General features: G+C 31.8%; 7 protein-coding genes across 7 annotated transcripts; all 7 read left to right on the top strand.

Annotated features, from left to right (window-relative positions):
* The first annotated feature begins 10,541 nt into the window (after positions 1 to 10,541).
* LOC143056110 (uncharacterized) lies at positions 10,542 to 13,344 on the top strand. The gene is made up of 3 exons (XM_076229192.1): positions 10,542 to 10,656; positions 11,770 to 12,222; positions 13,212 to 13,344. The coding sequence occupies exons 1-2, from the start codon at positions 10,602 to 10,604 to the stop codon at positions 12,219 to 12,221; spliced, it is 507 nt and encodes a 168-aa protein (XP_076085307.1). The 5' UTR covers positions 10,542 to 10,601; the 3' UTR covers position 12,222; positions 13,212 to 13,344.
* Positions 13,345 to 54,339: 40,995 nt separating this feature from the next.
* On the top strand, positions 54,340 to 59,205 carry LOC143057433 (uncharacterized). Its single transcript, XM_076230738.1, has 2 exons — positions 54,340 to 54,353; positions 57,793 to 59,205. The coding sequence occupies exons 1-2, from the start codon at positions 54,340 to 54,342 to the stop codon at positions 58,760 to 58,762; spliced, it is 984 nt and encodes a 327-aa protein (XP_076086853.1). The 3' UTR covers positions 58,763 to 59,205.
* A 6,790-nt stretch (positions 59,206 to 65,995) lies between these two features.
* On the top strand, positions 65,996 to 76,124 carry LOC143057242 (uncharacterized). Its single transcript, XM_076230512.1, has 5 exons — positions 65,996 to 66,187; positions 73,736 to 73,928; positions 74,507 to 74,611; positions 75,395 to 75,610; positions 76,009 to 76,124. Exons 1-4 carry the CDS (start codon positions 66,160 to 66,162, stop codon positions 75,519 to 75,521), a joined length of 453 nt encoding a protein of 150 aa, XP_076086627.1. The 5' UTR covers positions 65,996 to 66,159; the 3' UTR covers positions 75,522 to 75,610; positions 76,009 to 76,124.
* A 13-nt stretch (positions 76,125 to 76,137) lies between these two features.
* LOC143057432 (aplysianin-A-like) lies at positions 76,138 to 77,485 on the top strand. The gene is made up of 2 exons (XM_076230737.1): positions 76,138 to 76,149; positions 76,717 to 77,485. Exons 1-2 carry the CDS (start codon positions 76,138 to 76,140, stop codon positions 77,416 to 77,418), a joined length of 714 nt encoding a protein of 237 aa, XP_076086852.1. The 3' UTR covers positions 77,419 to 77,485.
* A 4,141-nt stretch (positions 77,486 to 81,626) lies between these two features.
* On the top strand, positions 81,627 to 89,170 carry LOC143057431 (achacin-like). Its single transcript, XM_076230736.1, has 5 exons — positions 81,627 to 81,696; positions 85,409 to 85,606; positions 87,288 to 87,480; positions 88,164 to 88,268; positions 88,948 to 89,170. Exons 1-5 carry the CDS (start codon positions 81,627 to 81,629, stop codon positions 89,168 to 89,170), a joined length of 789 nt encoding a protein of 262 aa, XP_076086851.1.
* Positions 89,171 to 104,161: 14,991 nt separating this feature from the next.
* On the top strand, positions 104,162 to 117,906 carry LOC143057430 (achacin-like). The gene is made up of 8 exons (XM_076230734.1): positions 104,162 to 104,249; positions 108,793 to 108,850; positions 109,957 to 110,154; positions 110,732 to 110,930; positions 111,727 to 111,831; positions 116,470 to 116,688; positions 117,236 to 117,350; positions 117,880 to 117,906. Exons 2-8 carry the CDS (start codon positions 108,844 to 108,846, stop codon positions 117,904 to 117,906), a joined length of 870 nt encoding a protein of 289 aa, XP_076086849.1. The 5' UTR covers positions 104,162 to 104,249; positions 108,793 to 108,843.
* A 122-nt stretch (positions 117,907 to 118,028) lies between these two features.
* LOC143056087 (L-amino-acid oxidase-like) lies at positions 118,029 to 118,781 on the top strand. The gene has a single exon (XM_076229171.1). It carries the CDS (start codon positions 118,031 to 118,033, stop codon positions 118,715 to 118,717), a length of 687 nt encoding a protein of 228 aa, XP_076085286.1. The 5' UTR covers positions 118,029 to 118,030; the 3' UTR covers positions 118,718 to 118,781.
* The last annotated feature ends 358 nt before the right edge of the window (positions 118,782 to 119,139 follow it).

Here is a 119,139-nt window from a genome sequence, read left to right as displayed (position 1 = left end):
AACCAAAACTAAGGGAAACACATCAACTATAAGAGGAAAACAAATGTACAGCAGGAAAACTAAAGTGCAACAAAAACAAACGCCAACATACATAGAAACAAACTGTTTGATAATAACTGTCATATTCCTGACTTGTTACAGGCCATTTTAAAACCTTTTTATGACGTTCTTGTTAGATAGTCAAGAAACAGTACTCGTATGCTTTATAAAAGTCATTGGTCATTTTTTTTAACAAGTCGTGTAGAGCTTGACCAAAATCTTATTCAAAGTATCGGAAAACATGAAGTCAAATGTAGGTATCTGGCAGGTCCGAAATATGTTAAAATGTTAAAAGTCACCACCGGAAAGCTGTTGACTAAAAGACATTCTGTTCGAACCTTTAAGAAGAAAAGGACTGACGAAATGCTTTGAGGTTATTTAACACATTGGAATATTGAAAGTAGTGGCAGACGTTATATGTGAAGTCACTCTGTAATATTGAAATATTGAAAGAATCGGAAAAATTGAAGTAGACGTCTTACAAATTTAAAAAGCGTTTACAAGTTTCAAGTCTTCACTATCATTTAGTTTAGAAGTACATGAGAATTGATTGATGGGAAATTATTGTTGAAAGACGGCTCGGCAAAAGTACGGACGGACGAACAAGGGGAAGCAATATAATCACGACTTTTAAAGTGGGATACTAAACAACAGAATACCGAATAGCAGATTATTTACGCGGGTGTAAAATTTCACGATTTTCATTGAATAAGAGATACGAAATATTTTGGCGGTTAATATTTTAGCGGATTCAAAACTTTAATCAATACCTTTGCATGTGTACTTTTAATTTGGTGGAAAACATAGCGTTAAACTTATGTTGAAGCGACATTGACTGCATTTTAGAGTGCAAAGTTAAAAAAGACTGTGAAAATCAATATTGGTATAACACCTTGATACAAATCAGGATAAACAATAGATAGGTTTATTAATATTCAAAGCTATATATCTATCATAAATGACCCAAATACTGCTATGCACTTGTATTATACGTCTATGACAAATATGTTATTATCCCACAGACAGTGCCCAAAGAAACATATTGTTTTTTGTAAATCACATTATAGTGTTTGCTAACTTTGATTGATAAAATAATCAGGTGTCAACAATTTACTACTAGATACCTACCTATGTAACCTTACAAATAACATTCGGTCCACCAATTATATTTTTTCGGCGATCATAATCATGGTTAACTATTACTGTGAAACAACATATTCTATAGATGGTGTAAATAAAATGTGGATACAAAAATATCCCACAAGATCTTTAATAGTATTTACTATGAAAGTCCTTTCCTCGTGCAATAATACTAGTACATTGGACATCTCTACTTTTCTCACTTTCCTTTCCTACTCTGATTAAAGACAGATTAAAAGTGTCGGTTCATAGCAAACGCAGATACACAATGTTTGCGAAGGACGATTCAAAGCCCCTTGATTCGAAAAAAAGTTTCAGTGGAATTGTAATCATCAAAATACGCAATTTTCCCTATTGGTGACATATTTTTACGTTTTGAGGACTTATTTTTCAAAAGACATTGGACATTCCTAAATTAACAATGCGTAGCCCTCTGTTTGTTGACTTTCCACATTGTTATTATGAGGTAGATCTCCAATAAAGAACCTGGCATATCTCCCAACTTCACGTTCCGTTGCATAAATGACTGGATACTTTAGAAGTTGGTGACTATGTTCACTGCATCTTTTTATATGAGCTTAAGATGAAAGATATATCAGATAGAATTATATCTGGATCTACATCTGAAAATTGACAATGTGAATGAGTTGAGAATTAAACAATGAAGAACAATCATGACAATAATATGGCTGTGTCTTGATTTTTGGAAAAGTTTTCACGATACACGAATTCTGACAATTTGTCGATGGTATAACTGACCCATGTGCTTTTGTAAAGTTAACATGGTACATGATTTTTTTCGCTTAACAATGTAATACTGACACTCTATGGTCACGGAATAGTTATTGTTGTCAAGTAATTCCTTTATATCTTCCGGCTAATTGACAGTTTACCAATTAATTGGTCATTCTAATATATAATACACTTGTAAAACATATTGATAGAATGCCACTTATTGGAATACTCACATTTATTTAGTATTTATATAAGTCAATACATGATAAGAAAGTATTTCTTTTGTCATGAAGAAGAACATTTATTAAAGAAATTTATCTTGTTTTTTTTTCATGCAAAGACAAAGAAACCACAAGACATGTTGCGTGCTTATCTTTTTTTTTTATATAAATATAATACGTTCAGCACAATTAGTAGCTTCAAGACAGAAATGTTAATGACGGAAGGTTGGATTTGTTTTTTTTTATATAAAAGAATCTTGAAAGACATTATTTTCACCATTTTGTGAGACACAATGTGGGTTGCAAGGTGGCAATGCTCATATAAACTGTTCTTAAGAATAAACAATGTTTATCTCTTTTCTTTGCAATTAGATGTCCACGTCGGCCTTCAGAATTTGCATAATTACCAAATATATCAAACACTAATTCAATGTTTTTCGTTCCAACTAGACAAGGTTGTTCACTTTGGCCTTCACATTGTGTAACATTATCAAATAGGATAAACACTTCCCAAATTTTTTTTTCTTCTTTTCAAATTAGATAAGGTTGTTCCCATTTTTGTATTATTAGTATTGTAGTTTGGTGTTTGCTTTATTTGGAATTGCAAGTTTTACTGTCAAAGGTAAGTGGTTCTTTTTAGGTACAAAGGTTTCAATACAATCCACTTGCCATGATATAACAAAGAATGTTAAAACATCAACAATCAATCTATCATTATTTTATTACAATTATAGTTTATTTCTTCTTTAAGGTCAACAAGGCTTCAATACTGAAGAATACATGTTGTTGTAGTTGTTGTATTAGAGTCACAATTCATATAGTAATACCGTGAAAGACTTACTATCCTTCAATACAGCAGTCACTCAATAATAAATGAGGTTGTATTCACCATTACAAAATGTAAACTGTATATAGACTATAGATATAATAATATAATAGCTTTTTTTTTATATCTATGCCATAATTGGGGTTTTAGATAATGCTTATACCAACAACAAAGCAGGGATATCATTACCCAGTTTGGCCCAAAACTTTGCCAAAAAATAAAATATTCTTCTATGAATTTGTTGTGAATATTTGATAACATTATTTCAAAGTAACTTGTGTGGATGGATTTTTCATCATTGATAACTGAAGTGTAAAAGACATGTTTGTTTGGTTGTTGAAAATAAATACACAAGAAAAACTTTCCAGTAAAGTTCAACTTAGTAATAATGTATAAAAAAGTATGATGACAGATCAAAGCCATTTTCGCCTGTCATATTCTACATGGCGAAAACGCCAAAAACATCAAGTTGAAAATGCGAAAACGCGAAGTTGAAAACACGAAGTCGAAAACGCAAAATAATTTCACTTCGTGTTTAGCAATTTTGAGTTTATCAAATACTACCCACTTCTGTCAATCATCTCTTATCCTTGATCTGATTGGATAATGATTAACAGTTTGAAAATAATCTGCATGAATAGTATTATATTCCTGAAAGTGCTCATATATATTACAACGAGTAATAATAATAATATCTTTATTTACAAAGAGCTACTCATTTGAATTAAACAAATTTTCAATAATGCTCTCTACATACAATGTAAAGTACACGAATAAAACATATTCAATCTACCAGTATGCAACTACATATACTAATGTCTTCCTATGAGTATGAATGGCGAAACAACACAAAATAGGACATTCATCAAAAGTTTATGATAATATCAAAATTTAATACTGAATCGAGAAAAAAAAGATTGGTTTCTCGAAGTCTGCATGACCTTTATAAGATTGAATAGTTGTGTATATTTAATTATTAACTGAATAAAGTGTGTACTCGAACACAGTCATTTTCATATTCGATTAGAGGAAATGCGACTATTATTGCATGTTCTTTTTATGTGTATGTTTAATATGTTTTTTAGATTAAATTTTTTTTATAGTTTTATAGTCATATATTACATAAATATTATATTTCGACTATTTACATGGTTAAGAAAGGAATATCAAATTAATATCAAATTATTTTTCAACTGTCCACAAACCGACATAGAGCATGTAAAACAACAATTACTATTTTCTTTAATTTTTGTGGGAGACAGTTTTCGTGTTTATATGGTTACAGTTGATAAACATCAACTGTTATCATTTGTTATCAAAATTAATAAGATACCACACGCCCATCTTTTTATGACCCTATTTTTGAACATTATGAATTATTCTATAAATAATAAGATTTAATACGGCAGCAATCCCTTTAACCATCTTAAATGTATTACTAGTATAGCATTTTTCTTTTGTGTGTTAGCAATTTATTTTTTATATATGGAAGACATTAATTTAAATCGCTAAATCACTCAAGGATCTAAAATAAAAATCGGAAATCCTAAAATAATATGTAACTATAAGCTCTATAATACCCATGTATTTCTACGCTTATAAATGGAACTGTATAAGTGCGTTAGTAATGCGATTCCAATTTTGAAAAATTAAGTCTTGAAAATCTAAAAAAAGGAAGAGAGCAATTTTAGGGTGAATTTCATATGACAACCGTAATGTTTTCGAATAATTGATTGAAAAAACTTTTATAAGTTCCGAGAGTTTCGACAAATTTGGATTAAAGTCAATAATTCAAATATTAAAGTCGATAATTCCGAGATTTAAGTCAGAAATTCGGAAAAAAAGCCAACCAAGGTTAAATATAAAAAAGAAGATGTGGTATACTTGCCAATGAGACAACTATCCACAAAAGACCAAAATGACACAGACATTAACAACTATAGGTCACCGTACGGCCTTCAACAATGAGCAAAGCCCATACCGCATAGTCAGCTATGAAAGGCCCCGATAAGACAACGTAAAACAATTCAAACGAGAAAACTAACGGCCTTATTTATGTAAAAAAAAAAAAGAAAAGAAAAAAAAAAAAAGAAATGAAAGAAAAACAAATATGTAACACATAAACAAACGACAGCCACTGAATTACAGGCTCCTGACTTGGGACAGGCACATACATAAATAATGTGGCGCGGTTAAACATGTTAGCGGGATCCCAACCCTCCCCTAACCTGGGACAGTGGTATAACAGTACAACATAAGAACGAACTATAAAAATCAATCATTCAGAGATTGAAGACGATAAGATTAAAGTCTGGATTCATTTTCCCATATTAATTGTCAATAAACATGATTATTTAAAGTTAAAACTATCAAATAAAATGAAATTTAATTTAGAAATATGACAGTGGTTTTCCATTTGTTTGAAGTGTTTCAACTTTTGATTTTGACATTTGATAAAGAACTTGGCGTTTTGAATATTCCATGGAGTTCGGTGTTTTTGTTATTTTACTTTTGACAGCTAACACATAGAAGTGTGTAGATTTTTGTAATTCAGGCTTGAAATTTGAAGCGTTTGTGTGGTAATCTTGAACCCTATAGAGCGTATTAAATTGACGAATGACACACACTAACAGGATGTCACTTAACATGTGTATTCCTTGTTACGATTTTTTGTTGAATTAATTTTATTTTTGAAAAGTTGGAAAGATAATTTGTTAATGTCAACCGACAAAAAATGGACAATATGTTGTAATAAAATTTAGCGTTCCAGTGTATGAGCGTTTATTGTACATGCAGTTGGACGCCATAGTCCATTTGAAATGCTTGGAAATTTCTTCCAAAAAAATGAATCGTTTGAAATTTTGAGACTGTTAAGGTCGGCAATTACAACGATTTTCCGTATAGATTGCACGCTTACGACTGACGCATGCCTCACCCAGTCCTTTAAGTGCCGTAAGACGTCAGAGCAATCTCAGACAAGGCTCATGATGCTTTGTGTTCTTCGAGGTTGCATTCGTGAATTAATTGTAATGTCCGCTCAGTTATATAACCAATTAACTGGTGTACGATTGATAGTCAAAACAATAGTCACTGGACAATGCTTATGAGGTCAGGGATAGGGTAACTCGATGAAACATATTACATCGATTCCATAGACCAAACATGTTCATTTATTACGTAAACTTTTATCAGCCATTATGATATATTGAACATGCATAACTTATATATTGTATAGTAGTCAGATTATATAGGACAATCTGTTGAAGCCAATATTTATTAAAAATATTTGTATTATTGAGGCAATGCTCGCAAATAACTATCATACACCTTCTATCTTTCTTCAAAATAAACGATTTATTGTTGTTTTTTCGTACATTTACATATATAAAACTGTCATAATACTGAATAAAACACTTGAGTATCTAGTTATGACACACTTTGAAGATATTTATAGATTATATGGGACTTAAAATACATTTTCTTTTGGTACGTACCATTAATCATTTTTGACAGGGTGTTTTTCTTTGCGAACTTAACGAAATAAAAGACAGAATTGTCCTTTACTCTTCAACTAAAAAGTTTTCTTACTAAAAAAAAAAGACTTTTGTAACTGATTTGAACTTTCCGATTTTACTGTGTAGCTATAATTTCAAATCTTCAAATATTTATTGTACCACCTGCTCATCAATTTAAAATGTATTCTATATTAGGAAACAAGTATGATATGAAATTTGCTGAATGCTAATAAAAGCATGAAGAGTTATAACATTCCGACTCTGTGTCCCAAGGTGACTATTATCTGTGAGGGTCCTCATGGGGTTTTTGATTATGTGATTACTTGGCCGTTTTTTTAATGATTATTTGATTATTAAGCCAAATATTTCATGATTATTTGATTACCTAGGACTGTATTGTTAGTTTATGATTATTTGATTACTAAAGATAAGCAAATATTTAATGATTATGTGATTATATTGGCAAAAAAATGGTGATTATGTGATTACTAGGACCCCCCCCCCCCCCATGAGGAGCCTCATCTGTATCTTTACATTGTTATAAAGTGTTATTATTATCAAAAATGCAATTTAAAGTTATGTCATAATTTAGATTAACTGGACTTTTGACAGACAGAAAATTTTATATTAATATGAAACACGAAACATTAAATAAATGGATGTTTTTGGCGCAACACCATACATAAACTGTCAATTTCGTGGGAAACTGAAATAATGTACATATACATTCACCCCAATTGACGTATTACTATAAAATATATGTCAAGCCTTTTGATAATGATACCTGCATGTGTGATATAGTAATAGTAATGTTTATTTTTATTGATATTTAAGATATTTCTGATAAAACGGTTGGTTCAAATTTTTCAAAATTTTTATATTTTTGTAAAAGTTTCAAAGTCAATAGTTTGACAAAATTTTATGAAAATTAAACGAGCCAAATTAATTTTAGTGAAAGTGTTGGGTACCACCTTAAGAAATATTTAAAGAATAATAAAAAAAGGATCATAAAAACTAAAAGTATGATATAAGTGTTAGTCACGATGACCTGACAATGTCATTAAAACTTAACAAAATGAAATTTCATAGAATTTATCCTTTTATGACTTACATTCAACATACTATTAACACAAAGTAGTTTGTCCAACGTTTATGTTTATATTATGTGAAAATGGAGGGTAAAGGTTTGCGCCTATGCTACAATTGATTTCCAAAGTAAAATTATTTATTCACTTAGACCTTTATTGTAACCCTTTCCACAAGGCAAAATCAAAAGTTAAAACACATCAACCGAATGGAAAACAACTGTCTTATTCCTGACTTGGTACAGTCATTTCATTATGTAGAAAATGGTGCTTAGTCTTTGTTTCCTTTGTTGTGTCTTCTGTACTATTATTGATTGTTGTTTTTTTATTTTTAGCCATGGCGTTGTCAGTTTAGTTTCAATCTGTGATTTTGACTGTCCCTCTTGTATCTTTCGTCCTTCTTTTAAAACTGGTTTTATAGCTAGCCAAACCTCTCACTTATATGACTGTCGCAAAAATGCGATTATTAACAATATGTGAACAAAACAAACAGACACAATAAGTAATAATGTAAAAAAGAGTGGTACAACAGTCAAAATTATGTTATATTCTTCATCAATATAAAAACAAAGAAACTTGTCAACAAAGAAAAACTAACGCAAATGACATATGGTATATGGTCAAAGAAAATAATCAAAAAAGAAATACGAGAATACAAATTAAAAATATGATTAAAGCACAATAATTAAATAGAGTGATATATAAGTGTAGAGCCACACCAAAAGGATCAATGACAATTTATGTAAATGGAAAAACATCGCTATCATAAGTATTAAGTGAGTAACTAAGGTTAATAGACTACGAATAACAACAGCAGACTAACTAATTGTCAACTTTTTACATAGTGAACGCTGCATATTATTGTAACTTCTGTCACTAATCAATTTATATAAGTGAGTAAGGAGGGATGTAGATTATAATATCACATAAGAGGAGCGTAAATGAACATTTCAGACACGGGGCGATTTAGTTTCAACGCTTGATTAAAAAAAATAAACATGTTCAGTAACAGATCGAACAGAATTCACTATAGCATTTAACAAGCCTTCTGTTCATAATAATTATTGTGTCTACGTAAAGCAATTTTTGGCGGCAAAATTAAATCTTACCGCGGACAATGTATTAAAAAAATACATGACAAGGAAAAGAATGAGAATGCCATTAATTTGATGCTAATGATAATAGTATAAAAAAGTAACATGAATACTAGATTTCCTATCAGTTTGTGTTCCGTTGTTTATTAAAATCGTAAGGGGTATATGCCAATGCTGTCCTTTGTTTCTCCCTAATAATTTGTTTCTATGTTATACATTTGTATACATATAAGAAAAAGTTCGGTTAGTTTTTAGTAATGCAGTATGGAGTGTCCTTCATTTGAAATTAAACTTTAACCAGGTTTTTTCATCTCGTGTATGAAAATAGAAATGCACTAAAACTATTTTTTACCATTTTGAGAAAAACAAAGGACATGTTTCATGATTATAATTTTCTTCATATATTCAGGATAAAAAATAAATGTCATATTAACTTTCCTCTTAAACAGTAGCTTTTTGTGTAAATTATTCTGTTTTCCGAGGAAGTATCTGAAACTAACAAAGGAAGTTTAATTAATGAAATACCTTACATATTTTACATTTTTTCTGCTCTTTGTAGTTCATGTTTTACATTAGAATAATTCGTTTCTGTAATATGAATAATATCCGGTGTTTGATAACAGTTAATTAAACCCCACAACAAAAGCCACCTCCTTTAAAAATATTTGAATTAATAAGAGGGTAATCAAAACAGTCTTTTATGGTTTACTTTTACAAATTGTGACCTGGATGGAGATATGTCTCATTGGCACTCATACCTAATCTTCTTATATCTAATAAGAAACATCAGCTGAAACAAATTACACGTTCCTTGTTTAGGAGCTAGTGCCAATCACATGGTTTTATAGGAATAAAGTGTAATTTTACGGAGCTACCATTTGATTTTTTCGAGGGGGGGGGGGGGGGGGGGGGGTTTAGGATGAAAAATTTTGTCTTGCATTTTTTTAGCTGTAATCTCTGTCCTGCCTTTTTATTTTTCACTCTGTTCGATCCTGCTTTTTTTTTGCAAGTGTCTCATCCTGCATTTTTTTTACTCAAAACTCCTCTCCTGCCTATTTTTTCCAAATTTCATTATATCCCCCCATGAAAATTAAATGTTAGTTCCTTTATGTGAATCTGCAATATAACATATGTTAATTCTTATTTCAAGATTCAGAAGCTGATCATAAAAAGGGGATGGGCGAAGAGTGCGTACACAGTCTCTATACTTTCATCTCTTTTGTTGATGTCCTCAGTAATGCATGAAACTTTTTGCTGAACAATGATATGAATTCTTGTTTTAAATATGCCAAAAGTAATGTTTTGACCTATATTTCCCGGTTCAATGAACATGCTAGATTTTTTGTTTATGGTAGTTTACGTCAGATCAATTCATATTATAAAACATAATTATTTTCGTTAGCAATAACATAAACATTTGTCCTAGTCCTGATATTTTTCTGTTAACTTGCAAATTCATTGTACATACTAGTGTACGTATTTGTTTACTGCAAGTGACATGATGACACTTCGGTTTTTATCTAGTTCTTCATGCTTTCAAGTACATTACTTATACACTAACCATAACACTAACACTAACAACAATAATAATAATAATAATAAAAATAAAATAACGCTCAAAATAAGAAAATAAATGTTAATTTTCTACATTTCACATGAATAAAATAACTATTTTTAGAAAAGCTGAATAATCAGTATCTATAAATATACAAAAAAATAACTTCAAAACATAACAAGATAAATTATTCTCTCGTATTCGCCACGTTATTGGTCAAATTTATGATGGGAACAAACATTAATGCATCCATGCGTTCATTTAACATTGTGGACTATCAATGACTTTTATTACACGTGTTCTAGTATAAATACGAGCGCATGAGGGTAGTGATCATATTCTAGTAGCAGTCTTCATATACCAGTGCTAGTAATATAGGTGATCAACAATCATGAAATTTTCCCTAGGATTAGTTCTTGCTTTGGCTTGCATCGCCTCAGCGGCTGGTAAGTATTTTTTTTCATTGTTTTGTTACAAGCAGTATAAAAAACCATTGAAATTTATTTTTTGAAAATGCCATCACTGTACTTTTTAACGTCGCGTTTAAACCAGAATTTTGAAAGTGTTTAATGGATTGTATTGTTTTTGTTAAATGAAAGATGATTTTTGTTATATTTAATCAACGTTTCTTGAACACGCAGTTTGGTCTTTGGAAAATGACAGGAACAGAAATTTGTTACTAAAAGCACAATGCTATTATGACTTTCACTGGTAAATGCAAACTGTATGTATTAAAACTCAATCTTAAAAGTAGGTTATTTAATATATTTCAAAAACAATTTAAATTATTTTAAGATTTTACTAAAATGTGATTGTTGCCTTTTTTGTGACGTACGTTGAAGATATGACTTTATTTTTATAGATTGTTGAATATTTCTGTGCATTTTTTAACATATTGTATACAGCCTTTCACCTTTAAAAAAAAAAAAAAAAAATCTGAAACACACGTCTTGTATGGATTGGTGTAAAATCTAAAATTAATCTTATAATGCAAAAAAAAAACAAACAAAAAAAAAAAAAAAACAACCTGAAGCTAGATTTTTTGTAATTCTAAAAATGAAATGCTTATTTTGATTTTCTCTGATGAATAATAATTTTATTTATTGTTAAACAATGTGAATATTTATACTGTTATATTTTCCATCTCAAAATTTATATCACAACTATATCTAGCAATGGAAACATTTAATTCTTATCGAATTAATAACAAATTTGTGTACTCGTACAGTTGCAAAAATTAACCAGAAGCAAAATTGGCAGGTTTTTTTGTGCATGTTTATTTATTACAGCAAATATAAAACAATTGGTCTCTTATCCAATTCTTTTTAACATGGACTTAAATATTGCACATCGAGGGTAGAGTTTTTAGTTACAAGTAATTTCAATAAAAGATATACAACGACACACTGCTACATGTTCTTTGTTATTAAATAACTTAATGATCCCTTTTTAGGTTGAAAAAAAGAGGCCCAAATGCATACCGAAACCTTTCAGCGCATGAAATTTAATTGTTCAAATCAAAGAGAATCACTAATTACACTATGCTCATTTCTTTTTAGTACCGCCACCACCACCACCAAAACCAGTGGCACCTGTCGCTGTTCCAGCAGGTCCACCAGCCGGTGGTCCTCCTCCTCCAGCCGGCGGTCCTCCACCTCCAGCTGGCGGACCACCACCACCAGGCCCTCCACCAGTAGCCAGAGGACCACCACCAGCAGCTCTACCTGCAAGACCAGCACCTAGAGCTCCATTCCGTCCACCATATCGCCCACTAATGAGACCAGTAGCACCAAGACGTCCACCCCCACCACCAGCAACACCATCTTTCTGGGATATGGTTTTCGGACCAAGTGGACCAACAACAGCTGCTCCTTTCTATCCTGCTGCTCCAAGATACTTCCCAAGGGATGACTGTGATTGTTTCCCTGACCAGGATAGCTGTCCAGCAGGTTACAAATATGGTGGTCAATGTAGTAATCCAGAGGGAGCAAGATGCTGTGAATATTATTAAGGTAGGATAACTCTGTTGTTAAATTGACAAATGCGGGATTGTGTAAAATAAAATATAGAAAAAAAAATATAAACAGCATGCGCACTGTTGTATCAAATGTAAAGTTTTTTAAAGCTTTTTTTTAAAGCTTTTAAGCTTTATTCGTTTTTCAATTAAAGACTAGGTTCACATTTGTCGGCATACATTTGTCTAGATCGATGGACTTATTTTATGATATAAAATACATTTTGAAATCAGCTTCCTGTATTGAACTACAGACAAAGGAATGATATATATATATAAAATGTTAAAAAAGTCGAACTATTTCGGGAGATTAAAAATACTACTAATATCACACATATATTTTACTTCTTTGTATAGTCTCTTAAAAACCTTCCGGAAACGCATAAAAATTACACTAACTTTTAAAATCAGCACTCGTGTATTGAAATATAAACAAATGAATGATTTATATACACCATCAATCAATATGTTAAACTTTTACACGAACTTTGTGTAGCTCAAGCTACAAAGATATTTTTTTGTCATTCATCCGATTTCACCTAGATAGATGCACACGCCCGATGAAGCTAATTTGTCTAGCGAAATATTGCGTGAATAATATATAAAATATAACAACCAATTTTATAACACTCATTAGTGTGTTAAAGTTACATTCTTAGACACTTATATAATTTAATTTAGTAACTGCATTAGTTTATTTACAAACTGATCCACACCTAGATAGATTGAATGTTGATTTTTGCTATTTTTAGACACTATATATATATATATATATATATATATATATATATATATATATATATATATATATATATATATATAATGAAACAAAAGTCGAACTATTTAGGGGGATTTCAAATACTACCAGTATCACACGCATACAATTTTCCTCTCTGTATAGTCTCTCAAAAGCACGGTCTAAAAAGCCTTCCGGAAATGCATAGTGTTGACACTAATTTAATTTGTTTTTTCTCTCCTATTTTACAGGACTGGTATCGGTGTAATGGACATGATGAACGTTTTGTGATGCTGCTGTTGTGCTTCATAGTATTATTGTTATTTAATAATATTTATTTGTATTTACTATTCGGTTTTTTATTAAAATTTTACAACACAATCAGATTATGTAGCACAAAGCGAAACAAACTGGATTTATTTCGTGTTTTTTTTTTTATATAATGTCACCCATTACATATTATATTGTATAGGACGACTATTAAAATCTTTCCTGAAAGGTGTCTTGTTCCGATATTTACGTGTTCATAAACTACAGTATTTAACTAACATGTGTGGTTACCTTCGCATGCTTTTTTAGAGGTACCCTCCCTTTGATCCTGCTTATTACACTGATATGCTTTCGATTATTTCCTTGTTTAATTCAAGGATATATAGTGACTGTCATCATGTTCGTAACAGGACTTTATAAGTTTTTCAATTTGTACTTTACTGTCACAAAAATGGATAGCTTGATTGATAAACAGGGCGGTTTGTTCACATGTAAAAAATAGTTTTACTGCAATCGGCCATTTTGTGCCTATACAATGCTATATCATCTGGACATTGGGTTGATCGTAATATTTTTCTTTGTTTTGATGTCAATTTTATAATTCAGTTGGTTGTTGATCGTTGGTGTGGTCTGTTGTACTGCCTTTTTGTGATTCTTGTTATCTTTTTATATTTTAACGTAAGCGACAATCTCATTCTAGGTTTTTGATCGTAATGTGTGGTCTGTTGTATTGTCTTATACTTTTGTTTCTTGTTATCTTTTCAGTTTTGTACTTAACGTGAGCGGCAATCTTAATCTTGATTGTTGGTCGTAATGGGGTATGTTGTATTGTCTTATACTTTTGTTTCTTGTTATCTTTTCAGTTTTGTACTTAACGTGAGCGGCAATCTTAATCTTGATTGTTGGTCGTTGTTGTTTTGTGTTGTTTTGTCTTATATTTTGGTGATTTCTGTTATTTTGTTTGTATTTAACACGCGGCTGTCGCGACTGTCTTGGTTATCATGTGAGGAGCAAGTTTAAAAGCCATTCAAGAAATAGCCCAAACGCAGTGCTTAAAAGTGGCGTTAAAATACCAAAAATCAAATCAAATCATCCAAGAAACAACACAGTATTATACATCTATCAAATCACTCATACAATGACAGACATGATTATTTCTATAAAAATCGACAAGTTCACTGTAAGGTACTGTAACAAATGAACTATTATAAAGATTGATTGATTGATTGATTGATTGATTGATTGATTGATTGATTGATTGATTGATTGATTGATTGATTAATTGATTGATTGATTGATTGATTGATTGATTGTTGCTTAACGTCCAGTGGCAAAATAAAGAAGTTGCAGGTTGATATACGTCACCAGACAGTGTTCAACGACACAAGCCACAACATTACATTCAACATACGGGCTTTAATAATAGACATATGTCTATATGATGTATCATGCTCTAAATCAGCCCCACAAGAGTGCACACGCTGAAATGTCCTAAATATAAAGCTTTATTATAAAGATCACACAAACTTAACATGATCTAAACAATAAATGAACCAAACGGGAATACATGTACACCTTACAATCATTCAATACATCAAATATATAGTTTACCTATTGCATATAATTTCTAAAAACACAGACTTAACCAAGAAGATTAAATATTAACCAATGAACCACGAAAATGAAGATAAGGTCAGATGAACCATACCAGTACACCTTAGAATCAATCTATGCATTAAATATAGTTGACCTATTGCTTATAGTATCTAAGAAAAAACCTTAGCCATGAAAACTTAACATTGACCAATGAACCATGACAATGAGGTCATTGTCAAATGATACCTACCAGACAGACTGATACACCTTACAATCCTTCCATACAACAGTTATATAGTTGGCCTATTGTTTATAGATTAAGAAAAACAGACCAAAACAAAAAAAGTTAATACTGAGCAATGAACCGTGAAAATGAGGTCAATATCAAATAAGACATGCGAGACTGATGTGTACATCATAAAATATTGCCATACACCATATATAGTTGTACTATTTCATAAAGTATTAAAAAAAGACCAAAACACATATACTTAACTTAAAACACTGAAGCATGAAAATTAAAGTGTAAAATAGAACATCCATCCCAATGATATCATGTTGAACCCATTCGGCAATCCTCGGTAGAATCCGCTACTCTCCTTACGGAATCGGCCGAGTTGAGACGAATGATGTTGAACCCTAATAGATTTGTTACATGTTTCTGAAAGAGTTAGCATTTCATATATGTAATGATCTTTTAACAACGGAAAATAGAGTCAGTATTCTCGCGCTAATAAAATCTGCAATCTTAACATTGATAATCTAAAAAAAACACGAGTTGGGTGACAAAATGTAAAGCATGAAAAATATAAAACAAACACTAAATGCACGGTTTAAATGATAACAACAAACGGCAATGCAAAAGATAGCAGTATAGATCCGTACAACCTCCAGTATCCGCATCTTTGACATGCCACTGCTTAAAATTACTGTCCAGCATTCCTTTCCCTTTATGTAATTTTTTTTATACAGCAGTACTCATTAAATTTTCAGATGTTATAATGTCTACATCGAAGTTAGGTTATATGAGCGTCCCGTTAGTTTTTTTCTGTCTCTTTTATTTTTATTAATATTGAGTTGACTTTATTGTTAGCCATTTGGCTCTTATTTTAGAAATCCTCCAAAAAATAATTGTCAGTATTAAAAAAGCGCTAACAAAAAAATATTTAAAAGTTCCCAAATACACACCGAAAATATCACATGAAAATCAACTAAAATTTAAAAAAAAAGATGCTTTTTGGAATGAATGAACTATTATTACGTAGATTTAGTAATTAAGATAGCTTTGACTGACTTTTGATCTGTTGGCAAAATAATAAGCAAAAGACCAACAAGCAAATTGGTCGAAAATTTAGAGTTATCTTTCTTAGTCTTTTTTAACGAATTTTGAAAAATAAGCTCTCAAGCGCACTTACAGCCATGTTGTATTGGAAGAAGTCAAATATTTGTATATTGTCGCTCGAATAGTTTTCCGTTTACCTTATAAAAGATATATAATAAATTACCACTATGCAACAAATTTTGAATAGACTTTATGATAATTTGGTAATTAAAACCGATCTAAACCGCTTCATTTAAGATATACGTTTCTTAAGGTGTCATCCTGGTTTGCCCACTTTTAATTACATGCATATGTAAACATAGGGGGAATTGTTGTTTTAACAATTATAGTTTATTTCAGAATTATAGTCATATTTTTACCTTAAATTTAAAAAAAAATTATTATATTCTGCTATTAAACTAAGGAAAATGTGCAAAAATTTCTACATTTTGTAATTTTTTTTGGCAGAAAATGTATTTAATTTGACAAACAGAAAAAAAAAAAAAAAAAAGAAATAGGTAAAAATGTGTACTAAAAAATGTTTATTATTTTTACAATTTTCCAACAAATAGTTTCAATTATTGGTACAGTCTGAAAAAAAGTAAAAAAGTAATATAATGAAACTAAAGATAAGAATAAATGTCATTTGAATTTCTTTTATTTCTTGAACTTATTTTTAAATTTTAATACATACACTGTTCTGAAATTTAATATAAAAAATATACAATTAATTCTAAGAAATAAGATAAACTGATAAATGCAACTGTTCAGTAGCCAAGCTTTTAATATGACACAATTTGAACAGTAATCTGCATCACAGCTAGCATTTTTCTTCTACATAAACAACAATACACCTCACCTTGTTTAGGATGTTTGGCTAACAATTTTAGAAGACATTGGAAAGCTGACAACATACAAGCTGCAACATCATTTACAGATTACGTGACTGAGTTCTAACTTGAAGGATACCGCTTTCTATGGAATCACTACTACAGAGAAGGACTCCGCACCACAAATCACATGGAAGGATGGCACAACAAAGTTAAGATGATACTCAAACATGCCCACCCCAACATCTAAGAGATAATCGAGTTACTGAAGAAGACAAAAGCACTATCAGAATGTTATATTATCCAGTATGCAGCAAGAGGAGCCAGCCCACCAAAAAGACGACGATACATAGTAATAGACACCAGACTCCAACTACTGAAAGTCTGTTACCAACAAGGACTTATCAATGATTACTCTGACGCAGCTTCCTATCTTATCCATTTGAACTGAACAATTAAGTGAAATATTGCAATTTGTGACTTCGTAAATTTAATGTATTGGGACTTTTGATGTAGATATAAAATATTGTATTTCTCAACTTTTTACATATAGTGCCCCATATTAATTATTTTACCATTATGATGGTGCTTTATTTATTTCTTTATACAATACATTTATAAAATTGATTCATATATATAATATAAAGTATGTTTGAAATAAAAGAAAACTTGTATTGGTGTATTTATATCATGGAAAATCATTCAGAAACTAATGAATTACAGACACTTTTATAACAGAATGTCATTGTTTTGTCATTGTACATGTATGAATTGATTGAATTGATATTACATGATTGAGAAAAAATATTTGATTTTTTTTTTTTTTTTTTTTATACAACTTAAAATGGAATTACAAAAAAAAAAATACCTTAATATATAGAAAACATTAACAAATTGTTATATACCTAAGTTGAAACAGACTATACAATTGTATGCTCATTAAACCTTTTGTCTTTTTTGTTTTCTTTGCAAATAGATAATTGGTAGAATTAAAAGTGGGCAAACCAGGAGTAAACCGTTTACTTTAAGTTATGAGTTTTGATAATTGCTGTAAGTCATTCGGTTATCTATATTAACCTTAAAGTTTTATTTCAGCAAAGTCAGTTAGACATATAGGCAGTATAAAGGAACTACTATTATCACAAAATTCCCACAACTTCAAAAGTAAAATCAACCAACATGAGGGTCCCGGTGAGGGATGTTCACATAAACATGAGGAAAGGTATAAATTGGTTAAAACAACAGGAACATTTATTGTTTTTCACGGCATCAACATTATTTGGGTCTACACTTATTGACTTTATCATTTAGCCGCAAGTCAAATCTAAGACTTACAAAATTGTACTTCGCAAGATCTGGTTTGCGCTAGCCTAGTTTTAATTATCGTGGGGCTTTGTCTTTCTGCAGGTAGCGTTCCAGTGTACTAGCACTATAAAGTCCTGCAACTACGGTAGGCTAGCACAAAAGCAGTCAAAATTATACATACACCCTTTGGTTTTTTATTTATTCTATTTCCTTTTTTTACTTATTTTTTTTTGTACATACAAAACCTTTTACTAATTACTTTTTGCAACACTCATATACACATTTAGGCCTATTTCGGTTTCACAATATATTTGGCAACTAAATTCACATACACAATTTGGAATATCAAATTTATCCACTGTTTACTTGGCTGCTGGTGTACCGGGACAACGCTGCTTCCGTTCACTTGGCCTAGATTTCCTCCTGTTTGTGGCTCCATTTACCCCCCCCCCCCCATGCATTTACTTTTTTTTCTTTGCTTTTCTAAAAAAATAATTATTTTTTATATTATGTTATTATGTAGGTTCTATTTTATTTTCATCATTTATTTTTCAATTTATTTATGTATTAGATATTCTATCCTTCAATATGACCAAAAGGATGTGAAATGGCTTTATTCATAATAGGTTTTTACTTAATTGTCATTCTAAGTTATATCAATTACCTTATTGTAAAAATTGAATTATTTGGATGACTAAAAAGGCGCATGCCAGGACCGGCTGTGCGAGGGCTGTATAGCCAGTCATGGTGGTCCGTGTAACACTTATCAATTCAAAGATTTAAAAAGTTTTGAAATTTTAGATTTTTGGAATTTTGATCAAAGTTTTAAAACATCAAAATTTCAAATTGTGTAAAAGTTTTCAAATTTGAAATTTTAACCAAATTATTAAAATATTAAAATTCTAAATATCGTTTATAAATTTGATAGTTTAGGAATTTGATCAAACTTCTAAAATACATTGTACTAAACCTAACGTGCAATTTTGATTATTTCACTTTTTGAAAGTTTGATTTTTTAAATTTTTGATTAAAATATCAAAATTAGAAAAGGGGCGAAAAAGGGGTACCTCTAAACACTGATGCAAACACGGCTCTGATAACAATCATTCTCGGTTATAAATAAATAGCACGAAATATTTCAAATCATTTCTAATTACAAAATGAAAAATGAAACTGAGAAGAAGTCGTTTTTTTATGAAATATATTAGACATCACATGGGATAACAGTATCCTGAAATTTTAAGGTTGTGCATCTATCAAAAAATTAGTTAAACCTATTTAAACCGGAATCAAATAAGTTGATTTAAATCTCTTATATAAGGTTAGCGTTTGAGATAAATAATTCAGAGCTGTTTGGTGTTCCCAGTGCCCAACATTTAGAAATAACAGTGAAAACTGACCAACTCGCAGTAAACCAAATATTATTATTCGCCTTTTTGACGTTCCTGATGACGGTAGATCCAGAAAAAGCGCTTCGGTCGCATGCAACTTTAAACGTTTTGTTTTCTTTTTTATTGATTGCATGACGGTAATATATTGCCTTTTATGATTTATTTCAGTTCCAAGAAATGATACCGAAGGAATACTTATTGTGTAGCGTCACAATGAACGTTGTGCTAGGCGTGCTTCAACTGGCCCCTAGACAAAAAGTGTACTTGTTCAGTGATTATAGACGTCATGCTAACAATGAACTAAAATTAAAATATACAAGACTTTAAAGGACAGAGGCTCCTGCATTGGGACAGGCGCACAAATGCGGCGAGGTTAAACATGTTTCGTGAGATCACAACCCTCCGCTATACCTCTAGCCAATAAATAATGAAAAACACACAGTATACGAACAGTAGAACGCACTTGAAAAGGAAATACAAGTCCTATGTCAAAATAGGAAACAAAGGAAACTACTCAAAATGACAATGATAATAAATTAACAAAGGACTACTATATATAAAGCTAGCAGTTACTGACATACGCCAGCTCCAGACCTCAATTAAACTAATTGAAAGGTTATGTCGTCATTATGCACACTCTCTCCTTGTTGTATTTATTGCTAATTTGTTCCGGAACATTCATGAAATATTTGTCACTGGCAACAAAAATCGATAATTTAAAATAGGTTGTTTACGTACAAATTACGAAGAAACGTAGGATTCAACTCCCTCGGACAAAGTAGCCCTTATAGATGGATTTTGATATGTTTTAACTTCACTTTGGCCAAAAAACCTCTTCAATTGTTTCGGTTCTTATTTTTCTTGACTTTCAGTTTCAGCGTTCCGTAGGTGAATTCTTTTCTTAAAATCCAGCGTTTTACATTGTACTGGTTTTTCGAGAGCAACATTGGTGTATGGCCAAAAATGGAAAAATCCATCATGCAGCGGACAGTGTGGCTTCTCTTTACACGCCCCATTCTGACTGGATGTACCTGTGCTCTTTTAGTTTGCTCAAAGTCGATTGTCGTACGATAACTTAAAAATGCTCAAAAAACAAAATGCAAATACGGAACAATGATATCCCTTAATACAAAAAAAATCCCTTTCCTTTTATTTAATATTTATAAACAGTGGTTGATTTAGGACCCATAATGGAGCTACGTATATGATAATCAGTCCAAACATTGTCTATAAGGGAGCAACCATTTAACTTTAAAAGTGGGGTGTGATTGTTTTGTCGCAAGAACCGGCAAAATGTATATCCTGGTATCCATCGATGATGAGTTTATGTAGATACCTTGTAACAGTATCTTGGCTCCAATCTACTAATATTTGATCTTATTACTCTTAATTTCAGCGTAAATAAGATATATATATATATATATATATATATATATATATATATATATATATATATATATATATATATATATATATATATATATATTAAAAACCTCCAACATTGCAGACTAGCACAACCTTAATTGGGACACCATGCATTCAGTACTTCTACCGTACCAAAAAAATATTAACTAAAATCATTGATACAAGGCAATATAATTATGATCGTCATACAACCGATAAAAATGAAAACATAACGTTAAAAGTTACGACCGAAGCGCTTTTCTGGATCGACCTTCTTAGGGAACGCTCAAAGCTGATTCTAATGCAACAAATTTGTATCGTTCATTTTGATTGGATAGCGTCACATATTTACATGGCATCAATTGACAATTGATGCTATGGGACGTACGCGCAAGCGCAGACGACATATGGCAAACTTTAAATACATGTTTTAACGCCGTTTTCAGTCAGTTTCATTAGAATGGAGATAACGATATTGTATTTTAAGCTCCGACGGCATCAATTGGGGATTTGATGGTCGCAAATACCCGTTTACTGTCTCCGCTAACGCGTCGCCAGTAAACTTAATTTGCGACCATCAAATCCCCAATTGATGCCGTCGGAGCTTAAAATACAATACAGTTATCTCCTATATATTTAGGGCCAATAATTTACACAAAACAGATTAAAACGTTAAAGATGATCGTTCATAATGTACATGAAATGATATATTATTTAGCCAACATGATTGCAGAAAGTAAGATGTCGTAGAGCAAAACAGAAAAATTTGAAAATCAAAAGAGATAATACACCGTTTATTGAGCCTTTTTATCGCTTAGAATTCAGTAGAAAATATATATACATGCTCAACCTAACCATACTATTTGACCTACTGCGAGTTGTTCAGTTTTTTACTGTTAGTCCTGTTTATCCTAAAATATGGGTGCTAGAAAAACCAGCAAGTAAAATGGCCAATATCAGAGCCGTACGTCTTGTTTTGAAATGAATTCTCTTCTTTTGAGAAATATTTATTTTGTCATCAAAATTTTCAGCGCTTACAACTGTCTGTCTGTGGTTTTATTTCATACATTACCTTTAAAGTATCAGTATGTTTTCAATTCATATTGTTTCGTTTCGTTTCGCTTTTTACAGGTACTCCTGTTTTTGCCCCTTTTCTATTTTTGATATTTTAATCAAAAAGTTAAAAAATCAAACTTTCAAAAAGTAAAATAATCAAAATTGCACGTAAGGTTTAGTATTTTAAAAGTTTGATCAAATTTCTAAACTATCAAATTTAAAAACGATATTTAGAATTTTAATATTTTAATAATTTGGTTAAAATTTCAAAAGTTGAAAACTTTTACATAATTTGAAATTTTGATATTTTAAAACTTTGATCAAAATTCCAAAAATCTAAAATTTCAAAACTTAAAATTTCAAAACTTTTTAAAACTTTGAATTGCTGTGTTACACGGACCCATGGTCGTTATACACTTCCTTCATCATCAAAATTTACTTTATTAAAAAAAGAAGAATAATGATTTATCATATAAATAAGTACATGTATTAATATATACAGTAGTTGACATCATGAAGGTCAACTTATGTTTTTGTTATGGTCATTTTGTCCTTATCATGTGTCGCTAATGGCAAAAATATTGGTGTTATATTACGGACAGTGTCAATGTAATAATTTATAAGATCTTATCATCTATATTAGTCAGGTGACAGTCAGGTGACAGTCCATTTGATAAATTTAAACTTAAAACGTTTTGTGTTGCTGTTTATAGTAATAAATAAGAAAACAGGTACTATATTAAGAAACTAATAACCACTACCATAATTTCGTGGTTAAATCAAAGACGATTAAATTAGATTTGTGCAGCCCCGCCAGTAGGGAAAATAAGTCTAGTGTGTACCTCAATGAAACAGCAACCCAACTACGCAGGTAGGTTAATGTAGGTTTACACTTATTAGTTTAAACCACCCTCTTTTTTGTCTCATTTTTATTTTGAAAGAAACAAAACAAAAAGTGTGATTGGTCGTTTTCTTTTTGCTTAACGTCCAGTGAGAAATATCTCATACATGTTCAGAACGAGACCAAAGAAACAATATATAAAATAGGTAGGTAGGCCCTGTAATAAAGGTCAACCGTGATGAAGGGTCGAAAATGTGGACTGCCAATTGATAAGAGGTTAAATTGTATAGGGGTAGAATTATAGACATGCAAGAGCCTAACTATGGACTCATCAATGAGTTGTTCCTTAACGTACAGAGTGCTTTGCACGGATGTGACTGCACATTCAAACGGACACACCTCTCTAGCTGCCGATCGAAAAAAGATAGGAAAAAAAGAAACATGGCGTTAACAATGTTGAAGTATGTTGAAAACTAGTACATGTGTATATAAAATCAAAACTTATATGAATAATGGTTAGGCATGCTGACGGAATTTGTGAAAAAGAAAGGAAAAGTTAATCTTTTTGTATAACTGATAAGAGACAATACCAATCAAAACCAAGGAGTAAACAAAGACTCACAAAACCAAAAGACATTTACATCAACAGTTATAAATAATAATAAGAAACAACACGAACTCCACTAAAAACCGGGAGTGAAATCAGGTGCTCCGGATCCGGAAGGCTAAGCATTTCCTGCACTATATACGGCACCCGTCGTGTTATTTCTTTGTTTCTTTGTTCTTTGACAACTCTTGCAATGTCAGAAACTTATAATATGTCCACATAACGAACATATAAATACAAAATTTGTAAAATCATAGTCTTGAACCTCAAGTTGCAATACAGGTGTAATACCACCAAATCATGGTACGTCACATCCGGAAGTACGAAAGTAGGTCTAAAAAAATATTCCCTTGAATTTGACAGTTGTAGGTAATTAATCCTACAATTTATTGCAGTAAAAACATTTCTGTGTCATAAACAAATGTCTTGGGTATTTCAAAACACCATTATTTTTTTATTTGGGATTTCTATAGAAAATTTTGTAATCTTGAGGTTACATGGTGACTAAACCTTGTACACAGATAAATTAAGGGGAGGAATTTGATTGGTTAACTTCCAATGATGGTTATTTTCTTATATGCAATGAAATGTTACGTGAAGTTTTTTCTGTAGTACTGGACAGGATAAAACTTTACTCATGCCAAGTATTTCTTTATTTGAAACAAAGATAAATTCTGCACATTTTTTTTGAAAAGTGCAAAGTTAACAAAGACTAATAGGGGAAAGTCAATGGTGGTATTACACCTACAGAGAACAAATATAAAATCAATTTAGATAGAAAATAAAAATTAGTAATTTCAAATGTATTATATTAAGCATTTTGTGCAAATCAGAAGAAGTGGCCCTTCTGATACTGTCAACATCAACAAAACATAATATTTTTTTTCTCACAAATAATACTAGTATCTAAGAGTTATCAAGTTTAAAATAATTACAAAACATTTTTGAATATGACACAACATAATAAAAACGTAATAAAACTATTTCACAAATTATGACTATTGTTCTGCTTCAAATGTTTTCTTGGGATCACTTCCAGGCCGGAGTAAAAGTGTCAAGCTCATATCAAACAGTAATGACATGACAAAAGAATAACTTTAACTAAAGTATACAAAATTTAGTAAAATTGGCCAGCTAGCTATTTCGCATATTGGCATGCGCATATAATCAAACTCGTACTGATTAGAAATAGACCGAACTAGTCAACATTCAGAGTATACCAACACATAAGGGCAATACAGTGTAACCTGCCTAATCCGACACCTGAGTATTCCAACATCCTGCTCAAACCGACACATTTTCATGGTCCCAAATCTGCCTATCTTTGCAGAGAAAAACTGAGTATTTCGACACGCTGCTTAATTCGACATTTTTTCTGGAGCCCCCCCCCCCCCTCTTTGCAGTGTGTCGGCTAACACATGTTACACTGTAACTGAAATTTCCAAAGTCCGATATTTGTTTCCTTTATGTTAAATTTAATTATGTTCGTGTTTCTGGCCTCAAACCACAATTATTCTTCTCCTTTGCTACAATGCATCTTTTGGTAAAAGTCATATTAAATTAAAAATTTGCACCGCTTCAAACATGAAATAAATATAACTCGGCTTATATATAGACCATTATTAGTATAATAAAATATGCTTCTATGACAATCCATCAGAGATTTTTCTTTTGAGAGCCTTATTATAAGATGCAGAATTTAAAGAAATTCATATCCAGAAACCCCGAAATCGAAAAATATATTCCCGGATCCCGTAAGGAACAATCCCCAAATCTCGAGCTTAAAAACACCCGATCCCGACGTCCCGAAAAAGGTCATGCCTTCTTCTTATCTCTATCTAACTTTCATTTTTGCCAAATCACTACTTTCACTTTCAACAATAGTTTGTTATGTCCCATTTTTGGGCATTACTGATGTTTTCTAGTCTGTGCATCCGTTGCGTTCATTCTTTCGCTCGTTCGTCCGTCTGTCCCACTTCAGGTTAAAGTTTTTGGTCGAGGTAGTCTTTGATGAAGTTGAAGTCCTTAAGAAGTGAATATAGTGCCGATGTGGCATCCGTGTACAATGGACACTGTGATTCTTGTTTCCACATGTTTCACTTATTTTAATATATATGCAACTGGTATGACCCCTTAAATATTTAACATTTCAAAGAAAACAGTAGTCAGAATACAGAGAGACTCTACATATTAAAGCAGTATAGTCGTTGTTTACATGTAGATAAACGCGAAAAATAATTGTCCTCTTTAAGGAGGTATAATAGCTGTAGTTCTTGCGATTTAAACACCATGATATGGAGAACGCTCTGATTGGCTTATTTATTTTTCATTTTTGTTATCTATCATACGATTGGTTGTACTTGTGCATGTTTCAAACCGGAAGTCTCATCTATGGCTAAAAGTCAGTCTGACGACGCGACAATACTAACATTTTCTAAATTTACCAGTTTTTATAATAAAACTTGGATAAAAGAGTTATGTGTGGTGTTAGTACTTTATTACTGTATTCTAAAAATTGAAGCCAAATATCATGACCAATTTCCAACAAAGCTTGTTTATGTTATCTATTCCAACTGTCATTTTGCACCAAATTTATGAAATTTTGAAAGCCTTTTCGAATAATTCTCTAGAAAATATTTCAATAGGTTTTAAAATTTATATTGTAAATTTACACACTGCAGTTATTCATAGATAAATAAAAAAATACATTGTACCCTTACATCCAATCACACCGCTTCCTAAGTTGACTTCCTTCACCTGTCTTGGGTACACAAAAGGCCAACCTAATGCTGGGAAAATGTAATACTACCGTTTTCCCTTCAATCGAATGGGCTTGGTATCATTTCAATATAGTTTTCTCTCCTGGCATATTCAAAACAAGCAGTTTGGTGATTCATCTCATAAAAAAGGGGCGAAAGATACCAGAGGGACAGTCAAACTCTTTGACCGAAAATAAACTGACAACACCATGGCTAATGAATAAAAAGACACGCAGACAAATAAAAGTACAATTCACAATAACGATCCAGGAGTTGCTCTGCGGACATTGTTTTGTGACATTGAAATTGAGGTTAAGGTCAAAGGTCAGTTTAATTTTATAGATTTTGACCTTAAATATAACTTTTATATTGGTACAATCTTAAACCATTATAGTTCTTCTGAATTTAAAAGTTGGTAGACTTATGAACTTGTAAAAGTTCATTCTCAAGTGACTTTGTAAAATCTGCAAGTTGCATTGTAAAGTAACCTTTGATATCAAAGCAGAAGCGACATTTTGAAAACCGGAAGTAGTCAAATGTTTTCCTTATTCCAAGCGAAATAAACGAAATTAGTTCAAACCATGAGCTCAAATAACTCAGTCCCTCTTTGTACGAACCTCAGTAATGGAATAATGCAAGCGAACTGTAAGTGTTCTCGTTTCTCGTGTTTTGTTTTCCTGTCTTGATTGTTTTACACTAGTCGTTTAGGACACTTTATAGCTTGCTTTTCGGTCTGAGCTAAAGCTAAATGTTGAAGGCTATACTTCGACTTATAAATGTTAACTTTTTATACATTGTGTCTTGGATGGAGAGTTGTCTCATTGGCTCTCATACCACATCTAACTATAATTAGGTACAAATCAGCGTCGCTAAATATTTGTTTTTGCAAATACAAATGCAAAACATTGTTGCAATGTTTCTGTAACATGCTATGGGGAAGGTACTATATTTGTCTTCATCACATTTAAGGTGGTACCTAACACTACAGGGAGATAACGTTTTAATTACGTTGCGTTGTTAAGAGAATATTAAGCTTCTCAATGGTCAAAACTAGTGTTTGTCAAACTGCTATATAACCAGACTGAGTGTAATTTTTCTGATAAAACGGTTGGTTCAAATTTTTTGAATTTTTAATATTTTTGTCAAAGGGTCAAAGTAAATACTTTGTAAAAAATTTCTGAAAATTAAACGAGCCAAATTGATTTTAGTGAAAGTGTTAGGTTCCACCTTAACGCCCATATTTCGAAATTCTAAATTTGGCTGTGTATTTATACATCTCGCAAAACAAAACATGCGCGTTTATGGAGCTTGGTTTTAAAAACAGTATTTCTTAATGATATGCTCTGATTTAAAGTACCATCACACCCCTCATCGCCTACGAAGGCATCTTTCCCTTCTCTGTTTTGTCTTTTAAGTCGTACGATCGAAGGTTAGGTGAACATATCTGTGTTCACGAAAAATCATTGCTTGACATAGGAAGTATTTTATACCTTCACAGAAATTTCAACTACGATGTATTAAAAATTGGAACCAAGATTTTTACCTTTCAAGTTTAAATGCTGTTTTTATTTGAGAGGCGTTCCCGGCCCTTTTTGTTTCTGCTTCCAACTTACAAAGAAAGGGAGAAAGTAAACAAATTTATATTTTCCGCCTTATACCACAAACATTATGCAAACCGTCATTTATATCAATTTAGAATGTCCTTTTGACTTAAACGATTTTTTTATGATTGTATGGTTATTATCATTTGACCAGATGAAAAATAAATGTCATCGTCAAGTATAAAAGTGTCATTACAATGGATATCAATGACCATTAGTAATAAAATAAAATGTATGATTGCTACAGGAGATAAACATTAAAGAAAAATTAAACTGCAAACTCATAAATCACAGAATTAATAAGAACAAGATGGAAATGGATATCAATAAGTCATTTTTTTTTTTATTAATTTCGCCTATGAACATGGCTTGTATGTTAATCGTAAGAGGAATTCAAAATGGACATTCATACAAAAGAGGAGCGAACGATACCACAGGGACATTCTAACTAATGGATAAAAAGTAAATGTCTTGGCTAAAAAGAAAAAGATAAACAGAAAAACAATAGTACACAAGACAAAACATAGAACACTTAAGACTAAGCAACACGAACCCCACAAACAACATGGTGGTGATCTCATGTGCTCTTTAAGGGTAGGCAAATCATATGTGGCACGAGTCGTGTTGCGTCATATACGACACGCTGCAATTGAAAAAAAAATCGCATAATCTATATTTATACAGCAGCCTTCATGGCACTTTGATTTTGGTTATCATTTGTCTTAAAAAAATGTCTACTAGAAAAAATTACCTGAGGACTTGATTGGCTGTTATTTGCCATATTCGCGAATTGTTGATTTCCTTATATAACAGACAAGAAAACAGCCATGACTGTAATCGAAAAATACTCACATTTTGTGAAATTTTCCAAAATTTTCTAAAGCATCAACCATTCTATAATATAAACAATATTTTTCGACGTATTTGAAAATAACAAACATATTTATAGGAACAAGCAAAACGATTTGAAATAAGTGTCTCATTAATTTCCCTGCATTTATTCAAAGGGAATACACTGCTATTTTTACCTCTTTTCTAAAAAAATACTTTGTTATTTCAAGGATTTTACAACCAAACAATTTATTTTAAAAGAACCATATCTCATGTCATGACCACATTTCCCCCAAGGATACTGAAAACAAAATGTTGTTGCATTTATGTTCTGATAACGAATTTATAATGCATGCACGCATACAAAAGTAATATCTGTGGGGGTAAATGATAATTGGCAACCATGAAAAAAAGTTTATTTTTCGATTTCGGATATATCAAATGCAAATTATTGACATCGGTGGCAGATATTTTCAATCGGCAAACTTCGGGGGACTCCGCTTTTCTCCGTCATTGGTCGAATTGTGACGAATGAGGTAGTTTTGTTAATAAAGTACGTTAATTGTCTTCTATATCAACTGTTAGCTCATACAAATATTTTGAACAGACATTGTTCCAAATTTTGGTTTTATGATCAAAACCAGTGAAATAAAGTGATTGTTTTATTAGGTATATATAATCATTACGACAAAACCTTTCAACATGAAACTAAAAAATGAAAAAAGAAAAATGGATCTAGTCAAAAAGCAATTATCTTGGGTACAAAAAAAAAAGAAGCAATTTTTGTAATACTGAATATGTCATGAATATGAATATAAATTAATCTTTATTCAGTTAAAATACTGTTTGGTTATTAAAAAGCAATTCCATTGTTTATGTCCGCTATTTAAAGAAAAAACGTGATTATAAAATTATAAATTAAAAGACATAAAATAAAATGTTGAAATGAAAAAAATACTCATTTTTTATTTCCTTCGAATATTACTAAATACTTTAAAAACAAACTACAAATGCCCTTAGAGTAACGATATGAATTGTGTGGTAGAGAGACTTTGACCGTGTTCTCGACTTGAAATTTTTATACTTACCTCTTTTGACTTCCATCGAAATTTCCGAAAACGCATATCTGTTTTGAATTGAAACAAAACCATGACTACATTATTATAATATATTATATAATAGATTAAAACTGTTTTTTTTGTAATATAATTTCGAGTTTTTATTTAATAGATGAATCAGGTTATACTACCATGATTACATTTCACATTGCCATAAAGCGCGAGGTTTGGTTAGTCACAAAAGCAGGTTTAATACACCATGAAATCCAGCAATTTGATTGGTTGATTTTCGAGTCTGAGTACAAAAGTCATGCTCGAAAGTTTTATGACCGTTAGGCCAGGTGTTCGTTGCTGCTATAAAATTTATATTAAAAGATTGGATAGGGGTTTTGAAGAACATTGTGTAACCTTAAAATCAAAACGTTGTTCATATGAACATTTTGTGTATCCATAATAGTGAAAATAAACCACTTCTTTGATTGCAATTTTAAAGAAACATATCACAGATAAATTACAATAGTTGCACTGAAAGTGTTCATTTAAGTAAACCTCAAACAGTGAAGGGTTTCAAAAAAAAAAAAAAGAGATAAGTTAAGCGATTTTTTTTCTCACAAGTTTAAGTTTTTCTAAGCAGAAATAGGCTGAACTTAAGAAATAATTGACTGGCTGATTATTATGTTTTTAATACCAGTCAACCTCGTCAAGGGTAGTTTATAATAATATTAAAATCATATCATAGAAGTTGATACGAACTCGACTTATCACAAACTATGTATTGCATCGGACAGAACAACGCCAGGTGGAACAGGAAAACATACCCACCAGACACAAACGAATTGAATTCAACTTTTGATAAGTTTTATATCGCCCAATGTTTAACGGATTGTTGTTCTTAATAGGTCGTATTTTTTATCTTGCTTGAATTGTTTCACATGTGACATATCGGGGCTTTTAAAGCTTACTATAAATTATTGGTTGTGTTCATTGTTGCAAGTCATACGGTTATCTATAGTAATTTGTTATGTCACCAAAACCGGTTAGACATATAGGCAGTATAAAGGAATCGTCATCATCACAAAATTCTTCTAACTTCAAAAGTAAAATTAACCAACATAAGGTGAGGGATGTGCACATGTCGAAAGGTATAAATTGGTTAGCAACAATAGGAACAGCTACTTCATCATAAACATACGAATACTCTCAATAGTATAGATTTATCATGTAAATATGAGTACATGTACAATATATAACGTAGTTGACATCATGAAGGTCAACTTATGTTTTTGTTATGGTCATTTTGTCCTTATCATGTGTCGCTAATGGCAAAATGTTGGTGTTATATTAGGGACAGTGTCAATGTAATAATTTATAAGATCTTATGATCTATATCAGTCAGGTGACAGTCATGTGACAGTCCATTTGATGAATCTAAATTTAAAACGTTTTGTGTTGCTGTTCATAATATTTTGACAGCAAAAGCAAGGGTTATTGTAATAAAAACGATAACATGTACTTAATTTAGCAACCAATAAACACTAGCATAATTTCGTCGGTTTAATCAAAGAACATCAAATTGAATATTTGCAGCACCCACCAGTAAGGAAAATAAGTCTAAAGTGTACTTCATTGAAACTGCTTTTTTTTCTCACTCTAATTGATTCTTTATTGCACATATTGCTGTTGAACAATTAAACTTGGTGTACAGCTTTTCATCAAGTTTCCCTGTTAAATTACTACTGAATACCCAGGGATAATATTCAGTAAAATTAAATAATAAATTACATTGAAACTGCAATCCAACAAAAAAATACAAAAAATGAAGATCTACAAAGCTTGATTGATCGCATCTGTTTGCTTAACGTCCAGTGAGAAATATCTCATACATTTTCAGAACGAGACCAAAGTAATAATATATAAAATAGGTAGGTAGGCTCTGTAATAGAGGTCAACCGTGATGAAGGGTGGAAAATGTGGACTGCCTATTAATAAGAGGGTAAATTGTATGGGGCAGAATTTTAGACATGCAAGAGCCTAACTATGGACTCATCACTGAGTTGTTCCTTAACGTGCAGAGTGCTTGGGACGAATGTGACAGCACATTCAAACGGACACACCTCTCTAGCTGCCGATCGGAAAAAGATAGAAAAAAAAAGAAACATGGCGTTAACAATGTTGAAGTATGTTGAAAACTAGTACATACGTATATAAAATCAAAACTTATATGAATAATGGTCAGACATGCTGATGGAATTCGTGAAAAAGAAAGGAAAGTTAAACTGCTTGTATCACTGATTTCTCTTGCAAAGTCGGAAATGTGTAACATATAAATACACTATTTGTAAAATCTTTATTTTGGATCATCAAAAAGTGAAACTATTTCACAAAGTATAACTATTGTTCTGCTTCAAAAGTGATTTCTTCGGATCACTTCCATGCCAAAAAAAAATGTCAAACTCATATCAAACAGTAATGAGATGACAAAAGATATACAAAATTTGATAAAAGTGATCAGCAAGCTTTTTCGCATATTGGCAAGCAAATAGAATCAAACTCGTGCTGAAATAGACCGCAATAGTCAGCATTCAGAGTACACCAACAGATAAGGGAAATAACTGCCTTTGAAAATTGAGATATATAGAACCGCTTTTAGGACAGAATCAAAATAATACATAAGTCAACTATTTTTGACCTATTAACATGTTAACTATACCTATATATGGAAGCTTCTTTATTAAAAATAAAAACAAAGAAAAGAGAAATTTTACAAGCAGTTATTTCTTTGAAATACATATAAAAAGATAGTAAAAGTGTAGTTTCACAAGCAGTAAATCTTTGAAATACACCGCCAAAATGAATATTTACTGACTTTTATGTACCATTTCAAGTAAACAAAACTATCAACTTTGTTATATATGTCAGTTCGGTGTTACAACTCTTGATCACGACTTGAAAGGACTGTGTCAGAAACATTATGCTGACCTCTGCTTACTTTAATACATAAACACTGCAAACAACACCCGAATATAACAGATTTATACACGATATTATAATTACAAGCATTTTTCTATTCAGTTGTCCCAAATCAGTTCCAGTGTGCGCCTAATTAAATCTGCTGTTTTTTGTTTCACAAGATGTCGTTTAGATATTTGGGACATGATATCAACCAGTTATTTCGCGTTTGAAAATTCACTGCTATACGGAACTCATTCCGTATTTATGTTATCTCCGCAAAATTTTGTTTTAATCGAATGGGTTTGATATTATTTCATAGTTTTCTTTCCTGGCATATTCAAAACAAGCAGTTTGGTGATACATCTCATAAAAGATGGGCAAAAAATACCAGAGGGACAGTCAAATTCATTCATTGATCGAAAATAAACTGACAACGCCTTGGCTAATAAATAAAAGGACAAGCAGACAAATGAAAGTACAATTCACAATAAAGATCTCAGTGTTTCTTTGCGGACATTGCTTTGTAAGATTGAAATAGAGGTTTAGGACAAAGGTCAGTTTAATTTTATAGATTTTGACTTTAAATATAACTTTTATATTGGTACAAGATTAAACCATTATAGTGTCTTCTGAATTAAGTTGGTAGACTTATGACCTTGTTAAAGGTCATTCGCAAGTGACTTTGTGAAATCTGCAAGCTGCATTGTTTTTCACTAATTTAATGTAAAGGTAAAAACCATATGAATAGGTATAAAGTAACCTTTAATATCAAAGCAGAAGCGACATTTTGAAAACCGGAAGTAGTGAATTGTTTTCCTTATTCCTAGCGAAATAAACGAAAGTTCAAACCATGAACTCAAACAATTCAGTCCCTCTTTTGACGAGCCTCAGTGTCCCGGTTCAACAATGGAAGGGAACTGTAAGTATTTCTCGTTTCTCATGTTTTTTCCTGTCTTAATTGTTTTAGACTAGCCTTTTAGCACCCTTTATAGCTTGCTATTCGGTTTGAGTTAAAGCGAAATGTTGAAGGCTGTACTTCGACTTATAAATGTTAACTTTTTATACATTGTGACGTGGATAGAGAGTTGTCTCATTTGCTTTCATACCACATCTTCTAATTATAAATAGGTGCAAATCAGCGTCGCTAAATATTTTTTTGCAAATACAAATGCAAAATATTGTTGCAATGTTCCTGTAACATGCTATGGGGAAAATACTACATTTGTATGTCTATATAGCTACAATACATTTAATGCGCCTATTTCGAAATTCGTATTTCGGCTGTGTATTTACACATCTCGCAAAACAAAACATGCGCGTTTATGGAGCTTGATTTAAAAAAAATGACTTTATGATCTGCTCTGATTTAAAGTACCATCACACCCCTCATCGCCTACGAACGCATCATCTTTCCCTTTTCTGTTGTTCTTCTCAGTCGTACGATCGAAGGTTAGGTGAACATATCTGTGTTCAAGGAAAAGCATTGCCTACGATCGAAGGTTAGGTGAACATATCTGTGTCCACGGAAAATCATTGCTTGACACTGGATTTTTTTTTATACCTTAGCAGAAATTTCAACTTCGATGTATTAAAAATCGGAACCAACATTTTTACTTGGAAAGTTTAAATGCTGTCTTTATTTGGGAGGTGTTAAACGAATCTTTAATGATTGTAGGGCTGTTATCATGGGATGAGCAATGAAGGAAGGAAACCGATTGTTATTTTTAGCCTCATATCACAAATGTTTTGCAAACCACCATTTATATCAATATTGGATGTACTTTTGACTTAAGCGAGGTTTTAATGATTGTATGGTTATTATCAAATGTCAAGATGAAAAATAAATGTCATTGTCAAGTATAAAAAGTGTCATTACAATTGATATCAATGACCATTAGTAATATAAAATGTATGATTACTTAAGGATGTAAACATTAAAGAAAAATTAAACTGACATAAATCAGACAAATTATAAGAGCAAGATGAAAATTGATATCAATAAGGCATTTTTCAAATGTTTTGATTAATTTCGCCTTATAATAAAATGTTATTATTAACATGGCTTGTATGTTAATCGTGAGAGGAATTCAAAATGGACATTCATACAAAAGAGGATCGAACGATAACACAGGGACATTCAAACTAAAAGATAAAAAAATAAACGTCATAGCTAAAAAAGAAAAGGATAAACGGAAAATCAATAGTACACACAACAAAACATAGAACACTTAAGACTTAGCAACACGAACCCCACCAACAATGGTGGTGATCTCATGTGCTCCGGAAGGGTAAGCAAATCAGGCTTCATATGTGGCATGAGTCGTGTTGCGTTATATACGACACGCTGCAATTGAAAAAAAAATCGCGTAATCTATATTTATACAGCAGCCTGGATTGCACCATTGTTTTTGGTTATCATATGTCTTAAAAAAATGTCTACTAGAACAAATTACATGAGGACTTGATTGGCCGTTATTTGCCATATTCGCTAATTGTTGATTTCCTTATATAACAGACAAGAAAACAGACATGACTGTAATCGAAAACTACTCACATTTTGTGACATTTTCCAAAATCTACTAAAGCACCAACCATTATTCAATATAAACAATATTTTTCGACGTATTTGAAAATAACAAACAGATTGATAGGAACAAGCAAAACGGTTTGAAATAAGTGTCTCATTAATCTCATGTCATGACCACATGCCCCCCAAAGATACTGAAAACAAAAGGTTGTTGCATTTATGTTCTGATAACGAATTTATAATACATGCATGCATACAGAAGTAATATCTGTGAGGGTAAATGATAATTGGCAACCATGAAAAAAAAGTTTATTTTTCGATTTCGGATATATCAGATGCAAATTGTTGACATCGGTCGCAGCTATTTTCAATCGACAAACTTCGGGGGACTCCGCTTTTCTCCGCCATTGTTCGAATTGTGACGAATGACGTAGTTTTGTTTAAAAAGTACGTTAATTGTCTTCTATTTCAACTGTTAGCTCATAAAAATATTTTGAACGGACATTGTTCCCAATTTTGGTTTTATGATCAAAACCAGGGAAATAAAGTGATTGTTTTATTAGGTTTTTATAATCATTACGACAAAACCTTTCAAAATGAAAATAAAAAAATGAAGAAAGAGAAAAGGATCTAGTCAAAAAGCAATTATCTCGGGTACAAAAAAGAAAGCAATTTTTGTAATACTAAATATGTCATGAATATGAATATAAATCAATCTTTATTCAGTTAAAGTACTGTTTGGTTATTAAAAAGCAATTTCATTGTTTATGTCTGCTATTTAAAAAAAAAACGTGATTAAAAATTATAAATTAAAAGACATAAAATAAAATGTTGAAATGAAAAAAAATACTTATTTTCTATTTCCCTCGAATATTACTAAATACTTTAAAAAAACAAACTACAAAGGCCCTTAGAGTAACGATATGAATCGTGTTGTAGAGAGAATTTGACCGTGTTCTCGACTTGAAATTTTTATACTTACCTCTTTTGATTTCCAACGAAATTTCCGAAAACGCGTATCTGTTTTGAATTGAAACAAAACCATAACTACATAATTATAATATATTATATAATAGATTAAAACTGTTTTTTTTTTTATATAATTTCGAGTTTTTATTTAATAAATGAATCAGGTTATACGATCATGATTACATTTCACATTGCCATAAAGCGCGAGGTTTGGCTAGCCAAAAAAGCAGGTTTAATCCACCATTTTTCTTAAAATGTCCTGTACCAAGTTAGGAATATGGCAGTTGTTAGCTAATAGTTCGTTTCTTTGTATGTTGCATTGTCTTTTGTTTTTTGCTTCACTTTAGTGTTTCTGTTGTTTCGTTGTTTTCTTCTTATAGTTGATGTGTTTCTCTCTATTTTGTTTGCAACCCGGATATGTTTCTCTCAATCGATTTATGATTTTGAACAGCGGTATACTAATGTTGCCTATAACTATATCATGGAAGTAAAACGAATATAATACTTCCATGATTATATCTAGCACAAAGCTTCATATTTAGACCGGTTCCATTACCATTATCTGTCTTTCTCTATTGTAACACGGATGACTTATTTACCCGTTAATATTGAGCTTAATGACAAATCCCGAATTTCAAACGGTCTAAATATTTTCCGAGCATAAAATTCTAAAATTTTCAAAGTTATTTTCAAAACTGTCTTTAGAGTTAAAGTTTGAGACGACTCAGTTCATGTCCTTACACTGGTTTTGACACACCCGTTCCCAGAAGAATACTGTAAAACAAAAATGTTTTGTTGCTTCTAGTTTTGTCAGAACCTGACAGCGAGTATTTTTATTTTGTTGGCTTTCTATCATACGTATTATGAATTAATTTTATTAATTTTATTAGGTGGTGTTCTAAAAGTGGAGAAATGTTTGAAGTTATATAAATAAACTCATCATAGATACCAGGATTAAATTTTGTATTTTCGCCTGACGCGTGTTTCGTCTACAAAAGACTTGTCAGTGACGCTCTAATCCTAAAAAGTTAAAAAGGCCAAATAAAATACGAAGTTGAAGAGCTTTGAGGACCAAAATTTCTAAATATTTGCCAAATACAGCTAAAGTGTTCCTGAGGTAGAAAAGCCTTCAAGTATTTCAAAACTTCAAAAGTTTGGTAAACAGTTAATTTATACATATTATCATATCAATGATAATTCATGTCAGCACAGAAGTACTAACTGCTGGGCTGGTGATATGTACTAGTACCTGAAATCTCACAAAACATGTTCAATTTCAACACATTTTTGCGCCTGTCCAAAGTCAGAAGACTCCAGCCTTTTCGGTCGTGTATGTTTTAAATTATAGTTATATGTCTTTGGTGCGAAGCTTTTCATAAAATGACGGACCAGTTTAGCTAAAGAAAAATGCACTGAAGACAGACTGCTCCCTATTTCCCTATTTCTATTCTCAATTTTATTATTCAAATCATTGCATACAATTAAAACGGGGTAAAAAAAGGTAATTTATTTTAAAAAAAAAATGCTTTCAAGTTAAATTATTTTCCAAATGCATCCATTAACGAAAACTTTACAGATATTAATTTTTAAAGCCGCGTCAATATTTAAATTAACTTGTACTCAATGCACAAACACCAATGAATTTAACATAAAGATCATAGTAATATATAGAAATTTATAGAAAAAATATTTATTTAAAAAAAACACATAATTTTATTCTTTAATTTATCACAATTCGTGAAAAATGCTCGAATTTAACATTTTCCTTCATAAATATCAAACCGACGTAATTCGTAACCTCAACCGAACATAAAACATTTATCAATATAATACAAAACTCTCACATGGGAGTAGCTACTTGCAAAAGTCAAGTGCATTTTTATTCAGGTAATAAGTACACGTAATTCATTTTATATCAATGAGAATTATGAAAATTGTCTGTTTCTAACTAGCACTGCAACATCAATATTTGCGACTCTTCTTGGACTATCAACCTGTAAATAAATAAGTTTCATAATTATTTATTTGGAAAAAAGCATCTAGAGCACTTGACTGCAATGACTCGAATGACTTTAACTACTATCAAACCAACCATGCAGGAAATTCTTCCTACATACTTTATATATCCAATCAATCAGACCTTTCTACAAATAGCATAAAAATATGTTCCTTACAAAACATAACTAACTAACATCGATATATGTACAACTTAGATAAATATAATTATGCGTAGTTTTTGTCTCGCCAAGACGAAGTCTTGAGTGGTGAGATCTCACAAAACAGGTTAAATCCCTCCGCTTGTTTGCGACTGTCCTATATATGTTATTGAGTTTAGTATGATCTCCATTTTGACTCGTTCACATTTTTGTGTAGGGATCAGCTGAAGAACGCATTCGGGTGCGGGAGATTCTCGCTGTTATGAAAACCATTTAATGGTCTACCGTTTTTTTTTTTTGGTCGGGTTGTTGTCTTTTCAGTAACACATTCTCCATTTCCATTCTTAGTTTTTTCTAATTAGGAAAACATTTTCTATTTTAGTCTCTGTTCATTAAAAAAGAAACCAGTAAAACGCTTACACATAACTATGAATACGTAAGAAAAGAAAACAAACAACATTTTTTTACAGAAGTTCAACTACGGTTGCTAAAATGGAAACTAAAAAACTGTCATTACTGTCACTAAACCTTAGGTAAACAAAGGCTATCATCGAAGTTTTTGTGATGAAAGTGACACTGACAATGAATTAAAGGTATTTTGGTTAGCTTGGGGCATATATGTAAAATATATTTTTAATTAAGGGGGGAAATTGAACTCTGAACAAACAACAAACAAACAAATAAATTATGTATCAATCATGCCGCGCCCACGATGAGAAGAATGAGCACAAATTATCATAATTAAGTATCAAATATGAAAGAATTTCGTGGTGTAGCGGATTATATGCCCGAAAAGATATTAATTTAAGAAATAATTGATGCAAGCTACAAGTATACTTTATTGTAGTTTTAACATGGGTAGGCATTATATTCGTGATTATTTTTGCTCGAGCGATAGTGAGGTCTAAAATAACACGAATGTAATGCCTACCCATGTTAAAACTACAATAAAGTATAGCTCGCATCAATTATTTCGATTCCTAATAGGACAATTAAGGTAATTTCTATGTCCGGTAATAATAAGTGTAAAAGCGTTTATGTAGCCTTTTCCACGAACCTACCTTTTTTGGAGGTAAAGAAGCAAATGGCTGTCACTATGATTTTTCAGAGGGAGGAGTTTGAACAGCCAGCATGAACGGTTGTCGTATCTCGGTCAAACATGTCAATTTCGGAATGCAACACATTACAGTCATAATAAATGAAACATTTAAGAGTTTGAAAGTGTTTTAAAGTTAAGGAAATATATTAAGTGCATGATAATTTGATAAAATTCATTATTCCGAAGAAGTCAATATACGCATATGCAACACATTTTGTTGTGAGACAAAATTCAATTTTGTCAATTTTGTCTCACAAAAGTCAATTTTGTATCACAAAAGTCAATTTTGTCTTACAAAAGTCAATTGTGTGACGACAAAATTCAATTTTGTGAACACAAAATTGACTTTTGTTAAACAAAATTGACAAAAAGTCTATTTAAAGAAAAAAAAAGAATATAATCAATATCAGGATATTGTTAAATAAATTGACAATCAAACGCTTACGTTAGGGACGAAAGTAAAGAAATCGCTGATTTTATCCTATATAATCAGTAGCGTACGTTTGACCCATTATTGAGGAGCTGGAAGAGTTTGACAGAATATATAACAATAAACCAAATAAATATGGAGTAGAAAAAAAATGAGCAATAAAAATAAAGAAAAGATAATAGAGAGTGTTTAAGGTGGTACCCAACACTTTCACTAAAATTAATTTTGCTCGTTTAATTTTCATAAAATTTTTACAAAATACTTACTTTGACCCTTTAACAAAAATATAAAAAAAATTAAAAATTTTGAACCAACCGTTTTGTTAGAAAAATCAACTGGTTATATAGCAGTTTGACAAACATTAATTTTGATCATTGAGAAGCTTAATATTCCATTAACAATACAACGTAATTAAAACGTTTAGCTGATTTTATAGAGTTATCTCCCTGTAGTGTTAGGTACAACCTTAAATATGTAAAAAAGAAAAGGAATAATGGGTACGAAAATTCAAAGTATTGGATATACAGTACTAAACGAAACATCCCTTCTTCCATGTTCAGACTAACATATTTAACTCTTTTTTTTTTTTTTTACCTCTGAAGACAAATGGCTCGATAAGCGTGCAACATGTCAATTGCTGTCCACGTTACACATGTTAGCCTGTTAAGTCCTTAGGACGTCACCTTTTTTATATTCTGGATTAATGTCTGTGCGAATTAGATTTATCATATCTCTTTAAAGTGTTTTTTGCGCTCTTAAATCAAATAAAATTCTGTACCTAAAGATGTGATATTATGTTATAAGTACATTGAAAAAACAATAAAAACAGGAAGACAGTACTGCAATGGTAGGATGATGTCTAACATATACTTTATTATCGTTTATTAAGTTCGTTTAATGGTTAGCAATGAAAATAGCAGAAGCAGGTCCCAGTATATATAAATATGTCATTTAATCAATCTTTAATTTGTCTTGAAATGAAAAGATTTCTTATTGTTTGTTTGTTTGTTAATTGATTGCTGAATGTTTGCATGTTTTCTAGTAGCACATATTTAGTGTTTAATCAGAATAAGAGTTATCCTGAATTGTTTCACACCAAGTTTAAACACTCTTCTTTTTTTTCAATTCGAATCGAATTCGATTTGTAAGAATTGGCTGAAATATTATAAAAGCTACACACAGAAATAGGACAAATCTTTGTTAACAATATACACTGCGAAGTACTTTTATTTTACGATGACCGGTAAAGGCCATTTCGCGTTTTCGCCTTCACATTCAATAGGTCGAAAAAGCGAAGTAGAAAATGCGATTTCGACTTTGCGTATGTCAAATCATTGGTTTTAGGTGCATGTAATTTTGCATAAACCTAGCTTATAGCAAGTACATTTATCTTGTTGGTTTAATACTTTCTTTTCTACATTTATTTACTTTTATTAAATATTTCGATAGCGGATACTTTAGTTATATTGTATTCTGTATGCATTGCAAAAGATATATGAAAAAAATATATTTTTGATTATTACTTATTTCTGTATTTAATATACGGCATAAAAACTAAGTCGTAGGTATCTTAAAGGTGTTTAAGATGATTAACGTAATGTCTCATTAATCATATTGTGTTCATGGATTTCAAGCTCAACAAAGTAAAGCACGTTGAACTAGGTGGTCTGAAAGTGGATACAATATATTTGGTGATAATGCTATAGTATATACTTAATTGAATAATTGTATGTAATTAAAACTTGATACATAATTAATTCGTGAACCTTGCCGTTTGAAGTTATATATTTTTTGTATTTTATATTAACTGTTGGAAACCATAACGATGGCATGTAACTTTAAAAATAAACTAAACATATTTATTATTTAAACATAACCTGAACTTTATCGCTCAAACAAAGGCTTTAATTCAATTATTTACTCATAAAGAACTGTAATAATACGTCATTGCTAGCTTCTGTGTCACCTCGAAGGTCGCGGCGGTTAATTCAAGCGTCTGTGGGCGTCAACAAATATGGTCAAAAATTCAGTTGAGGCCATTTTAATTGGAATCACTGCATAGCTAGTGATTGGTATTTGTAGGCTTTGTTAACTTTGTTACCATTGGAAATCTAATATCTATAGAGATTATGTGACAACGCTCCCTAAATAGCTCAAATGGCTGTGAAACACTTGCATGGTATAAATATTCCACATGAAGTTAAAACAAATCACTGAGTTAGGAAATTAATGTACCTGTAAAGAAATAACCATGTGTCTCATGTGTCTGAAGAGCTTTTCTTGATTTATCTCCATCATGCAAGATCGCTTAGACCTTAATATTTAAAAGCCAAGGATATATAAATACATACAACGATAGGCGTCATATGATCAAAATAAATCTAATAAGAGGTGAACTGTGCCTGATGAAGTTGTCTCCTTAGTGTTTAAATGATGGTCTACTCTAGAAATTTAATTGGGTTCATTTAGAATAGCATATACTATGTTAGGTTATTTCATTTTTATTTCAAACGAAACCAGTAAAAATAACTATTAATACGTAAGACGAAAAGAAAACAAACAACATTTTATTTACACAAGTTCAATCATGGTACCTGAAATAGAATCTAATAAAACAAATAAATAAACTGTCAGTATTGTCATTAAAACTCGGTAAACAAAGGCAATCATCTATGTTTTTGTGATGAAGTGACCCTTACTATGAATTAAATATATTTTGGTTAGTATGTGGCAAGTATATTTATATTTAATTTAGTGGGGAAATTCAACTTTTGACAAACAGCAAACTAACAAATTAACTCTTTTCTGGCACACTGGAATCGTTTACATTTATATCGTTATTATTCTAGCCTAAAAATGATAGCAAGTGTTTTTATAATTTGTAATCTTTTGCAGGCTACAGGAACAGAAACAGTTAAGCGGTATTTAGTTAATGCTTTGCATAATTTGTCATTCACGCGATCATGAAAATATACCATTACAAATATCAGTTCTGATCGGTTGCCTTCAGACGTATATAAGATTCAATCGCGTCTGGTTTAAATAAAAATATTATTTCTGGTATATATGATGAGTTTATTTACAACCACTGGCTCGATACCACTGCTGGTCGATTTTGATTCCCCGAGGGTATCGCCAGCCAAGTAGCGAGCATTTATGTGCTGACATGAATTATCATTGATAGGGTCATATTTATAATCTAACTATTTACAAAACTTTTGAATATTTGAAATACTTAGGCTTGTATACCTCAGGAATAGATGACCTTAGCTGTATTTACCAAAACTTTAAGGAATTTTGGTCCTCAATGCTCTTCAATTTCGTACTTTATTTGGCCTTTTTAACTTTTTAGGATTCGAGCGTCACTGATGAGTCTTTTGTAGACGAAACGCACGTCTGGCGTAAAAACAATTTTTTAGCCTGGTATCTATGATGAGTTTATTTAGCTAAAATGATATATCGAACGGGAACATTCCCCGGACAAAAGCTGTCTGTTAAATACGAAAATACGGACTATATAAATATCAAGACCTGATAAACGACTTATGCCTCATGTGACATAATACTGCTAAGCACTTCATCGTAGAAAGCAGGAATAAAATTTTGTATTTGCATCAATGCGCGTTTCGTCTACAAAAGACTCACTAATGACTCTGAAATAAAGACAAAGAGTTAAAATACCAAATAAAGGTCAAAGTTGATGAGCATTGAGGACCAAAAATTACTAAATGTTTTGAAAATTCAGTTGAGGAAAAGTCTCAGTTCATTTAGAATTATGACCATATCAATGAAAATTCATATCAACACAGAAGTACTGACTACTGAGGTGGTGTAAAACACTTCGTACCTTTTGAGAAAAGTTAAACTCGTCACTCGGATAGTTTTCGTTAATGAAGGAGTTAACAATATTGTTAGAATTGGAAAAGTCAACCAATACCAGGAAATTGTCAAATAAGTTGACATTAAAAGCCGACGAAAGGAACGAAAGTAATGAAACAGTTGTTTTGAGCTTTAATGAATGTTGCGTATACTTCAACGAATATTAACGAACGGGATGAGTTTGAGAGAATAGCGAATAATGGACCAAAAAAATAAAGAGAGAAAAATTGACAATAAAAATAAAGAAAAAGATGATATAGGGTGTTTAAGGTTGCACTTTGCAAAGGCAGCTGTTTCTCAAACCACACCTCCTTTGGGGAGATATATAATATAAATAGATTATCAATTTTGTTTACGTACTGGTTCCCATATATGATCTCTATGTTTCATCTCGTAGAGACATAACTTGGGAATGTTACCAATAAATATACGTATTCATAGCGATCAAATTGAAATCTGTCGAAATCCTTAAGTCAAGGTAGGCCTAGGGGTAGTACAAGATTTTAATGTTAGTTGAAACTCTCAGAAGTTCGTGGCATGTAAAGGTGAAAATATGCCACAGAGCCCTATATGTTCACCTTTGAAAAATATAGTTGTAGGATACATATTTTTTTCTAAATTTGATAGTTAAGTGGTAGAGTTTTAGCTGTAAAAGGAGTTCCTATTCAAAATTGCATGGCTGATAATAAAAAAAAAAAATGCAATCATAAATATGTTAACATAAATCTATATGTAGTATTAAATGAGAAGACCTCATTTTCTTTGTCGCTTCTTTTCCTTCCACAAAAAATAATCATCATGCCTGTGTGTCCTATAGATACCAAGAATATTCGTCTGTGTCAGTCTCGCTTATTATTATTCTGTTTGTGTTATTTTTAAAGGAAAATGAAAATAAAGGCGTCCGGATATTGTTTAGATCATCGGACGGACCTGTAAGTCATAGACAAGACTTCCGTTTAATTAAGACTGTTTAAAAATCTAAAATATCATATCATTTTCATAGACCTGTACGCTTTTTCTGTATACTATGAACATTCATATACTTGAAATAATTAAAATTAATAGAAAAAAATATGGATTTTGAAATAAAAGGAAGGAAAGGCTAAAGAAATATTATCCTGCACACAAGTACCTTTGACTTTTGATACCTTTCCTGAAATCCTCCAGTTATAAAATCTTTTACAAAAATTCATCCTACAACAACTAACATACTGATTTTATGTGTTAACTCAGCGTCAATTCACAAAATAAAAGTTATTTTAATTTTGTTGGTTTGTGACTCTTCTTTGCATATAAAAAGAAGTGTCATTTCCAATTTTAATCTCGAAAAAAAACAACCCCAAAAAGACCCGAATTTTGAATGAATTTGTTTTAGATTTTAAGATTTTAAAATTGATTTTCATAAACATTTCAGTATAATATCAACAAATAGTTACAGAAAAGACTATCGTACTCCTGAATTGTTTCAGACACTTTCTATTGGAATTGTTTCATTATTAAATTGACAAAAAATGTAGTGGTAAGTCTTGAATTTCTCTGTAGAATTACACCATTTGACAGAAATACAAGTACAAAATGAACACAAATAAACATGACATTTTGAACCCATCAAAATAAATAAGTTAAATCATGTTGTGGTCAAATGGTATTTTCATGGAAGTTGGATGAAGTGACAGTTGAATGTATAAGACTGTCAGATATGTAACAGAAGACATAAAAATATTCAACCACTTTCCCAAAAAACCTTTAAGTGTTCGCTACATTTTTATAGATTATTGAGGACCCTCATAGGGTGTCTAGGTAATCTTATAATCACAATTGTTTTACCAATATAATCACATAATCATTTATTATTTTTCCTAACAAGATAATCCCATAATCATTTATTATTTTACCTAACAAGATAATCAAATAATCATTTATTATTTTCTTAACAAGATAATCAAATAATCAAAAATTCAGGTTATCATGTAACCAAATAATCATGAAATATTTAGTCGGATAATCAAATAATCACTATGAAAACGGTCAAATAATCACATAATCAAGAACCCCACGAGGAGGCTCATTATTTCGTATTGACAGAAATAAAAATGTTTCAGTCATTTCTTGGAAATATATTCCTTATTCCATTTTTAAGGAGTAAATCATGAAAAACATGTTGATAAGCTGATAGACAAAAACTTTCAGCCATTCAGAAGACCGGTGTTATATCCAAAATGTAATAATAAATTAATAAATGAACGACTATTTGACTTCAAAAGAGGTATAGTTTTTACCTAAAATTAATATTCTAATACTCCACTTGATGGAAACAAATATTCTGGTGAAGCAGATGTCTAAACAAAATCTTTATCCAGATTTCCCTTTGCGTATATCTTATGATGTAAGATTTAAAAAAAAAAGTTTGATTAGTAGCGTTGACAAAATGAGAAAAAAATTCTCTGCAAGTACATTGTAAAAGACATTTATTCAATAACCCTTCAAGTAGGCCGTAGGTGACTTATTGAATGACTTATTTCTGTTTCGTCGCAACATACCATCCATTTTAAAGTTGCAGTAAAAAAAATCGAATTCTTAATCTCATTTGGCCAATTTTCATAAAAATGTCCTGTACCAATTCCGGAATATGGCCATTCTTATATTATAGTTCGTTTCTGTGTGTGTTACATTTTAACGTTGTGTTTCCGTTGTGTCGTTTGTTTTCTCTTATTTTTGAGTGTGAATTCACATTACTATAAGACGTGTCACGGTACTTATCTATCCCAAATTCATGTATTTGGTTTTGATGTTATATTTGTTATTCCCATAGGATTTTGTCTAATGCTTAGTCCGTTGTTCTCCTCTTATATTTAATGTGTTTCCCTTAGTTTTAGTTTGTTACCCCGATTTTGTTTTTTGTCCATGGATTTATGAGTTTTGAACAGCGGTATACTACTGTTGCCTTTATCTCCAGAGATATAAAGTACTTCATTTGAACTTGTCTTGGATATGCGTGAAATATCGGACATTGGCCGTTTAGTACACAAGAATCAATTAATATACAGTTACACTTATATAATTACTTACTGAAGAAAGAAGTCTCAGTACCTAATTATAAAAACATTTTTATTTTTTATTTTTTGGACAAATGTAATACTACTTTCTGACAGAAAAAAAAACCCCACCAAATCCATTTGACATACATTGTTTTCGATTAGAAGAGATGTTAGAAATAGTCTACATACCATTCTAAATCACTGAACGAAGATTGCTGAAAAGTCGCCTCGGATTCAGGTTTAAATGTCACCTTAAAAGATCCTTAAGATGGATCATTGATGTATAGTTTTCTCCTTCCGGAGCACCTAATATCACCCCTAGTTTTTTGGTGTGGTTCTTGTTGCTTATTCTTTAGTTTTCTATGTTGTGTCATGTGTACTATTGTTTGTCTGTTTGTCTTTTTCATTTTTAGTCAGAGCGTTTTCAGTTTATTTTCGATTTATGAGTTTGACTGTCCCTCTGGTATCTTTCGTCCCTCTTTCTTAAGTTAGAATTTCTTATAATTTGCCAAAATGTAGATTTTTCAATGCGTATCAAAAATATAATTAAAAAAGCACCGTACTAACTTTCAAACTACACGTCTTGTAAAATTGACAAAATTTGCATAGATTATACATGGAAAAAGGGTTTTTGTAAATACAAAGATATCTATTAGATAGATATACTTTTTAAATAAGATAAAAGAAGACAGATTTTTATAATAAACATAAAAAGATTTAATTAAAAAATGGTGTCACCAAACTAGTTTTCTTGCTACCAGAATTTTTTTTTTAAAATACCTTCAGAAAATATTTACTATTTGAGTTATCTCCCATTAAATAGATAAGTTCAAAATTTGATTTAAAAAATACACGCACACACACATATATATTCTGTATGTTATAAAATAATAAAATGAATGCATTAAATCTCTTATTTTCCTTAGTTCAAACAAACAGTCTGACACATTTACAGTATTGCCAACCTGTGTCAAAATTTGCAAATTTAAGCAAAGAACTTGACCAATTGTGAACAACTATTTTACAACTCAAGGAAGCGGTATCATTTACATATACCATAAATTAATTTATAACATTATATCTATAGATTGTACTCAAAAGGTGTTATAAAAGTTTTAACTTTCGTGCATTTATACATATTAATATATCTTTTTTAAAGATGAACACTTTTTTGTTCCTTAATAAAAATAAAAGCATGTCATAAAAAAAAAACGGTAAGCTGATGCTTTTGTACGCAAGACTCCCGTTTCGTCTACTCAAGACTTACCAGAATCGCTCGAATAAAAACAGTTAAAAGGTCAAAGCAAGTACAAAGTTTTAAAAGCATCGAGGCCCTAAAATTCCAAAATATTATGCTAAATTCACCAATCGTGATTTATTACTGGGGCAGAACATAAATAGTATTACGAAATTTATTTTATAACAGCTAATTTATAAATATGACCATATTCTTTAGCCATATTTCTTAAAACCTGCGTTACAAAAGTATATTAATTTAGTGTTAGTAGTGTAAAAAATATTCGGCATACAGTCGAGATGGTTGAAATTCTGAAACGAGAGGTTTGAAAAACGCTTGATAATGTGAAAATTATCAAAAATGCCAGACAGGTCACAGTGCACTCAATTCAGAAGTCATCTGTTATTTTATTGTAGTGAAACACCATTCTACGGAAATGTTGCCGAATAAAAGTACAATGTAGATCCGGTGGATTCCCTCACATAAAACTTTTAGTACTGGATTATTTATGTGTTTTGACTCTGGTTTTCTTGTTATTGTCTCGTCTACTATATATTTCATGTGTTTCCTTATAGACAAGTGTACACTGCAAACATTGACATTTTCGATGATTGTCAATTGCGCGATTTCAACGCAAAAAGTTTTTGCCTTGGGTTAAATTCCGATTCGAACAAAACTAGTGCCATCTTTTCTATGTTGTGTCTTCTGTACTATTATTTGTCTGTTTGTCTTTTTATTTTTAGCCATGGCGCTGTCAGTTTATTTTCTATGAGTTTGACTCTCCCTCTTGTATCTTTCGTCCATCTTTCACATCTACATCTTTGATTTCACAAATTTTTGCGCGGATGATATTTTTGCGAAGTTAATGCGATCGCGCTTTTATTGGTATTAATATTGCTTTTGTCATCAGTAAATTAAAATCAAACAAAATATTATTTTTGTATACACATGCACATTCATGGGTCTGCAATATGTCGACATTGCACAAAACCATGTTTTGTCTAACTGTTTATGCAGCTTACACAAAATTAATTGGATGCTGGATGTGTACTGATTGATAATTTAGTCTTAGATGTATGCATTAAAAAAATGTTGTTATTGGCATTGTGTTTTCTGTCAGTTACAGCGAGTACTCTCGTATTTGTACTAAGTGTCTTCCTGTTGTGAATGTGTAAGTCCACCTCCAATCTGTGTTTTCGCTAGATTTCTATTTGTATCTATCTGGTGCCTTTTCCAACTGATTTTTATGATTTGCTTTTATACTGTACTGTTACACAGCTTTCTAAGATTGCGGGGAGGGATGGCGCTTTCAAACGAGTTTAATCCCTCCACATTCTGTACTGAAATGGCTGTCTTAAGTCAGAAGCCTGAAATTCAGGGGTTATCGTTCGTTGCTGTGTGACTAATGTGTGTTTTTCGTTCATTAGTTTGCACATATTTATGTAAGACCGTTCGTTTTATTGTTTGAATCGTTTAGAATTTGTCATTGAAGTACTTTTATAGCTTACTGTGAGGGTTTGTATTTGCTAATTTTTGAAGGCCGTACGCTGACCGATAGTTAATGTAATTTATGTGTCATTTGGTTTCTTGTGGAGAATTGTTGCATTGGCAATCTTACCACATCTTCCATACCACATCTTCTTATTTTATATGTGTAATCATTGGTGATAAAAAATATCCTTGTCTAACAGATGTAAGGAACATGATGTTCCTTTTTTCGACATCTTCATACTTTCAAATTAAATAACTTGCATAGTATACGTGAAAAATTTATCAATTAAAATGTGTTTCTGTTATTCATTTTAGTTATTATTAAACTACCAATTTTTACGTGGCAGTTTTGTTTAATATATTTTATTAGAATCTTTATTTATATATTTTACTATTTGTCCATAAGTTCAACGTACCATGACCCAATCATAAGAAAAATAGATCGATGATACACAAAGAAGTTTATGACAGGGTCGCTGGACTATAAAAGGTTGTATAAGGTATATACAGCATAAAGTAACACGTCTATTAAGCCAAGATTAAGTATGGAGAAGATTTGGTCCCTTGGATTAATACTTTTTGTGGCTTGCACTGTGTACGCATGTAAGTGGTTTAATAATGAGTTAATTCATTTATAACAACAAAAACCATCCATGGTATCTATATGAAATGACTTGTATGTAATACAAATAACACCTAGTTATAACATCAGTTGCAGTTTTAAAGCGACAAATTTAACAAAACATTTTTAATGTTAACAACATTAATTAGAAAAAAACATTATTTTTTATGAAGACAAAATAATATAGATCACATTTTTTTTTTACGTTTGCATTGTTTTTTTTTGAAAAGTCATTTTAAAGTCATTTTTAAAATAGAAAAACTGGAAGTGATGTTTTTAGTTTTAAATGAAAAATGACAAAAGTTCAGAAAAACAAAATTATCATTTGTTCACCATTAAAGTTTTGGCAACTGTTTTTTTTCAATTTTAAGGGAAAATGTATCAAACATTGATAGCTATTCTTCGGAATTGCTGCTTTAGATAAATGTTATGTTTGGCAAACACTTATTATATAAAACTGATGTTAATGTAAACACTTATGTTCGTTGCGCCTTTCTGTTTTTTTTAACATCGTATTAACAATAACATCGTGTTTAGTCTGTTGTTTACAAGCTTATTGCTTTATTTTAACATTTTATTGTAAAACATCGATGTCATTGAAATAAGGGATGCTAAATTGTATTTGTCAGTTTTTAAAATGATTTTAGTTGAAAAATATAATTCCCGAAACATTAGCAGACGTCGCTTGTCTTGAATCAGGGATTCCATTACCATTTTTTACGTCAAACCTTTACAAATTTGTTCCATATATACAAACACTTGCAATTGGTTTGGAAGTTTGGCTATACTTCAGAGACTATACTAGTGAAAAACCTGATTTCAAAGGGAATAGCACATCCTGATTCGTACAGTGATGTTGTTTACCGAGCCCGGAAATTTAGATACAAACTGGGTAATGTTATTAATCATTTGAATAAAATTATCCTAATATGTTAAAATTCAACACTATAGCTAGGTCTTATTAGTAGAAATATTAATTTTGTTTTCAGTACATTAAAACCAAATATTATTGTTATTTACATATCCACATTCACAGCTCTTTCTCTCTATATATATACAATCTGTCGCTACCTATATTTTGGCATTGCGACATTGGACAAGGTAATGCTCTTCTCTGATTGTTAATGAAGTCTTTACACTAAATAAATTTGATGTTGAATGCGTTCTGATTGGTATTGAAGTCTTTGATGCAATATTTTTTAAAATTAGTTGTAATTGTCTTTGAACTAGCTGTAAGTATCTGTCTCAGATCTGTATTCAGTGTCTTTTGTTCTTGTGAGGGATGTATAAGTTACTTGCCACATCTGGTCCATGTTCTTTAAGATACTTTTTCTGCTTTGTATCATTCTGAAGACTGATTCTTATAATTTGATCTTATGTTGTGCCGTTGCATCACTGTCCCAGGTTAAAAGGGTAGAGGGTTGTGGGTGGCTTCTTCAAAAATGTTTTATTCCAACACAGTCTGTATGTGCCTGTATAAAGTCAGAAGCCTGATGTTCAGTGATTGCCGTTCGTTCATGTCTGTCATGTTTGTTTTTCGTACATTGATAATGCAACTGTTGAATTGTTTTTATACATTAAGGTATCACAATACAAAGATTTGTTCACTCCCAATCAGACAACTTTACACTGATGTAATTCATTTCATCCTTCTTTATATTTCATAAATGAGGTACCAAAAGAAAGAAGAAAGATTAATCTTTCAAATTGTGATAATTTCATTATGACATAATTATTACATAATCAATTATTATGTAATTAGTTGCTATATTGTGATGTCCACACTTGAATGAATTTAGCTTCTTTGTTCTTCATAGCATCCCCAAATATTTTATAGATTCTTGTACAACACAGCTTGACCTCCAAAACTGTGTCTCAGATTTCCAAAAACATCAATAGAACAAATTTTAGACCACATGAATTTAGTGATCTCTTATGAATTGATGTTGCAAACTTCATTGAAGATTTATGAGAGAATGAAATACAATAAGAAAAATCTGAGACACAGTTTTGGAGGTCAAACGGTGTTGTGCAAGAATCTATAAAATATTTTGGGATGCTATGAATAACAAAGAAGCTAAATTCATTCAAGTATGAACATTACAATATAGCAACTAATTACATAACAATTAATTATGTAATAATTATGTCATCATGAAATTATCACAATTTGAAAGATAAATAATTCTTCTTTCTTTTGGTACTTCATTTATAAATTTAAAGAAGGATGAGTGGAATTACATCAGTTTAAAGATGTCTGATTGGGGATGAAAAATCTTTGTATTTTGCTACCTTAAAGTCGAGTATAATTGTTCGTCCCAAGAAATAAGAACACCCTTTTTAACAGATGAATGACCGTTGTCTCAAATAGACAAAGGAAGATGTGGTATGAGTGCCAATAAGACAACTCTCCATCCAAGTATCGATTTATAAAAGTAAAACATTTAAGTCAAGGTACGGCCTCCAACACGGAGCCTTGGTTCACACCGAACATCAAGCTATAAAGGGTCTCAATAATAACTAGTGTACATGTAGATTAGTACTAAAAAAAGCCTCTTGTTATGTTTTGTTAACACGAACACTACTACAAAAATGATAATATTCGAGACCCGGAACCGTCGAAAAATTTTATTATCATAGCTCATAAGCGTAAATGAAGTCAATGTATTATAGGTACATAAGTACATACATATAAAGAAATGATTATCATATCCATACCATGTCAATATATTCATTTTTTTGTGACATATATCGTCATTTTCTATGTTCTTAATTATTGTTTTTTTTGGGTACCTACACTTAACCTCACATTAGTTTGTACAAATAAAAAAGTCAAAAGTTCAAAGCCTTGGAGATAAATGAAACACTTTAACTTTTAAATTTGCGTATTCATCAAATGAATATTTATTCAAATTTACAATAATTATAAAAAGAGAAGTTGTGCTATTTTCGTTTATGTGAACTGTAATAACTTTATCAGAGGAAGGGCTAATTTTCCCTCAAATTTACCCTACCTCTGATAAAAGTTATTGCAGTTTCCACATATGTAAATAACAATTTAAATGCTCCCTAAAAATATATATTCAATTAAAGTTTAAAATAAACGTAATATGGAGCAGCATAAACCCCACTTGAAACCGTGGGTTCAAGTGTATAACTATAAAGTTTGTTTTTAATTTTGGTGTATGTGGCAAGTAATAATATTTAAAAAAAAGTTGATGGAGGACATTTTAAACCATGATAACCAAATTTTTTACATTTGCCTAATTTCTGCCCCCTTTCTAAACTTAATACCCTTTTCACTAATAGTCATAAAAAATGTCCGGTTTTCATTACATTTGCATATTTTGCACCATCGATACATGTAAACCATACATTTCAAAAACCAGTTATTTCGTTTATTATCACAACTATTATTAAACAAAATTTACCACTTTACAAGTTATATTTATCTGAAATATATATCCACTTCTGGCAAAAATCGCATTCGAAAAAGTCCTATTACTGGGTTTGTACTTATATGAGCAATACCACGGGTGCCTCATGTGGAGCAGAATCTACCCCTTTCGGATCCGGAGCACTTAAGATCAACCCTAGTGGTGGGGTTTATATTGCTCATTCTTTAGTTTTTTTATGTTGTGTGTCATGTACGGTTCCCCCACTTTTGGCAAGAGTTTTACTGCCGTAAGCAGAAAACCAGAGCTAAATGGATGACCATTATTTCAATCCAAGTCAACTTTTGATGGTATTAACCGTCGAAGCTCTTACGAATGTGAATACATTGTTACTAAATGCCCTCGTACAAGCAGCCACTAATTATTTTTTCTTTCGACACATATTACAAGAGATAACATCAGTAGTACAATTTATCATTAGGAAAATATTTTTATGACACTTACTTAGATATTTAAGGAAAGTGCCATTTTTCTTTTTATTTGTAAACTTCTTGTTAATGTCAAAATACTTTGTGTGGCTTTTAATCAATCTGAATAAAAAATATTTTTTTATGGTTGTTAGTTTTTACGGACACTGATTATTTTCCGCCCTATTGTAAAACTATTAGTTATGCTTTGTCCTTGTCGGGTTGAAGTCAGAGCAACAAGTTCAAAATGCCAAATGAAAAGTAGGTCTACAATTTAAAATAAGGGAAAAATGTATATTTAAATATTTTTTTTTTTATGTTTTTTTGGTCTACTGAGGACTGAATATTAATCAGATTTTTTTTTATTATTTACATAATTAAAAAGCAGTTTAAATTATCTTACCCTATGATAGTTAGCTAATCTGAGAGAAGAAATAGTTTTTGTCTACTTAAATGTGCTTTCATAGAATCAACAAAACGTTGCTTTTAAAAGAGGCATTCATGGAAACGAATGATTAGAGAGGGAAGAAAAGGTTAACGAGACAAGCGCTACCGAAACAAATAAAAGCAAGACATAGAGGCAACATACAGTCTTAGGCAATAGAGATATTCCTAATATGTTAATCTCTAAATCACCACAATTTGAAAAAATAGTTTTGAAAAACATCACCTGAATTACTATTGATTTACCGCTAACAACAAAATCTCCATAAAAAAACCCAAACAAACAAACAAAAACATTAGAATAGGACATAGGACCACCACTGAAAATGTTCATTTATGGGGACCGGGTCTCTAGATAAGTTTATCAGTGATGCAGATTAATATATTTCTTTAATTACGTCAAATTGTGAACTATTTTGGATGAATGTTTGTCAGACAGTGTTTGGTTTTGACTCTTATGTGACTTATCGGAAGTTTCTGAACTGAAGAAAGTGGAAAGACTAAGCTGTTAGGTGGTACATAACACTGCAGGGAAAATACTCTGTAAAAGTCAGCTGAACTTTTTAATCAAAATTTATTGTTAATGAAATATTAATCTCTCAATGATAAAAAAAATGTGGGTTTTTATAGGTCCAATGAGAATTTTCTAATAAAATATGTGTATAAGTTTTTTGAAACTTTAATATTTTTGTGAAAGGGTCAAAGTAAATATTTTTTCAACATTTTATGAAATCTAAACAAGCCAAATTAATTTAAAAAAGTCAAGGTGTTTGGAACCTCCTTAAATTGTTATGTAGCCATGTTTTAGAGAAATGTAGTGACATAACATTTGTGTATTGCTATTACAAAAGGAACAAAGGGAGCTTGGTATATTATGATTTGTTGCGTTTCTAAGTGAGAGGTTTAGCTAGCTGTAAACTGTACCAATTCAGGAATGTGACAGTTGTTAAATGTGTTTGAGCTTTTTAATTTCTCATTTGAATAGAGACTTTACTTTTTGAATTTTTCATGGAGTTTAGTATTTTTGTGATTTGACTTAATTAAGTATGTCATTGTTCTTTTATACAATCACAATGTTTGTTTAAATTTAATTTAATTTTGGATGTAACGCGTCTTCTGATTGGCTGACGTTATTTTGTTATGAGCCCATAGACATAATTTAGTCATGTGACCGTGACGTCATCAACGTTTTTTCATGGTTTTCTACGGTTTAAAAAGGAATTTAGAATTAAATTATAAGAAATGACTGTAATATTTTTTCTGTCTATTCGAAATAACATAAAAAATGTGGTGCACACTGTTAAATAACCCGCTACGTTATTTCTTCATAGACAGAAAAAATATTACAGTCATTCCTTAAATAAAGCATTGTTATACACCTACATCTACACTTATGAAACATTAAAGCGCCACAAACTATAGTATAGCTAGCTGTTATAGTGTAATTAGCTTATTATTGCATTTGTTTTTATGATAATTTTCAACATTAAATAAGAAATATTACATTTTAACATAGTGATAGATAAAAACGTTTTCAAGAAAAAAATGATTTTGAAAATTCTTATTCCGTGGTGTTTATATGGCATACATTAATGAGATAAATTGAAGTTGAAGATGCAATATATAAAAAAAAGTCACAAATTCGGCTAGGCCGCCGATTTTGTCTTGTCTTGTTTGAAATGAATCACACAATGTCATGTGTGGATATTTTATAGCAACCTTGTTACCATGAGGGTATCCCCAAGGATATCACCAGCCCAGTAGTTAGCACTTCAGTGTAGACATAAATATCAATTAAATGGTAATTTTTATAAATTTTCTGTTAACAAAAGTATAATTTTTCGACATAATAAGGACTTTTTTAATCTAGACATAGGTCACCTTAGCCGTATGTGGTACAACTATTTGGAATTTTGGGTCCTCAATGCTCTTCAAATTTGTACATGTTTGGCTTTATAACTATTTTGACCTAAGCATCACTGATAGGTCTTATGTAGGCAAACGCGCGTCTGGCGTATTAAATTATAAGCCTGCAGGTACCTTTGATAACTATTTACTCGTGATTGATTAGCCTTGGTTGACATCCACGCCATTTGGTGTCTTTTTCTATGACTCGATATATATTCTCATAATTGAAAGATGAATTTTAAAAGATAATACCCAGACTGAATACCATTCCTTTTAAGAGAGTATAGATATAAATGATGAATATAGATCGATGAGGTTGCAGATGCCCAAGAAGCCATATGAATGCATAATTTATAAAACATAAACAATTTCGGATTAATTCATCATTTTATCCATATGCAAGTAGAAAAGGCAGTGGTCTCATTAATTTCTTTGAACAACTCTTTTATGTTGCCATACCATATTTGTTTTTATGAATCTTCATATAAAAAAGTACGTCTTTATACACTCGAAGATGTTTGTACTTGTTGATCCACAATGATTGAGTGACATAACCCTAACAACAGGCAAGACATACAATAATCAATGTTTATTCTTATAAATATTTTTTGCAGACAGTTAATTAGACTGAAACATGTGAAAGGGGAGATTATTCATTAACTAAATCTGTCATGGACCAATGTTACCAAAACCATTTTATTTAAAATAAAAAGAATATCATTCTTTGCTTTTTGCAGTCCTTAGTGTGGACAGTGTATAACTTTTAAATCTTTTCCATGTATTTTTTAAATTAATTTATTATATTTTTGCATCTATACTATTAAACAAAAGAACCAACATATTTCATTGAGCCGCATCTCCTCTGAAACAATACAAAAACGGACATATGACGTATAAATGTAGAAAATATTCGAAGACCGTTAATTGAATTATAAACTCTCTTAACGCAGAATTGTCTTTTGGAGATAGAGCTGGTGCGATTTTTTAAATTTTAATGTATTGTCTAAAAGAAATGTAATTCGAAAAGACTGTGTATCCTGTTAAAACCAAACAAAAAAAATAATGTAACTTTTTTTCTTTTACTATACTAGTCAATGATCAGCACAAGGGACTCAAAACAAGGCATTCATTTAAATTTGAATGAAAAAAGCTGTGTTGATAAATGTAATGGAAACTATGGTCTTACAACACACAAAACCAAAAAAAAAAAAAAAACCCATCAAATCAAAATATGGTTGGTAATACACAGTTGTCTACAAAATTATTCAATACTTTTAACAAACGACAAAAGAGCTGAAATTTAAATCATTCTTTTTAGAGAATAAATAACTAATATTTCTTTTTCTAGCTCATCCATATCCTCCAAGACGAGGCAGACCTCCCCGCCTCCACCACGTCCACAACAACGACTCCCACCACCTATACGTAGGGGACAACCACCACCATCACCTCCTCGTCGTCCATCTCCTTCATTTGGACCACCTCCTCCTCGAAGACGAGTACCAGCACCACCTCCACCAAGGAGAGCACCACCACCGCTTCAGCAACAACAAGTAATTCATAGGCCACCACCCCAACAACCTAGATATATTCCTCCACCACAGCAACCAAGATATGTACCACAACAACCACTACCACAACCAAGACCTCAACAGCCCATATATATACCACAACCACCACCACCAAAACCTCAACGGCCCATATATGTACCACAACCACCACCACCGAGACCTCAACAACCAATATATGTACCGCCACCACCACCAACACAACCACCTATAATTCACCAGCCTATATATGTGCAACCACCACCAACACAACCACCAATAATTCACCAGCCTAGATATGTGCAACCACCACCTGTACAACAATATGTTCCTCCTCCGCAACCGCCAACACAGCCACCCGTACAGAGTTTCTTCCCTTTTGCTCTGTTGGCTTCACTGTTTCACCAACATCAATCAACACTAGCATTAACACCAATGACACCTAAAACTACAACAAGACCACCATCACCTCCAAAAACTACTACAACAGTCAAGCCACCTGAAGTAGAAATTGAGTATGAAGGTTATAAAACAACAAGACCTCCTCAACCACTTCCGGTTCGAACAACGCCTATCCCTGTTCCTAAAACAACAGGAATGTGGTGGTTCTTTGATGTTCCAACGACGCAGGCGCCAGTCTATGTTCCCGTTGCTTTTAAGGAGACAACATGTAGCTGTTATAAAGGATATGACTTTTGTCCCTTAAACAAAATTAGAAATGGAGATTGTGTTGAAAACGACGCCATACGATGTTGTGGATACGATAAATAGTTCTATACATGTTATACTATAGCTGATATTCAAGTACTCATTACTCATTATTTATTGATTTTGTAGTACAATATAAAACTAAACAAAGCATTCAGTTCTTTATCTAGAACATTCCATCCTATTTGAATTTCACCAGCTGGCCTAATTAATGTTGGTTGTGAGTTGATAGTAAGTGATGAAAGGGTATTTATAAAACCAAATCATCAGACAAATTCTGAGGTCCATACATTGGAAATCCTTTTGTGCAAATGTTTGTAAAAGTATATACATTTCACTGGGATTTAATTTTACATGTTAACCTTGTATTCAAATATTGAATAACTATACATTGCTTGTTAAAAAATGTGTGTATATCATTAAGGATGCATTATTCCTGAAATAATTGTAATATACGAAAAAATGCTGTAATATATATTATGAAAATAAATGACTTTTCGTTCTTATTCGGAAGAATTTTTAATATGCACGAATTAACATAAACACACTCACTATTCCGCAATCGCTCAAATAACAGGCCTTTCAAATTATGTGTATCGAGAACCAGCTTGTTTTAAGAAACATATAAAATAATGACATCACGAAAATCAAATGTTTACATATTTCACGAAGCGAAATTGGTACTGAAAAACAACACTTGCACATTCAATGGGGAAAGTAAATAACACACGAACAATGTAGCTGGTATGTTGATAAAATATATTGTAGACCTCGGCTTCGCCTCAGTTTTCAAACTATCCAGTAAATTATCAGAAAATCAAAAATCACAAATTTCAGTTCTACAAAAATTGCGATGCTCTCGCCCGCTGACAATGTAAAATAAAATCTAGTAAAGTATCTATCTCTCTTGTTGAGAGCAATTTAGCCTTTAACAAACTAATAAGAAAAAGCCGTTCCGATTTGTGTGTATTCACGCTATCTGTTTTAATCAAATCTCTCATCGCTCCCATTTTCTGACATATCGCCACGCGCATGCGATATATTATAAAACGGAAGCACTGGGAGGTTTGATTTTAATCAGACTGATACTCTTGACGTTTGAGTCTTATCATTTTGAAATTTACGCTATAAGTATTTTGCCTTGAAATTTATTATGCACAAATATGTTACTGTCTGTGTTAAAAAGATAAAGTAGACTTAGAACGATAATCGTTATCTTACTTTGACATTGATCAACCAATAAATATGAAAAAAAAATATGTTAAAGTCAGGAAATTAGGATTCCAAAATGACATTAATGTAAGCAATTTACCACATGGATACCAAATGAGTCAAAATTCATACCATTAAGTCAGCTTTAAAAGACCCCGACATGACACATTAATAATATAAAATAGCTCAGCTTATATTTTTCAAAAGTAGTTGAGCTAGGTAAAGGTTTTACAATGAGTGTAGGTAAAATATTGAGAAATATATCAACACGATGTATCGATATTAATATAGGTAACTGTTGAATTCTATCGAGATTATAAAATAAATATATCGATATAACGATATAACGATATAATGACCGAGTTATATATTGAGATAACGATATTTTATTTATTTTTTTAGGTTCCCAATGGGCTTCCGTATAAATCTGCCAGACTAAGTCTTTTTAGCTCACCTGGCCCAAAGGGCGTCCGTCGTCCGTCGTCGTCGTCCGTCGTCGTCGTCCGTCCTCGTTAACTTTTACAAAAATCTTCTCCTTTGAAATTACTGGGTTAAATTTAACCAAACTTGGCCACAATCATCATTGGGGTATTTAGTTTAAAAAATGTGTGGTATGACCCCGTCAACCAACCAAGATGGCTGCCATGGCTAAAAATAGAACATAGGGGTAAAATGCAGTTTTTGGCTTATAACTCAAAAACCAAAGCATTTAGAGCAAATCTGACATGGGGGCAAAATTGTTTATCAGGTCAAGATCTCTCTGCCCTGAAATTTTCAGATGAATCGGACAACCGGTTGTTGGGTTGCTGCCCCTGAATTGGTAATTTTAAGGAAATTTTGCTGTTTTGGGTTATTATCTTGAATATTATTACAGATAGAGATAAACTGTAAACAGCAATAATGTTCAGCAAAGTAAGATTTACAAATAAGTCAAATGACCGAAATGGTCAGTTGACCCCTTTAGGAGTTATTGCCCTTTATAGTCAATTTTTAACCATTTTTCGTAAATCTTAGTAATCTATTACAAAAATCTTCTCCTCTGAAACTACTGGGCCAAATTAATTCAAACTTGGCCACAATCATCTTTTGGGTATCTAGTTTAAAAAATGTGTGGCGTGATTTGGCCAACCAACCAAGATGGCCGCCATGGCTAAAAATAGAACATAGGGGTGAAATGTAGATTTTGGCTTATATCTCTGAAACCAAAGTATTTAGAGCAAATCTGACAGGAGTAAAATTGTTCATCAAGTGAAAATCTATCTGCCCTGAAACTTTCAAATGAATCGGACAACGGGTTGTTGGGTTGCTGCCCCGAAATAAGTAATTTTAAGGAAATTTTGCAGATTTTGGTTATTATCTTGAATATTATTATAGAAAGAGATAAAATGTAATCAGAAATAATGTTCAGCAAAGTTAGATCTACAAATAAGTTAATTTGACTAAAATGGTCAGTTGACCCCTTAAGGAGTTATTGCCCTTTATAGTCAATTTTGACCAATTTTTCGTAAATTTTTGTAATCTTTTACAAAAATCTTCTCCTCTGAAACTACTGGGCCAAATTATACCAAACTTGGCCACAATCATTATTGGGGTATATAGTTAAAAAATTTTGTGGCATGACCCCTCCAACCAACCAAGATGGCTGCCATGGCTAAAAATAGAACATAGGGGTCAAATGCAGTTTTTGGCTTATAACTCAAAAACCAAAGCATTAAGAGCAAATCTGTCGGAATAAAATTAATTATCAGGTCAAGATCTATCTGCCCTGAAATTTTCAGACACATCGGACAACATGTTGTTGGGTTGCTGCCCCCGAATTAGTAATTTTAAGAAAATTTTGCAGATTTTGGTTATTATCTTGAATATTATTATAGATAGAGATAAACTGTAAACAGCAATAATGTTCAGCAAAATAATATCTACAAATAAGTCAACATGACCAAAATGGTCAATTGACCCCTTAAGGAGTTATTGCTCTTTATAGTCAATTGTTAACAATTTTCATAATTTTTTGTTAATTTTCGTAAATTTTTAGGAAATATTTTCAACTGTAATTACTGGGCCAAGTTCATTATAGATAGAGATAATTGTAGCAACAAGAATGTTCAGTAAAGAAAGATCTACAAACACATCACCATCACCAAAACACAATTTTGTCATGAATTTATCTGTGTCCATTGTTAATATGCACATAGACCAAGGTGAGCGACCCAGGCTCTTGAGAGCCTCTAGTTTATATTTATAATATTACATGTCCTTACGTATAGGTCTCAAAGTAATCTTAAAAGTATTCTACATGTGTTGCATCAAAATTGAAAAATATGCATCACAGAAATCCATAGACTGATGTAAAATTGACTTCCGGGTCGTATGTTTATTTGTAATTTTATGGTAAGCTTTTCGTCTTGAATTTAATAGCTAGATTCAAAACCCTCCCTTTATAATGTTAATGTTGGAATGTTGATGTGATAACATTTTATACAATAATACAATAATGTTTAATACTACTACACAATATAAACGAATTACAATCTCGTAGTACACAAGGGTGGTTCAGGTTGCAATGTACGTGACAACAGTATGTGTAGCAGACGTTTTCAAAGGCTTTTATGCTTCCAGATGGAATCAGATTTAGTAAAAATATTTTTCAACGTAAATTTGTGAGTGTTATGTATTGGAGAACTTTAAATCTCCGTTACCACGAGGCAAAATGTAGCTCGTTGTTACCTTTGAAAAGCATCCCTGACCTAACGAATAGTGCAATGAAACGGCACAATACCATATCACATCATGCAGGAAATACTAAACAAATCAATTTTTTTGTAAGAAATATAATAATAAAATGTGAATGTTCAACGCCATAATTTTTGTATCGACTGGACACGACGGGTGCCACATATGGAGCAGAATCTGCTTATCATTCCGAAGTACCCGAGATCACCCCAGTTGTTAGTGGGGTTCGTGTTGTAGAGTAGTCTTTATTTTTCTATGTTGTATTTTGTTTACTATTGTTTGTCTGTTTGTTTGTTTGTCTGTTTCTATTTTTAAACCTCGGCGTCGTCAGTTTATTTTCGATCTATGAGTTTGACTATCCCTCTGGTATCTTTCGCCCATCATTTTAATCATGTATTTATAAAAAATAATTTCTGTTTGTTTTTAGTAACGATGACCTTTCACTGTGACACGCGCTTAATTAAAAACAATTACATATTTGGTTACAAACTTGGAGATATTAAAAGAGCTTGTGTCGCTCACCTTGTATTTACTGATGCTTTGGAAAACATGTAAAATAAGGTTCAAATTATAATCAATAGTATAAGATATTAGACAATATAATAATATCTATTAAGATTATAAAAAAACGGAATATTTCATGGCAGACAAATTTAAATCTGGTGAACATTTTTGCCACCTGTCAGATTTGATCTAAATGCTTTAGTTTCAGACATATGAGCCAAAAACTGCATTTCCCCCTATGTTCTATTTTTAGCCATGTCGGCTATGATGGTTGGAACGCGGGGTCATCGGACACATTTTTCGAACTAGTTACCATAATATTGATTATAGCCAAGTATGGTTAAATTTGTCTCAGTAGAAGAAGATCTGTGTAAAAGATTACAAAAATTTTCGAAAAATTGTTTAGAATTGACAATAAAGGGCAATAACTCCTATAAAGGGTTCGACTGACAATTTGGTCATGTCGACTTGTTTGTGGATCTTACTTTGCTGGACATTATTGATGTTAACAGTATATCTCTAAATTCAAGATTATAACCAAAACTGCAGAATTTACTTAAAATTACCAATGGGATGTTGAATTCGTCTGAAAATTTAAGGGAGGATAGATCTTAATCTCATGAACATTTTTACCCATGTCAGATTTTCTCTAAATGCTTTAAAAAATCGTTTCAGATATATAAACCAAAAAACTGCATTTTACCCCAATGTTCTATTTTAGCCATGTCCGTACTGTTGGTTGGCAATCGGGGTTATTGGACACATGTTTAAACTAGATACACTATTGATGATTGCAGCCAAGTTTGACTAAATGTGGGCCATTTGTTTCAGCTAAGATGTTTGTAAAAGTTAACAGACGACGACGGACGCAAAGTGAAGAGACAAAGCGCACTTGTCCTTTCATGTCAGGTGAGGTAAAAAGATACGCGGGCGAAAAATATTGTGTACGGGAAATAACACTTATCAATAAAAGTGTTTGGTTGATCAATGGCAGTTTCAAAAGCGTTTTAACTATAAAATTCGTTATCGTGTACCAAATCTTGAGAAAAGTACAGCGCAAGATAAGTGGAAAAATCTAACAAACAGAACAATCACAAAAGAAAAACACAATAAAAACCGGAAAGAAATTGTATCGCTGCCATGTTGGTAAAGGGTTTCAAGGTCATGAGAAAACATCACCACAGCTCCCTCACTAGTCTAGCCACCTTGCCATTCAAATTATAAAGTTTTACTTGCTATACTGCATTGATATCTGCGCTATATATATGCATAACACTACTTTAAACTTCAGACATCCAATCGTACTTACTAATTTATGTCCCTTCGTACGAATCAAATCGATCTGAATTTAAGTAGTTTTATATATACCAACTCTAGATCTTACTCGAATTTAATAAATCAACACATACTTATTGGTAATTAAATCGCGATAAAACTAAATTATGCAGGAATTACAACAAAATAGGATTTACAAATCAATGATGACTGTTTCTTGTAGTGGCACTTATCATTAACCTGTACACCAATATGTTTGTGCGGAAAATTGCTTTTGTTATGGCTTTATTGTGTGTAGTTAGGATCGAGGCTTATCGTCGTTCGTGTAAGTTTAATCAATAATTTTAGATATTATAATAATTATTATTATCAAATTTCACAATTATTTTTTTTAACACGAATATTTTATTTTTTAGTGCGTATGTAATGCGAACCCCTGCTGACGAAGTCAACGCTTTATTGTTACTCGGCAGATATACATTTTAAAAGGTAAGCTTTGAATATAAAACCAATTCAGGAATATGACAGTTGTTGTTCATTCGTTTGACGTTGTTAAGCTTTTGAGTTTCCAATTTCATAATGACTTCCATTTTGAATTTGCTTCTACTTTTTCAACAAAAGTGTATTTTTTTCCATGAGATTGCATCTAAAATGAAGTATTTCAAAACAAATATTTTAATTTTCATACTGTCATATTTAAAAGATCTATTTTTCACCATTGTTATCATTTTCTCCGATGACCGATGACCGATGTTTTTAAAAGTAGGGGCTTATTTTTTTCATGTTCATGTGATAAGTTATGGGAATCAAATAGGCGGTCTCAGTAAGTTTTAAAAAACACCTAAGCATTTATATGAAGGGTTCGTATAAATTTTTTGGAACCTACATATATCAATTAATTGTTCAAGTCCTGAATATGTGGGAAGAACTTAATCTTGACGTTGAATTTCTCGTTTGTATTGTTTTACATAGGTCATATCGGTTTCTCGTATAGCTTGCTATGTTGTATTAGATTTGCTCTTTAAATAAGACCTGCAAGGAACTATTTCGTTAAATGGGCCCTGGTAAAATTTTGCCGGATTTGTAATCGTACCACATATGATATTATTTGTTTTTAATCTTATATGATACACTACTGTAAAAAATCTTTACTTGCAATTCAACGTTAAATTAAGCTTCATAATGTAATTCAAATCAAAACTGGAGGTTTGCTGAATGCATTTAAAAATGCTCATCATTAAAAAAAAAACCAACAAAACCTGACGTTCTATAACACGTTCCAGTCATAATTTCAGATTGATTGAATTTTAACAACACGTGAATTTCAGGCAAAGACATTAAAATAATAAATTATGTCTGATTTTTAAAGCAATATTATTATTAACAAGATGTTTTGTTAATAGTGATAGCGTTTTGTCTTTCTTATATATTGTAAAATGATGAAATGATATGAGCTTTCATGATTTGAATATACAAGGATTGCTTTAAGATTGCTTTAAATGTAACCTCCTTTGCCAGTTGTTAATATTGCTGGCTAATATCATTGCTCTACCTGTGTATTTTAAGCAAAGCGTTGTGATGACGTAGCAATAATAGGTGCCGGTATAGCTGGGACATATTCCGGATGGAGATTGAGAAATCTAAATCAGAAAATTACTATATACGAATACTCAGACAGAGTAGGTGGAAGGTGTTACACATTGCGATTTCCTGAAACACCTGACATCAATGTAGAAATGGCTGCTGCGAGGTTCGTTCCTAAGAGTAAGTTTGAACATATGATCGGTGTTAAAGACATGCATATTCATTAAACAAGGGTGCCATCGCTACGATGGAATTGATTAACATTCCGGAGCGCCGGAGCTACTCTTTCGGTGGGTAAGTGTTGCTCAAGCTATAGTTGTCTGTGTATCTTATTATGTATTTGTTTGTCTTTCCTCTTTTTCTAAGGTGGTACCTAACACTACAGGGAGATAACTCTGTAAAATCAGTTAAACGTTTTTAATTACGTCGTGTTGTTAGGGGGATATTAAGCTTCCTAATGATCAAAATTAGAGTTTGTCAAACTGCTATATAACCAGTGTAATTTTTCTGATAAAATGGTTGGTTCAAATTGTTTGAAATTCTTATATTTTTGTCAAAGGGTCAAAGCAAATAGTTTGTCAAAAGTTTATGAATATTAAACGAGCCGAATCTATTCTAGTGAAAGTGTTAGGTACCACCTTAATTAAACCATTTTAGTTTTTGTCTTCTTTGCTATATCATTACTGATTGCCCTGTTGATTTACGTATGGGCTTGATTCCTTTAAAATTATTCCTCTCGCTTCTTTATTTACTTCTACTCATACAGTCTATTCTTTATACTTCTGTAAATATATGTTTTAAATCGGTGTTGGTTAATTTCTACATCAATGCAACGTTTTTTTTCCTTCTATTTGTTGCACTTTTTGTGTGAGTTTTTCCCCTTGTTTTTTACTTATAATAATGCCTCATTGTTTATCTTTTGCATTCATAATGTAATTGTATTTTTAATATAAGGAAGGAGAAGAATTTATAAAAATTATGATAACTTGTGTTCAATCCTATTGCATAATTATTTCAATACAACAGTATAAGTACAATAAACGATTTTAATTCGTTATTTCTATATTTATTTGCAAGCTGTTAGTTTAATACACGTCCTATTACTTATTCTGAATACGTGCACTTTTAAGTAATCTAAATCAGATTATAATACATGTACGAGGAAATACAGAATCTGATGAAATATGTCAAAATTATCACCTGATTAAATTTAACGCTTAAAAATCATTTACAACATACTTAATGTTTTCTTTATTGCTATGCAAATGGAATATCCTTATTATTGAAATTGTTTGTATCCGAAATAAAGGGAAGACAATGATGATATATATATATTTTTAAAGGTAAATCATGTTTTATTAATAGTTTTTTACATTTGTTAGTGGATACATCAAATACCGGTACCTTATCCCGGCCTCGTTAACCGTTAGTAATATATAATAAATTTTGTTAGTACTTGTTAGTTTAATTTGTTTGTAAAGTATACATTTATAACTTATGATATAATCCAACTAATTGTCTAGTCAATTACAAATAGAAAAAAATACAATATAAGCATATATAATTGCAAATCATTCACATTTATAATTACGTAATTTTGTTCCGTATTTGACCTTTACTTTTACATCCTCATTATTGGATACAATCTACCTGACACATATTGCTCGTTTAGAAAAATCGTGCATGTGTCTTAGTGTGATCAAATAATCGTAACGTGACATGATTGAAGGATAATATAGTTCATGTGTTAATCTTTTCGCTTTTGGATTATTATCAAAAGGTAAGATATTATATGTTTATTATTATCGACATATGAATTTATCGTCTTTCCCCATAATATGTACCTTATTGTGTTTTGATTTAAAGTTTTAGAATAGGTGTAATTTAAGGGTTTTTCTTTGCGGCCGCTGAGGTATCAATTTTATTTTGCATTAATTTTTGTAGTATTTCATTTTAAAGATACTTGAGTGATTATTTTCTACGTTATGTTTCGAGACTATATATGAATATTATGTTTACATATTTTATAATCTAACAGTTTAAAGAAATTTTTGAAATTTGCGAATTATATTACTTTTACGTTTTTTAACACATCTATTAACTTCAAAATATAATTCAAATTCTTTTTTGGAGATGTTGTATATGTCGGCGGATTTTGTTCTTTGTTCCGACGTGTAAAATGATTTGTAAATTGAGAAACCTATCAACGTTATGATAAGATTTATGTCATTATAATGTCGGTCTCCTATTTTATATCCAAAGACTATATCTATTAAGTTTATCTTCTTACTGAAGTTTATGATCTTCATTTTATCTGTTATTTTATTCCACAAGTCTATTAAAAATTGTCAGTGCATTTGCATAAAGCACACTCTGACGTATTAGATATTTTTCATTTGAAAAGATTTTCTGTGTTCGGCAATATATAGCTAAATAATTTCCATTTATAAACTTTAAATTTGTTTGTGTATATTTCTTTGTTTGTAAATGATAAGGAGTGTCTAATTTGTAATGGTTTTACGCTTATATTCTTTGCCATTTTATTATTCCAATGTTTGGAGCCATTGTGTTTTTTTTTTATAAAATATTGATAGACGATTTTGTTATCAAGGTCTGCTAAATTTATTTCTGATTCATTCATTCTGATTATTTTTTCGTTAATACTAACTCGGGTTTTAACAGATTTATTTGTTTTCAGGATATCTATCCAACATTTTGGAATAGCTTATTTTAGTATTGATAGTTCGGCTATCCAGTTGTGTTTATTTCTAACTTACGCAGTATTGTCTTGTCGTTGATTTGACCGTTTTCGTCAATAATTTCATTAATATGGATTATCTAACTTTTGATCCAATTTAGCATCAATAATGGTTTATTTTTTATTTTTATGTTTTTATTACCCCATATAATTTCTTTGCGTATTTCTCTGAAGTTAATGGGTGATTTAGTTTGACCTCCACCTTTTCATATCCAGCATTTTACAATATCCAGATAAAATTCTGGTAACTCAGTTGTAATTATAAGTGGTTTTAATTTTTTAAGTTCTAAATTCATTTTGAAGATAAGGAAGTTTTTTCCGTATTTATCAAAAAAGAATCTCGGAATAATTGACCAATTTTCATGCTTTGACTCCATTAGTCGTGATACCCATTTAATTTAAGTGTATTAAAGTAGCTGTCGATATCTATCATATTGAGTCCTCCTATACTGTAATCTGCTATGAGAGTTGACCTTTTTAATTTGTCTTGTGTACCGTTCCAAATGAAATTAAACAGTTCTCTTTCTAGATTATCGCTATACGTTTTATTTATGACTGTCATACTTGCTAAGTATGTGAATTGTGGAATAATAAGTGATTTGATTATAAGAATTTTACCGATGATAGTAAGATGTCTTTTTTCCCAAGATTTCATGAGCTTTTTTGCTTTTTCAAACATATTTTCCCAATTTAGTTTTGCGCATTCTGCTTTATTTGTGCCGAAATACAACCCTAACACTTTAACGGGTTTATCTGTGAATTTTATATTATCTACTTTATCTTTACAATTTTTTTGTTTTCCTATCCAAATGCCTTCCGTTTTGTTTTTATTTAATTTAAGACCAGAAAATGTGCCAAATATTTCAATAACGTTTAATGCTGCTATAATTTCATTTTTTGATTTAAGAAACAGAGTGGTATCATCTGCTAACTGGGAAATTTTCAAATTATGTTTTGAATGGTCAAGTTTGATTTCAAAACCTTTAATATTATAATCATTCCTTAATTTACATGCCATGATTTCAACTGCGATCACGAATATCATGGAAGAGCAGGGGCATCCTTGACGCACCCCCTTTTTAGACTAATTGGTGCAGAAATCCATCCATTATTGAACACTGAGCTATTTATATCAGAATATAACGTCTTGATCCAGTTGATAAATGAACTATTAAAGCCGAAATGTTCGAGAGTTTGGTACATAAAGGTCCATTTTAAAGTATCAAATGCTTTTGAAAAGTCTAGAAACAAAATTGCACCTTCAACATTAAATTTGTCGGCATAATCTATGATATCTTGTATTTGTCTGAGATTGAAGCCAATATATCGTTTTTTTTTATATATCCTGTTTGGTCTGCATTTATTATTAAATTTAGTTTACATTAAATAAGCATTAGCAACGGGACATAACAAAAATAAGAATATGATTTTGTTTGTTCGATAATTAATGTAAATGAAAAAGTGAAATAACAATTGCTTTTAGCAACCAATAAAAAGATGTAAGGAAATGGGGTATGATTGCCAATGACGCAACTATCTACCAAAGTTTTGTTTAATTTTGTCAAAATGAGTTCAAACATTGATGCTTAAATATTCCTTTTACAAGTACAGGTGAATAGGACTCATCGAATTCGTAATAAAGTGACCTGCAATTTATGTCATGCGCTAGAAATGGCTTACGCATAACATAGGCGTATTCTTCTATTGAAGGGAAAATGTAAACATTGAAATTGAAACTAGTGTAAACCATTCGGTTGACTTACACGATCCAGAAAAACTCATTTTTATACCGGTAAAAAGGATTATCTATAATATGAAACCAAACAGACCTAGAAAATACGAATTCACGTGTTTCATATCTTCATTGTGCATTTAAATATACAGGCCTCAGATCACAATTAATTCCCTTTGTTCGTGGTCTAGGAATATAGTTCCCAAATATTATATGGGGTATTTCTTCCCAAGTAATCTGTCTACTGTTTTCTTTGAAATGTTTACTATTTAAGTGGTCCTATCAGTTGCATATATATTGAAATAAGTAAAACATCTGGAAAAAAATTATTGTTGAAAGTGAAAGTAGTGATTTGGCCAAAATGAAAGTAAGGTAGAAATCATCCTTCGTCATTTATTCAATATTCAAATCCTACCATTGGCATGCTAATAGGGCCCCCAAAAGAAAAAGCACTGATGGATTGTCCTGGGACAAGCATATTTTATTAGAATAATAATGGTCTATAAGCAGTTAAATTTATTTCATGTTTGTAGCAGTGCAATTTTTTTAATTCAATTTGACTTTAACTAAAACATGCATTGTAGCCAAGGGGAAGAATAATTGTGTTCTGAGGCCTAGATGAGATGAGTTTGGACAAAATACAATTATTGTAGATAAAGGGTCGAACAGGTAACAACATTATCTTTGTCTGATTACTTTTCAAGAAAAAAAAACGGAAATTACACAAAGTCTATCAAAATAAGACATTTTTACCATATTTGGGCATATGAGGCATATATTGGCATTTTTAAAAGTTTACATGATTTCTAATGAAAATTAAAGGAATAAAAACATATGATCAACTCCATGCATCGTACATTGTTTATTTACATGTGTTATAACTAGATATAGGTTTTAGAACGTAATAAATAAAATATACGAATTTGAGTCAAATCGATAAACTTTAATTTGACAGATAATCCCTTTTAAGATTCAACACAGGTTAAATCCAAGTTTAAAACACCGAAGAATACATTTGAGGATCATGTTAGGCAACGAGCTAATCGCGAAACGAACGATGTGAATATCGTTTTTAAATGCGTTTAGGGCGAATGGTCATTGATACATATTAGAATTACAAAACTGAACGGTTCTAGAAAACCACATGTATGCTAAATCGATCTTTAAAGTCCAAAATATTGCTTAGAACCGTAGCAAACATGTTGTTATACCGCCGATACTGTAGATGAAGCCACAAACAGCATCGTTTTTGTGATGGAAATAACACTAAACTGCTTGATAGTGGACTTAGGTATTGAAAATTCACTTCGAAACTCAGCATATACATCAACGACCCTTACCAAAAACAAGAAATATTGAATAGTCATGGGTTTGTTTTATTTCCTTTGAAACATCACCCACCGATAAAGATTTTCTGAATTTTGATTCACAAAAAAGGATACATAATTTACACATGTGTCTTTACAAGTAACGGTTTACCTCTGAGTATTTCACGTGTTCCACCAAACCTATTTCTAAATTATAAATATACATTTTATCAGCAATCAATTAGTATACCATTTATCAAATTATTGTAAATCTGATGTCGATATTTTGTTATAACCTCTCAATAATTACATTAAATGTATGTTTCATTATAATACGTTATTCTGATTGGCTAACTAGCAATCTCGTGACATTCCTTAATCAATTACATTACACAATGCAACTTTTCATTCATGATGACACGAGGTCCCACAATAAAGTGCACAGGTAAATGAAATAAAAACTTGATAAAAGGCGTGTTTTCATGATCCTATAGGTAAAAATGTAATTATAAGTATTGAATGCTTTTTTTTGTAACTTTATAGGGTTGTAAAAGCGTTGACCGAAGTACATTTTGTATGAAGCGCGGAAATTTACAAGAAAGAGCATTTAATTCTTAAATAAAAAAATATCCTCAAGTACTAACATTATCAAGATGCTTGATTTCTTGATTGACAAATTAGTTCCAGTTGTTGTAACCTTAATTCAATAGCAGTTTAAATTTACGTCATTTGGTCTGTGGTTGATAGTTGCTTCATTGGCAATCATGCCAAATTTTCTTAATTTGTTTTCACACATCGTCTATTCAAAATGTTCCTTGAATTTATTTCTTATCAGGGCTATTATCAAATGCCTTACAACATTACCTCAATTCAAAGTAACGAAGACAAGTATTTTTACATTCTAATAATATTTGGCTTATTAATAGAAAGACAAGCAAACTATAAACGCCAGAAGAATATAGAAAGCCGGAAATTATTTAGAACTTTTCACTTTTGAAAATGGCAGTTTTTATCTTATAGTTCGATTGTGTGTGTTACAGTGTCTCTTGATTTTTTGTTGCGGTATACTACTGTTGCATTTATTCATACAAAACACACAAGGACATCATTAACTCAAACTAATTATATTTCAGTAACGTGGTGTTTTTCGATGCAAACTGTTGCAAATGCAAAATGTTTCGTTTGTTTGAATATGCTTTCAAAACAACATGTAACGCTGAATATGTTTTTGATTTTATGGTAATATGGAAAAATGTAGAAGCACAGAGAAATTGGTACTATACTTTTTATAAAACATCAGAAAATCATTTCATCATATAATGCCACCAGTTCATTTAACCATCAAACTGAACTTAGCTGTTAGTTTCTGTGTCATTTGGTCTCTTGTCTTTATTTCATTATATCAACTTTACTAATGTTACTACACCCTATGAACATTTCAACAACAAATATCTCTTTGAATATGTTCTGTGGCAAAAAAAAGTAAAATCACAAAAAAACTGAACTCCGAGGAAAATTCAAAACGGAAAGTCCCTATTCAAATGGCAAAATCAAATGATAAAACACATCAAACGAGTGCCCAACAACTGTCATATTCCTGGCTTGGTACAGGCATTTTCAAATATTTACAGACATGAAAGAGCTGATCAAACAAAAAAAGGACAGACAATTAAGTCAAATCTCGCTGAGTTAGCACTTCAGGCCTCACGGTCATAAAACTTTCGAGCATGATTCTTGTACTCAGACTCGAAAATCAACCAATCAAATTGCTGGATTTCATGTTTCGAGCATGATTTTTGTGCTCCGAGCACTGAGCAAAGTTTTATGCCTTCAAGATCAGGGGTGTGAGTTTAAATACATCCTTAACTTTCAAATGGTACGTAAATCAAAGAAAAGGGGATTAAAGTTGTTCATGTATTTCCATTTTTCAGAGCACAAATTACTCTATGCTACTCTACGGGAGCTAGGACTGCAGACTGAAAAATTCATTGTAGGCAAGGGGCCATCAAAGGATACTACTGTGTACGTACGTGGTGAACATTTGCGTCATCAAGATTTAGGTGGTGATAAAACACCATATAAGCTACATCCAAATGAAAGAAAACCAGTTAAACAACTTCAATGGTATATGATTTATTCAGTTTATTCAAACTTTTACATAAAAAAGTAAAATTACAAAGATAACGCTCCAAAGACAATAACAAACGAAGTTTTTCTCATCAAATGTAAAAATCAAAACCTCATACTCATCAAACGGATGGAAAATAATTGTTTTGATACAGGCAGTTCCTTATGTATCGCACATGACCAACATCTAATTAATAAATCTTAGAAGTACAATTTTCCTTAGGTAGTTACAATTTTAGTTTATAGCACAATTACATTATTCGTGAAATTAAATACACGACCAAAGAAAATTATTAAATATTATCAAGTACGGAAGCATTGACTAACGGGCTGGGGGTGTCTGCGGGGAATGATAGTCTTAGCTTCCAACAGCGGCAACGGACAAGGAGGCAGAAAAAATCAAGTGACATGATATCAGAACGCGCACCATAGCCTTGTGTAGTTTAACATAAACTCACTAACGTAGTCACGACACTCAAATAGACAATATACAACACGTTTGAAATGTAGAAGACAAAATATTTAGGAATATCTTTTTCTTTTAAGTTATAATGATGATTATGAATGTATTTTAGGGAAATGTATAAGAACTACACCGATGTATTAACAACCAATGTTCCAGAAGATGTAAAACATTATTATATCAAAGATGTCGATGACATAGAAATGTATAAGCAAAGGTAAAACATGATACATTTTAGATAGATGTAGGAAGATGTGGTATGAGTGTCAATGAGACAACTCTCCATCCAAGTTACAATTTATGAAAGTAAACCATTATAGGTCAAGGTACGGCCTTCAATACGATACATTGGCTCACACCGAACAGCAAGCTATAAGGGGTCCCAAAAATTACTATTGTAAAACCATTCAAACGGGAAAACCAACGGTTTAATCTATATAAAAACGAGAAACAAAAACACGTATGAACTACATAAAGAGACAACAACTACTGTACATCAGATTCCTGACTAAGGACAGGTGTAAACAATTACAGCGGGATTAAGCGTTTTAATAGTTCCAAATCTTCTCCCTTTTCTGAAACAATAGTATAACATCACAACATAGAAAGACACACTTTAAAATATTAATTGGAAGGCTTAACTCAATAAGAACCTTTATTTGATAAATGGTAAGAAAATACTACATTAGATGGTGTCAACAAGTGTCTTTAATGAAAAATTAGAAAACGATACCTCCATTAGGTCATTTAAAAATCAATTGTGGACGAAAAAACGACTACGCAGTAGAAAAAAATGAAAATACCACGAAAGATAAAAAAAAAGTCTAAAAAACACTACATAGTAATTAAAAAAACTGCGCAATACGAATAACATGAGATACTCCAAAAGTAATGAATATAAAAATTAAGTTATGAAAACAAATAAATATAAAAACATATATACGTAAGTAGTTGTTTAGCATAATGACTTATATTTTTCATTTCTATCTCATTCATGTAGTGTCATGTCTATGTATAATAAATTCCTAACACCAGAAGCACAGAAGTATATAGCAGAAACTTCCGGTTTTGACACGTTAGAGTTTGATATAAGTGCAGCGGTTGAAGTTATGACATCCCCTCCGTAAAATGAAAAGGAAGAAGTTCTAACTGTGTCAAAGGGATTCCAATCTATACCAACGACTTTCCTTGAAAGGTTTTTAAGTGAAAGTAAAAGGTGAGACATGTCATTTCAACTTTTTGTGTTTCGAGCGTCACTGATGAGTCTTTTCTATACGAAACGCGTGTCTAGTTTATAATACAAAAATTCATTCCTGGTATCTATGATGATTTTAATTATATTCAAGTAAAATCAATTTTATCTTTCTTGTTTCAGCCGCTTTTCGAAATTGTGTATTTGAGAACCTTTATTTGATGAGTAAAAGAAAATATAAAAAAGAAGATGTGGTATGATTGACAATGAGACAACTATCCACAAAAGACCAAAATGACACAGACATTAACAACTATAGGTCACCGTATGGCCTTCAACAATGAGCAAAGCCCATACCGCATAGTCAGCTATAATACTACATTAAATGGTGACATCTCCTTTTTATCTTGTTTTCTTGCCAGGCATAATATCAAACTAAATCACCACCTGAAAGCAATTCGGAAATCAAAAAGCGGGATTCATAATTTGTATTTTGAACCAACGATTACCAGAAATGGGAGGACACGCATTATTACGATAATTATTACTAAATGAATGAAAGTGTACGCTAATATGTTCTAACTATAATACCTGTAATGCTCAAATGGAAATTGCTTGAACAAAACATTCATTAATAAAAATAAATTCTTAATAATTTTTTATACAATAAGTTTAAAAAATAAAAACAACACCTTAGTAAATTTGGGTCCTCAATGCTCTGTAATTTCCTTTATTCGACCTTTTTCAAATTATTTATGATTCTAGCATTTTCGTATAATTTGGTCTCTATTGTATTGAAAATGTCTCGATCGATATGTAATATACTAGATTGTCCAAAATCTACCAGAGTGCATAAATAACAAATGAGTTCAACTAGTATTTTAGTTTCTGAACTGCTCTCGATAAGCCAAATGATAAAAAGTATACTATTAGACAATACAATTCACTACATTTCTGTCATACATTTTATTGTTTATTCTTCATTGTACCGTTTAGTCGAATTAATAAACTGATAAATAGCATATGACACGCGTACAACTAATACAATAACACATACTGCAATGTCAAAGAATGAATGCATGTAAAAAGTATGCTTAAAACATTAACATCAACTAACTATATATTTTTAGAATAGGCCGTTTATAAAGAAGTGTGCTAAAAAAGTAATTCTTGCAGTCAATAGATTATCACTTGAAAGGCTTCAGTGGCTGGGTTTGTATCAAACACATATTAGAGAGTACATAACCCAAGCAGTGAAAGACGCTAATGCAGGAAAATTCTATCTCTCTTACAGTTCACCATGGTGGAGAAATTCCCCCTTTTACGCCGATTATGTTATATCAGATACTCCATTAAAACAAACATACGATTTCGGAACATCAAAAATTAAACCATTAAATTCATTACTACAGCCAATGTACACAGATGTTGGAATACATATATCTTATTGGAAGGAATTGGTTGAAAGAGAAAATGGTGATGTTACTGATGGTGATATCGCGTTCCCAATGGGGAAGGAAATGGTTAATATTACAAATAAATACCCCAGTCACATCTATAAACTTCCTCTAAACGCTATACCGCAGCCAATAAGTGGAGTTATAAGTCTCTGGGATAATTACCCGTACGGTGGAGCATGGCAAGAGTGGATGCCAGGGTATATATGGACGGATGTGGAACAACAGATGACGAAACCGTCAAAAGAGGATGACGTATTTGTCGTGTCTAATGCTTTTAATTCTCGTTCTTTCTCATATTGGACAGATGGAGCGCGACAAGCAGTCGAACTCGCTATGCCTTACTTTGGTTTGAAAAGTAAAGCGTTAGACTAGTGTCTTTAATAAACAATATTACTGGTCAAATATTTCCTGATCCGTATGTTTTTATGATGACATTTAAATAAACACATAAGATATAAATAAGAGTGCCTTATTAAGAAATAGTCTGAGACATCATTCACTCTTAAAACACACATTCCAAATTAAAATTTTACTAGAACACACCCGCGAAATCGCGGGCATTCAGAGCGTAGTTTAAAGTATCAGTATGTAAAGTGTTGTTGGAAGAATTTTGTTAAATACAGAATGACTGGAGAATTTGAGCAAAAATATCATAAGTCATAGGTTATTGGAGACAGGAAAATGTTTTTTTTTACCATCCACCTTTATTTCCAAAGTTCACAATTTTTGGTTTTCTATCAATTTCAATATGAACATCCATTTAGTATGTTATGAACATTTATTTAAGTAAGGAGCCTGTAATTCAGTGGTTGTCGTTTGTTTATGTGTTACATATTTGTTTTTCGTTCATTTTTTGTACATAAATAAGGCCTCTAGTTTTCTCGTTTGCATTGTTTTACATTGTCATTTCGGGGCCTTTTGAAGCTGAGTATGCGGTATGGGCTTTGCTCTTTGTTGAAGGCCGTACGCGTACGGTAACTTATAATTGTTAATTTCTGTGTCATTTTGGTCTCTTGTGGAGAGTTGTCTCAACATGGCAATCATACCACATCTTCTTTTTTTTTTGTAATCAATGAATTTTGTAAAAGATTTAATGACTGGAGAATTTCAGAAAAAGTATCAAAAGTTCACATGAATAATTTTAGCGCTTATCTGTATATTATGAACATTCATTACTATATAAATAAAGCGTATTTACTTTCAATTCTAAGTTTACTAATCGATCCATGGTGATCATTGATATAGTATACAGACCCTCTCTATTTAATAAACTCTGTGACTGCCGTGGATAGTAAACTTGAAAATGATAGCAGATAAAATTCTGAAAATACACTTTATTCGTAGTATATGTATGTTCAAAGTATACAGAAAAACGCAAACCGGAAGTCTAATCTGACTTAAAATTTCGTACAATGACGGGACAATACCCGGATGCCTTTTGTCTCGTTTTTCTCCTAAAATAACTCAATCTGAATAATCATATGAATGGATGACAAATGCGACTATGCACTGTACCTATAGGACACAGAGGCGTGTTGATTAATTTATTGTGGAAAGAAGCGACACCAAAAATGAGGTCTTCTCGTTTAATAGTATAGATAAAGCAAAGAGACGCACCAACCTGATTCTAATTCAGACTGCGGTCTAGATCTGGAACTTCCTGAAGCTGGTTTTTTGTTTATTTATGTAATATTGTCATTTTGCATAGTTTGTTTTGTTACCTGTTCTGACATAGGACTCGAACTTCTTTTAAACTGAGTTTTACTATGCGTATTGCTGAGTATTTGTATATTGTACATTGGCTAGAGGTATAGGGGGAGGATTGAACCTCCCAACAAATATGTACAACCCAGCCACATGTCTACGCCTGTCCCAAGGCAGAAGCCTCTGGCCTTTGTTAGTGTTGTATACGGTTTTTGTTTAGCTCATTTGTATGTTTTGGAGTATTACGACCATATTCAAAAAGCTTATACACATTTACATTTAGGGGAAAGATAAAGTCCGCCTTCGGGTGTGGGATTTTAACGCTGTGTTAAAGACCCGTTGGAGGTCTTCGGCTGTTATCTGCTCTTTGGTCGGCATGATGTCTCGTTGAAATATCCCCCATTTCCACTCTCGAATTTATTGTTTTCATTTTCTATTGGTTTATAAGCAATTCAAGGGGGTGCTTGCACGAAAAAAAAAACGTGAAATAAGACATAGTTTCACGTTTGACGTGAAATAATTTCTGTAATGAACGTTGCACGAAAAATAAATACTTTTATTTGAACCTTTTCAGCACTGTTTGTGCTGACATGAATTATCATTGATATTGTAATATTTATAAATTAACTGTTTACAAAATTTTGAATTTTTTGAAATATTAAGGCTTTTCTACCTCAGGCATAGATTACCTTAGCTGTATTTGGCAAAACATTTTGGAATTTTAGTCCTTAATGCTCTTCAACTTCGTACTGTATTTCCACTCTCGAATTTACTGTTTTCATTTTCTATTGCTTTATAAGCCTTCGTCGTCCAATTTTTCAGGTACTTTAAACGAGATCTATCGCTATATGTAACCAAACAAAGTTAAATGTAGGAAAAAGAGAGGCGCAATTCAAACTCATTAGTAAATACTGACAACGTCATGACTAAAACAAAACCCGTAAAAAAAAAAAAAAAAAAAAAACAAAACAACTGTTGCAGACAAATTTAAGTACACAAAACAGAAAATAGGAAACTGAAGACTTAGTAACACGAACACGATCTCAGATCCTGCTCAACATATGACACCTGCAGTGTTGATCATGTTAGTACAAGCCAGGTATTAATACTAACTCGTTTGATCACATTCGGGAAAAGGGGACAGGATTATAGTGTCGACATAAAGAACATATCATATTGTTTCCGTTAAGGGTAAAGATTGATACCTATCAAAAGCGTTAAACCCGCTGCATTTGTTTGCACCTGTCCTAAGTCATGAACATGATGTTCAGTTGCTGTCGTTTGTTGGTGTGGTTAATAAGTGTTTCTCACTTCTCGTTTTTGTTATATGATTTAACCGTTGGTTTTCCAGTTTAAATGGTTTTGCAATAGTAATTTGTTTTGGGGCCAATTATAGCTTGCTGTACGGTGTGACCCAAGGCTCCGTGTTAAAGACGTATTTTGACCTGTAATAGTTTACTTTTATAAATTAAGACTGGGACGGAGAGTTGTCTCATACCACTCTTCTTTTAACTATATCCGCTATCACCTGTGCAACGGATATTCCATAAAGGTCAACCAACTCGTGATGCCGTTCGTAAAACTTACGAAGGGATGATTCAAATTCACCATCTAGAACACTTGGTTTAAAAGTTTCCATTTGAGCAGGAACCCTCTATCAATGAAGTCTTGATAAGAAAATACACGCTCTGAAATAGCGTTTCATTTGGGAGATATATTCTCCGTATGCAAGTCGTAATAAAGAAATAAAAAGTTCACAATTGGGAAGATAAATCATCTTTTTAGTTTGTAGAGCTTTGTTTTCAAACAACCCACATTGTCAATTGCTTGAAGTCAAAATATGAGGCAGACTTAACTGTATCTGATGTAACTTAAACCTCAAGTTGAATGAGATTGATGCGTTCAACACAATCTCCAAAGTTTAAATTTGTAGTGAGAGAACATCAGCTATATAGTTATAAGACAGATAAAGAAATCAAGCATTCTGATAATGACAGTTCCAGATTGTTTATTTGAATCAGAGTGATATTTTACAAAGTAGGATTTATCCTCCTTAAGACAAGATATTTGTATCTATGTTGGCAATTTGTATTAAACAAAACATCCCTAACTCTTTCCAATACCAAAACGCACTTAGTATGGGATGTAAAAGGTAGTATTTGATACGTGTTCATACACTGTGTCAAGCTATAGATGAATGTGGTAAAAAAAAAACATTTAACAAAAACTATCAAAGATGTGTCATTAGAAAAACGTACTAGCAATGTTCAAGATTTACATTTAAATATTCAGGGGCAACAACTCCCATAAGATGTCATTGAAATGTTTCAGATCAAATGTATCTTATTTTCATCACGATAGAGCAAACGTGAAGCAGTAGTTCTTTTATACAAAACTGTAAAAGGTTCTGAGAAATGCACTTGTTCCCAGTGTATTACATCATTTTATAACTAAATTACAAAGAGTCAGATGAAATATTTTTTCATAACGTCTTTTAGGCACATACAGTGTCAATCAAATATGATGACCCGCCCTGTAGAATGGTTTTATTGTAGATATGGTTGTTTATATGTTTTTATTTACCTCATGACATTTTGAACATTATTATGAATCAACTATATGCTATATATAAAAAACCGACATCATAATATAAAAGAAAATATGTGTTCCATTGCGACGAGCAGGAAATAAAACCAGAAATTTCTGCAACAATGTATAAGATCAACCACAATAACAAACAAAAAATGAACGCAATGATTTCTGAATCTACAGTAATAAATATTATTAAATTAGTGGAAAATGCAGGCTTTTCGTAAACATCTTTCTTCTAAATGTCGATCTGAAAAATGCTTTTGATATTTTCATATCAGGTATAAATGAAAACACCACCTGTTGAGTTTGTAACCCTTCAAGGTTGTCAAACACTTAAATCAGCATTGGGTTATAGTATGTCTGACATTTCCATTCTTAGAACAGTTTATATTTCTACTTATTAGCCTAAGATGAAGTTGTTTTTTGACCTTTTCTTGTGCTCTTTTGTGCAACTTCATTAGGTAAATTTTTCCAATTTTACACTTACGTTTTTTTTTAATACAATTAGCATATAGAGTGTTGTTGATTGAAAAGTCATATGGAATAATTACTTTTTAAATGAATATATATTAAAAAAATATGAATAGAATTTCTGTACATGTTTGAATTTATTAAGAAATATTACTGGTCTAGATCAAATGTGTTTAATATTTATTGAACTTTTAAGTTAAAAGAACATTAAACAGTTAACCAATTTAGAAAAATACCTTTTACTGCACTTTAAATAAGAGACAATATCATAACATGAACATTCTCTGTCTGTTTACTTGTATACTTTGAAACTTGTTTTGACACCGGTGAACTGTAAATTTCAAGTTGATAAATAATTAGAAAGAATTTGAATTCCCGTAATAACTCTAAAAGATCTTCCATGCTCTGTGTTCTATGCTAACGTTTTTGGATTGAATATGACAAGTTCTGCTAAAATTCAATACCTTAATTTGTTCCTGCTTTTACAAAGCAAGGAATTTTGCTGTATATTTCTAATGTATTTCTTATTATAATTTTGAAATTTTAAAATGTAAAACAGACGTTACAAGATGAAATTACGGATTCAACTGTTTTTAAAATTTGCTGTATGTAACAAAATTTTTGAAACTATTTTAAAAGAAATATGTATCTCCCTCATGCAAAGCTCAGTAGCCCTTTTCACAAAAAATCTTAAGTGTAAAATTAATCTTACGATAAAAATATTTAGTTGAATTGTTTTTTTTTTTTTTTTTTTTTTTTTTTTTTTTTTTTTTTAGTTGAATTGTTAAGGAATATTTTAGACTTGCGATAAATTTTACACTTAAGATTTTTTGTGAAAGGGCTACAGATTCCTTGTCCCGCTTTGGCTAAAGTGTTTGTCCTGTTTTGGTTTATATCTCTTCATTCTTTTAATAAGCTTTGGATTTTCGAATAGTTAACCTCGAGCATCACTAAAGAGACGTGTTGTTGAAATGCGCTTCTGGTGTAGAAAAATTTGTACCGATTATGTTATTAGAATTCATTTAATTTTGTTTCAATTTATTTGTCTTTCTTCAACAATAATAATGAATATTTTGAATCATGAAAATCTCATCGATGAAGAATGAAACATACCTCCGAAAATAATCACTTTTTGAAACATGATTCAATACGAATTAAAAGTATGCAATAGATTGATGTTTGTATCAGCAGGAAAAAGAACAATGGTTGTGTCATATCGTGTAGTTTTACATTTATTTTGGTGAATTGGAGTTTGATATAACAACCTTGCCCTCTGACTTGGTGACCCTATAATTGATATTCACCTTCTAGTCATTATATGTTACCATATGTCTAAATGAGGGTTGAATCCGATATACAGTATCAGAGAAGGTGTCCGAGATGAACACGAATACGATGGCCTCGTCAGGAAAAACATCTGTGTTCGGGGAGATAACTGATACTCAAAAACAAATGAATGACCGGCCATGTCAGTATAAAATTTTCGGCGTTTGTTATCATGTAAGAATTCTACATAAACAAAAATAAATCGCACGAAATAGTGGCAAACTAAACAGAACAACTCATCAAACAATCATACGATATTCGGTGTTTAAGGTATTTGATTACAGACCAAGCTAACATTTATGCTCCTGAATATTGCCACCACCATGAAGGCTAGCCACCTTGTTGTTCGAATAAAAAAAAATATAACCCACTGAATTTAACTTTTATCATAGATTATTACACTTACTTGTCGATTATGAAACCATCTATAAAACCTGAATATGCAAAAGTAAAACAATAATAGGATATATATTTCAATAAATATAAATAGAAGATTGTTTCATGAAACAAAGTGCTCTTGTCTCTAACTGTCACACTCGATATGTGTATGTGGAAACTAGCTTACGTTTTGATCTTACTGTCTGTGGTCAGGATTGAGGCTTTTCGTCATTCTTGTAAGTTACACTTCTAAATATACAAAAAATGTATGTTGTCGGAAAATATAACATTTATTTGTATGAGCTGTAGAAACAGGACGAAAAGCGAGGCCCTGCCGAGCTTTTCTCCTGTTTCGTAGTGAGTACAAATTAATTTTATATTTTCCGATATTAAATCAAAATTTTAGATTTATTCATAAGAAATGGTTTAATCTTCATACTGTCAAGTTTCATACAGTGCTGATATGAATTATCATTGATATGGTAATATTTATATATTTAACTGTTTACACAACTTTTGAATTTTTGAAATACTAAGGCCTTTCTACATCAGGAATAGATTACCTTATCTGTATTTAGCAAAACGTTTAGGAACTTTGGTCCTCAATACTCTTCAACTTTGTACTTTATTTGGACTTATTAACTTTTTTGGATTCGAGCGTCACTGATGAGTCTTTTGAAGACGAAACATGCGTCTGGCGTGCAAACAAAATTTAATCCTTGTATGATGAGTTCTATTTCATAGATTAAATATTTATTTTTATATTTATACCCTCAAAAATTAATAACAATCAAAATGTATGGCAACTTTCATTTTCTCTCGTAATCTGTCTGCATCCTCAAACGGCAAAGAGATTAGCAGGCGTCTAGGCAGTGAAATATATTTTAAACACAAATTTGATAAAGGTTAAGGTAGAATTGTTCATGTTTATATTTCAAGTTAAGGTGGTCAATAAATAGATAAATTAACCAATCAATCAATCAAATATTGTTTATTTCATTAAAATCAATTCAAAATTCAGATTCTATGTTGAGCACTTTAAGTTGAGATATTGGACCCATTGAACAGAAAATATTTGTGTTTGCAGTTGTATCTTTTTGATTGAAAATATATTGAAAATACATGAAAATGACTTTCTTATAATAAACTATAAGTGATATAAAATTCAGAAGACTATTTAGCTATAAAACCATGTTTAATCCAACATTTTCAAAACGAGAACCATGCAGGAATATGACAGTTATTATCCATTCGAGCGTCACTGATGTGTCTTTTGTAGACGAAACGCGCGTGTGGCGTATGTACAAAATTAAGTCCTGATATCTATGATGAGTTAATTTAATTTGATTTAGCTTTTAATTCTTCAATTTTGTTAGGTGGTTTTCGTTTTGAATTTTCCTCGAAATTCGGTATTTTTGTTATTTTACTTTCTACTTTAAGCTATGGCAACAAAAATAAGTTTTGATAGTTGATAAAGCTTTCTTGTATGACAAAGGGGTAATGTATTTAGTTAACTAATGTGGTTTTATGTTTATTGTATTACTACATGTTGGTCACAAACTGTAAAGTTTATACGACAATAAACTATTTGATTTGCTTTGATTTAATTTATAACGAATTCCATTTTTTCATTATTTATAAGATATGAAAAGCACATGAATCAAGATGAACACTTTGAATTAAAACAATATTTCAATCTTTAAAGCAAATCCCTTAGCATGTCCGATATATTTTATATTAAAGGTGCCCTTCATGTATGTAAACTGTTGATAACATTCATGATTAGAATATGCTATATAGCTAGTTTTGCTTGTAAATGTAATTTCTTTTGACATTTGTAATATAATTAACTTTACTCGCTAACTTCTTTTCTACAATCTTGTAATTTAAGCAAAGCGTTGTGATGACGTAGCAATAATAGGTGCCGGTATAGCTGGGACATATTCTGGATGGAGATTGAGAAATCTAAATCAGAAAATTACTATATACGAATACTCAGACAGAGTAGGTGGAAGATGTTACACACTGCAATTTCCTGAAATACCTGACATCAATGTAGAATTGGGTGCTTTAAGGTTTAAACCTAAGTGTAAGTTTCAATTAAGAATAATGTTAAAAAAAATTAAATACATGTACATGCAATTATTTAAACACGGGTGCCATAGTGCAGGATTCTGCAGGTGTCAAAACTCTACGACGAAAAATGGTGTCAGCTTCTTAATTGAAAGCAATCAGTTTCTATGTAAAGCAGAGGCGTCTGTATACGGAATATATATCTTCCAGTAGAAAGGATATTCCTTGGCTTGATTTTTCTATCATTCTTTCCTTGATAGAGGGTTGCTGTTAATAAGGTAGCTATTAAACCAATAGTTTCAAATGGGAATTTTGAAATCATCACATCGTAATTAAGTGTTCCGGACGCCATCACGAATTGGTTGACCGTTATGAAATATCCGTTTCATAGATGAATGCGGATTTGATCCTAATGTCGTAACTTCAATTCCGTCCCGAATGTGACCTACGAAATTTGACTGTGTACTAACATGAGCAATACGACAGGTGCCACATGTGGTGCAGAATATGCCTACCTTTCGTAAATTTTACGGACGCCATCACGAGTTGGTTGACCGTTATCATGGTTATGGAATAACCGTTTCACAAATTATATCGGATATGTTCCTTACGTCGTAACTACAATCCCCTTCCCTTTCATGAATGTGACCTACCGAATTAGACTATTTACCGGATTTGTAATCACATAAGCAATACGACGGGTGCCACATGTGGAGCAGGATCTGCTTACCCTTCCGGATCACCTGAGATCACCCCTAGTTTCTAATGGGGTTCGTGTTGTTTATTCTTTAGTTTTCTATGTTGTGTCATGTGTACTATTATTTTTCTGTTTGTCTTTTTCATTTTTAGCCATGGCGTTGTCAGTTTGTTTTAGATTTATGAGTTTGACTGTCCCTTTGGTATATTTCGTCCCTCTTTTCTTCAGCACCTGAAATCAACTTTGGTGGAGTTTCTAAGTCGATGTGTTTTGTGTACTTGTCTTTGTCTGTATGTCTGTATGTCTGTATGTCTTTTTGTTTAGCCATGGCGTTGTCAGTTTATTTTCGACTTCTGATTTTGAATGTCCCTCTGGTATCTATTGACTCTCATTTGATACTCTTCCGTTGCGCATGCGCTGAACGCCTGTTTTAGTGGTGTTAGTGATGCTCAATCTATAGTCTTCTGCATAGTGTTTACGACTTTCTTTGCCTAAATATTTTGTATTGGCTCATTTAGATCTAATTTATTTCCTCAATCTTGGAAAAAAAAAGTATTTCCTTTCTTAAATCTTGGAAAACAAAAAGTTAGAATTCCATGAAAATTGATAAATGACAGCTACGTTTTGCCTGATGTCATATTTTCATTTTTTTTCAAGCATTAAACATATGCTATTGTTTATTTGAAAACACTGGAGATTATAGAAAAAATCAGGTGTACAAATGTATATTTCAGCAAATATTCTCAGCATGAAATATTTTATGGCGAAAGGTTTACTCAAAAGTTTAGAAATGAATATTGTAACGGTGTTGTTTTCAACTATTTCTATCAGTTTCAGTAGCATCCATTCACCAATAAAATTTTGTTTAATTTGTTATATTTTGCTGCAAACAGTAAAATTACCCATGCTAGTGACTGTGATAGTGAATGTCAAAAGACTATAAATAAAAAAAAACCCGAACTCTTGTATACCCTTTATTCATTGCAATGTACATTTTCAGCGCATAAGTTACTCCATGATACCATAAGAAAACTAGGACTACGAGTAGAAAAATTTGAGTTAGGCATAGGACCATCAAACGATACTATTGTTGCCGTACGAGGAACACATTTGCGTCATCAAGATTTAGGTGGATTTAAAACACCGTATATATTGCACTCAAATGAAAGAAAACCAGTTGATCAACTTAAATGGTACGTAATAAATGCAAGTCAGATTTCATGTTCATTATACGAATTCATATAAATGAGTAAAAGATACCAACTGACCAATCAGAACTCATGAATCGAAGAAAAAACGACACGGTCTCGGAAAAAAACGAAAATTTAAAAGAAGACAAACAAAGCTATAAAACTATATATAAAAAAGAACAGACTGAGCTAAACGAACCCACTCCCAAATTGAAGTTTATCTCAGGTGCACTGGATGGGTAAGCAGATCATGATTTCGCAATGTTTTATTAAGAGCTGGGCTTAGTAGGATAGACAGTGGGACAACCGATTATATGCAATTTTCAGTAATTGATAACTTGGTTTAACTATAACAATATTGATTCTGAATAAATGAACTGCGGGTTTACTTGATATCAAACATTCTTTGTTATGTAATTTAAGATTTAAATTGTTTGAAAGGTAGACCAAAACTACAATTACAGAATATTTAGCTTGTGAAGTTTAATCACCCCTAGTTTTTGGTGGGGTTCGTGTTGTTTATTCTTTAGTTTTCTATGTTGTGTCGTGTGTACTATTGTTTTTCTGTTTGTCTTTTTCATTTTTAGCCATGGCGTTGTCAGTTTGTTTTAGATTTATGAATTTGACTGTCCCTTTGGTATCTTTCGTCCCCCCTTTTTTTAATCATTACTGTATATTTATTTTAGGGAAATGTTTAGGAACAACACAGATGTATTAACGACCAATGTTCCAGAAGATGTCAAAAGGTTCTATATCAAAGATGTCGATGGCATAGAAATATATAAGCAAAGGTATAAACAGTTATCAAAGGCAACAGGCCTATAATTGGACACACATTGTATATAAAGGCAACAGTAGTATACCGCTGTTCAAAACTCATAAATCTATGGACAAAAAAAAAAATCGGGGTAACAAAATAAAACTGAGGGAAACGTATTAAATATTAGAGGAGAACAACGACACAACAGTAAAATGAAACACACACAGCAACGGACTAAGCATTAGACAAAATCCGATGAGAATACCCAATATAACATCAAAACCGGTACATGAATTTGGGATAGAAAAGTACCGTGACACGCCTTATCGTAATGTGAATTCACACTAAAAAATAAGAGAAATTATATGTTTATTTATTTAACAAGTAATAAGAATGTCCTACATTATACACTGGAGAAAACTGTCGCAAGATCAACAAAAAACAGAAGATAACAAAAGTACAGTCAAATTCATTAGTGGAAAAATGAAACCATTGATATAAAAGAACACGAAAATGCAATAAAAATCTACAAAACGTTTCATTAAAAACAAAACTAACAAGAATTAGACAAGTTGGTCATGAATTATTCCATCATTTGATAAATTATGAAAAGAAATTATGAAAACATATATTAAAAAGATAATTTACAAGTACATAAATGGTTGTTCAGTATAAAACATTTTTTTTCATTGCCTATTTCATTGTTGTAGCATCACGTCTTTGTATAATAAGTTCCTAACACCAGAAGCACAAAAGTATATAAGAGAAACATCAGGATTTGCTGAATATGATATTAGTGCAGCTGTTCAAGTAGTAGACTATCCTCCATCTAATGAAGAGTCTGAAGTCCTAACTGTGACGAAAGGGTTTCAATCAATACCTACTACGTTACTTGAGAGGTTTTTAAATGAAAGTCGAAGGTTAGTTGTATAAATTCAATCAGATTTAAATTGATATTTCCCAAATTGGTTATTACAGACATATACTTGTATGTAGCTGTTAGGGTGTATATACCGATTATTCTTATCCTAATCTAATAATTATATTTAATTTTCTATTGATTGCTAATAGTTTTTGCGCGCATTGCGGAACATAAAAGTTTAACATGTATAAAACCACTTTCAAGCGGAAAAAATTTAGGTATTTCTTTGTCAACTTTTTGTTGACAAAAAGGGGTGGTCGTTACTACAAAACGTTGTCCAATTTTTTAATTTCATTTACATACAAAAGTGTATACCATCCCGATAATATATTTTACACATATGATTTATAAGGTTATACTAATTCCGCATTTGCTAAATCAGACGCGCGTTTTTTCCCATCAAAACATAAAACCCACCAGTGACGCTCCAATCAAAATAGTTTGAAGGTCATATCAACGATTAGCTGAAAAGTATTAAACATTCACGATTCTTTTGCTAAACCAGGCGAAGGCAATCTTTGCCGGAGTGAAGGATAAACTTTGTATGAATGGAATAACATTTCATAAAACATTAAATGTAGAGAAATTGAATTATATTCTTAGTCTATAGAACACCACAATTAAACGGAGCTTTAGTTGATAATAACCAATTTTTTTAAATGAAATTGGTAGGAAAGATTTAAAAGTAAATTTAAAATATTAATATGTTTGCAATATTAACTTGTATTATATACAGCAGTACTACAAACAATGTACACCGATAAAACACCATACATATCTTACTGGAAGGAATTAGTTGAACGGGAAAACAGTGATGTAACTGATGGAGATATTGCATTCCCGATGGGGAAGGAAATGGTTGATGTTACAAATAAATATCTTAGTTACATATATCAACTCCCTTTAAATGTCATTCCACAGCCAACAAATGGCGTTATTAGCCTTTGGCATGCTTATCCGTATGGTGGAGCATGGCAGGTATGGATGCCAGGATATATATGGCATGAAGTTGAAAAACAGATGACAAAACCGTCAAAGGATGACGACGTATTTCTCGTGTTTAATGCTTTTAATTCTCGTTCTTTTTCATATTGGACAAATGGAGCGCTCCAAGCTGTCGAACTAGCTATGTCATACTTTGGTCTAGAAAGTCGAGAGTAAGTTATATGTTTCCATTTTAGAACTCATTGAATAGCAATGTCATTGTTTGTATCATTACACGTATCTTGATGGAATAAATTTCTCGATATTGATGTTTAATTAAAAGTCATCCAAACCCACCCAAGCAGAAAGTATTGATCTATTTTCTATATTAATATGCTCATATGCGCTGGTTATTTTAAAAGTATTTGTTTTGCTTTCCATATATATGTATGCTCATTAGCATTGATAATATTTTTTGAAAAGATCATGGAATACATATTATTGACATTGGTTTTATTTATATTGATGTTTTATATGATTACGGGATTTTTTATGGTGTTTCCCCTCTTATTTTTTACGTGGCGAGGATCTTCAGCGGTCTCCACGTTTCACAGATTGTGATAGATTATGGACCATGTTTAATTAAAAGTCATCCAAACCCACCCAAGCAGAAAGTATTGATCTATTTTCTATATTAATATGCTCATATGCGCTGGTTATTTTAAAAGTATTTGTTTTGCTTTCCATATATATGTATGCTCATTAGCATTGATAATATTTTTTGAAAAGATCATGGAATACATATTATTGACATTGGTTTTATTTATATTGATGTTTTATATGATTACGGGATTTTTTATGGTGTTTCACCTCTTATTTTTTACGTGGCGAGGATCTTCAGCGGCCTCCACGTTTCACAGATTGTGATAGATTATGGACCATACACCGGATATTTAATACGTTGCTAAATATTAATCAGTTACAAGAAATGATCTGTAACAAGTATATTTATTTGTACTTGATTAGGGTTTATAACTTTCAGCTCGATTGTCTTGAACGTTTACAAGCTATTATATTATTTTCTTTAACCATGATTCTCATTGGTTGTTTCCAACAGTCAGAAATCAATGTTTTATGATAGATCGTTCCAATTGCTTCACTGTTTGATAGAATTTAGTAACACGCCTTTTTTCTTTTTCTAACCTGTGGTGAACTCTTTGCCTCGTTTCAGGCTTTATCTATGTCATCATTTCTATTATGTATGTATACAAGTTTGTGTATCTTTATTGTTTTGATATGCGTATTACTCGTATTTCTTATATAAAATTTTAGATACATTTTCATGATTTATCACGCCTTGTTAACTTTTCTTGTAAATTTTTGTGTCTTTTATACGCTATGACTGGTTTCCTTCTTAAAATGATTGAGAGTTCAGGGTCATTTTCTATCAAATTCCAATGTTTTATAATTGATCTTTTTAACTGTTTCACTGCTGGGTTATATTTAGTGATAAAGATTGTCGTTTTAACATCTGGTTTTTCAGTGTTAGTCAATAAATCATTTCGTTCTAAGTTTGAGGTAGATATAATCGCTTCATCGATTTCTGTTTGCTTATAATTTCTTTGTAATAATTTTTCTCTAAATGAATTAATGATCTTGGTACGTTCATATATATCGTTTGTGTTTCTTATATTACGGATAATCTCTCCTTTAATGAAGCCTTTGAATACGCTTTTAGGATGACAACTGTTTCTATCTGTTTAATTAAAAGTCATCCAAACCCACCCAAGCAGAAAGTATTGATCTATTTTCTATATTAATATGCTCATATGCGCTGGTTATTTTAAAAGTATTTGTTTTGCTTTCCATATATATGTATGCTCATTAGCATTGATAATATTTTTTGAAAAGATCATGGAATACATATTATTGACATTGGTTTTATTTATATTGATGTTTTATATGATTACGGGATTTTTTATGGTGTTTCACCTCTTATTTTTTACGTGGCGAGGATCTTCAGCGGTCTCCACGTTTCACAGATTGTGATAGATTATGGACCATACACCGGATATTTAATACGTTGCTAAATATTAATCAGTTACAAGAAATGATCTGTAACAAGTATATTTATTTGTACTTGATTAGGGTTTATAACTTTCAGCTCGATTGTCTTGAACGTTTACAAGCTATTCTATTATTTTCCTTAACCATGATTCTCATTGGTTGTCTATGAATTAAGCAAAATTAATCTGATGAAGATGTCACCAAATCTTAACAAAAATGAACAAAAAGCTCTCAGGAACCTGGTAAAAAATAAAGAAATAATAGTTCGAAAAGCAGACAAAAACTCTACTCTCTGTATTCTCGACAAAAGTACATATATCAAAGAAGGTTTAAGACAGTTAGAAAATGAACTCTATTATGAAGAAATAAATCAATCAAGAATAGCAAATGCCACAAAGCTTATTCACGATCTTATCGAAAAATGGCAAAGGAATGACCAAATAGACAAGATAACATATAAATTTTTATTACAGAATTTATTTAACAAAAAAATAGGAAAATTTTTCCTGTTGCCAAAAATACACAAAATTCCACCAGAAATCTTACTTGAAATAGAAAACAATCCAGCAAAAATCATTGAATATGGGTTCTTAGGCAGACCTATAGTATCTTTATGTGGTACACCTTTCCATAATCTATCACATTTTATCGATCGTATTTTATTACCATTAGTGCAAAGTCAGAATACATATATCAAAGATACCAAAGATTTTATTCAGAAACTTGAGAATCTAAACCTAAACAACAATATTTTATTAGCTACATTTGATGCAAGCAACATGTATACAAACTTAGAATATTCTGAGATAATTGAAGCTGTCAAAAGAGTAACAAAGAATTTAATATGCAATAATTATCCATTTCAAATCCCTCCTATTGAAGATATAATAAAATCTCTTGAAATCATATTGAAGAATAATGAATTCACATTTAACAGTAAAACATACAGACAGAGAACAGGTGTCCCAATGGGAGGCGCTGCATCAGCAGAATTAGCTGACATAAGAATGTTCGAAATTTTAGAGCATATATTATCAAAGTATTCACATAGAGACAAAATAGCTTTCTGCGGTAGATATAGAGATGATGGATTCATCTTATTTAACGGTAATAAAAACGAACTCCAAGAACTTTTCATAACGGCAAACAAGGCACACAAATATTTGAAGTTCACCTACGAAATATCGTCGGAAAGAATTATATTTTTAGATACTGAAGTATATAAAGGCAAAAGATTTTTGGACTCTGGGATCCTAGATCTTAAGACTTTCAGAAAACCAACAGAAACTTTTCAATACTTAGATAGAAACAGTTGTCATCCTAAAAGCGTATTCAAAGGCTTCATTAAAGGAGAGATTATCCGTAATATAAGAAACACAAACGATATATATGAACGTACCAAGATCATTAATTCATTTAGAGAAAAATTATTACAAAGAAATTATAAGCAAACAGAAATCGATGAAGCGATTATATCTACCTCAAACTTAGAACGAAATGATTTATTGACTAACACTGAAAAACCAGATGTTAAAACGACAATCTTTATCACTAAATATAACCCAGCAGTGAAACAGTTAAAAAGATCAATTATAAAACATTGGAATTTGATAGAAAATGACCCTGAACTCTCAATCATTTTAAGAAGGAAACCAGTCATAGCGTATAAAAGACACAAAAATTTACAAGAAAAGTTAACAAGGCGTGATAAATCATGAAAATGTATCTAAAACTTTATATAAGAAATACGAGTAATACGCATATCAAAACAATAAAGATACACAAACTTGTATACATACATAATAGAAATGATGACATAGATAAAGCCTGAAACGAGGCAAAGAGTTCACCACAGGTTAGAAAAAGAAAAAAGGCGTGTTACTAAATTCTATCAAACAGTGAAGCAATTGGAACGATCTATCATAAAACATTGATTTCTGACTGTTGGAAACAACCAATGAGAATCATGGTTAAGGAAAATAATAGAATAGCTTGTAAACGTTCAAGACAATCGAGCTGAAAGTTATAAACCCTAATCAAGTACAAATAAATATACTTGTTACAGATCATTTCTTGTAACTGATTAATATTTAGCAACGTATTAAATATCCGGTGTATGGTCCATAATCTATCACAATCTGTGAAACGTGGAGACCGCTGAAGATCCTCGCCACGTAAAAAATAAGAGGTGAAACACCATAAAAAATCCCGTAATCATATAAAACATCAATATAAATAAAACCAATGTCAATAATATGTATTCCATGATCTTTTCAAAAAATATTATCAATGCTAATGAGCATACATATATATGGAAAGCAAAACAAATACTTTTAAAATAACCAGCGCATATGAGCATATTAATATAGAAAATAGATCAATACTTTCTGCTTGGGTGGGTTTGGATGACTTTTAATTAAACATGGAATAAATTTCTCGATATTGATATTGGGTTTCTTATCACTTGTTTAAAATATTCCCAAATCCTTTACATTTGGTTATCATTTGCATACTAACTTAGATATAGGTTTGATTTTGATGTTTTGGAATTAAAAAAAAATATTTTGCCAGTTTGATACTTCCAACTCTGTCTTTTAATTTCTTAGCATTAATAGGAGAACAAAAAATACATTCGAATGCTTAAAAAGACTGTCAAAACAAACAGAATCAAAAATATAACGCCTTGCAAAAAATGAAAGAAGCGAACACATGGCACAACATAGAAAACTAAAGAATAAGCAACACTAACCCCACCAAAAACTAGGGGTTCGAGTTAACACGATTTCATATTCAAATTCAAATTCATTCAATTCGACAAATTGGCAGGAAAACGCAATTGGTGATATATACATATCTGTAATTCACAATGTAAGCTTTAAATACGAGTAATATATTCTAATATACGTTACATTTTTCATAGTAAAAAAGGGCGCTGGTTTAAAAAAAATTAATTGGGTTCAAAATAGTCCTTTTTATGTTTAAAGTCATTTACTTACCACACAACATCAGCTATGAATAACACATTTTATCAGTTCTACATTTGGTGATTTTATTATTCCTAAATTCTCTAAAAATTCAAGGTTAAATCAACGTTAGTCAAAATTTCATTCTCGACGTTCATGATTCGTGATTTGGATGGGGTTTGTGTCGCTAAGCCTTGAGTTTTCTATCTTGTGTTTTGTATTATTTTTTTTAATGTCCCTTTGGAATCTTTCGTCACTCTTCTAGAATGATTTACCATGACGGAAATATATAATTCATAATTAAAAAATAATTGTTCAGAGAACAATTCAAAGTCTTTCCCCAGGTAAAGATCTAATTTAATACGAAAATAACAAAATTCGGTTTATAATGTAATTTCCAGTGTCAATTGATAGCTTGGAGATATTTCCTACAAAGTATTCGGTTAAGCAGGTTCGATTGCAAAGGCAAATAAACAGTTGGATATCATATACCAAACACTTGAGCGACATCTTTCGTAACAAAATTTATACGCAAGAAATAAAAGTGGCGGAAGAAGATAAAAAAATTATTAATCATAAGACCTAATAATAATGATTAGAAGAAAAACCAATAAGTCTTTCCACAGAAAAGTGGAAAGACCTAATAATCTGATATTGTACCTGGGTTAATATAAACCCTTCATTTATCTGGTGAATGCAATCGATTACAAAACTAGACACTAGTTAACAAAATGTGAACGACGCAAATATTTTGCAATGAATGTGTCTTTCTTTGACTTATAAGCTTTTTTTTTATATAAATTTCCAGCTTAAATTTTTCGAAAAACTAAGGATTTTCTTATCCCAGGCATAGAATACCTTAGCTGTATTTGGCACAACTTTTTTGGAATTTTGGATCCTCAATGCTCTTCAACTTTGTACTTGTTTGGCTTTATAAATATTTTGATAAGAGCGTCACTGATCAGTCTTATGTAGACGAAACGCGCGTCTGGCGTACTAAATTATAATCCTGGTATCTTTGATTATTATTTACACCACTGGGTCGATGCCATTGCTGGTGAACGTTTCGTCCCAAAGGGTATCACCAGCCAAGTAGTCAACATTTCGGTGTTGACATAAATATCAATGATGTGGCCATTTTTATAAATTTCCTGTTTACAAAACTTTACATTTTTCGAAATACTAAGGATGTTCTTATCCCAGGCATAGAATACCTTAGCTGTATTTGGTACAACGTTTTGGAATTTTGGATCCTATATGCTCTTAAATATAAATTAACATGCAGACATCTTGTATGTCCAGGTATTTCACATCCAATTTGTTATGGTAATACTCTTTACAAAGCACAAACATGTCAGTATTCACCTCAAAAGCTTACAAAACCTTTAACCAGACTTATTAAGAAGGGATATAGTTGCGATACTGTTGTCAGGTCATTAAGTAATGCATATTTTGGCTTCATTATTGATTCATTTATAATAGGGTCTTTGTATCGGAACTAAACACATTTATTTAAAAAAAAAAAAAAAAAAAAAAAAAAAAAAAAAAAAAAAAAAAAACAGTTGTTTGCATGAAACGGGTTTTGTTCTTCTCATATATTTTATGATAGTATTGTGCCTGATATTCATATGATGAAGACATAATCTTTCAATCAGCTTAATTGAGGTCTGGAGCTGGCAGGTCAGTTAACCGATAGTAGTCTGTTGTTATTTATATACATTATTGTTATTTTTTTATTTTCTTTTGTTACATCTTTAAATTGACATGAATTTTAATGTGCATATCGTTATGCGTTTACTTTTCTACATTGGCTAGAGGTATAGGGGGAGGGTTGAGTTCTCATAAACATGTTTAACCCCGCGCAAATTTGCGCCTGTCCCAAGTCAGGAGCCTCTGGCCTTTGTTAGTCTTGTATGTTTTTTAATTTTAGTTTCTTGTGTATAATTCGGAGTTTAGTATGACGTCAATTATCACTGCACTAGTATACATATTTTTTTTAGGGGCAAGCTGAAGGACACCTACGGGTGCAGCAATTCTCGCTACATTGAAGATCCATTGGTGGCTGTAGCGCCGACCGTTTTTTAAATTTATCAATTTCAAAGCAATGAATGAAAAACTGGTGTAAAATATATTCCGTTTATTATAACAGAAATAAATGTGAAATGTATTGCTATTTACAATAAATAGAAGTTAGATATTCTCTTTGTGTTCAATTACATATAAAATAACTAATCTGTGAAGTTTTTTATATTCTGAAGTTCGTTTCTTAAAGCAACTGATCGTTGGCAATCCAAATTTGAAACTGACTATAGTCGACCTAGTTTACAAAGTGAATACACAAAAAAAAAATATTCCCTACTTCCGGTTAAGGGTTACAATGTAAACAGGAACGCTGTGTAGCAAAAGACTACAATTATGAAAGATTATCGTTATAAATGAATGTGTAAAAGATAATTCCATACAACTTTAACATATTTAAATGATTTGTTATGCGGTTCCTATGAAAATTACTCCGCATAACATCTGAGTCGCGAATGACAACATAAAATGTGCTACGAACTCCCGGTAAAATTTTTACAAAAATATTGCGGGAATTATGAAATACAAAAATGAACTGCACAAATTATTTGCATTAAACAACGTAATAACTTCTATCACGAAAGTAAATTAAGTTAAATAGCGTTGGCACAACACTGCCTCCCGTCAAATAAAGAATTCTGTCCGCAGAAATAAAAATGAACAATTTAACATTTATCAAGCTTGGTGAAAAAAAGTTATTCATGAATTCAATCAATATCAGCAATAACCAAAAAGGAATCATTAAAAAGAAAAATTTAATTTACCTCTTCCTTATTTCTTTTAAGAAACATTTCTTAGTCATACAAATATACAAATATATACATGCGCAATAAAACAATTTTCAATTTTTAAAACAATGTTTATGGAAATAAAATGTTTATCTGTAGTTAAGTTTTCTTTTTATTGGAAGTGTCACAACACTCTTAATTTTCTTTGTACAAATGTTTTCATCTTCTAATTTCTTTTGAGCTGACTTCAACTCTTTCTTTTGCTCTTCTTTCCTCTTTTCCTGTATTTGTATAAAATTTCCAAATCTCAGGCATTCAAATTTGTGTCTTTCCTCCAATTCGTTTATTTCCTTCTTGTGGGTTTCTTCCATGCTTCTGTTATCTTCACTGTGTTCTCCCTCCATTTCTTTTATTTTGTTGCATATGGTACAATTCTGTATATGTTCTGTTATATCCTGACTCATCTTGTACCAAGTAAAAACTGTCTTCATTTTCTGTATGGTTTTCTTAACTCCCATGTGTCCAGAATAAGGGGTGTTGTGGCTCAAAATCAATATATCCTTCTTTAATATTTTTGGAACAATCAACTGTAAATGACTTAATTTACTCTTGGCATACACCCATTTCTGATAAACAATACCATCTATCAATTCAATATTCTCCCAGTTTAACCAATATCTCCTGTAGCTGGGCTTGAACTGGCACACAATACTCTTTCTGGTATCTTTCCTTCTTTTTTCCAATGGTGTAAGTATTTTAGATCTTGGTCTCTTTTTGGAACGCCTGCATTTCTTTAACTGAATATTTGGCCAACCACTCTGGCTGTTCTTGAGATCTTGTTACCACAGCTCTTACTGTTACTTTTTAATTCAGTTCCTTTACATCATCTACTTCAGTCTTGAAACTTTCTCACTGCTTATTTATCTGTTCACAGGCTTTAAAGGTGTCTTTAGAACTGTTTGTAGAATGCTTACATACTGGAACATCATGTTCCTGTCTAGATAATACATCAGCATTTTGGTGTTTTAAGCCTGGACGTTGTTATATCTCAAAATCATACTGTGAAAGGGTTTCAATCCATCTGGCTAGTTGCCCTTGTGGATCTTTGAATTCCAAATAACCATTTCAGAGACCCATGGTCCGTTCTGACGATAAACTTTCTGCCAAGTAAATAGTGTCTGAATTGGTTGACAAATGTTACCATGGCTAAGAGTTTTCTTCTTGTGACGCTGTATCTTTGTTGAGTCTTATCTAATTTCTTTGAGGCATATGCGATCACCTTTTCCTTCCCGTCTTGTACTTGGTGAAGCACTGCGCCAATACCAATATTGGAGGCATCTGTGTCAAAGACAAATTTTCCATCTGAATGTGGGTATGCTAATATTGGACTGGTACAAAGGGCTGTTTTCAAATTATCATAACTTTTCTTAGCTGTTTCTGTCCATTCAAAAGTGACATGTTTTCTAGTCAAATGACTTTATGGAGCAGCTATCTCACTGAAACCTTTTATAAATTGCCTGTAATAGTTGCAAAGGCCCAGGAATGTCTGTACTTCTTTCATTGATGTTGGTACCTTCTAGTTCTTTACACTTTCGATAAGCTTAGGGTTTATGCCATCTTTTCCTACAATATGTCCAAGATACAGTGTTTAGCTCTTCATCAGGTTACATTTAGATGGTTTCAAACCAGCCTTGATGAGTCGTTGAAAAACCTCGTATAGTGTGGATAAATGCTCTTTATAATCTGAACTGAAGATGATAATATCGTCAAGATATATCATAAGGGTCTTCCATTGTAATCATCTGAAGATAAGCTCCATACATCTCTGGAACGTGCTTGGTGCGTTACACAAACCAAATGGCATTTTACAGTAGTCGTACAATCGATATTTTGTGATGAACGCGGTTTTTGGTTGATTTTTTTCTTGCAACTGTAACTGTCAATAACCGCTCTGAAGATCAAGGCAGCTAAAAAGAGATGCAGATGCCAGACAATCCAGACACATATCTATCCTAGGCAAAGGATCGGCATCCTTAATGGCCAAATCATTAAGTTTCCAGAAATCTAAGCACCACCTAACAGTGTTGTCTTTCTTCTGAACAAGTACGACATTGCAAGCCCATGCTGATTTAGATGGCTGGATTGTACTCTGTTCTAATTGTTCATCCAGGTTCTACTTATCTTCATTATCAAATGCTGCTGGTGTTCTTATTAGTGGTTGTCTAATAGGAGCAACCCCAGCTGTATCAATTCTATGTTTGACTAGGGAACATATTCCCAAATCTGTTTTTGAAGAGGCAAAAGCCTTACTGTTCTTCTGTAAAACTTCAGCTAGTTTTTCTTTTATGCTTTCACTCTCTATGTCTTTACTGCTTCTTTCATAAAGATATTTGAGGTGTTCTGGCAACAGTTGATTTTCGGCCTTTTTCTTCTGTTTACCATTCGGCTCATTGATTTTACAAATCTTAATCTCTGATTTCCACTTTTCTGGTATATTTGCCTTTTCTATGTTCTCAGACAATGTGAAGCTTTCTTTGGATAACTCATGTGTTTAACACATCTTGGACTGTTTGCCTGTCAAAGTTTCGACTCTGTCGTTCTCAAGTTCAAACATGTTTTCTATTTTATCAACAGGATGATGTTCACCAAGAAGATAGTTTTTCTTCAAACGTATTGGTTCTGAATCTAAATTTATCAGTCTAACTGGAATATTTTGCATGAAGGGGTCAACTAAAGTCTGTGGCACCATAAATTTCCGGTTGTCTTCTATTACAGGCTGTATCATGGAATACCTGGTATCTAACAACTCTTGATTTTGACCGCAACCATAAAGAATAACTTCTGAAGATGGTGGAATTCGAATCCAAGACTACTCTCGCAGTTACGTCTGACTTGCGTTTGACTTCACATTCTTTCCATTTTCCATTACACTGGATTCCTTTTCTAGAGTGAACTGTAATATCCATTTCATTAAGGACATCGCAGCCTAACAATAAATCATCACCTATAGGTGCTACATATACATCCGAGACAAACTGTGAGTTTCCTACTGTTAACGTCACTGCTGCTACCCCTTTGGTTCCCATTTGCTTCCCTGCTTCGGCAACAACTAGGTTTTTCAGTGCTGGTTTTAACTTTGATCTGTTTATGTTTGGAAGGCGGAAACATATCTCGTCATTTAACACAGTAAATTCTGCCCCAGTATCAATTACAGCCTTGATTTTCTTATTGCTGACCTCCATTGGTACCTTTATACTGGCTGCTGTTATGCGATCAATCACAATTTCCTCTTTAGTGTTCAATATCACATCTTCATCAGCAACTGTATATTTACCATTTTTATCATGTGAAGAAAGACCTTAGTCCTTTTGCACAGACTCAGCAACAAAATCTTGTTCTTGATTACCACTAGCAAATTTCATCATTTCCTGCTTCTTCTCTCTAATCAACAAACATTGCAGTATCCTTTCTATTGATCATCACTTGTCTGGTTTATCTTTACTACTACTGTCTTACTTTTACTATTGTGGGCTGACACTTAGCCGTCAGTTTCAGCCTTCTTCAGTTAAAATCTTCCTCTTTGTCTTGATTTTGTCCTTGATTCTGCCTCGGTTTTGGACAGTATCTCGCAAAATGTCCTTCTTCTTGGCAATTATAACATCTGTTGTTATTCTGTTTCAATGTCTGGAAACGGTCTTTATTCTGTCATTTTGATCTTGGATCAAAGTTTCTCTGATTTTGTTTGTGATAATTAAAATTCTTTGGTGCTTGTTGGGTGTTCAACTTGGCATCCATAATACTCTCAATGGACTTGGTCACCTCAGTAGTTATGCTATCTTTAATGTCCCTTCCAAACTGATTCAGCCTCTCTTCAGTCACAAAACGTTTCCCGACAATTCGTCGTACATCTAACTCTTCAGTTGTACTGTAATTGATATCTCTGTCCTCTGTCTCTACTTCTATTTGTCTTGTTTGATTTCCCCCTTTATACCATTTTTACAGGCTGTATGGTATGCGACAAGGTTGATAGTCTCCTCCATTGTTTTTGTTTTTTTCATCAGAACATCATATGCTACGCTTTGATCTGGCAACCCATTTAACATATGTTCTATGGCAATGCTATTGAACAATTGTTGGTTCATTCCTGGATATGCTTTTTTCACCATCGTCTGTATACGTGCTGCATACTCATTAATTGATTCTTTGTAACCTTTTCTGACTGTCTGCAACTCCTTTCTGTATGTTTCTGGCAATTATTGTCACCAAAACGACTTTCCATTTCTCTGGACAGGAGTCTAAATGAACTTTTGGTGTCATAAGGCAGCTCTAAAGCAAAATTTGAAGCCTCATCTTTCAGGATTAGCAATATTTCCTCAGCCAGACGCCTTGGATCCCAGTTGTTTCTGTCTGCAATGATTTCAAATTGCATAAGAAATGTGCTCCAATCTTCTTTGTCGTTGTAAAAGGGCAATCTTGATCGATATCCATCCTGCGTGCTCGACATTGACTCTGTTCTGCCTATTGTTTCTCTACTTGGCATTCCTTGATCTATTTGACTTTTTTGCCATAGGAAATCTCTTTCTCTTTCAACTTCTATCATCTTCTCCCTCAGTCTTGCCATTTCTATCTGATTAGTATCCATGGTCTTACTAGGTGGGTAGATATGTGTGTCGCTGCGTGGTACCATTCTTGGTGGATTAACAGTCTGGTCAAAAGTCATGTCAATACTTGCTTTATTTTGAGTGTTCAGTACACTTTGAGGAATGTTTATTGCACTCGGGGTCCATTGATATGGATAACTTGTACTCAGTGCACTCTTTGATTGTGAAAAAGTGTTCTGTACACTTTGATTAGACAAATTTGTGCTCAGTGCACTATAATTTGTGCTCAGTGCACTTTGAACAGGGGCAATTGTGCTCAGTGCACTATTTGATTGTGAAAAAAGCGTTATGTACACTTTGATTAGACAAATTTGTGATCAGTGCACTATAATTTGACATGTAAGTGCTCGGTGCACTTTGAACAGGGGCATGTGTGTTCTGTGCACCATACGGAAAACTATAAGTACTTTGAATAGGTGGACTAGTTGTATATGTATGTCAACTTTGACTATTTATTGAAACACTGCCTAATGAATTACTACTACTACCCATATTTAATGAAGATGGGCCAGCTTGAACTGTGGATGTATGTAAACTTGGTGTCATACTAGAATTTCCCTTACTACTTGAAAATATCGGCAATGGTAGCCCTCTATTCCGTAAATTCATACTGACTTTGGGCAAAATCAAGGTTTATATCTTATAATATACTGTGTGTAATGCTTTAATAAATCTGTGCTCTACAGAGGATTGTTTGTCTTGCCCAAGTTTGTTGTTTGTTTTGTTTGTTTGTTGTTTTTTTGTTTGTTGTTGTTTTTTTTTAACTGCTGAGTATCAGTAACTCTTATTATGATTATTACACTTTAAGATATCAGAAACCTTTCTAGTGTTCACTTTTATGTTTTGTTTTTTTTTTAAATGAAAAAAACGATACACCTTCGAGTACCAGTCACTCTTTAGTGATCACTCATATAATACTGAAATAATACACCTTTGAGTGTCAGTCTCTCTTAGGGTTTACTAAATAATACTTAAATGATACACCCGTGAGTGTCAGTCACTCTTTAGTGTTCACTAAAAACACTTAAATATTACACCTTTGAGTGTCAGTCACTCTTTAGTGTTCACTAAAATATACTTTATTAATAACGTTAAGTCTCAAATTAACTTTTTGTGTTTCTTCATTTATACTTTTAAAAATAATCTTTATTTGTTTTTCTCCCACTTTTTGTTAAAACTCTTTGTGTATCAAGTTACACTTTGAGTATTAATAATTTCTAAATTAAAAGAATTTCAGTGGCAATTTAATAACAATTAAATTGGTTCACCGCTGCCACGAATTTGTAGCGCCGACCTTTTTTTAAGTTTACCAATTTCAAAGCAATGAATGAAAAACTGGTGTAAAATACCTTTCGTTTATTATAACAGAAATAAATATGAAATGTATTGCAATTTACAATAAATAGTAGTTAAATATTCTCTATGTGTTCAATTACCTATAAAATAACTAATCTGTGAAGTTATATATATTCTGAAGTTCGTTTCTAAAAGCAGTTGCTCGTTGGCAATCCAAATTTGAAACTGACTATAGTCGACCTAGTTTACAAAGTGAATACACAAAAATAGATATTCCCTACTTCCGGTTATTGGTCACAATGTAAACATCAACGCTGTGTAGAGAAAGACTACAATTATGAAAGATTATCGTTATAAATGAATGTGTAAAAGGTAATTTCATACAACTTTAACATATATAAATGATTTGTTATTCGGTTCCTATGACAATTACTCCACATAACATCTGAGTCGCGAATGGCAACATAAAATGTGCTACGAACTCCCTGTAGATTTATTACAAAAATACTGCGGGAATTATGAAATACAAAAATGAACTGTACAAACTATTTGCATTAAACAACGTAATAACTTCTATCACGAAAGTAAATTAAGTTAAATAGCTTTGGCACAACAGTGGACTTCGGCTGTTGTCTGCTCTATGGTCGGGTTGTTGTCGCTTTGACACATTCACCACTTCCTTTCTTAATTTTAACTTTCAACTTTGTACTTGTTTGACTTTATAAATATTTTGGATTTTCTTATCCCAGGCAAAGAATACCTTAGCTGTATTTGGCACAACTTATTGGAATTTTGGATCCTCAATGCTCTTCAACTTTGTACTTGTTTGGCTTTATAAATATTTTGATATGAGCGTCACTGATGAGTCTTATGTAGACGAAACGCGCGTCTGGCGTACTAAATCATAATCCTGGTACCTTTGATCATTATTTACACCACTGGGTCGATGCCACTGCTGGAGGACGTTTCGTCCACGAGGGTATCACCAGCCCAGTAGTCAACATTTCGGTGTTGACATGAATATCAATAATGTGGTCATTTTTATAACTTTCCTGTTTACAAAACTTTAATTTTTTCGAAAAACTAAGGATTTTCCTATCCCAGTCATAGAATACCTTAGCTGTATTTCACTATTTGGCACAACGTTTTGGAGTTTTAGATCCTCAATGCTCTTCAACTTTGTACTTGTTTGACTTTATAAATATTTTGATATGAGCGTCACTGATGAGTCTTATGTAGACGAAACGCGCGTCTGGCGTACTAAATTATAATCCTGGTACCTTTGATTTTTATTATAAGATTTGATTCCGCTTTAGGTATCTTTCACATGTTTTGTGGATAAACAAATAATTTGTTTGTGAGCTCTTATGATCATTTCCATAGAATAGACACTACTTTAGAATAAAAACAATGCAACAAATTGAAACTTTTAGTAAATTTTGATGTCTAAAAGAGGGACGAAAGATACCAGAGAGACAGTCAAACTCATAAATCGAAAATTAACTGACAACGCCATGGCTAAAAATTAAAAAAAACCAGACAAACAATAGTACACATAACACAACATATTAGCCTAATAGTCTCGGTTGTCTCATTCTGTATGCTTTGTTTACAAGACAGCATCCTGGAGATCAGTGCTTTTCGTTTGTTACATATGATTATTCTGTATTTCTTTTTTTTCAATAACATTTTTACGGAGCTTTTTTATAGATGACTTTACAGTTAGTGTTTTGTTCATTTTTGATAGCCGTACGGTGACATATGGTTGCTCCATCATTCGGTTTTAGACAATGTTCAATAAATGCCTCCTCTGCAATCACACCACAATTCCGTATGTCTAAATGTCAGTCTCAAACCTTTATATTCGTGCATTCTTATCTCAGCTGGCCTTAACCAAAAGAAAATGTGACATTTAAATGTGTACCTAATTGCGTACTAAATCATTAGCCTGGTCTCTTTGTGGAATTTTATTGCCCGCATATCGTATAAGGGTATCGTATGTCCGAATAAATATGTTCATATCAAAATAAATGTTTTCCTCATAAAAGTACGTCAATGTCACAAGAATTTAAAATTAATGTTTTTGGTTTTCCTGGTGTTCATAAAAAAATTTATTAGGTTTCATATCTTACTGGAATAACATATAATAAAAAAAAAATAATATTCATTGCAATTGACCTCTGAATCATGTGTTGCATTGTCGTTTGTTTTTTTCACATCAGTTTTTCTGTTGCTAAGTTGTTTTCCTTTCATAGTTGACGTGTCTCCCTCTGTTTACGTCATTGGTTATTCGAAATTCGAATTTTCTTTGTCAATAAAAGTATTCAAAATTATTTATTCTATAAAAGAAATTTATACATTACAGTCCTAGTGGATTAAGGAGTAAAAAGATATATCCTGGAATGGTCCTGTGACCTTAATCTTAATTATCGTATAACTTTCTTTTTCTTGGATATAAACCCTTTATAAAATAATTTCGGAAGATACCAAAAAGAAAAATAAGAAAAGTACCAATTATCGAGTAAATTCTAAACGGAAAAGTCCCTAAGCAAATGCAAAAATCAATATTTCAAACACATCAAACGAATTGATAACAACTGTCATATTCCAGGTACAGGCATTTTCTTATATAAAAACCAAAGGTGTATGCAAACTAAAACATCGAAGACAGTCTGACAATGAAATGTAAAAAAAAAAAACGAAAAACGAAAAACTACAAGAAGCAGTAATCCCAGGTGCTCAAGAAGGGTATTTGGAATATCCTGTTCCACATGCCGTATCGGAGGTTCTGCTCATGAAGATCACAATTTGGTTATAAATCTAGATTCGATGATGTTTACTTCGGGGAAAAGAGGGTAAAATTGTGTAAACGACAATTGGATCAAATCCGTCATCATTTGCAGTCAGCAAACTTAGCAATAGTAATATGATGACTTTCAAATCTCATAAATCGATTTGGAAGACAAGGTTATCAATGAAAGGTGAGGGAACCATATGAACTCCAAAAGGAACATTTCGACAACAAAAGAGGGACGAAAGATACCAAAGGGACAGTCAAACTCATAAATCTAAAACAAACTGACAACGCCATGGCTAAAAATGAAAAAGACAAACAGAAAAACAATAGTACACATGACACAACATAGAAAACTAAAGAATAAACAACACGAACCCCACCAAAAACTAGGGGTGATCTCAGGTGCTCCGGAAGGGTAAGCAGATCCTGCTCCACATGTGGCACCCGTGTTGTTCGATAATGTTCGATTTAAAGTATTGAAAAGATCAAAGCAAAATACAAACTTTGTTGGCTAATATCACCAAAAAATAAAGATAGAGCAAAAACTTAGGCAATTATTAAGAGATATAAGCAAGAGGGAGCTACATTCCTTTTCAATTTAAATTAATTTTGAAATTGTATAGCAGCAAATATAAATAGGACATATATATCCATATTTGCAGGCACCCAGTGGTAGTAATAGCATTAACGGTGCCAATTTCGACAATAATGTCTCTGCGGTGAAGCTCGAGAAAAGAGTATTTAAATGTTCATAACCTACCATGAAAATTAAAGAGCTGGTGAAATTAAAACAAAAGTAAAGCAAAGCCCGATCATTCTCCCTGTTTTGAAATAGGTCGAAACTCGAAAACATGAGCGACACCCGATAATGTTTTGCAATATATTTAATTTTGATTTAAAAGTCAATAGCGTAGCGTCGTTCACATTTTTCTATTAGGAAACGACCGTTTATTTATAAAAAAAAACCGTGTACGCAATGTTAACACATCCGAAACGAACCGTACAATCCAAAACTATATACCTCTTACAAAGCATGTTCGTTATGTTCAATTTATTTAATATCATCTGTTTACTAGTAAATCAATGGTTAAACTTTTCAATCAATATAATACAACAGTCAAATCTACATCTGTGTGTATAAATTATCTATTTGCTGTAGAAAGTAACACGCTAACTTATGTTGTCGATGATTTAACTTGTCGTTTTGTTCATGGACTCTAGTATTTTATAAGTTCAAAAGGTAATTTTCAATTATACTGATACAAGCGTTTCTCTAATTTTTGAGCTATTTTCACATTTCCTGACCGGTGTGAGAAAAATATTTCTCCTCACTAGTGAAAAATCTGTTCTCGGCAAATGATTAGTCGAAATTTGATTATGACGTCAAAATATTTTGTTTTCTTTCTCAATTTTCCTATTGTGACGTCATGAAAAAAGGCGACCTTGCCTGATGACGTCGCATATAAAGAACACAAGTTTCTGAAATCTTTGAAAAAGAAGGATAAAGATCATTAGAGAAACAGATTCCGACACTATAACTCGTGTATTACGATATTTCTCCACTCTCGACAGTTAAATTTTAGTTATTTATAGAGCTCGGCAAGCCTCGCGCTTTGAATAATAAAATTTAACTGTCTCGAGTGGAGAAATATCGTAATACACTTGTTGCAGTGTAGGAATCTATATTTCTCTATTCTAAAGATTAAATGTTGATTGTGTCGATCAGGTATTAAGGTAAACAAAGAGATAAAATATGATTAATAATAAATTATAAATAATAACAAAATATGTTACCCGTCTGACATATCAAAAATCTATCGTAAACTGATATTAAATACTAGACGAATGTCTTGTGTGTATGCTGAATAAAACACAACAGAAACACAAAACTGCTACAAAAAACAAACATGTTAACACACCAATACATGGAAACGGATTGTTTAATAGCAACTACCATATTGCTGACTTGGTACCGGATATTTTAAGAAGAACTGATTGGTTGTACCTGGTTTTATGGCTAGCTAACCCTCTCGCTTATATTGCAAGTGTAGAATAAATTATTCAATGTTGATAGTGTAAACAATATAGGTTGAAACTGTTTTTTTTTTCATTTTGCAGCTTTATTAGAAGCTGTACTCCAAGTATCTCGTGTGTAAATCTAAAAATAATATGGCCGGTAAGTTTTCGGAATTATTTACTCTCTTCCAAAACAAATACAAAGTAAGGTAAATAATTAACAATATGAATACATAACATAAGAACAAAACAAAGTTTTGACAAGAACAAAGTTTTGACAAGAAAAAAATCACTGTAGTAAAGCAGTTGTATTATAGCACTGAAAATATTCATGTAGAAAACGGTTTAAAGCAGGTACGGTGATGCATTAAATTTTGTTTAAGTTGCCAAGTAGTCGCTGAACTTCATTGTTCGTGTGTTGTAAACTAAATAACATTTTTTACGCAATGTGGTTGAGTAGTTAGTGGACTATAACACTATCATGTGTAAGTTACTTCAATCCGAATACTGAATTTGTAGGGATGTCCAACAATTATACAAAATGTTTACCCCATATATCTATACAATAACTCTGCAACACATAGTTGCAACAGAAGATAATGATATAAAGACAGATCATTGTAATATGTATAAGTTTATATAATTATCAGATAAGTACGTCTAAACAAATGACAACCCCACGACAGATCCGTCTATTAGATCACCAGTGCAGGTGATATTCTGCTGAAAACACATGTTATAATCATTATTACTCTAAATATCAACAAATCAATGTTAATTCTCAAAATGTGCGGAAGCAAATTAAAGGCAAAAGTAGTATACCGCTGTTCAAAACTCATAAATCTATGGACAAAAAACAAAATCGGGGTAACAAACTAAAACTGAGGGAAACGCATTAAATATTAGAGGAGAACAACGACACAACATTAAAATGTAACACACACAGTAACGGATTAAGCATTAGACAAAATCCTATGAGAATAACCAATATAACATCAAAACCAAATACATGAATTTGGCATAGAAAAGTAAATGTGTGTTCTTCCCTCGGCAGGATTACAACTCATGGTATCAGGATATCGTGACAACATCGTATATTCTTTTTCCAGGACTCTTCTGATTACTTGGCAACCTATACCTTAGTTTGAATGTTTATAATATAGACTTAAAATCATATTTTTGTTTTTAAATGGCTGAATCCAGAATTAACTGATATCCCTCATTTGTTCAACAGTAAGTCTATTATAATTCTTACTCTTCAATTAGACAGTTCGTGTGACGATATTGCAATCATCGGAGCGGGCATTGCAGGGACATATGCTGCATGGAGACTACGTAAACAAAATAAACAGATAACTATTTATGAGTTCTCAAATCGAGTAGGTGGACGAATGTATACTTTACACTTCCCTGGTATACCAGACATCAACATTGAATTAGGGGCTATGAGATATAGACCTGAAGGTACAATGTATTGATGATAGATGAAATACTATTTGGGGGTTGGGGGGATGGGGTGGAATGATAGTATGTTAATCTTGTTTTTGTAGTTTTGCTTGCATGTTTGTATGTTTTCTATTAGTATTTAGAGGAGATTATTTATTATGTCACTTTAACTGGTTATACTATCCATACAGATACATTGCAAATTAAGCTTTCTATTACATTTCGTTTACTGTTTTGAGCGTAAATTGAAAGATAAATCAACGCATATATCGTCAAAAGTAAAATAACAAAAATACAAAACTCCGAGGAAAATTATTAACAGAAAGTACTTCAGCAAATGACAAAATCAAAAGTTCAAACTCATCAAACGAGAGGAATTCCTTAAATAGTCATTATATATGCCAGCCACAATTTCCTTTCTATATTTTCCTTTCAGATAAATCGATTAATGAATGTTTAAAGTAGAGCTATTAATGCTTATATGCCTCTATCATCTTTTGATATTTATCTCGGTTGTTTATAAAAAAATTGACTTACTTAAGTATTTTGAACAATGCTAAGCTACGGTTGCCTATGATTTCTTAAACTTTTTCAGAGCATAAATTGTTGAACGACACAATTCTACAACTCGGGCTACCAATAATAGATTTCCCATTAGGAGACGGTATACACAGAGATACACGACGTTACGTACGAGGCGTTCATCTTCGAGAGGATGAGCTTGGAATGGATCGATTAAAAACACCCTTTAATCTATCTGCTGAAGAATTTAAACCAGTAGACGAATTGAGATGGTATGTCTTATAGTAATGGGTATGCATCATTTGAGATTTACTTAACTTAAATGTTTGGATATATTATACACCAAAGTAACTTAGTTAATTAATGTCAATTGGTCTTTTATTTTCAAAATTAGTATGATCAAAGAGAGAAAAAAGAAACCACAGGGAATACAAAATCGTAAATCGAAAATAAAGTGACAACGCCATGACAAAAATATCTATACAAACCACAACATAGAGATATAAAAACTAAGAAACACGAACCAAACTAAAAACTTGGGAAGATTTTAGGTGCTCGAAATAGTATGAAGATCCCGTTTTACGTGTTACACCCGTCGTATTACACACGTTCGAACAAACCCTGCAATAATTATAAATCGGTATGTCAAATATTGGAACATATCCGTCTTCATCTGTGTAAAAGATATTCTATAACGGTCAATCAACTCGTAATGGCTTCTTTAATCTTTTTGAAGGGATGATTTTAACTTCATCACTTTGACCTCTTGATTTAATATCTGCATTGTGAACAGCAACACTCTATCAAGGAAATCATGATGGGAAATGCAAACCCTGTTATATATTATCAACTGGGAGATACAATGTAAAGTTTATATGCGCTGCTAGAATATTGCTTCATTGAAATTGAAATTTCACATAAATGTTTTAATTCAATTTTTAAAGACCGTATAGTGACAGTGACACCCAATAGAGCTGTCTGAATTTTAGGCATTACATATCTTCATATTTTATTTTATACCTGGCTAGTACATGATTACAAATTGTACATATGGATTTCTTCACTTAGGGAAATGTTCAGAAATAACACAGATGTTTTAACTACAACAGTACCTGATGCCATTAAACAGCTACACGTAAAAACTAGAGACGGTGTTGCAATGTATAAACAAAGGTAAAACAATTATATAATAATAGTACGACTGCAAGGGGCAGTCAAAAATGGAAATTTGATTGACAAAACGAAATGAAACGTTCATGTTTCCAGAGTATGCACATGATGCCTATAATATCTAATACAAAAGTTGAAAACAGTTCGGTAAGGTACGTGTAGATTCATCCTGAAGAATACCATATCGAGTAGAAAAAAGGTTCATTCGTCGTTGCTCTTTTCTCTGTAATACCACCAATCTCTTTTAGTTTAAACATATTTATTTACAGTGGATTTTCTCTGTAATACCACCAATCTCTTTTCTCTGTTATACCACCAATCTCTTTTCTCTGTTATACCACCAATCTCTTTTCTCTGTTATACCACCAATCTCTTTTCTCTGTAATACTACTAATCTCTTTTCTCTGTAATACTACCAATCTCTTTTCTCTGTAATACCACCAATCTCTTTTCTATGTAATACTACTAATCTCTTTTCTCTGTTATACCACCAATCTCTTTTCTCTGTTATACCACCAATCTCTTTTCTCTGTAATACTACTAATCTCTTTTCTCTGTTATACCACCAATCTCTTTTCTCTGTTATACCACCAATCTCTTTTCTCTGTAATACCACCAATCTCTTTTCTCTGTAATACCACCAATCTCTTTTCTCTGTTATACCACCAATCTCTTTTCTATGTAATACTACTAATCTCTTTTCTCTGAAATACCACCAATCTCTTTTCTCTGTAATACTATCAATCTCTTTTCTCTGTTATACTACTAATCTCTTTTCTCTGTTATACCACCAATCTCTTTTCTCTGTAATACTACTAATCTCTTTTCTCTGAAATACCACCAATCTCTTTTCTCTGTTATAACACCAATCTCTTTTCTCTGTTATACCACCAATCTCTTTTTTCTGTAATACTACCAATCTCTTTTCTCTGTCATACCACCAATCTCTTTTCTCTGTAATACCACCAATCTCTTTTCTCTGTAATACTACCAATCTCTTTTCTCTGTAATACCACCAATCTCTTTTCTCTGTAATACTACCAATCTCTTTTCTCTGTTATACCACCAATCTCTTTTCTCTGTAATACTACCAATCTCTTTTCTCTGTCATACCACCAATCTCTTTTCTCTGTAATACTACTAATCTCTTTTCTCTGAAATACTACTAATCTCTTTTCTCTGAAATACCACCAATCTCTTTTCTCTGTTATACTACTAATCTCTTTTCTCTGTTATACCACCAATCTCTTTTCTGTGTAATACTACTAATCTCTTTTCTCTGTAATACCACCAATCTCTTTTCTCTGTTATACCACCAATCTCTTTTCTCTGTTATACCACCAATCTCTTTTCTCTGTTATACCACCAATCTCTTTTCTCTGTAATACTACTAATCTCTTTTCTCTGAAATACCACCAATCTCTTTTCTCTGTAATACTATCAATCTCTTTTCTCTGTTATACTACTAATCTCTTTTCTCTGTTATACCACCAATCTCTTTTCTCTGTAATACTACTAATCTCTTTTCTCTGAAATACCACCAATCTCTTTTCTCTGTTATAACACCAATCTCTTTTCTCTGTTATACCACCAATCTCTTTTTTCTGTAATACTACCAATCTCTTTTCTCTGTCATACCACCAATCTCTTTTCTCTGTAATACCACCAATCTCTTTTCTCTGTAATACTACCAATCTCTTTTCTCTGTAATACCACCAATCTCTTTTCTCTGTAATACTACCAATCTCTTTTCTCTGTTATACCACCAATCTCTTTTCTCTGTAATACTACCAATCTCTTTTCTCTGTCATACCACCAATCTCTTTTCTCTGTAATACTACTAATCTCTTTTCTCTGAAATACTACTAATCTCTTTTCTCTGAAATACCACCAATCTCTTTTCTCTGAAATACCACCAATCTCTTTTCTCCGTAATACTACTAATCTCTTTTCTCTGAAATACCACCAATCTCTTTTCTCTGTAATACTACCAATCTCTTTTCTCTGTAATACTATCAATCTCTTTTCTCTGTTATACCACCAATCTCTTTTCTCTGTAAAACTATCAATCTCTTTTCTCTGTAATACCACCAATCTCTTTTCTCTGTAATACTACTAATCTCTTTTCTCTGTTATACCACCAATCTCTTTTCTCTGTAATACTACTAATCTCTTTTCTCTGTTATACCACCAATCTCTTTTCTCTGTAATACTACCAATCTCTTTTCTCTGTCATACTACTAATCTCTTTTCTCTGAAATACCACCAATCTCTTTTCTCTGTAATACTACCAATCTCTTTTCTCTGTAATACTATCAATCTCTTTTCTCTGTTATACCACCAATCTCTTTTCTCTGTAATACTACCAATCTCTTTTCTCTGTTATGCCACCAATCTCTTTTCTCTGTTATACCACCAATCTCTTTTCTATGTAATACTACTAATCTCTTTTCTCTGTTATACCACCAATCTCTTTTCTCTGTAATACTACCAATCTCTTTTCTCTGTAATACCACCAATCTCTTTTCTCTGTTATACCACCAATCTCTTTTCTCTGTTATACCACCAATCCCTTTTCTCTGTAATACTACCAATCTCTATTCTCTGTAATACTATCAATCTCTTTTCTCTGTTATACCACCAATCTCTTTTCTCTGTAATACTACCAATCTCTTTTCTCTGTTATACCACCAATCTCTTTTCTCTGTTATACCACCAATCTCTTTTCTATGTTATACCACCAATCTCTTTTCTATGTAATACTACTAATCTCTTTTCTCTGTTATACCACCAATCTCTTTTCTATGTAATACTACTAATCTCTTTTCTCTGTTATACCACCAATCTCTTTTCTCTGTTATACCACCAATCTCCTTTCTCTGTTATACCACCAATCTCTTTTCTATGTTATACCACCAATCTCTTTTCTCTGTTATACTACCAATCTCCTTTCTCTGTAATACTACCAATCTCCTTTCTCTAAAATTGAGAAAGGAAATGGTGAATATGTCAAAGCGACAACCACCCGACCATAGAGCAAACAACAGCCGAAGGCAACCAATGGGTCTTCAATGTAGCGAGAATTCCCGCACCCGTAGGTGTCCTTCAGCTGGCCCCTAAAATATGCATAATAGTACAGTGATCTGTAATACTACTAATCTCTTTTCTCTGTTATACTACCAATCTCTTTTCTCTGTAATACTACTAATCTCTTTTCTCTGTTATACCACCAATCTCTTTTCTATGTAATACTACTAATCTCTTTTCTCTGTTATACCACCAATCTCTTTTCTATGTAATACTACTAATCTCTTTTCTCTGTTATACCACTAATCTCTTTTCTATGTAATACTACTAATCTCTTTTCTCTGTAATACCACCAATCTCTTTTCTCTGTAATACTACTAATCTCTTTTCTCTGTTATACCACCTATCTCTTTTCTCTGTTATACCACTAATCTCTTTTCTATGTAATACTACTTATCTCTTTTCTCTGTAATACCACCAATCTCTTTTCTCTGTAATACTACTAATCTCTTTTCTCTGAAATACTACCAGTCTCTGTTCTCTGTTATACCACCAATCTTATATAAATGACATACAACAAGAACAACGTATAAGCAAAATGATAAAATGTCTTAAAACGATGTATTTAACTGTCATTATTTATTTATAAAACTGATTGTTATTCTGTTATTCCTAAGGAAACCATATAAGTTTAATAGTATTATTGGGTGCATTCTCTTGCATTTTCTGAGGTAGGAACTACTTCCTGGTGGTAAGTCTCTGTCGCAGAGTGAGCCCGGAAAAATCACCAACCTTCGACAAGAAAATAGCAATATCAGTCAGTTTAGATCAGAGTCTAACGTACCTGCCACTTGCAGGGTTTCTTACTCATAACCTCAGGGTTGACAGGCTAGTGGTATAATACATAAACACTATATACAATACATGGCCACTAGAGACAAGTTGGGTCGAATAGCAAAGCTTTAATAATAATAAGTTTTTTGCAAAGACAGGAGCATTCTTATATAAACTCGAAGTCATACTATATTAAATGTTTCTTTAGACAATTATTACTCTTTAATTTGACAGAAAATGCTAGAAGCAGAGGTTTTGATAATCATAATTATCCTTGTCTCCAAAAGCATTAACATGTCAAAAATAGACATTTTTAAAAAGGTACATATTAACTCTTGTTATGCCCCATTTATTAGTTTTATGTTTTCTGGTCTGTGCGTCCGTCTGTTTGTTCGTTCGTCCGTCCCGCTTCAGGTTAAAGTTTTTGGTTGAGGTAAGGTTAAAGTTTTTGGTCGAAGTAGTTTTTGATGAAGTGGAGTTCAATCAAGTTCAAACTTAGTAAACATGTTCCCTATGACATGATCTGTCTAATGTTAATGCCAAATTAGAGGTTTTACACATTATCACTGTCCACTGAACATAGAAAATGATAGTGCGGATGGGGCATCTGTGTACTGTTTATTGATGTTTTTTTTCAAAATTATCCTACCCGAATTTGTTTTTTTTCTCAATCAATTTATGAATTTCTAACAGCGGTATAATACTGTTACCTTTAATTATCAACAGCGCTATCGAACCTTGGTGATATAAATTAAAAATATTCTTTTTTTATTATTTTAGTATACAGTCTGTAAAACACAAGTCTATTAGTATAGAAGCCCAAAATTACATTGAACAGACCAGCCCATTTCGTGCCACTGAGACAGTTACAAGTGCCTCAATGAACGTTATGACTTCGCCGCCATCTACATCGTCTAAACGGGTTTCTAAAACAGTTGCAACGGGAATGAATTCCATACCAATTGCATTACTTAGAGAATTCCTGTTAACTAGTTCAAGGTATGAATAAAACCGTGTTAAATGTTTCACCCCATTGTGTTTCACATTATCACACACGGTTTTTTTTTATGAAAGTGTAGTTTAAGTTACGTTTTAAAACTTTAAAAGAAAAACAATATAAATAAGGGATCGATATAAAACTAACAATCGACGAAAAAGGGGATGACATGCGATGTTGCAGATGGTCAGAAGTTCATTAGAATAGTAAATCAATTATTCGAAAAATGTTACATGATAACGTTTCTATAAAACTTTGTGAAATTCGGAATTAAAAAAAAAAGCTTATATAAGGTTTTAAAATGAATGCCCTTTTCAACAGGGGATACAGAAAAAAAATCCAATGCAGTTACTAGTGCTTAACATAATAATATTCAGCGTTCAAATTCTAGAATCATATGAATTAAAGAACATAACAACATGAATGTGTGTATAAGCTGGTCCGAGTACACAGTTATCCGAATATAGTCCCTAGTGTGGACAGTGTGTTACTTGTCATTTTTTTTTTATACCCCTTCCAAATTTATTCATTTTGGTTTTCGTATTGCAGGCATTGTCTAAAATTGAACAATCATCTCAAAGCAATTACCAAAAATGGTGATGACTCATATGAGCTTTACTTTGAAACGACGGAAACTAAAAAGGGAAGGACTCGTATACAGCGGGTAAGATTCTATTTCAGATCGGATTGTTCATCTGCTTTTCTGCATTTATTAGAAATATAACGTTAACTATAGGTACCTCACACTCATCAGAACCTAAAGTTTCACGATTGAAACTATATATTAAGGTTAAGGCACTGAATCAGAAAAAAATGTTTGACAGTTTGAAAAAAATAAAAATTTTGTTATTCATTTTAAACCTTATGCTCTTCATGCCTAAAACGATTGGCGGATAGAGTTGATCATACTTTTCATTGGGGATGTAATTGGATTTGTATCATCTAAAAAATGTACGTAGCAATCAACTTTAAAGCATTGATATTTGACAGATGATGAATGTGCATGCAATGCGTAGATCGTATTTTAGTAAATCAGTACGAAGAATCACAATAACTATGTTTTGCTTGAAGAATATGACATCAAAATGAGCTTCATGAGTCTTTAATTCGTAAGGTAATCTGCTTTAAAGAAAAACATCATTAATCAATTTCTTGTGTGATGAGATATAATTGGAATTCAACGTATCAATTAGTTTTCATGTATGACATTTACCACTTAAAATAATTTTGTTAGAGGAAGGTTTCCTTTGCTCACAAACAAATCATTAGTGTCAATTTCATTACCTAGCTTGCGCACGTGCTAACGTATTTAAAATCCCTGTCTTTAAAATTTTATAGGAGAAAATGGCAACAAAGAGATTCGCACGGAAAGTAATTCTTGCCATTAATAGACTAGCACTGGAAATACTCGACTGGGAAGGACTTAGACAACCACGAATATGGGAACTAATTACAAAAAGTGTCCTTGATTCGCCGAATGGCAAATATTTTCTTGCCTACAACGAACCTTGGTGGCTTAAATCTCCTGTGTATGAAAGTTACACAATAACAGATACACCACTGAACCAGATATACGACTTTGGCACTTCAAAAACTAATCCAAAGCGGTCTGTTCTATTGCCTATGTACTCAGATTTCTGTTTATCGACATGGTTGGAAATGGCAGAACGAGATAACAAGACAACAGTAACAGATGGTGACATTATATTCCCTATTGGTAAGGAAATTATACAGATGACTAATAAATATCTGTCTGAAATATTTAAAATACCTGTCAAAGATATACCACATCCAACACATGGCGTATTGTGCATTTGGAAAAGTTATCCTTATGGCGGTGCCGACCAAGCTTTTATGCCTGGATATATTTATACAGATATTGATAAAGAGATGGTCAAACCGTCAAATAAAGATGACATTTATACTGCCTGTAATGCATTTAATGCACGTTCATGGTCATGGTGGTCAAATTCTGCTTTACAGGCAGTGGAACTCATCATGCCGTATTTTGGGTTACCAAGTACGGAGTAGCAACCAAAGTTACGGTTGGTAGTATAGCCGTCATGAAAAAAAAAACGTTTGAAATAAAGATTTTTCCTTACATGCACTTATTATTTGATGAAGAAAAAAAAACGACTTTTGGTTTACTTTGTTTTGGAGGGGGTATTCAGTACTCAGTATTCAGGATTTAAATTGGTTTTAGGAAAGGTGTAAGGTCAAGACAAGCTTGTTTAAAACTTCAGTATGTCTCATTGTAAGTATTACAAAAGAAACAAATATATTTTTGTGTGTTTAAAGGGGGTAGGTCAATTTCTACAGTCTTACAAGTAGGTAAAAAAAACTGTTTTGAACTCTGATCTAGAAACTAACAAGTAAATGTGAAATAAAAAATATATCATAACTTGCAGAATGCAAAAGAAAAAAAAAATCAACCTATTTTTTTTATTGTTTCC

Source organism: Mytilus galloprovincialis, chromosome 13, assembly GCF_965363235.1.
Source record: "Mytilus galloprovincialis chromosome 13, xbMytGall1.hap1.1, whole genome shotgun sequence".
NCBI lineage: Eukaryota > Metazoa > Mollusca > Bivalvia > Mytilida > Mytilidae > Mytilus > Mytilus galloprovincialis.
This window is presented reverse-complemented; position numbering and strand designations above follow the sequence as displayed.

What these genes read in the sequence shown, in the direction of transcription:
- LOC143056110 (XM_076229192.1), top strand. Translation starts at nt 10,602, where the DNA reads ATGAAATTTTCCCTAGGATTAGTTCTTGCTTTGGCTTGCATCGCCTCA. An exon ending in TTGCATCGCCTCAGCGGCTG is followed by an intron (nt 10,657 to 11,769) that starts GTAAGTATTTTT and finishes ATTTCTTTTTAG; the next exon opens with TACCGCCACCACCACCACCA.
- LOC143057242 (XM_076230512.1), top strand. Translation starts at nt 66,160, where the DNA reads ATGGCTGCTGCGAGGTTCGTTCCTAAGA. An exon ending in CCAGTTAAACAACTTCAATG is followed by an intron (nt 73,929 to 74,506) that starts GTATATGATTTA and finishes AATGTATTTTAG; the next exon opens with GGAAATGTATAAGAACTACA. An exon ending in ATAGAAATGTATAAGCAAAG is followed by an intron (nt 74,612 to 75,394) that starts GTAAAACATGAT and finishes TCATTCATGTAG; the next exon opens with TGTCATGTCTATGTATAATA.
- LOC143057431 (XM_076230736.1), top strand. Translation starts at nt 81,627, where the DNA reads ATGAAAACACCACCTGTTGAGTTTGTAACCCTTCAAGGTTGTCAAACA. An exon ending in CCAGTTGATCAACTTAAATG is followed by an intron (nt 87,481 to 88,163) that starts GTACGTAATAAA and finishes TATTTATTTTAG; the next exon opens with GGAAATGTTTAGGAACAACA. An exon ending in ATAGAAATATATAAGCAAAG is followed by an intron (nt 88,269 to 88,947) that starts GTATAAACAGTT and finishes TCATTGTTGTAG; the next exon opens with CATCACGTCTTTGTATAATA.
- LOC143057430 (XM_076230734.1), top strand. An exon ending in TATGAGATATAGACCTGAAG is followed by an intron (nt 110,155 to 110,731) that starts GTACAATGTATT and finishes AAACTTTTTCAG; the next exon opens with AGCATAAATTGTTGAACGAC. An exon ending in GAAGGACTCGTATACAGCGG is followed by an intron (nt 117,351 to 117,879) that starts GTAAGATTCTAT and finishes CGTATCAATTAG; the next exon opens with TTTTCATGTATGACATTTAC.
- LOC143056087 (XM_076229171.1), top strand. Translation starts at nt 118,031, where the DNA reads ATGGCAACAAAGAGATTCGCACGGAAAGTAATTCTTGCCATTAATAGA.